Genomic DNA, 144,179 nt, shown 5'->3' with positions numbered 1-144,179 from the left:
ATTTTATCCCTTAATTGTAACTGTTTTGAGGCAATACCATGAATATTCTTTTAAAAAAATAATGCAAAACTTTGGCCTTCGAAAAGTTATTCAAGTATTTCGACCAACCTCTCACGAACACCATAAATTAATGTAACAGCATTCCTGCAGCATAAAATTCAGCCTAATTTTCCGTAACCATTTGACTTGTTGAGAATTCTTACGTAAGATTCTCTCCACAGCAGTTGATTACACTTTCTACGACACAAGAATTTGGGCGAATTCTTATTTTTTACAGTTTAAGAAAATAACAAGAAACAGGTAGAAAACAATATATACATAAAATTCTTTGAAGAAATATCATCAAAATATTAATCTCACCATTAAATTTAGCTTAAAAAATTTTTTTTAAACTCCAATATTAGCATTTCACATTTGTAATGTCATTGCATAATATTGTACATATTATGGAAGAATGTATACAATAAAAGTAAGCATACTACAAAACACTTATCGTCTGCGCTAGAATCATGCTACTTTTTCCTAAATTCAGGTTATAAAATTAAGAAAAAACAATTAGACAGCAGAAATATGGCGGTATCAGCTGAAAGTAGTATTCGATGGGTAAGGATCTTTCACACACGAATGCTCTGCATTGTTTATGTACGAGTATAACGTTTAATCTAAGCTGTGCGTGTTTGTTATATGAATGCATTGAAAATCATAATATCAGCTTCTTACAATAGTTGATAATCTGGAGAATATGAGGGCAGAAAATAGTCACGCTAGTAAAAATATGACTACAGAGCACACTCCGTACCACTACAAACTTACCACATTGAAAATGAGAAACATTCCTTTCCTTAATGTTGTATTTCGATGGGTTAAATAACACCGTTTCAAGAAAAATGCCCACAAAATAACTTGTTTGCCATTTTATGAGCTAGTTTGAGTTTTTCTAGGAGCATCTCCACCAACACGCACTAGGCTATACACTTTGAAATTGAAAGTAACACTTAAGTTCAAACTTATTTTCTTCGAGGCGCACAACGATCACTAACAATAAAAGTCGGCCTCCAAAGACGGAGAATTGCAAAACTAAGGCCAAATATCTAGTGTGCATTGTATCACAGATAAAGCCATTGATAAGAACAAAACAACCTCAGAAACATATCCTTCGTTCATCCAATTAAATTAAAGAAATTGAAAGGTGTGCCTCATCTAGATCACACATTTAATATTATTGCTTGAGGTTTTCTCACTTTTTGCAGCCTTAATTGTTCCATTTTAAAGCATTATTGTAAAATTAATTTCTACTTTTATAAATTACCCCTTTGGTATTATAAATAAAAGGCAGCAATGCATTCTGGGAACGTAACCTCACAACAGATTTTCCTAAGTATCACCAAAAGCTTCCCATATTTTTACTAAATCTTATGGTTAGTATATTTTTTCGTGAAATTTATTTGAGAAGTTATAGCACTAACTAATATATTATTTTTCTTATCTTATTTTCAGCTGAGTCTACTCCAGCGCCATGGCGTGTACAAGATTTCGGTTTCGACGGGCGCCCACCTCTATCTGAAGTGACTAAATGATGCGAAAAAAGGCTTTCTCTAAAAGATGAAGTCAATGAGCCATGGAATAGCTGTAAAATAAAACCAGGGAGGTCTGGTAAACAGACGGCCGGATATATACGAAATAGTCGCGAAGCACAGAGCGAGAAAGGTGGAGTGGGGTTAATAAGTAATGCAATACTTACGGGAGAGAAGGAGGAGGTCGCGAGGGTATAGTAGAAGCTAGCGAATGCTAAAGAAATCGCGGGAGGGGAGGAAATACGACGGAGGAATTCATAAGAAACGACGATGGAAATGAGAGGTAAGGCCGCGGGAGGACGAACAAGGTTTAGGTGAGCAGAGATGCGAAACTCTTCCCGCCCTAAAGGACGACTGTCGCACGCTAATTAGTCAGGGGGACGTGAGCTGGGACTTTTTTTTGTCCCGTACTCTTACACTCCGCCGTCGTCGGGAATCGTGAACCAAGGAGTCTCGGGGAAAGCTTATGCGGCGGGTTTATATTTCAAATGCCAAGGCGTGACTTCGTAAATTGATTCGAAAGAGAATTGGATGAGATAGATCGCTGATAATCTGGACCCTTGTGCCAACGTAGAATCAATTACTACACCTAAACGAAAAAATACAGCAGAGTATATTCATCATCTTGTCATTAGTGCTTAACTCACAGAAATCCAGAGCTATGTCGCTCACCAAATCTTGCGTCAAATAAAATCATATACAATCGAGTTTGATCAAACCTTGATTATTTCACATAGAATAATGATCAGAGTAAAATATCTCCTTCTAGGAGAGTAAACATTCGTTTAAAATTAATGCGATTCAGATGTAATGCAGATACGAGGTAAAAAACCTAAATTTAAATTATTAAATACGATGAGGAGTAATTGTACCCATTGTACCCAGTTTCAAGGAAGTTATAAGTAATCATGAAGATCTTAAAACAAATATATCCCTTCATTCGTTTAAGGAGGTAGGCTCGGAAAGTGAAAGTCGCGTCAATTTTTATTTTAATCGCTTATAACACCATAAATTTTCCATCTACTAAAGTAAAAATCTTTATACCAAACCCATATTAATTTTGGCGTTAATTCGTTTGAAATTACAAACGATTAATGGCGAAGTTCCATAACACGGGAAATCAGTTTAAATATTCATGGTATCCTGTCAACCTGGATAAAAACTGGTATATGATGTGCAATGTCACCAGAAGTAAAATAAAGTAAAAAAATATTTCGAACCAGATATTTTGCGAGATATTTACCAATTTTTACTCTTATTGCAAACGAAAATTGTTATCTGCCTTTAAGTGGCCCTACGGTCAGTTTTACATTTGGCAAACCTGCCTTTCGTATTTCGGTCCATACATGTTGCCTTTATTTCATTAGAATATATAGATATCTGCTGTATCTTTTACGATAAGATTGCACACTCCGTTAACACAGCTCAACGTGCAAAGCCAATACCAATGAGTGTAAACACCGAAATGTTGGCAAAGGAAGTTATTCCCCACAGCAATTCCCCCAAATTAGTTGACATAAAAATAATTTCATTTAAGAGGAGATGCTTAAGATTATTCTATGAAATATTGTAAAACAATGTCGTTGTATAATATTTTGGTGTAAAAGTAATGAATCCATGGATTAAAAAATAATATTTCTGAAACGTAAATACGGAACTGAATGTCGAGCAGAGTAAAACTATCATTAAAACTTTCAAGCAAATAAAATTCATACTCTCAATCTCATTTCCGGCGAAGATTTTGAACAAGTTAGGTTTTCAGTGATTCCTTAGGCAAAATCTGTGCCAAAACTTTCTGCAGACGCGACAGGAGTCGATATAGAACAGCAAACGTAACAAAATCATCGCATAAAATTACTGACGCAATCACGAGAGAGCTTTTCAAGGATAAAATAAAACCATAACGGTTAAATGGATATAATTGAGCTTTAAAACTAGCGTGCAACTGAAGCAATCGGTAGCAAATACACGCATTTAGGCACGCGCCCCGTCCACAAAAAAAACAATTCCATTCGGTTTATCAGTTGGCTAGGTTCCCTCCACGCATGTACTCGGCCGTGTTCCAGCCTCCTGATCTCAACGATCGCTCCTTATTAACAGCTTGGAGAAGAGGAAGGGAGTCATGGGTTGCAAGGGAGACTAAATAAGATGAAAAAAAAGAGGTCAGCTTCCAATCAGCTAATAACGTCAACATCGATGTACCGCAGAGGTAACTCCCGCACTTTTACACATCACTAGTCTCACGGCAATGCGCCTCGCCAGGGAAACAAGTCTACCTTGGGATGGGTGAGGTAGGGGAAAAATAATTTTAAACTGTAAAAAAAAGCGAGGGTCACCATGCGCTGCTTTTTTTGCAAGATCCGGACCCAAGGTGCGAATCGCTGGACAGTACGACTGATAGGAATCAGCGTGTAGCGCTCAGGCCGTGAGGTTGGAAGGGGAATCTTGGCTTCTTTGAAAGATTCCAAGGAGAGAAAAAAAAATAGTGGAAGGAGTGTTGGGTGCGGGTCTCACAAATCCATCGGAAGGCCAGTGTAAGCGGAGACCTCTGGGAGCAGGGTTTATAATCGTGGGGAGAGACAGGAGGAAAAGAATATGGGTGGAGGCTGGGGACCTTGAGGAAAAATGATGCATTCAGAATGTGTAAGGAGAGTGCTAGAATGAGAAACTTTTCATTTCGTCCACGAATAGTTTATTTTGCTATATCAACAATATCATCTCTATTCCTAAATCTAAGCTCGAGTAAATCTCATCCCTATCTCTATTTCCAAGGCAATCGTGGAAGTCATTGTATTCATTGGTGCTCGGCCATTGACATTATTGTTGGATTAAAATATAAATAAACAATTAACATTGTATTCATTGGATGTAGGTGATTCATTTTTAACTTCAGCTAAACCAGCATCGGAAGTTCGATTAAAATTGATAATAGCATTTAACTATGGCCAAATAGTAAACTATTTCGTAAACAATAAGAGCAAAAACTTTAAAATTCTATTCCAAACGGAGATAAAAAAGGGTAATTGATGCCATATAATGGATAAACCAATCATGCATTTCTTCTTAAAATAAAACCCATTCACCTATCTCTTCTTTCTCTTTACTATACCGCATAAAATCAATCCCCTTTCTACGGCGAGCACTTATTTAAGAGTAAAGCTTCACTACCTAAAAATCGGTGGCTTTTTGGCAAGTAAAGTATAACTCTAAAATGAATGCAAAAAAAAATAAAGCATAAAATGGTTAACACTAAACATACGCGGAGAGGCAGAGGGGGAGGAAATGCAAAGATATTTGTAGAGTGGGTGAAAAAGAGGGATGGGGGTGAAGGGAGGCATCTCGAAGATGCGACACGGTTAAATGGTAAGGCGACCTTCCTAGCGGAGAGAACCAGCAAGTCTCAGCGAGGGAGTCATAAACCAGATTGAAAATTCTCCCTCGGCCGGTTGCTGCACCAGAAGTTAAGTTTTCTTCGATCTTCTATATTATTTCTACTGTATAGATACCTTTTTCTCAACTTATACGCAACCAAACTCTAAAAAAGAGGTACCAAAATGCACAGAATTTATCAGAGAACATGCGACGGCATATCTTATTTCCTAAATATTGCTATTGTTTCCTAAAATTGGTTTTTAAATAATTTAAAAAAAAATAACAAAAAAAAACAAACACAAAAAAAAACAAAAAAAACAAAAACCGGTAAATATTCCTGACGTTAACGGCGCACAAACTGATACATTTGTTCATTTGCAACAATATCTCGCATTCTTTAAATGACTTTTATCAAAATGCGGCTGATTCCACATTCAAGTCTCCTGTTGATACGTAAGTATGAGTCATTATGTTCGTTTAACAGAGGATACTGTAATTAATTCCAATGATGTGTTTAAAGAGGTCCTCTGACCTCAATTTGTACATGAACATTCCAATCAAATTTGTACATAAGACCATGCCTTTTTTTCTACATTTTAAAATTAGAAACGCGCCTATCCCTCTGTGGACCTGCATTGAAAAGAGCGGGGGAAGCCCACTGGGAGCGGGCGCATCACGCTCGTTAAATGGGAAATGCTCTTAACACAAAAATCTAAGAGGTGATTTTTGACCTTGGAGGATCATTTGATCTAACACTTGATGCCACCTTTCGTTCGCGGCCCGAAAAAATATGAGTTCATGAAAGAAAGTATTCTTAATCTTATAAAATATTCATTTAAACGCCAAGAGAGTATTGCTTATTAAAGAAACTATTGTATTTTCAATGAGAATTTTGTAAAGTAAAAGATCATCATTCAGTGATTCAACTCGAATGTTAGGTCAGTTAGTTGAGGTTAGAGCTCACCCACGGCCAGGCCACAGGCGTTTGAAGTTTACACGATAGGCAACCAGGTAGGCTACTACGTACAAACCTACGTACAAAGATACGCTACTCCAGGCTACCAAACACCTTAAAAATTTTAGATAACATTTCTCATTTACAGAATGTTTTATTTTGAATGTCATTCTACTCAAATCCCGTCGGAAATCAAGAAAATATTCTGAGAATCAATTTAAGAGGGGCGTAACCTTAAATCAGTCGGAAATTTAAGGAAATTTTTCTCAGTTTTTGCCGGTCAAAAAGAGGACAGAAAGTTTTATTCGCAGTTAAGTGATAGTAAAGGTAGAGAAGCTTCGGTACGGTCACCTAATGGCACGTAGTACTTCAGGCAGATCATAAAATGGAAATAAATGGTGATCCAAATGAATAAATTGAACTAGGGTAAGAAGGGTAGGTAGAAACTTGGCATTGACATTGTGCTATTCTCAAGCGAATGTGCAACAAGGACCAAGCTGTGCTGCAATCATCCAACAAACATTATACAGCACTCGTAGAAATCCTCCACGCAACACAAGAAGGGATCGGGATATATCTGAATACTTCTACCACAGCTAGGATTTGCAACAAAGATTTGCACTTGAAGGATATTTTTTTAAGCAGCCTAACCTACCTAGCTACCCGAGATACTTCCATCAGCATATTTACGCTACCATTTCACCTAACTCTACTCTAAGCAGAAAAAACAATAATTTTAATGCCGCTTTTAAGTAATCTAGAACAATAGCGACATCAAAATAGACATCATTATAGACATTGAAACACTTTTATTTTCCCACAGGACTTAATTTTGTAATGGAAGTCGGAGCCGTCCGTATTGATGAAGAGCCCATCAAAATTACAACTTGGAATACAGGCTAATTTCCCCCACCTGGCTCTTTCAGAGTCTTAGAATTTATGTAAATATTGCATTGCTTCCGCAGGCAGATCTCTCCGTCTTATCAGGAATCATTTTCCTTCCAGCGTCATTCATAATCCCTCTCCTTCGTTTTTACATAATTCTATAAAAACTATGTTTCCGCGTTGAAGATCCATTATCACCTTTATTTTCTAAGCAAACTTATTCATTCCGAACTAAGTTTGGCGTCAGTTTTCCACACTCTTTCACTTGGACCCCTGAAGTCCGTCTGCACATAACTGTAGTTATTTTTCAAATAGAGCAAATGATAATCATCAAGATCCATCTCTTGGATTGATTCGTGGAGTATAATTTTAACAAAATAACTTGCGCCAAAAGGGCATTTTATAAATTAGGGAAGGCTTTATCTTCGCCTAGAGCAGTTGATGACGACTCAAAGCTATGGTTGGATAAAGAATGTGTTGTGATGGCCAGAAATTTAAAAAAATACTACTCTCAGATGAAAGGGAGAAAGAAAATTAATTCCCAATAAGAACATACCAATAGCAGCTTAGACCAGATTTCTGAGAATCCAGGAAGAAAATGCATAACTCAAGTAGGGTAAAAATGAAAACAAGTCTTATTTGAGGGGATAATGTTAAGGGTGGAAGCGGTAATTCAGGTACCACGCAATCAGAGGCGGTGAGTGCCGATAAGCATCACATATTTGTCTAGCTTCTCATGTCGCGATTGAACATTCCATACCCGACCGTAATCAATGCAGTAGCCTTCACAAATCAGAAATCGGGTTATCTTTGGCCATTTTCCGCCAGCCACAGAACCCGGGACTTACGAATGGGAAAGCCTGAATCAGACGATCATTTTTTTTTCATCGCGAAAGTGATCACTATCGCGATCACTTTTCCCGACGCGAAAAGCGATCGCTCTAGTGATCGTTTTTCTGAATCACACGGTCACTCCCGCCGTCGCTTTTCGCATCATTTCCGATATCACAGCTCGTTGTCATAGGACCCGCATCACGAAAATATATAGCGTGTTTGTTTATCTATGTCGTTCCCACAATTGTCAAACGCTGCGCTGCTATCACGCCATACGGGCATGCGTTCCGATTGGCCGACATGGGGTTTTAGGGACGGTTTTAGCGACGGAAAAAGCGACCGGACGAGTGATGAAAAATAGCGATGCGTATCCTCATCGCGATCGCGAAAAACAATTGCCGGCGACGATCATTTTGCGAGTGATCACTAGAGTGATCACTCGCAAACTAAAACAAAAACCATTCCTATTTTATTGCGGTTCAAAAATACAACCAGTATTTTCCATATTTTGGCCTAAGAACAAAATAAATGCGAAGGGTTAGCACAGGGATCATATTTTCCTCTTTCATTTCGAAATAATCCACTGTCCATCATAATTATATAAGCTAAATTTATGCTTAACAAGTCTCCACACTATTTCCCCAGCATCATTCATGACTGCGCCTCGAATTATCTCGTTTGTACCTCAGCAAAATAAATTAGTATCGCGCAAAGAATTTTTCAGCAGTTTTTATTTTATGCTGGCAAACTCACTCGATTTTTTCATAGAATGAAAAGAAAAAATAACTGAAAAGACTTTTCAACGACGACCGTTATTTAGCCACGGAAAGGGAAATCGTGACGATTCCATTCTTTGAATGAACTTGACGCTTCAATCATATTAGAATCGTGATTTTTCCCCTGGAGTGAGAGTGTGAAACCCTGAGAGAAACTTTATGAAGAATTGATGTTTCACATTAATAGCGACGATTTCCAAGGACGTGGTCCACAAATCCTACCTCTAGAAACGATCACTGGGATTATATCAGGGAAATAGACTGCAACACGGTTAGATTTAAGATGAAGTTCCTTCCGCGTACAATAAAGGACCATAATACCTGGGATATATTTGCTCTAGGATAGGTACCTTGACTCAGAATAGGTGAAATAGGCTGGCCGCAAGTACAGTTTTTAACTTACTACAGTAACGGACGGATACAGAAAAAATCATGGGGGGGGCGCAAAAGATATTTTGAGCTGTCGTTACTTTTATCGTAATAAAAAGTTATCAAGTAACGTGCAAAGTTTTCGATAGTTTTATTTAAACTGACTATACGCATATACCAGACAATGCTATCTTATGATATAAGAAAGTTACCATTGTAGTTCTGTAATGTGCGGAAATGCGGGCAGCCCCGCAACGGGTGGGCGCTTGCCCCCAGCACCCCTTTATCCGCCACGACTTACTATAACAGTTTATATCAGCTATCTGCATGTATTTCTTGGCATCTTATAAATCATACATGAATCAAATACGCTAAATTTTCGTTATTTTTTTAGGATAATAATTGCCTTTATTTTCATATACAAACTTGGTCCTTCTAATCCATATGGCTTGTCAGAAGGTTCCAGTTATTCAATACAACACGTGGCACATTGAGAGCATAGCATTTATATTACAAGTTTCAACTTCAACTTTAGGGGCTTTTAAACAAAAAACTATGATAATTTAATATATTTTGTACATTTCAGATTAAAATAAAGAAATTACAAGTTTACAATATCACTTATTAACCAATCTTTCACTTTTCTTTTAATGTCGGCCAAAGATTTGAGATTACATAAAGCCTTTGGCAAAAAATTAAAGGTATGAGGTACAACATACTTCAGCAACCTTTTACCGTACATGTTATTATAAAGATAAGTTTTCAACAAAGTACGGTTGCGTTTGTCCATAGAATGTGTATTATTACATTTAATTTAATCATTTATGCATTAAAAACTAATAGTTTTATTTACATAGTAGCATGCTCGTGTCTCTCCTATAGTTTCTGGTCTGACCGCGTGTCGTCCCGCGCTCGGCCTGCGTCCGGTAAGCGAGCGAGTTTCAAATGAAGGCTATAATGAATGCTTCATGCGGAATGTAGAATGCGGAATGTGGAATCACCCCGTGCCACACACCCTGGTGGTGACTTGCACGGTACGTCGTAGATGTACCGCATGCTATTTTCATCTTCCCCGTCATCCTCACCATAGCCGGACACAACTCGGTTTCATTAATGCAAGATGGCCGACTCTCAAGATAACTCCCGTGGCTACATGCTTAAAAAAATTTCAACCCGCCAATAAGTCATATATTTAGGCACAAACCGACATTTAGAATCATTATTATCAGTGCTCGAGCTCGTAACATGATTCCAAGCAGAACATGATTTTTGGGAAGAGACATTCAACCAGGTATAAACAAGTGTTTATTTCTTCTGTGTAAATATTTCAATTTCGAACCTGAGGAAAATTGAACTACTGAATTTTTTACTTGAAGTTTTAATTAATATGGTCCTATAAATTATATACACATACTCCAGTTTCAGTGGACAGAGAAAAATTAATTATACTTTTCTGGTATAACGCAAATTCTGTCCACAGTTGTCTGAAAATGGCTTTTTTGTAATCATGTGAGGTTGCGTAACTCACAAGCAAACGATTCAACATTCAAATCAGCCTTATCTTTTATAGTAACTGAAATCGTAATCAAGTTTCGACTTGACAATAGGGTAGTTTTCTTCATCAAAGAAAACAAAATGCATTGATTGCGATTCGTTACTCACCATTAGTATATTCATAATATACAAATTATTTGGTTTTAGAAATCCCAGTTTAAATGAATGGCAGTGGTCAATTTTATCCTCATTTGAAAAAGGCCAGATTGGCGCCCATGCGATTGCACTCCACGTGACGTCACAGGGACCTAGTTTCTACATGAGAGGATAGGAGTTTTACATCGTCTGAGATTACCAATGCATGCATGAGGCACAGAGCTCAGGGAAACATCTCTTAATATTCAATTATTAAAATTGTCTAAGGTCGGAAAGTTTCCTTCGTTTGATAAGGTAGTAAGAATCCATATTTAAGCCAACCTGCTAGCAGCCTGCGTCGTATCAGCGCTCAAGCCTCGCCTCAAGTTCATCTCACAGGGGGGCAGCGGGAACCAGAAATACGTCACACGGACTTTTCCCATCATTCCTACTTAGCCGTCGCGTTTTCGCGCGCTTGAAATTTTTCACTTTTCGTTTAATCGCGAAAAATAGATATCGCCATTTAAAAATCTAAAAGCGTGAAATACGTACTCCTGGAGTAATAATCTTTCGATTTAGGCAATAAAAAATAATAGGAAACCACCCTATTTACTCCGAAATTTCCATTACAAACGACAGGGAATAAACATGCACCAAAAAGTTGTTAAACTGTTAGCATCCCATTCCAAGAGTCCAGGTTCAAATCCCGCGGCTGGCAATATTTTTCCCGAGTAATCAAGAAACTCTGCTTGAGGGTTGATCTGAAATTCAATAAAAAAAATGCGCGAGAATTCACCAAACAACATAGGAATGGATGCTTAATCAAACCCGAAAATAGTATATAGTATACCCATTGAAATTAACGGAAAACGCTCGAGAATAATACAGAATGCGAAAAATTTCATAAAATCGCTATGACTCTAGCAGCATCTATTGTTTTTCCGAAATCAGTATTCAGATTTAAAAAAATAGGCATCCAGTTTGCGATTAGTGAGTGAAAGAATGTAAATTTAGCTTCATCAGACGGAACAGAGCCTCTAATACCTCCATTTCCAACAATTTTCCAGTGCAGGAAACATAAAGACGTTTAGCTGAAACTAATGAGGCTACAATGATGATTGCTTAATGCGGAAAAATGGTAAAATTTTAAGCTGCATCCGATTATTAGGAGAGATAAGAATCATCCATTGTCTGGGTCTCATCGCCATCATTAATCATGGACGCTTCCGTCTCCATAAATTATGTCGAGTACAACAGAGGTGGTGGAATGGATTTTCCCTCGGTGATTCAATTAAATTCAATCAAATAGCCATTAGCTCCAGATTCGAGAGGGCCTAGTCACATAAAATATACCAGAGTAAGCATAGTCACTCAGCTCATTCTTCACTAATCAAGCTTCAACAATTTATTGGATTTCTACGGTCACAGCCCCGTTAAACAGTAGACTTCACCACTAACATTACTCAGCTTATTCTTCACAGCTTAACTTGAACAATTTATGGAATTTCTACATGTATGGAACCGTAAAACAGTAAGCGTCACAATGTATTACTCAGTATATTCTTCACTGCCAAAATTTGAACAATTTATGGACATTCTACATGCACTGCAAAGTTTATTTCCTACCAGGTGAAAAAGTGTGTTTGAATAATTTATAAAATCATTTCTAGGAGAATTATTATAGCATGTCATTTTTATAGAACAACGGAGAAACTAAAAGGACCGTCAAAACCAAGATCAAGAAATACAGGGCCACCATTAGTGCCAGACAGGGACTACGTAGAAAAATCAGTCATTGTAATACGCTACCAAAGGCTACGTCATGGACATCGGGAACTCGGCTATAGTTGCGATCGAGAAAAATTACACAAGAGTTCTCTATTAGGTGGTGGGGATATAGGTAGCCACCAAACTAAAAATCAAACATTTTGATACAGACCATGGAGAAAATATCATGGGCAAAGGCTCTCAGTAATTTGTGAAGAAAAACGAAGTTCGGAATATTCCTGGTCCACCTCTATGCTATGATAAATACATATTGACGCGAATCTTGGTTGTCATAACCATGTGACATGAAACGTCAGCCTATTTCAAAAGTCAACGAAGGGAAGATTCCTTCTCAAAGACAACTTTTATGCATGTGCGTATAATTTTCTCTGTGATATAGCCAATAATTTTTCTGAATACATTTCAAGATGGTACGACAGAAGAGTAGCCAATTTTCATCAATAATTAGTATATCCATGTTCCTCGGGAACTTTATAGGACAAAACAGAATTTATTGTAATCGATATTAGGCTCAGTAGGTATTTTACCGTTGGAAATATGTGAATACTCTTCATACTGAAATACTGATATTTTTTACACAAACCAAAATAAAATAATATTTTTTGTAAGACCTGTATCACATCCTTTCGACAAGATTTTTAGAGAGATATACAAATTCTTTCACGTCGATGCCAACTGATCTTTAAGCTGTAATGATACACTTATTGTTCGGGAACAACGTTTTACGAGATATCTGTGTAAAATACAATTCAGGGCTACATTCAGGACTTCACTAAACATGAAAGGACAGTAAACCTTGGGCATGAATTGATATTTTACCGACCATAAATCAATTATCACAACTTAAAGAGCGGAAAAAATCGCTAAGATGTTAAATGTCTTACTAAAAGGGCGTAGATAAAAAAGAAATCGGTGATAAAATTAAAAATAACAGTATACCGAAATCATATATTATATAATACCTGATCAAATGGACTTATTTAGATACGTTAATGAGAAAAAATGATTTCAACACAAAGGATCAAAGCATGTGGCCTCCTCAGTGGTGGGAGCGTGCAGTGGCGAATCCAGAGAGGTGCAAGAAAGGCTATAGCCTCCCCTGGGGTATCCAATTTACACTGGTTAAAATGGTAATTTTGTTCAGTTTTCGAATATATACTGGACAGGAGAGCCCCGAAAACCCAAAAGTGCACGGATACTAGGATAAATATTATTATATAACTATGTAGCGACATAAGAATCGGTGCGCCGCAGCACCGATTCGATTATGTCGCTACTGAACACCAGTCGTGGTCATCTGTAATAGATTATAGAAACTTACCATACGGTAAAATTACTGAAAATGTACAAAAATGTTAGTTTTAAAAACTTCATTCTTTGGGAAATTAGTTACAAACAACCTTAAAGTGATGTAACTAGGCTCGAAATTCTCAAAATTTTCGCCTCCACGCGGACTCCCACCATTGCTGGGATGCTGCTCCCTAGGCCCCACACATATTCCCTCTCCCCCCCTCTAAGGTACTATTTCGTACTCATCCGACCACACTGCAGCGAACATATGGGATCCGGTGCAGAAAGAATTGATCCGAGAACTTAATAAAATACGAAGAAAAGTTGAGAAATTCGTCGAAAACTGCTACGGGGGTACAGAAAGCGTTACACAGATGTTAGGCGAATTAGGCTGCTTGAACAATTAAGAATAGACATATTTAAGAGCTACACAGAGAATTTTATATTACAACCCCACTATAATTCCAGGCCAGACAGATGCTATAAATTAAGAGAGATATTTTACTGAACTTGTAGATTTGGGAATTCGTTGTTCCCCCGAACTATAAAGGACTAATAAATTTCGTATACTAAACAGTCGTAATTTTGTTTGATCTTTTGCTCTCTCTACGTTAACGGCTGGTGTCCAAACACCCCCTGCCACACGCCTTCTTAGGCGGCTTGCGGGGTAGTATGTAGATGAAGAAAGGGTTGGTGCGCGCTAAGACTGAGTGAGTCCTCCCCAAACATCGGTAGACTTATAGTGGAAATGACAATTAAAACAGAGGCCCTCACGTACCTTTTGCTTTCACGCACAATTGAGTGCTCTTTGGTAATCATCGACTGCCGAGAATGGGCAGACACAAAATTACTAACAGCTGTCATTTAAGCACGAATATGTATATCAATTAACTGAGAGCAACATACAATCTTCAGCGGGATAGAGAGTAAATGTATCCTACCGACTTTGCCCCGGATACCGACATTTTGCATTCTTCGTCTGTTCGATCAATCCCATTAATCATTGGAGAGTAAGTCGTTTTATGACCACAACAGCTGACTGTAAGGCTGTTTGCGATCCGCCGCATGCCCTTAAAAGGAGAGACCGGAGAAAAATGGAAGCATTAATATTACCCTATAAATAATCCGGTTCTAAATGTAATTATCATAAAATTGTTACACGCCATATAATGTAATCCAAATGATCAAGAAGTTAATAAAACCAGCTCCAAAAGAAGACTGACCACTCTTTGAAGTCTATATAGTGCCATTAAACGACCTGGTCAACATTGCTAATCACTTTAAGATTAAAAAAATAAATAATTTACGATTAAATTCTCCTAATTAGCATTTTAATAGCAATGTAAAGGTAACAGAATTTAAAATATTAATAAAGCGGCATGATGGATCTCAATGCTGTCAAAGACACTTGGACTTCTCGGACACGAACGGGTGTTCCGAAAATAAATTCAAGGCAACGGTTCCTTTGAAATAATTTTAGTATAACGGGAAGGCAACATCAGGTTTTACATTAATAACACATTGCCGCTGAAATATGTACGCTTAAATGCTACGAAAATCAGTCCAAAATGTGAGTATTATCTCGTATCACATGTAAATTATTGTCAAAGGTTGATTAACAGAGCGAAGCCTAATTCAAAACAACATCTCGCTGGAATAAACGTTTCAAACAACAGAGTCATTTGTGAGAATATATTCAGAGGAAAGTATCCAAGTGGTCAGGTGGCAGCATTTCATCTAAGCCATCTTCAAGTAAAGTATTTCTTCTTTACAATGTCTTGCTCTAACTCTAGTTTAAAAATTTAAATTTTCTGATGCGGCCTCACTACCGCGAAAAACAGTTAAATTACAAATAGTGCAACCATGCAATTACTTCGCTTCTGACCCGTTACGTCACTTTTTTTGCCCTAAATACTTGCATCCCATCTCCCTTTCCGAAATAAAATTCGTAGCAAAAATGATAAACACATTTGGCTTTCCGAAATAGCTTCCGCATTACTAATGACAAAAATAGATAATAATGCTTCCCCTTGCATAAACATAGACGCTTGGCCATGCGGAAGGAGGCATGACATTTAGGTATACCTAATCCCAAAGCACTGCATAAAACAAGTGACTTTGTGCACAGTAACGCGAGTTAAGTTATTTACACCAAAGATGAAATTTGGCATGAAAAAATCACTTGGTCTTGCCTGGATTCGAAGCCTGGACCTCCCGATTCTAGGTCAAGTATGCTGCCATTTACACCGCCAAGCCATCTTCTTCTTACGCGAATCTCAGATTGGGTTTACCGAACACATCTTTTTTGGTAACATACCTGACTGACAATCAGGAGATCCAGGTGCCAATCCCGTTTAACCCAAATGATTTTTTAATGACGAATGTCATAATAGATATATGCCCCGACAAAGCCAAAATGGGTTTTCAATGAATCTCTCTAACAATTTATGTTCAATCGAGGGAAAGATCGAGGCTCTCGCTGAAAAAAGACTAAAACTGGTACTTATCAAAATATGGAACATTATTTAATATATCATGTATTACCCTTAAATAAAAAAGATTCCACTATAAATGTAGGCAAAGTCAAGATAGAAAGGTGAAAGACTTTCGCAAAAAATTGATAAACCGAGTTGTTAAAAAGCTACACAAATACCAAAGACGTAGAGTCGGGGGTTCCAAATGTCCCCGATATGTTAGATAGAGATACCCCATCCAAGACGAAAATTTTTCTGGCTACAACCTCGGCCACGGATGAAAGAACGTTACCAGAGGAATCTTTTCGATACATTCGATATTCTAAGTAAGGCACATTATTACAGTGATGAAAACAAATCTATTTTAACCAATTTTGCGCAATGTAGAGAGGATGATACTTGAACTGAGCACAAAAATTACAAAGATAAGACTTTGAAAATGCGCATTTCTTCCCTAAGTAACCTACTGTGACGTTGTAGTATATAAGTAATGAAGTTTCAGGTCTGATGAATTTTAAATAAAAATACGTTCCAGGGCAACGAAGGCTTCATCAGATGCCATACATTTTTACGATGCTTCTCCTCTACAGTTGAGCGATACTTTCATCCATGCAAACTAAAAATTAATTAATGACATAATTGTAGGTTAGCTATTTTATCAACCAAAAATACTAGCAAGCAATCATTAAAAATTTCCGACAAAATCTCGTCGAGTGTTCTGAAGAGAAAGGGATCGAATATGGATCGAATATATCGTATGGCCACGCTTCAAATTTCCTTTACGCTGCGAAAATCATCGCATTAATAAGAACAAACGTCGTAAAAAAAATAGCATGCAAAGAAACACATCAGGCTTTCAGATTAGTCACCGAGGTTAATATAAAAAGTTAGGCGATTAATTACGTAGGAGGAATTACTTCATTGAAAGCATGACTTAAATAATACTTATTCGCAACCAATATTAAAGCCAAGTTTAAGTACGAATCGGAGTACAGCATCAGCAGCGCTTATTACGATTGTATTTGCCAGAGGGATTCTTATAGTTCAAATTCATTCGTTACCGGAAATATAACATGACAGCTAGTATCTCTAATCTTGGACTAAATCTATTGTCGAATAACTTCAGGTTCATTTCGCCATCAATACCCTCGGCTTTGTTTAACGAGCTATGCGGAGGTAGTGACATCTCACGTCTGAGTACAGATGGACGGCCGTCGCCTGCCTCGCTTCCAACAAAGAGCCCCCTGGCGCGGTCGTTAAAGGAATGCCTCAGCCGAAAGGGATCACCTCTTCATCAAGCTAATCAACCCAACCCCCCTCCCGTTCTTTTTTTATACACATGTCTCACTGGGCCACCTGTCGCCGATGAGGTCGCTTCTTTGACTGGCGACCCTAAACGATAAAGTTGGGTCGCCTTCCGGTGGCCGACCTCTTGCATACCAAATCCACTCCTGGTGGGAAGCATCGGCGCGTGCTACCGGCCGATTCGGAATGTCTTTCTTACCTTTCGGCCCATCAAAGTGGCCTCATGGACACACGCTAGGCGTATGCCTCGTTCACATTACGATTGTACGAGCGATCGTCCTAATGATAGTTGGCCGTACTAGCCGTGTGAATGCCTGTCCTGACAATAGTTCACGTAGTTTCGAACGTTGCCACTTTACGATGGTTAGGCGCTGGGAGACCGGGAGAGGAAGCGACAAGAGAAAGACGAAAAGTTCGTGAAGCTCCCTTCGCTCTATTTTTTTTCACGGATTTGTCCAAGCAAGGAAGAATATGGGCGGAGGAAAAATTATTCGTTAAATACACGCTGAAAACAGTAATATCTTGACCCTGCATACCTCAACAGTTGTGCTAACCGTCAATTTCTCGTTCACTTTAGATGTCAGCACTAGAGGGCAGCACATATTTTAACCGTCGTTGTGTGAATGCACGATTGTTCCAACGATCGTTGGAACTATCTGAACGAGGCATTAGATTGCTCAAGAAATTCGTAAAGGCCGTTTTACATGGGGCAAGTACTTGCAAAGGATTTAGACTCCAATGCGCATTCCTCGAATAAAAACTTGAAACAAATTCATCTGTATTGTACCCTATTCGCCTATTATATCCTACGAGCCATCTCTAGGGTGTTTGGCTGGGGGTGATCAATCACCAGCATGCAGCATGTAAGAGGATTACCACATACACCATATGGTAATACATATATTACGCATGATAACAAAAAATAAGTGCACATTCGTTCAGGGGCAAAAATGTCATCGGTGAGTAATTCCTAAAGTAAATCCATTCAAGGTTAGAACAAAAGAAAGGAAGAAGATGAAACGAGAAGTCTAAGCGAGTGACGCCATAAATTTCATTAATCTAAATACCGTTGCCGTCTTTAATAGAAGCGCGAAATAATGGCATTTCTAATCTCTCTGTTCTGCAGTACATCTCCTTTACTCTCTTCTTGTGATCACGTCCTTAACAATACGACGGTAAAGGAAGGATATTGTTTCACGTCATCTGAGAAAAAAATCTCCTAATTAAGTATATAAATTTAACCTATACTTTGCTCTACGCTACTATAAAGATAACACTATTGAACTCTAGCTGGTGGTTTTTGATTTGAAAACTCCTCTGCCCGGGAATGAACGTTGGCCACTTACTTTAGAGGCAGAGAAACCAATAAATGACTCTTTGGCGTATATCCAAACATTTTTATTAATGTAATAATATTTGTAGTTGGCTCAGCAAAATTGACTAGGTAAGTATTACACATGATAAAAATATTTTCTTTCCATCTTACAGTGTCAAATAGATTGCATTTGGCCGTTTTCAACCTACACAGGCTAACGTAAGACCAAATCACCACAATTCAACTTCTGATGATGGACAGTCGAGATCTAAATCAGTTAAATGTGATCGATTACATGTTTAGAAATCAAAACCAAGAGTTTCATAGGTATAGTAAAGGTATAAGTAATTTTAGTTACTGAGTATTTATCATAATATCTACTCAATATAACAATTAATATTAAAATTAACTCAATACACTCCTGTCGCTTATTTGAACTTTAGCTTTACTTTCTCATTCAGCGGCTACTGGTCTATCACAAGAACGTAGTGGGCTAGATATGATTGGGACACAAATACTTCCGATCGATCAACACAGATAGAGAAAATCGTTATCGAAATTCCAACGAATTCCTAATTATATTTTTCAACACGATTCATAAGTTATCTTACGGATAAAAATACCCTTCGCAAAAGTAAGAAGTCCAGTTTAGGAGCCATGGATTGTATATAAATATGGGGTCGTAGCATCACTTTTAGGAGAACGACATAGGAATAGACTCTGTCCGCTTTACATGTTGAAAGTGGAAATTCAAATTAAGATATGTACACTAATTATGATATGGGAGTGTAGGGCTTGAAAGTAGAAGCTTTACTCAAAGAGACATGAATGAGTGAGGTGCTCGAATGGGAAAAAAATTTTGAAATCGAACAAATTGGCGGCTATTTGTACGACAAAATTCATTACAATTGAAGAAATGAAGGACGTAAATAACTGGCGAGAAAATCTAATGTAATTTTAGAAATAAAATTTGCGCGTCCGGGGCACACAATTTGATTCCTTCTACCTTGAACAGGTAAATGAAAAGCTATAATAAACTTTTACTTGCAACGGCATGTTCATATTACATGTACTATTTGCCACACCTGACATTAGGGTCAGCAGTATCTCGAGGAAAGGCCGTCCACCCAAATTGGGGTTGATGAGTGTTTCCTTTTTGCTGGCATCCTCCAATATTTTGGTTTTCGCAGCCAACAAGAAAAGATATTTTCGGAATTATTTGTTTATTATTAACACTTATTCGTGCAATACAAGAGTAACACAAAATACAGATTGGAAAAATTGTTTAAAACCGTTCATAATCAATTAGCTCCAGCATAAAATAGACTATGTGATATCAGTCGAACATTTATTACTAGCTGGCTACAGGACGGCAGATAATATTCGGTCCAAAATAACTAACCACAGGGCATCGAATACAAAACTTCACATCAAGTACTTGTGCATCAACTAATAGGAGGCCCTTTGATATTTTAAGCATAATGTAAGAATGGGCATCATTAAGGATGAACTGGCCCATACGCTGTCCTTAAAATCTTTCCTTTAGGAAATGCACAGTGCCCACACACGTTTATACCTACCGTCGAATAAGTGACAGATTTGTCCCCCGCATCTAGACGCATCGGATAACAGCGTATTAGCATTAAGACAAAGTCATCCAGCGGTCTTCTTCATCAGCAGTGTTGGATCGTCAGCAGCTCTCTATTCAACGTTCGCATCAGTTAACCCTTTCATTACTAAATTAACCTCCTCTTATCGAGAATACTAGAGACAGATCTGATAAAGGTGATAGATAGCGTCGAGTGCAACCAACCTTTTTCACAAGACGGCTCTTGAGTCCCTCTATTAGTTTCACGTTAGATGTTTACGGAAATGCATCGTTAATCCTATTCAATCAACCTCCTTCGAAGCCCACAGTTATGTGAGCAAGAAACCACACGGGTTCACAAACGAAAGTTCCTCTACTACAAAAAGAAAGAAAATGTAATTTATGTAAAAATTCAATTGTTATTTCCAACTTTTTTATCACCCAATGATTCATAAAATTGGGATTTTCATGCTCCAGTTTCCTGAATTGGGTTAGAGAGTCATAATTATTACTTCGGCTCTCGTGGCGATATGGTCCCAGCATAGGACAATTGGTGATTGTATGTGAAATATATAGGTTGTTTTGACGTTGTTTTTCCTTAAGAAACTTAAATAAAACAAATAAAAGGAAATTTAGTATAGACGCTTCTTTTGGAATTGCTGGCTAATGAGTAGCAGAAATTAAGTCTAATCACGCTTGTAAGATAAAAAATGGCGCTGAAGTCGGATAATAAAGCTTAAAAAAACAATTGGCATATTTTCCCATCGTTTTTTTAGATGCATTGAAGTGCACGTATTCTTTGTATCGTTATGCTACTTTTTATCAACGGATTTAATCCATGAAAGAAAAAAGTCACTTTAAATAAAATATGCTAAAAGTATTGGTTTTGAGTAGTTCAATCGGGATATAACCTCAATAAGACGCATCATTCGAGCGCGACCCGGATTATTTGGTCATATTTCCTGATATATATCTATGATTTCTAAGTTTGATATCGCTTGAGAATGTCAGCGCATACATAATAGACCCATCTCCACAATTAACTATCTCACAAAAATGAAAATTTAGCCTCAGGGTATTCTCCAGCACGACTGGACGTATTTGTAGAACTAAAGCAGGCAAAGATAAGACTGGTTATCAAGAAAAATTTATCTATAGCATAAATATGAAAATCCTAACTCAGTATTCTCCCCGGGGTAAAGTTTACTCTTGGTGATACAGATTAATATTGCTCACAAATATGAAACTTTAGCCTCAGAATATTCTCCAGCACGCATGGACGTATTTTCAGAACTAAATCGGGTAGCGATAAGGCTTGTTATCACGAAAATTTACCTGGAGCATAACTATGAAAATCCTAACTCAGTATTCTCCCCGGGGTAAAGTTTCCTTCAGGAGATACAGGTTAATATTGACTAGCCCCTACTCTATAAAATCTGAAAATTTCACTGTAGTATATTAAGTTTTAAACTAGAAACAACAAAGAATTCGACCGATCAATAGTAGGTACGTGGTGCGTCATAACCAATCCACCTTTGCTCCGGCTGAATGCCGCGGGGGGGGCGCGGAAGGTGATATTAAGAAGGCAGGTGCAGTTGGAGCGGGGGCCCGAAAGACATTAGGCAAAGTAGTAAGGCGACGGGAGAAGGGGGGAGAGGGGGAAAAGTTCCGTCGTCGGTTGGATAAAGGAGGAGTGAATGAATACCCAGGAGTTTTATGAAGGAGTAGAGGTGGGGAGGAATTCAGATAAAAGGGAAAGATTGGAGTCGCGCGCGTCGGGATGTATTTAGATAGCCACAACAGGTAGTGATAAGGCTGGTTTTCATGCACGTAAAGCCACAAAAAAGTGTTAGGTACGAGATAAAGAGCCCCGCCGCTCGTAAAATATTGCTAAAAGCAGCGCTGTCAAAGAAAAAGTGGCTCGAATGGCTATCGGTTCACGGGGGATGGATTTGATCCAGATGGAACCCAGAAGTTATGCACGAATTTCTACGGCGGGATATTTTTGGAGCATTGGAAATAGCAATTCAATCTATCGTGAACATGAACATAAATTAATAATCCTCTAAAATCAATACAATGCAAACAGGGTGGATAAAAATTGTTCGGGGAATTTTAACCCGGGATAGTTGACACCAGCTACGGAAAATTTTAGCCAAGCGCTTCGATTGGCCGCGAGTTTGCTGTTTCCGGATGCTTTGGACAACTAATGACTTAGACTGCTTTGTCTGCCGGAGATCACGATGTATCCAGGCCATTCGGTAGTAGGGCAAACTCGCGGCCAATCGGAGCTCTTGGCTAAAAGTATCTGTTGTTTAACAAATGGTGCGTTTTCGGCTTAAACAAAATTGGTAATTTTAACTCCAACTGGCATCAGATATCCACGTTTAAAATTTCGCGACATAATTTTTCTCCAGCCTGTACTTGCCGAGCAAACAGTGCGCGTTATAAAGCTTCTATACGAATTAAGTCGGGGGCCGATGAAGATAAGGAAGCTTCGTGTTAGGCTTAGGTTACTTAAGGATTTAAGATCAGATAATCTTCATAGTGACACAGAGAAGCTCTATCATTTTAGAACCTAAATATGCAGTCGTCCCAGGTAGCGGCGGCGTTAAGTCATTGCTTGCTTACCAAGGGTTGCAGTTTCAAATCCGCCTGAAGAAGATTGGTTCTAAGTTTATGTAGTTTAAAAATGGAGTATTTTCGACCTAAACGTCATTCGAAATTTTGTTTCTTAGTGGCGTCAATTATCCCGGACTAAATTTTCGTAAAAGAATTTTTGTCAACCCTGCACTTATTTCGATAGATTGATTATAACCATTCACACACGGGTGATGTTTTTCTAGGAATACAACTTGGCACAGAACTTCCATATGGATTGTAATCCCATCCGTTTATATGAATCAATAACTTATTATTAACGTTGAAAACTGAGATGGCAAACAAAACACGGTGATTAGGGAGAGCTACAAGATAAAAAGCAAGTAAATAGCCCTTGATCAAGATCCATGGTGATGCCGGGGAGCAGTTTTCAAATAAAATCTAGGGCAGGTGCGTGGATAAATTATGCGGTCATTGGGCAGCCAAAAGAAGCGCATGTCACTTCTCCATTCTCTGGTAGCTTATATTCATATCTAGAGTTCAATTTTTTTCCCTTGAAGATCGAAGTCAGTTTAAGCATTAAGTAGCTACTCACAAACAAAGAGCAGATGGACTTTCTAAATGCTGCCAGGAATATGGCAGCCACAATATCATCCAATTGTCTCAATATATTATAATATTGAGACTGTTTTGATTCCAATTGACTAGTTTATTTAATCACATACGACTCTTAGATGAAGATCGGCAAAAGCTACGGTGACTCCTACAATAGACTAGAGGTATTGCTTTATGAAGTTTAAGAGCTCCTTGCGTATGATTTTAGCCTCATGGTGCTTCTAAGTAACATGAAAAATGTATACATTTTCAGCTTTATTCTGGAAATATTACAACTATGTGTTCTTTTGTGCTGCAAAGTTTCATGGCGAGGTATGTATCTGCCACAATAATTATAAATGAATAGAAAATTTTCACGTTTTTAAAATGAGGAGTCTTGAAATTTAGTTTCCCCCAGAAACAGCTCTGGGTTAGAAAGCGTTAAACAGAGATTATACATTAAGTCCGAGTGATCCTGTTATAATGCAAAGTTTTGGGCAAATGTTCAAATAAAAAATTGACCTTTATCGCATTAAAAAATCCCGCATAATTATAATGAAATAACTACATCAACTGCCTATTGTTAAACTTATTGAAAGATATTAACAACTTAAAGAGTTTAAGCAAAGATAGTGAGAATTTCACGTGTTAGATAAAGGGCAGTAAGACACAAAACCAACGGCCCCTAAATCTGAGGCATTATTAATCCTTAAACTAAGCTCACCCTGCAAATTAATTTTTATTTCTAGCTTATTTTTTAGTGAATAAGGATACACTTATTCATTCTCCTATTTTTCAGCGCTAGAGGATTGGTAATACTGAGGCAGTGTGATTTGGCATTCAGTGTGCTTTATTCAAAACAATAAAAAAATTAAAAAGGCAAAACAATAACACATCGTAATGTTTTTTCGTTTTTACATTACACGCTATTCGCAGGGTATGAAAACAAAGCAGATTATTATATTACGAGTTTGAAAAGTAACACGAAGCGAATTTGAAATAGAAGGTGATAAAAGAAATGAAATTGTGTTTTAAATTTTACTCCAGAGTCGTTCAGAATGATCACCTGGTAAAAATAATGAATTTATCTCACGCATTTTACATATTATAACGAAGATGGATATGGATTACACAATAAACGAAACGGCCAGCCACGCAACAAATATACAAGATTTGCTCGTAAATTCTTAGTAATAATATGTTGCTCTAGCTCGAGTAGACGGCACAATGATTATTATATCAAAGCTAAAGCTAAACCTTGAAAATATTTTTGACATCATGATTATGATTGTGGCGTTCGAATATCCTATTAACATTGGGAATAAAATAGGAAGGCGAAAGATATTCCTCTCAAAGGAATATATTCTATATACTCAGAAAAACATTACGGCTGATAAAGAAGGAATTACAATAAAATTGGACCATGTAATTATAGAGACCTTATAGGTGCAGAGGATTAAAACTCATGTTTAGGATCTGCTGCCATAAATGCATCCAACTAGATGTTTCCCACTTATTTTTTCTCGATCGATTTTGCATAATTAATGCGAAAAAACTGACACAAACGATGGAATGGAGGTGATGAAGTAAAATATTTGTTTCAATAAATCAAATAATTAGCTACATTGATTGTAGAGAACATCTACTCAGAATTACCTATTCGTACCCCCATTTCACTCAATCTAACTTAAAATATATCAAAAATCCTTTAAATGGCGCATTAAATAATGTAAGCATGCTTGCAATAATAAATACCAGGTAGCATTGAGCAACGCAACTTAAATGCAGTTCAGTATATGCATAGAATTTGCATTCATAAAATGATAATACAAGTTTTATATTTTAATGATCATACTTGGGTCTTAAAATCAATCGAAAGAAAAATTCTATGAGGATATACTTATCTTAACCAAGCTCAGTGGAAAGTATTAGCAAATAAATGAGTAGAAATGCAATTCTCACTGAACGGATACAATAAAACAATTCTTGAAGGGAACAATTGTCTCAAAAGAACTAAGTTTTTTAAATACTAACACAAATATCATTGTGCACACTTTCTATCCAATATTATAAGTATCTAAATAAATACTCTTCATAATGCAGTTTGAAATTGCTTTTTAAAAACCTCCATGGTTACAATTTATTATATCATCGTTAAGTAATAAAATTCCCAAAATTGTATATATTCTCGAATTATATACCCGATAATAAAACCTAAAATATAGTAATACTATTTAAATATAATTCTTAGAAGAATTTTTGATGCACCAAGGTAATATACTATATTATTAAGAAGGGAACAAATTGTTTTTCTTAGGTCTGATAGCTCACGCTTATTTTTTTGGTAAAATATTATGTTGTCAGTGAGCTTGCTCGGGAGAACTAAGTTCCACGAAAGGTCACAATGCATTCTTCGAAGCAGAGTGGAAAAAAAGCACTTTCGACATAATAAAAAACAGAAGAACCCCAACACTTCATTTAATTAAAATGTATTACCCAGAAAATGGGAGATTAAATCAGGAGTTAATCAAATACTTCTCACGGGACTCTTTCATTACCTTTTCTCCTGAAATCTTCGATCGGATTCTACAATAATTGAGATTAGAGAAGGAAATAACATCAAACCAGGAAGGAGTGAGGGAAAGGAAAAAATAAATTATGACACAACATAATGAGCACCTTTTTTTCGTAGGGTACGGTGAAGGACGGGATTAGGCAGTGAGTAATGCTCCAGGGTTTGGCCTTCCACGTCCCCCGCATCTGTATCACGGACGAGTGATATAATGCGATATCCCGACGAAAATAATATGGGATAAACGACGAAAATAATAGCAATAATAATAACTGTACCCATGGAACCGCGCGCGATATGAGCTACAGGATATGGTTACATGTTCATAGGCTTGGGACGGTTTCGAAAGCGCCAATGATCACTTTAACTTAACAAACATGAGCGAAAATTCCATAAATTGCGCGGTGGGTGACAATTCCAGATAAACTCGTCGAGCGAATGCTGTGTTCAAGGTATACCCTGGTTGTAAAAAATATTTAAAATGCTCAGATTATTTAACTTCCGATAGTCAATATAATGACTTGTTTAAAATGTTAGATGATGCTGGTAGTGAACGTTGTTTGCCCTCTTGTTATACAGGTTGTGTACCACCTGATTCTGTGGACGCGCTTAATATATGTAAGTTTTAAATGTGTCAGTTAGTTATAAGGTCACTTATGTAATTAACTTTACCTTTGCGCGCAGAAATATAGAGAACCATTTATGATTTACAGGTGTGTTTTATTTACCAAAATCCAAAGAGACATTCCCATCATGTCGTCGGCCCAAGAACGAGGAGTATCAACGTCGTCGGCTGAACCCCAACCCGGTTTGTACAAATTTATACAACTCTGTGCCCTGCCTGTTTCTACACATTTAGAGGCCGACTTGAGGATCCTATTATGTGTGTGTGCCATCACCGTATCTGCCGAGTTACAAATACAACAGTTGGGTTTTTGGGACGCAGAATATTCCCCAGTAACGTACTATCTAGCCTTAGATTCTCGAAAACAAGCCCCAAAAGATTCAGACTGAATAATGTAAGAAATTGTCGTATTAGTGTGCACGTCCACGTAACGTATTCTATTCGACCCCACAGTTGCACATCTGCCGGTCAAATTTAGGACCACAGTTATTTTTATAGCTACTCGTCACAATTCATGGCGAGAAAGTGGAGGTAAGTTCTTGGATGAAAAGGGGAAAGAAGTATATTGTAGCACAATGGTTGAAATGACTTTCCAATATGCCGCGGTCAATTCGTAAAATATTTTTATACTTTGTGGAAATATCACTCACGCGAAAATTTCTACATTATTATTGATGATGAAATGACTTTCCAATATGCCGCAGTCAATTTGTAAAATATTTTTATACTTTGTGGAAATATCAATTGTGCGAAAAATTCTACATTATTATTGATTTATCTCTTAATTTATCATTTTCTCTCTATCATTATTGACCCTGGAGCCAAAATATTTACCTCATTTCTGTAAAATTTGCGAAATAAATATAGAAAATAAGATAGAAAAAATAAGCGCCTATAATTAAGAATCTGAACAAGGAGCATGATGTAATCTGAACAAGGCATTAGGTTGCTCGAGAAATTCGTAAAGGCCGTTCGTTTTACACGAGGCAAGTATCTGCACAATCTGACGCGTGTATACGAAGGCGCAGTCACAATTGCGTCGTGTAAAGCGGAGAATTGCTAGAACACAAGCGAGAATGCGTGGATGCGAGACGGCAAAATAGCCCCTGTTCTAATTTCGTTCATGCATTCGCGCAATTCCACGCCAATTTAGAAATTAATGCAGCTCTAACCTGTGCAATTCTGTGCCCCGTGTAAAACGGCCTTAAGAGTAGGGATTGATCCGTAGTATAGATAACTGAAAGCTACACAATAGACTTACGATTTCTTGAGAGTATATATATCCATGTTAGACAAAAGGTACCTATCGCTAAGAAAACTAAAATAATAAGACTACTAGAAGCTACCGTAACACTCGCACGGAGTGTCACTTTCCCGCGTATCAACGCCATAAAACATTGCGGTTGTGATAGACATCTGAAGCTGCAGTTACATCCGCTGATCTATGAGCTGCAGAAAACATAATCATGTTGATTGATGCTCTCATTAGGATTTCCTCTTTGGCCACGTTGTGTAACAGGGTACCCAAGTCGAAAGTTTTTCCGGATCTTCTTTAATTAATTATCGTCTCAAACGGCGAACTCAGAAAGAGAGAGATAAATTATGGAGTGATTGATGAGGACACAAATTAATTATGCCCCCTATCGTCCAAAATGAGGAGAGAAAAAAGAGAGGGGGTTTGTAATCGATATGCTTTGGAGTTAAAATTTAATCATAACCCAGCGCTTCGTATCGTTCTTTTGTTTTTTTCTCCGCCACCGAAAGCTACGCGAGCTACCGATTAGGACGCAATTTTGCGCGGTGAAAAATGCATGGGAGGAGTGTCACGTGATTGCAAACATTGAATGCCACTTGAAACTCGTTGAAATTCTTTTCACCATATCTCACGCTATCGCGCCGTAATGACGTTCGCGAAAGCATGAAATTAATTTATGACGAACGCTTCAAAAAGAAGGACACTCACAACTGAGACACTAAAAACGTGAATGTAATTTTTGCAAAGATTTTTATCAAGATACTCACGATGGGAACATACCACACACTCTAGAAACAATACCACAAAACTGAATTCATCAATGCACTCAATTGTACCCGCCTACCCGCAGGGAACAAATGAAATTTCATTTTGTCCAGCAGCAAAATTGAGAAAATACTAACAGCACTCCGATGCTAATTTCATGAACTATTAAAAGTTAAAATAAAATAGCCTTCACTTGTAATTCATCAAGTTGGCATACATTTTATGAATCTTTTTCCTTCCAGCATAAAGCAAAAGGAATATGGCATCATAAGACTTTCCCGGCATTGACCGCACAACTGAGAAGCAATAAACGAATGTATTTTGTCGTAAAATAGTAGGATTCAGATTGTATTACCTTTTAAAACACTTATTTTTAGCGCTGTATTTCCACAACATTTCATTCTCTAACCTCGTTTTTTTATTTATCCTCAAATTCTTTCGCGAAAAGCTTAATATTTCGCTAGATATGTCGATGTTAATGCTGAAAAAGCAATAATACTTTTAAACCCGCGAGGTTGGTACATATTAAGAGCACTGTGAACATACATAGTCATGAGTGTGTGAAAACTTAGCGATTGCTGTTATCTCAAAACATGTTGAGTCAATTATCCAAACTAAAAAGGTGTTACACCTATTGTTATTATGACGTAGCTATTAAATGCAGAAATAATTGACTATAGGATTGTACGGCAAAGTTGATATAACAGCTAAAAAGCTGTTATATGTAACTATAAATATGTGGAACAATCCTATCAAGATTTTACTCCATCATGATTGCCTTCCACTACGTCTTGACGGACACAGTTAACTCCAATTTATTGGGCTCATAAAACGCAAACACACGTAAAAGGCTCATTAATGAATCTCCACAATCACGTAACCACAAGGTCATAATTATATGAGAGTAAAAATAATAATTTAGTCGATTTTACAATGCTCTAAATGATTTATAACGTGGCGTACACCACCATCAGATGGAGATTTTGTGACATATTTTAGACGCGGCTCAGCTCACCTAATTCGAGAACGTCATCCTGTACAAAATCAACGCGACAGCACACAAAATTTACATCTGCCACAAAAATCTGCATACCATCCCGCAAGACGCCAACATAGGTGTATGGCGGGAGGTGATAGAGCACAAGGCATTTACCTTCATATGTGCGCAAAAAATGAAGAGGGCGTTGTTAAGGTTATTCGAATATTGCATGACATACTCTTTGGCGCTTTATTTTTCAGGAGAAAAAATATTCTGTCAACAATTCATTCGATAAAATATCGACCTTCTTTACGGTTTGTGTGAGAACTAGAAATATATTAATCTCGCTAATATTTTTCAACCGAATTTAGGACAATACAGTCCTATCTCGTGAATGCCACGATGGAAAAAAACAAGCAATCAAGCTTAAATGAAGCGTTAGTTTTTACCATTATATGAAAAAAAAACAAGCAACCGAGCTATGGATGGATAACACCTCTACAGACGATATGGGAAACCGCGACCTCTGGTACGATCTTTAATGCTTAAGTAGTCTAAGACGAACACGTAGCCTCCGAATCACCATCTGCCTTCGACTTAATTCGAATTAAACCTTTTTTAACGCAAACTGTTCGCTTGCAAATACAGGGTGGAGGAAAATTACGTCTCGAAATTTTAACCCTGGATAGCTGATGCCAGAAGGTACCAAATTAACCAATGCTGTTTAGATCGTAAACGTACCATTTTTAAACTACAGAAACTTCAATCCAAGCGCTCCCATAACTATGATTAGCTACGATTAGCTCCTTCTCCCTCGTTAGATCTCATTTGGAATACGCTACCAGTGTTTGGGACGCTCATCACGTAGGCCTAAAAATAGAGTTAGAACGCATGCAAATAAGAGCTGTAGGTACGTGAAAAGTCGTTACGATAGTCTTGCTAGTGAAACTGAGCTCTTAGATAAACTCTGATTGGAATCTGTGTCACACCGTAGACTGAAAAATATACTAAAACTATTAGATAAATTCAATAGAAGTGTATTTTCTGACGAAGCTAGGCATATCTAACGAGCGCCAACTTACTGCGGTAGATAATATTATATTAATAAAAGAAGGGAGAGAGACTGTAGAACAGATACATTCAAAATTTATTTTTTCCACGATCAATAAGATATTATAACAGTAGCATTAGAACTCACAAGTAGATTAGATGACTTTTATCGTAGCCTATTAACTTATGTATACCTTACCGCATGTTTCTGAATTTTCTTATTATTTCTAACAGCATGTTTTGTTTGTTCTAGCTTCATTGGCAGGTTACCTTAATGAGTAGCCGGCACGTTTTCCTATTTCATGAATGTGGTATAATAATTACTTAGTATGCGTAACGTTTTTTGGACGGTGTGATGTGCATGTGGGAATCCAATTGTATGCTGGTGATTGATCATCCCCTGCCAACCACCATGGAGGTGGATCGCAGGGTATTACATAGATGTAGATGTCCAATCGACCGCGAGTTTGCCCAGTTGCCGGTTGCTCTGGAAAAAGGCAAAGGCAAATTCAGGCAAAGTATTCGAAGTCATGAGTCGTCCAGAGCAACCAGTAACAGGGCAAACTCGCGGTCAATGGGAGCACTAGGCCCAAAGTTACTGTTGTTAAAAATGTTGCGTTTTAGAGCAAAACGTCATTGGCAATTTCAATTCCTACTCGCATCAGCTATCCAGGGCTAACATTTGGTGGCATAATTTTTATCTGCCCTGTATATCGGTTCTATAATGATAGTGTCACTATGAAGGGTATCTGATCTTAAATGCTTAACTAATTGTAAGCCGAACACGTAGCTGCTGAGTTACCATCGGCCCCAGACTCAATCGAGCAACAACACCAACGCATTGTCAGATATACTCAGAAAATCAAATAAATCGCACATATTTTTACAAATTTATTATGAATTAACCATAAAATGAATAAATATTGTCATCTTTAATGCAATGAAATGTCTTCTTTCACATAGAATTCGGCTAGTGGAAGAGATTTGTTACGATCAAAACAGAATGTTTCTCATTCAAATATTTTATTAAAGTGGAAATAAGTAAACACGACATTGGCCGCCGCCTATTCATCATAAGATCCAGCTCATCAACACTGTTAATTCGTATAAAATCTTTGTAACGCGCCCTGTTCGATCGCAAATAAGTAAAAATCACACTATCGACCTCTTTTCGGCCCGGAGTAAAAGAAATTTCACCGCAAGGATAGTGAGGAAAACGAGTCGACATAATGATTTTATTCCGATTCGGAGGAACTATTTCGATGGGACGAAACGTATAGCGATATCTGTAAAGTCCATCAGTGAGGAGGTTATACTCCAGGTCACCCCACCCCCTTCCTTCCACCCACAAACTACACTACCTCCCCCACCCCTTCCCCTAACTTCCCATCCCACCGCTCGCACGACCAGCCTTTTTCCCTCGCTTCCCACTGATTTGCATAATAGCCGATTACCTAATGGCTGCACTTTTTCTCTCCCGTCGAGCATTAGACGAAAATTGGGGGAGTGGGCCGTTTGCATATGCGGCCGCCACCCCACACCTCGCTCATTTCATACCTTCCCCGCCCACCCGAACAGAGATAGCAGCGGGTCATTACCTCTCCGGACCCCAAGCAACTCCCCTGTCGGTCATTTCTGCTTCGATAACAGGGTCGAGAGCGGCTCGTGGAGCCGACTGCCGGCCGAGATCACCAAGGGGTGTAATTAAAAAAGAAAATCGCGATTAGCGGGCTCAAGGAGGCGGGGACTCGAGGGAGGGGGGAGGGGAAGGGAGCGGTGCATCACGCCTGACGCGGCTGACGAACGCTGATTGGAACGGACGTATCCAGGAGAGTAGGCTAACAGCCGGTCGAAAGACAGCCTCATAAAGGCCGCTATATACGGTGAATGTTCATGTGAATGATCACGTGATTATTAACAGGATTATGCGAGCAATATAGAAAATGTTCTAATTTTCACTGAATGATCATGCGCATGAGGGTTCATTCGCGAATCGTTCCGTCATACATGGTGAATGATCATGCGCATGATCATGCTGAATGATCATGCGAATGAAATAATTCGCCGTGTATAGCGGCCTTAAGGAATCGTAAGGCGCTCTGCCCACTAACAGGGATGGCAATAGAAACTAAACGAAAGGTAAAACCAGTGAAATTTCAATAGTTTCGTTCCCTGGAGCAAAATGTAGAAACAAAACGAAATACAATTAAAACGCAGTTATACTCTGGGTAAAAATACTCGAGGTTATACTTAGAGTAAAAATACTCAGGGTCGAAACGAAATCGGAGTCAAATTACTTCGGGTGGAAACTAAACTGAACTTCTGGGACGAATCAAAATACAGATTGTGTTTCGCAACGGAGAGACCACGTGCTTCACCTTCGAATAGTTTAGTTTCGACCCACACACCGAGTACGAAGTATGGTGGAATGAAGTAGAGGTTCGGCCTACCGCCACTAGATGCCTGGGGTACTCATATGTTGACCACAAACATTAGAACCGTGAACGCAAACTGACCAATCAAATACAAGAGTCATGGTACTATTAATACAAGATAGAACCCGAGTTGTTTATCGGTTTTTAATGAGTAGATTTTTAAGCTCAATATTTTAACCTCTCCACATTCTGTCATGAAATGGGTCGAAAATATTCCCTCCTTTCCCCTCCACTCAACTTCTGGGAACGAAACTTAACAATGAGCAGCGTAGTTTCGATTAATTTAGTTTCGTTCAAGGGAGCAAATTTCGCACGGGTCGAAACTAAACTACTTCGCGATTTTAATTTTGTGCGGGATCGAAACTCGTATTTTCGTTTCCCTCCGGGTCGAAACGAAAGATTATCGTTTCGTTTCAATTGCCATCCCTCCTCACTACCCACGAGGATGTCCATCCTTCGGAACGACTAGACACAATGTCCCTAAAGCCCGTTTTACACGCATGCTGCAGTAATTGCACAATCTGACGTACGCGCGAGCAGGGGCGCAGCTAGGAATTAAGGCTGGGGGGGGGGGGTTTAAGTGCAACTAATACCGGGGTGTTTGGGGGCATGGAATACCCACCAGGATAAGCGGTAGGTGCGAGATTAATAAATTGCGGAATTTTAATATAAATGGTTCAAGATGGTGAGTTTTACGGCTTTCTGAGAGATATTTTATTAACCTTTACATTATTATATTAGTAATATCAATCCAATTAAGTAAAATGGATTAAACTAAAACATTTCTCTGAGCTCTGGGGGGGGTTTTATCCCCCAAAACCCCCCCTCGCTGCGCCACTGCGCGCGAGAGCGCATTTCAAAGTGCATCGTGCAAAGCGGTGAATTGCAACAACACAGACGTGTGCCGCAAAAATTACCTCAGCACGCCGCCAACGAATTCAGCTGTACGGGCACAGTTCAACTTGGAAAAAAAACAGCGTAAGAGGACGCATCGCTCACGCTCGACAGGTCATTATTTTCTGGCGTATTACTTGAGTAAAACTCGGGCAGAAAACATAGCCGTTCATTATGGGTGATGAATTGATAATGAAATCCTGGAAATAGATTTCCCTCTATCTGCTTCACTATCACCTACTTCTCTTTGACCCCACTTCCATAACTACCTCACCCTCTTCATCTCAGCGTCCTAATGATCCGAAGGGGCGACACCATATGCGCGACCACCCAGCCATCAGCCGAGGAAAAGATCGACGGCGTGAGAAACGCCTTCCAATGTTTCAAAAGGCATTAACAGGAGATGAAAGGGGAAAGTCGGGGAGGAATCAATTACCTGCGGCCCATGTGACGCCGGCGACAATCGCACGCGGCGATGGCGGGCGATCGACGGCGATTGGTGCGCGCTCACGCGGCTGCCCGGGGAATCAGAGGAGAGGCCGTCGTCGCTGCAGTGGAAGGAGGCGATTGAGATGACCTAGGAAAAAGAAAAATAAAGACTATTCTTGAGTAAGAAAATATATCGCGAATAACAATAAAATCCGAAGCATGGTAGAGTGGATTTTTTTCATATTCCCATTTTTAAATATTATCGAAATAAACACTTATAATTTGCCACTATTATAACATTCTTTAATACGACCTAGGTTTCGAAGTTACTATATCATCTTCAAGGTGCAAATGGTGTGTAGTGTATTCAATTTGCTTCACACTCACTCTGATATTTAGTTCTGCCTGTACTCCTAAGCTAGCGTCACTAATAAAATCCGAAGATCCAAGCGGGATGGAGAATTTTTCCATGTTGAAATATTATCGAAGTAAACATTAGCAATTTTATTCATAACGCTAATATAGCAATGCAAGCGAAACTATTTCTCAGAGTGAGCGTGAAGTAAACTGAATGCACTACACACCATTCGTACCTAGAAGATTGTGTAGCAACATGGAAACCTAGGTCTTATTAAAAAATATTATAATTGTGGAAAATTGCAGTTGCTTATTTCAATGATATTTCAATATTATATAATAGGCTAATATTAATAAAGGATAAAGACAAAATCCATGGGAAGAGGAGAGATATTTAATAAAATGGATTAAATTATGAGAAGGGGACTCTAACGAAAAAATATCTCTGTGGCTGTAAATGGAATACTCTCCATCTAAAATCTGCGAATGTGGCTGATTTAAAAATAATAATTTTTTAGAAGATTTGCACTCATCATCATCACTGGTCAACGATCTTTTGACGCAGTTCTCCACTCAAATCTCCCATCTGTCAAAAAACGCTTTTCTTCTCATTCACATCCTTCTTTACCTGTTCCATATATTTTATTCGTAGTATTTCTTTTCCCTTCGTACCTTCTACGTTTCCCTCAACGATTGTCTTCATCATGCCCCAAGCAATGGCCGATTAGGTTGTTTCATCAAAACTTTTGTGATTAATGGATCTGTTGCTTCCAATTTTCTGATGTAGGTTTTCGCGGAGTTCAGTTTCGTAGTAGGGTAGTCTTCCGGGTTCTATCCGCGATGTCATTTTGATGGCGACGTTTCACCTATAGTGCTGTTGGCGTCTTCAGACCAGGCTGAAATGACTTGACTTTCATCAATGACAACGCGGACAGAACCTGGAAGTCTACCCTAATGTTACATCTAAGTTAGGAAATCGTACATTTATAAATTGTGAAATCACTTATATTAGAATATTCTTTAATTATCATTAAAATATTGGAAAAGATTATTATCCTAAGCATTTTTATCTAATTAGATGAAAGACGAAAATTACACCGCAAAAGGAAATGTTGTTAGAGATTGATCGAGTTGGTGAGCGTAGATCTCACCCCGGAGTGTGAAACACACACATTCTCACGCACGCACGAGGACTGAGCAAATACAACCTGAAATTTTACCCGGGAGTCAATAATCATCAGCCAAGATTTCAACTATAAGAGGTCACTACGCTCGCTTTTCAAGATACCAAACTCTGAAAATAACCTAAGGTAGAATTAAACCCAAAATATCAGTATACTCGTTATTTAAGAAACAAATACATGAAAAGTACCTTAAGTAGAATCCAAAATCAATTTACCATTGAAGAATAATTTACACCTCCGATTTTGTACCAATCCTGTCCTGTGTCATCGGCTGAAGAATAGCTCCACAACCCTGCTTAAGAACATGACTTATCCATAATAACATGTCGCATCCCTTTTTACTGTGATTTCCGACAGCAGGTCCGTCCCAATTCTCAATTACACTTAACTGTAAAGGAAAACTCATTAAAAACTGCAAAACTGCATTCGTAACGATTTACAAAAGGTGGTATTTAGAATTCAACTGCCTCTCAGAATCCTTTAAGATCGTTAACACCATGTGCGAAAACCAGGTTCACTAACGAGGTGAATTATTTCTTCATTGGATTCCCCATCTTTCAGCTAAAACGGAAGAAGTCACTTACGGTATTTTGAAGAGCTAGAATTTATGAAAAGTTATGCTTATTAATTTACATTTTTACCACGCGCAGGAAGGCATTGTCATGGGAGCCTATAGAAATTCGGGATTTAAAAATATGATATTCCCAATAAATATTGCTTGTAATGCTCAAATTTTGAACATACATCGTTTAAATACAATAGGGACATTTGAAATTTTCAGTAAAAAATACATGACTCTAAATACGATAAATGCTGTGGACGATTCCCCATTTAGTATACAAATGGACCAGCGATATCTCGCCTAATTCATGGCTTCCTCATTTCATGCTCCATGAACTTAAGCATAAACTTAACCTTTTTTCGCCCGCAATAATTACCCCAATTTTCTTTTTCCCCTCATAAAATACAGGAAACCTATAGATGTGAATGTTCTTCTTTCGGAAAAGAGGGGCCCAATATTCTCAACTATTCTATTTTAGACTCATACTAAAATTTCGCACTGCGCCCACGATTCGAATAATAATACTAATACGATAACACTAATCAGCTTACATCAAATCCAATTTCACATCTATAATTGTACCAACGGCAGGAAACGAGGGCACATTTACGCCAAATACGTAGTTCGTCATCGGTAGCCATTTCAAGTTCCCTGATTTACATAACTCCTCGATAATTATTCCGTGAAGTAGGCCCTCCCCGAATTTCTACAAAGATACGAACCCTTAGTTGTCAAAACCGGGGTGGAGGAACAAAATTTGAATGCAAAATTCCTAAAATTACTCCCAATCATTTCTTCTTCATCGAAGGAAGGGGGCGATCTGACACACAACTGGAATCTTTCAACCAATATTAAATAACGAAAGTAACTAAGCAGTAAAACTATTTAACGATAACTAATTTTTACCGTGACATTCACGCTACTAACTAGCTTCTAAAAATTTTTGTCACAACGGTATTTTAATTTCATTCTTTCGTAATTTAATTTTTTTTAACCACAGACATACATATGTAATCATTCTCGAAACCTATCAACTGACATACAATTTGACCATTTATCTATTAATCAAATATTGGGTAATTAATATCCATACTCGAGAAATATGACTTAAAAAGTCCACAATGGAAGACGAAAGGCAAAGCAGAACTTGATGAGCATATTGCAGAGTTTTGTCAGAATAGAATTTATCCAAATTTGTCAACTATTAACTCTGTTATCCCCCCACCTCGTTAGTCTCCGCTACAAACAAATTATAAACACTGAAAAGTACACTCTTAACAATTGTCATTTTTAAATATTAACTCCTGAGTATTTGATCATTTATAAAAAAAACATATTTGCTGACGTTTTTTATATTTATTTACCATTTATAAGGCACATCATATTAAAAGATGAGAAGTACAATAAATGCAAAAGTGGTCAAGAATTAAACATTAACTGCACTGTAGAAATAACCTATATATATAATGGAGGATATCTGTTTGTCTGTCCGCTATGTATTTTCACATGGCTGCACGGATTGCTACCAAAGTTAGTACATAAGTGTATTTCATACTCAATAGCACTGTAGTACTACTTTTGGGTGCGTCCAACGAGTCCTTCGCGTCGTTTTCTCAGTACATTTGTTACGTTACGTCATACAACTTCTGCGGCTGAACATCCTGCCGGGTAGGCATACCACTTGACACGCTCAAAGGGAGAACATATCTCAACGAATACTATACTTACCTTTACCTAAAAATCCTGTAATTTGACCATGAATTCCAAGTTCAAAGTTTCCCACTCCTCTAAATAGTTACTATCCTTCCCGAGCAACGCCGGATGGCGTTGGTTAGTAGGTGTTTATCGTACCTGTCATATTTTCTTAAAATAAGCCTTGAAAATTGAAATTAATGTTCCGAAACTTCGGCAAATATGTTTTTTATTTGTGACCTAAACATAAAGATATTTATTATACTTAAATATAAACAAGACGTCAATATCAAAATAAACATACTCTTTTTAATAGAAATGAATATAGAAATAAAAATGAAATTTGAATGCGAGCCGCTAATACTCCTCCCAACCGTTTCTTCCTCATAAGAGGAGGGGGAGGGGTCTGAATAGCAAACTGAAACCAAACTGGATTCTTTCAACCAAAACCATCTCGATCCCTGCCAAAAACCTCAATCCGTTTTCCCATCCCCTTCCATCTCCTCTGCTACCAGCAAACACCCAACTCCCCCTCCCCCTCTTTATATATATATATATTCCTACGCCTCACCCCAACAATCTCCCTCTCTACCCATCCCCCTCCTCCATTCCCCATCAAAGCGACCCCCTCCCCCTCCGCCGACACATTTTTATGTTCGACTCAGCCTGGGGGTGGGTGCCGGAAGGTGAGCATCCGGTAGCCCCAGAGATGCTATCGCTGCCGCCCGGTTACTCCTAAGGGCAAGCCTACCGAATCCACGTGGAGAGGAGGTGGAGGGAGGGGGAGAAGGAGGGGAGGGGTGCGTCTGAGCGAACCAAAGGAAAACGGGGAGGGAGTTTTATCCCACCCACCCCTCCCACATGTTTATAGCTCCCCCACCCCTCATCGTCTTGCCCTACACCCTCCCCCACCTCCCCGGGCGTATTCTCCCCATAACGCATTGCGCACACCCAAAGTTGCATTTGCCGCGTCATTGCAAACATGGGGACTAACATTGACAGGGTGTCCAACCTATCATAACAGAAAAATTAATGCATAATTCCACGTTTTTATCACGGAAAGTTTGCAAAATTCCACGTTAATCCTACGTGATTGCTGTGATGGATAAGAATTTGAAAACACCCAAAAACACTTAAATACTTTTAAATAGTATTATATTCATCTATTATTATATGTTCCTAATTTAAAGACTCACACTTAGTTACACATATTTTACAGAGGAAAAAATCTAAGCCAACATTCTAGCCACCACACAAACCCGATGCACGAACAATTCCAGGTTTTCCAGGGAAATTTGAGAAAAGTCCTGCTTAATCCCAAGTGATTAATGCGATAGATAAGGATTTGAAAACACCCTAAATTACTTCAATACTTTAAAAAAAATTTATACTTATTTATTATTTTCCGATCCTCATTTAAAGACTCAGGCTTGGTTGTAGTAACTTTACGCTAAATTTATGAATGCCTCTCTTGACACCTCAAGATATTCGGCTTAATTTAAAAAGTTATATAGATAAATGCGCTTGCAAAAAGTACAATTTAAAATGTAATCAATACATTGTAAAGCATGCATGTACATATATTTTAAAGACTTTGAAATTACAGGTTGGAGCAAACATTCGTGAATAAATCATAAATAATTCCAGGGAATAAAATTTCTCGTATAATTCCCGATTCTCTCGGTCACCGGATTTAGGAGTGTAATATTTCGAAATTTACCACGTGAACGGCGGTGAAATATACATGAATTGCATGAGAAAAAAATTCCCCTGGACCGGGAATTGAACCACGGACCTTAGGTTTTCCGGGCCACTACGCAGACCAATAACCATCCAAATTTATGAATTGAATCGCAATTACCATGAGAATGAGTTACAACTGTCATAACAATTCCGGAACGCGAAACTCTAAGAACCGCAAATTCATGAAGTAACATGACATTTTGAGCCAATATTAGGTAAAAACAACACTGAATAACGTGTTGTAGTATAAACAACAGACATAAACACATATTCTTGAAATAAACGTGACATAAAGTAAAAATTTAAAAATTGATTAATGATGTAGCAAATATTTGTAGCACTTTTTCTTAAAAGATTCCACATTCACACAAGTTTTTATATAGCAGGGAATTTCATTCCATACAATGGTAGATCTGATTTATGGTAAATTGTAGCTATATGTGACGGTAAGTAATGGTTAGACGGTTCACACCGGTGTATCACTGATATGATTGTAGGCGCGTACTTACTGAAAGAGGTCAAGTAAATATTTTGCTGTTTTGTTTTTGATAGCGTAGGGTCTGCACAGAGGCCCGGAAAGCGTGGTTCGATTCCAGGTCCTAGAGAATTTTTCCTCATGGCAATTCATGAATACATTGAGAAGGCCGTAGTCCGTCCTGTAGAAGCTAGAATTATGTTTTGCATTTCGCCCGCTTTTTAAAAGGTTTTCAGAAATGTACGCAGCGCGGCGTAAATATCAGAGCGATCTACAAGTATTTATTTTTAAGGTGAGTCATTGTGATTTTGCACTCGCAAGCAATGAAAAGTTATGTATTCTACAGGTTAAATTATCTCAAAAGTAAATTGAGGTAAAAAGCCGTTATTGTTATTGCTTGTAGCTTACTAACTTGTTTACTCGAGCACATACCTCTTACAGCGTTGGGAGCGGCAACTTTTGCAAACCCATTTACATTCGCGGTGGATGACGGAACATTTAGTGGTCACATGGAGAATCCTAAATTGTAACACTCCTGATTGTAACTTATAACACCGGATGAGAAAAAAAGCAGACCTATCCGACAATAGGTTTTTCGGTGCGAATAAAACTTGCAGTCGTTCACAACTCATTACATATATGCACATGCCTTAAAAGCAAAAAGGACACATTTCCTGGGCAAAAAAAATTGGCATAAAGGACGCGAAGGTTAACTAAAGATTCATAATTGCTGATATTTTTCCAGCGTGGCCACGATTACCTCCATTAAATTAATGTGAGGATTTGGCTTTAAACCACAATGACTACATAAGACCTCGGTAACAAAAAAATCAACCCAAACCCAGTGAGAGAATGTGGTACTATATTTTCCGAAGCCATCAAAGCACAATTTGTTTGGGGTAAATAATATAGATAGTATTTCAAACTTTATCCGTTAGAATCCATCCTTTTAACCCACAATAACCTTTCCACAAGAAGAAAATTCCTCATTTTAAAACTCCTGCTCGCCATGAGTACACATGGATTTCTTTCATAAAAATTATTAAGCATTGTCATCAGAAAACTTCACCTTGGCCTTGACCTAAACCACAAACATGAGGCGTTATGGGGAATTCCGCAAAACACTACCTATTCAGGTGATTTTAGGGAAGATTACGGTATAAGGGCAATTTATTACGCTGCGGTATATTAAGGATAGCATACCGCGATACATAAGATCTTCGAGAAAGCCATAAGCAGTAATAAACCTCAAGCTAGCGCTAAAGCAGCGCTTGGAATTATATTTCTCGTTGTTCATGACAACAAAACGTTAATAAGGAGATTCCTCGATCAATTTAGTTTTCCTTATCGAAATTGACCCGATTTTCGCTAATTTCCACCAATTGGATACGAAATTTTCACAAAAAGATCGCCACTGACGAGAGTGTATCTTTTTGTGAAAACTACTTTTGAGTATTTGTACCTGATTATAACTGCGATGACAGTGGGGAAGAAATGCAGACCACAAAACATCGTCAAAATTACTGTCAAATTGTATTTGCATCGGAAACTTCTTTTCTACCATCAGAACACGACAGATATATTAAAACAAGAAAATAAAAATATTTGCTCTAAAAATAAAAATATTTCAAAAAAATAAATTCGCTTATTTCCATTTATAACCACATAATTAGTATATACAATCCCAATGACATTTCTCCACTATTCTCATTTCACGATGGTCGGAATGCGATGGTAAGTCAACCAATGCTCAAGGTATTACTTACCGTAACCGCATAGCGATATATTTTTCGATAAATTCTCATGCATACGAAAATCAATAGCTTTTTACCTATAAGCATAAAGCATAAAGAATAGATGAGGAACTGTAATCTCATGATTAGCGGTACTGTTACAAATAAAACCCGCGTACCTCGTTAATAGTGGTCAATAGAACATGGTTAGAATATCAACCGCGATAGTTGTACACAGCCGTGTTCATTACACAATTCATCCACGTTCAGACTTAAATAGAGTTATAATAAAAAAATAAAAAATTCACTAACTCACAATTAACTTTGTGGTATTCCATTATAAATTTTCTTGGATATTTCACCATTACTTTTATAATTACTTAAAAGTAGTGGTGTAAGTAATAATGAAATATTCAAGAAAACTTATAATTGTTATAAGAGTTATAATTGTCCGCCTATCTGAGCGATATAAGGCATGCACATAAAAATGCTTAAAACTCCATGATGAAACAATTTTTACACATTAATTTTCAACGAATACTAGTAAAATAAAGTGAAAAAAATTAAACCTTTTTCATTGTTTTCTACCTTCGTGGAATTCACCAAACCAAAGATTATAGATAATGGCATTAATGTCAAGACAAATTTTTGACGACATATTCAAGGTACCACAAGTAATGCGTTTATATGTCCTCTAGCACCTCATGGTACCTACTGATCTGCAAGGCCAATATCTCATCCCATTGAACAATATAGTCGCTTTAAAAACCAGAATAATATGAAGGCAGAGATTGAATGGCAGGTGACTGGCATCTCCCCGTCTTATATACGAACAGCGATACAATAGTTTTTTTTAACTTGGTCACACGACGTAATTTAACTTATTTTTTTATTAAAACGATAAATTTCCCCTTGGATTTTCATATAACTTCCCGTAGAAATACAGTGATTTAAATCTTTGAGCGATAGTGACGGTCTAGCAGAAAATATAAGTTAGCGGAAGGTGTCTTCAAGTTGGGTATGGCACCAAAAATGTATTTTTGATTTTTTATTTTAACTCCACTGCAGATAAAAGAAAATGAAATTAAAATGCATCACTATAGAATAGTAAATTCATAATAAACACCCCAACTAAAAGAGGCAGAAAAATTATTATTACGCGTAACTCTAATATAATTGTCTCAAACAGAATGTTGGTAGTAAGGACAGGAGCGGATAGAGCTCACCCAAAATTAAGCCTTGGGTCAATGAACTAGACATATTTAGAGCAGGAAGGCATATCCATGGCCTATCTACTTAAACTAGGGTATTCCGACGCTTCACCTGGGATATGAACTCTGGACCATATCATAGGTTTTCAAACTCTACCAACAAGGCCGCCACGATTCGTCACAGCAATTATAAACACCGGAAATGCATGAAAAGCAGTCTATCATCGTTAAAATCTAGGTATTAACAGAAGAAGCTTGTTCGTCCCTGGATGAGTATCATTTATAGACAAAATTCACAGGATACTCAATTAATTAATTCCCATAAAGGAAAATAATTACTGCTAAAAAGGTGCCCGATGGTGTGCCCGCGTCGCAAAGAATGGATCCTTATATAAATGCACTTCAACCTTTTGAGGTATTGAAGACTGAGGCAATCATATTATAGAGGTTTGTGTAGATAAAAATGCATATTGTATTTTGGAATGAATTTACTTCAGAACATAAATGGAGAGATTCCTATTCCCAGATCCTCAATAAGTCATTTTTAAGGAATACCTCCGTGGAAAAAATGAGCCTAGAATAGATAGGGACATGGAAAGAGTTTTTAATGATTTTATAGTATTCTTTCGGATTCCTACTATTTAATAGTGATATGTTTCCCAAAGATACCATGATGAAATACCATGATAGCCCTTTACAAATAAAACGCAGTTTAAGTGGATGCAATATATGCAAATACAAACGACGCTGCAATAAGTGCAACTACATGCATGTAACTGATACGACGCCATATGAAAGGATTGGTTGAAGTGGACTTCCAGCTATCGTAAGCAATACATTTGGTAACGAAAGAATACCACGAGATTTTGCACAAGGGCAACTTCTTCTTTTCTCCAACGGTAACTCCTACACATATTAATTTATCATTATGAGTCTCCCAGAACTGCACTTCTTTATCCGTAAACTAAAAGTTGACCTCTAATTCATTCTATCAATGTGAGCAGACAACAGCTTTATAGAGAAACATACGCATATTTTAATATTTTACACACGAAGATAACACTCAATATTTTAAGTATTAAAGGCTTTTAACTTTGTGTTACATGGACTGGTTGAAGATTCAGCAACACAATTCAACGTTTCCGCATCGGCGAAGTAAATTGCCTAATCCTACATTAAACTTATCGTTTTGAATTTTTTCATGCAAAGCGTCCATTCTTAGACAGATGAAAACAAAACATTAAACCCGACAGAAGCTTTCAAATTGATTAATGAATAATTCATCGGCTAAAATTAAACGGAACCTGCCTGAAATTTCTCGATTTAGTGGAATAGTGGAGCTAAAACAAACCACGCATTTTAATGTCAGATACTTTCCGTAGCGGCTCAATCCAATGAATAGAAATTTAACTGCCTGCCAGCATAAATTCTTGGATCTTGAATCTCTTGGAGATTTGCGGGAGTAGCATTTACCGGTGAGGCAACCGTCGTTAGCCGGCCAGCGGGCAGCTGCCCCGCCTTCGGCCGGGAAAGCAGAGGCCGCGAGTAAGGCGATTCAACAACACGTTCTAATTGACGCCGCAGCGAGCGAAAATATAATTAATCTTTTTTTAACAACATTTACATCATAATTTGCACCAACTTCATGCTATGATAAAGAAATAATCTCATACGGGTTGAGTGTGAAAATAGTATACAGTAAAATTCAATTGCCTCAACACAGATACGAGTCCTGATCCCCCAAATTTGTATAAAACAAAAACAGTTTCTTGTTCTACCGAGTATATTCGTACGCACAGCGCCACAACCCTGAGGCAAAAGCTTTCTATTAAGACTATTTTGGGATGTTTATATTGTTGTAACGTGTTTTGGATGATAGATTTTATGATAAATTAGTTATTTAAGGCTTTTAATACAATGAACACCCCTTTGAAAATCTATGTAGGACTGCCCACTATGACAATTCATAGTCTGTGGACATTGCGTCAAACCACGATCATTGCAAGTATTCCGTCATGCCAGCAAAGTAGGCTGCTGGAAAATAAAGTGATGAAAAAGTGAAGAAAATTTGGTCAAGCAAAAATACAAAAAATTCACCTTGAACACCTTTTTTTTAGATAAATTCACCTTTATCGCGAGAAGAATACCTTTATTTTTATTTCTTCTACAGGAATGAGCCACATATCCATGGAAACAGACAGATCCAGACGAAGGTGATGCCTTCACATAACGCCACAATGTTTTCCTCACACTCAGGGATTCATCATGCTCGTCACGACACGCTTCATAATTCCTTCTCAACGTCTAGACGGTCCAGACCAAATAAATGGGATAAAACCTAGATGACTTGTGACCCCGGCTATTGGGGCATAACCTTGCGCATCCAAAATTCCCTTATCAGTTTACTGTTAATGCAGCCCATACTATAATCAGCTATACAGCTATTGGCTCTCCTACCCGGTAAAGGCCTCGCTATCGGATAAGTGTTGTCAGCGTACAGGGCAGAAGGGTTAAATAAGGAACTTCCAAATATTAGCGAGATATTTGTAAGCACACGTATTTGCCATTACCTCATGCTAGAGTTGCAGCCCTACCCTCAAGCTCAGAAGATCCGCGTAGATTAGATCGATCCTCCTCAAATACCATTTGCATTCTTGGAACCATCTAGAACTTATCGCCAAATAATTTTGTGTCATCTTTAAAAGACCAGAGTTACCAATTGAAATATAAGTTCTATATTACCAGCTTCTTAGTTGATGTAAAAGGCATATCGTTGTGACAACAACAATACCACTGTAATATCACATTACTCGTTGTGAAAGATGAAGGTCAAGAAAGAAATTTATCGATGGGTTAGGAAGTAAGATTGGACTTAATCGTATGCCAAGAGGACGAGATCAGCAACTGAGAGAGATTCAAGGCTACGTGAATGACGATATGCTAAAGAGGGCGGCGATGAATGGGCGTAGCTTGTTGTGTACTATGGCATAAAAACGCTCACTGAAACATAGTTTCATTCACCCATTTGGATTTCCAAAAAAAAGAACTTTCCCTTTAGTTCAACGCAGAAGGGAGCCGAAGGAAAACTCCACCCGAATGTATCTTAGAGGAGCTCGTCAATTATTTATATATTACCATTTTATCCTCTCCTTCTGATGTTATAATCGTCACTTTCACAGTACATTTATATTTCCTGCTTCGGGAATTCTCAGCCACAAATTCAATCAAATGAGGAGATATTGGCATAAATACTTCATAAGACTGCAAAACATGTACTGGGAATGAAAGTCGGCAAGTATAATATTTGAGAGAATTGTTGCGCGTTAGGTCCACTTATCCCAGGTAACCAATTTCATAGGTTAATTTTTGCTATTATACTCCTCTGCAGAATAAATTACATTTTAAGGAGCCATTCGAATGCATAACAATCTTAAATGAGTGAGTCTAACAATTCTCGAGCTCTATGTAGTACTCTAACATACACGGAGAAACTTAGACTTTATTTCATCTTTCGGAAGACAAAACTTGTTGAATAGCAACGAAACTTACTACTCAACTTTTTGAAATCCAAACGAATACTCAGTCCACATAGTCTTTTCCTTCATCCATCGTACAATTTGTGATACTGCTTTATTTTTTCTGCAGAGAACAAGCAGATATCATCATTTTTTATGGCTCATCACGTACGCAGTAGCTGTATTAATCTTATACTTGAAAAGATTAAATATATTTTCAATAATCACGATGGCAAGTACAATGAGATTTTACCATTGCATTACCAGTATAACGTTATTTCTAAGGTGCAACGGACACCACATACTTCATACTTGTATGGAATACGATTTCCCACAATTAGCAGCGATCATCTTTCTTCATCTATGATCTGCATGCACTTACGGCCTAGAACATACAATTTTTTCCATTAAACGAACGGTTACAACAAATAACGCCAGAGGGCGTTCATTTTATTCCATATTCATTCAGACCCTCAAGATTTTATATCCATATTTCAGTGCATACCTTCGTTGCTCTTCCGTGAAAACCTGAATTATAAGGGCTCGAAAGGATGCATTTACATTGGCTGGTACCATATCAGATGATGTTTTACGAATCCCATACGAGCGTAGTATTTATGTTGGAATTCATATCAACCCTCGATCGGTGTCACAGTTATAGATAACTGAAGTGCTTCTGAGGATCCTACCTTTAATTGATGTAAGAAAATATTCGTGTTTTCATTGCAATCGGCACATTTATAACGGCATATTTATCATCATTAATAAATAAGACAATTTGGCGCCCTTACGTCAATACTAAGGCGATAATGGCACTTGAAAGGAATCAGATTATGCTGTGTATAAAGTAAGCAAGACCCCAAACCGGTTTGACGAGTTGCCGAAAGAATTCTCCACGCATATTAGGGGATTTATTCAGTGATGTTCCGCTTATTTTCACTAGGCCTCACTTCACTCCCATTATAAACGGGCACATTATATGAAACTGACAGGAGAGAGTTAACAGATAAATTCAAGCCGTTAACAGCATGTTTTTAACGCTCATAGATAAGACCGACAATAGCCAATACCCGCCTATCCTATAAAAATTATTGTTCTCACTGATCAACAGCAAAGTAGTGTATTGTTGAAAAACATTCCGTCACACAGTTTTGGATTATTATCAACTACAAATAGAAAATTATGGCATTATTCTCGCATGGGAACGCATATCAATAAAGTTGATATATCTACTAATTCAATAAAACCTTAGGAGTAAAAAAACGACATAAAATTAAAACATAGATTAGCACGGATTCTTAAAGTAATACTAGCAATTATGAGCAGATTCTAAAATGTTAAAAAATATTTTTTTAATCAACATGTTCGCAATTATTTTTATGCAAAACTAGAATGATGCCTCAGCGTCGAAACGCGTTGTACCATTAAAAAATTTCTGTGAAAATTACAAAGGTTGTTTTTATTCATTCAGCATCAATTTTCTCGCAGTAAAATCCGAAAAAATCGATTTCATAAAGAACCACTCCTGAATTAGGAAAGACAAATTGGGGATTTATTCCGAATATTCAGCATTTTCCCAAAACGAGATTATTCTTAGTTCATTCTCATATTTAACAAACGGCACTCTCCCTTCAAATATCTTGCAATTACATGTACAATCTAAAAGAATTAACAGGAAATTAGGCCCACCTATAATGATGAGACATTGTTTGTCTTCTGGTTTGTTATCATATTAAACTTTGTTCGTTAGAACTGTGACCCTAGTACACTAGACACGTCAGTCTATTAGGGCTTTTATACACAAATCTTGGAAGATCATTTCATAGACTTCAATACTTCATCGTTCCCGGCAATATTATGACTGGCGACAAGGAAATATCATGCTCTTGACAGAAAGGTAAAGGAAACTAATTTAACTATTATATCTAGGTCCATATAAGAAATTCTACACCTGTTAGTTGTATTCAAAGGGAACGCCATTAGGCACCAAAATGTTCCACTGAAAATCTAAAAATGGAGCATATGTTGCTTCTAAAAAGGCATGTTGGAAGCAAGAGCTCCTTGAAATTCCACCTTATAAACCTGAATACCAAATATATACTATAACCCTTAATGCCTTACGTGATGAATTTTGTTATTAAACAAATGGTTACATCCCACAGACTACTCAGAGTGACACTGTACCTAAGATTTCAGTACACTCGGGTCAAAAGTACTTCAGTTTTAACTTATAATAATAAGTAATAAGTATAAGTAATAACTTATTTGTGTGATATTTATTGCTTTCTTTCCCCTATACCTCGGTTGAAACTGTCTCGTCAGTGGATACCACATAAATCAGTTTTCCCTGACACAACCTGACTTGAATACCTTGTTTTTCGCCAGTAATCACCCGTAATTGATTCATGACTGGCTAATACGGCGTATTCATCGGGTTTACCATTAGTTATTCCCGCCGATACAGTATCTAACCCGAGGCTTCTCAGCTGGGGGCCAATGCTGCAAACGTTGAACCGACCTGACTCGAAATCACGGAGGAATTGATTTACGGCGTACATTAAGTAAGCATACATTTCGTAAACGTTCCATTTTTCACGCAGCAGCCGGTGTAAGATCTTTCACTTTTATTTTTGCGCCAGAGCTAATGAATTTTTCGCATGCCAGCGCTCGCCGATAGTTGAGCATCAGAGGATACAAAGGCATAGTTGCGTCACTAGTGACGGGAAGGAAGGAAGAAGGCCCCATTTTAACCACTGCAATCCCCCTCAAAAATCCACGCGCCTTTGACTTTCCAGCCAAAATACGAATGAGGAACGTGAAAGAGTGGCTGAGATTATCTTCTATATTATTTCTACTGTATAGGTACCTTTTTCTCAACTTATACGCAACCAAACTCAACAAATGAGGTACCAAAATGCACAGAATTTATCAGAGAACATGCGACGGCATATCTTACTTCCTAAATGTTGCTATTGTTCCCTAAAATTGGTTTTTAAATAATTAAAAAAAAACAAAAACCGATAAATATTCCTGACGTTAACGGCGCACAAACTGATACATTTGTTCATTTGCAACAATATCTCGCATTCTTTAAATAACTTTTATCACAATGCGGCTGATTCCACATTCAAGTCTCCTGTTGATACGTAAGTATGAGTCATCATGTGCGTTTAACAGAGGATAGTGTAATTACTTTCAATGTTGTATTTAAAGAGGTCCTCTGACCTCAATCTGTACATGAACATTCCAATTAAATTTGTACATAAGACCCTGCCTTTTTTCTAAATTTTAAAATTATAAATTATCCCTCTGTGGACCTGCATTGAAAAGAGCGGGAGAAGCCCGCCGCTGGAAGCGGGCGCAGCACGCTCGTAAAAATTTATTTTGATTAATTAGTCTGATGACGGACAGAAAAAAGTGACGAAAGACTCAGAGATCGAAACGAGAAAGCACAGAGTGAGATTTCAAAGGGAGAAATATAACCATTAAAATATCAGCCCACGAGGATCAGATTGTTGCCGAAAGATCTGTAATAATAGAATTAAAAAGTAGTGATTGAGACATCCCAAAACGGAGACCATTGGGCAGGCGAAAGGATAGCGATCAATTTTCCCGAGTCTAAATGGGTTCACTGAGATAGATCTGTGGGAAGGTCTGAGTTTCTTGATCGGGAAGGGGTAAGTAAAAATTAAAAGTCACCTAACAGTTGGCTCTGGGCACGCTCAGATGACTCCAGGTTTCGCATGGAATGGGAGATAACAAAAAGTTGCCTAAAAGCTAAAAGAATGAGGTGCTAAATCCTCAGCCTCTATCTGACTCGAGGCAATTACAAATGATTGATCAAATCACGGAATACCTATAGAGGTTAAAAACACTTTTCCTCTCTGATAAAAATTTTTGAGTAAATTTCAATGAATTTCATAACAGCATTTATCATCGCCATAGTGAGTGAATCCCACCCACAAAAGGGATTCCTACCTACTTTTGTGGACGAAAAAAACCGTTAATATCTGATTTTCTGTTATAAAGACTGATTACAATATTTTAACCGCAAAAAGCATTAATTATCTATGAATAATATACGTTTTCACTGAGAGAAGAAATAAATATTTATGAAAAGAGACCAAGAGAAAACATTAAAAATACTTCATTCATTCGTATTGAGGAAAATTAAAGAGACGAAAGATTAATGAATGAAATGAAGAAAAGGAAAATTAAAGTCGATGTAAATATTCAGTGATATGGTAAGGGAAGTAACGCCGATGTAAAAATGTCTTCGTATTAAATGAAACTGAATAGAATTTAAAGCACACTCAGAGTTCATGGGCGTACTCAGGATCAAAACTAGGGGGGCAAGCCATGGTTGTTCAAGTTATAGGTAAGATTAAAGCATGGAAAAGGTGAATGAAACCAACATTTTAAGGAAACTGTGAGAGCTCTTTATTAGTTTTTCAAATTATTTGCTTGAAAAAATATTATTTTCCTTAAAGACATTTGCGATTTTTGCTTCTAGGGGGGACAGCTGCCCCCTCCTTCCCCTCGCTAAGTGCGCCCATGGCAGAGTTGAAGATATGTAGAGGTCCACACGGCTGCAAAAAAAAAACGCTAAGCCTTTATAATATGATAATGAGTAATGTGAAAGATTTAAAGTATGAAGGTGGAATATGTTTGAACGACGGAAGAGTGGATCTGGTGCGGGAAATTTTCAGGCATGGTAGTAAGCAGGCACGATAAAAACAGAAGTAAGCCAATGAAAGTATGATAATGATGAGTAGATCGGTAATGCCATTCTTAAGTGTATAAATAGGGTGGCCACTCATACTTCAGGATGATTTGCCTGAAATTTCCAGAGTATTCTCTCCATTCTCCATAGAATTTTACAACACACTTTAACCTTAGAGGTGATGCGATAAAATACAACAAAAATGCTATTACGATTTTAAATAAAATCACGATATATATATGCACGTAAACACTCATAGAGGACCTACTAAACTGAATGAATTTGATTACAATATGTGATTGCCAATGCGTACTGATAATGTATCGTGGAAGATAAAACCAATTTTTTCAAGCTATTTCTGATGTCAAAGGGCTTAAAATCTTGCAAACAGGCACCAGAAACATAATACTTATGATGCGCTGTCGTCTTCTGCGTGCATAAGCTTGTATTATGTTCATTTGTTTAAGAAATCCAACGTCCATTTGAAATTGCGTAACAGATAATTTCTTTCCCCTTTCTTCTCGAGACTCCATAGTCTTTTGATCCGATAGAATAGTTCTTAAATTGAATTAGGAAGAGAGAATTCTCTAGAGGTAGAATTTAATAAAATTTATAAGACATTTCTTTATTTCCATGCTCACGGTTGTCAATTTTTTTACATATATTAGCTAAATTTGGCACATCATGAATTAAGCAAATTGATTGAATTAATGCAAACCATGCTTGGACTCAATTCAGGGCTATTTATCGTCCTCCAGACTCCTCTTTTTTTATTATTTGCAAAGCATTTATTAAGCATGATTCATGCAAGTATTTAATGTGCTGTCGGGCTGATGACTTTGAATCTTATAATAATTAATGTTTTCAATGCATGCCACAGCAATTCTTGGTTATTGCCAGAGCCATCAAAAAATTTCAATGATAAATGAAGTTCTACTTAACATAATATCGTCGCATTTTCGTAAATGGCGCGAAAAACTACCAATGCTTACAATCCTGAAGTCGGTTGGAGCAGTTGGATGTTCCATCGTATGGTAGATTAAAAGATTATTTGTAGTTGATTATCCGGAAAACTTGTTAATTGTCTAAATTATTTCAAGAAAAATATCTAAAAATGGGCATGGCGGCACTCACTTGTTTACCGACATTATCCTACACTTTGAGCATCACTGTGTTACAATGTAAACTCGGGAAAGTGTAAACGCGTAAGGTAGGTTAATACCTTGGACGTTATGAATATAATGTAAACGGGGCACAACTTCCCAGGTTTTCCAGCTGGGTGACCATCATGATAATAATAATAATGAACTCATTTATTACTCTAGGAGTTTTAACTCCTTTGGAATATAGAGATTGTTAAAGCGGTGAGCAGCACAATTAACATAGTAAACAGGAATTAACATAGTAAAACTGGAAAAGAATAATTTCTTTTTCTAACAGAAAAACGAACATTAAACATACCAAGAAATAAATAACACAACCTTAAAAAAGGAAATTTAGCTTAACAAATGAAACAAGAACTAGATTACTATTTCTAACACAACAATGGGTATAAACACATCAATGAGCAGATAAATTATTATTAAATTACATGATCAGTGTTCATGGTTAGCAAGAAAGTAGGTGGGTGACAATCCTTTTCTTAAATATTTCCTGTGATGCACTCTCTTTTACCTGTTTCGGCAAATCGTTCCACAGCTTTGAGGCAACAACAGTAAATGATTTCTGAACTGTAGCAGTGCGGAACTGTGGGCCATACAAAAAACAGGGGTCTTGTCTGGTAACAACATTAGTGTGTTTACAACTGGGGAGAAAAAGATCCTTTAAATACTGAGGGCCACCATATTTAAAGAGATTGAACATAAAACAAGCCATGCTATATTTTCTCCTTGATTTAAGATCAAACCAGGACAGCTTCTTAAAATAAGGTGTAATATGTTCATTTCGCCGTAAATCAAAGATTAAAGATGAATCTCACACAGGAGTTCAACAGATGTTGTTGCTTGATATCCAACTCCTCAGTTAAGTCATTGTACACAAGACTACAGTAGTCTAAGTGAGGGAGATAACTACTCAGTGATAGATAACTACTTTTGACAAAAAGACAAAAAATAAGTCGCAGTGAACATAGAATAGTAGGGTGTGGAACACAAAACAAACAAGCTATTCCTCCAATGTGATCCCTCCCTTTACTTCCCGTCCAAAGGTCCATTCATTCCTGAACAGGAGAAACTGGACCGTCATGCATCGCTTCGCCTAATTATGCCGTCTAGTCCCGTAAAGTCTACATTTCGCTTCCTATCAAATCCAAGACGTCAAACTAGGAGAGGTCACGTGGTCTGTCTCATCCCCCTCCCGGGGTACAGGTGTCTTCAGATAAGCACGACTGAATGAGGAGAGACGGACAAAAGAAAGGCGATTCCTCAAGAGGAGATATCTGACGATCAACAACGATTAAGAGGGAAAGCGAGCCACCACAATTCGCTTCCTTAGCTCGGAGCAATAACGCTGGTGGACAGTCCATTGAAAGAGAATAAAAATATCTTTTTTATCTTTGCAACGCACTAGATATCTTCAAACCCACACGGCACCACGTCACATTTTGCTGTAAAATAATTCCCAAAATCACGACACATTCAATATAATGTAACAAATCTTTTTAATGATTGAAAATCGTATGTAAAGGAAATGCCATATCGATTTTTGGAAGCTTAATACAGAACGAGCATCCCATGATCCTATAGTCTGGATTAATATCACATTTATTACAATGCAGTCTAGCAAAAAACAAAAGCAAACAACAATTCCTCATATCAAATTGTATTGAAAAACTGCTAACCTTAAATAGCTAGAGCAAATTTTCACGATGTATAAATTTCCGAATAAATAGGACCGCAATTGGAAACAGACACCAATATCAAGGCCATAATAACAATCGCATTAGTGGGAATGCCGATGACCCATGACTTTGAGCCCGTATCAACATACCAAAGAGTTATAATTATTATTAAAGCTTGTAAACATGTACCAGGAATATATTACAGATTAAGATAGGTTGATTAAGATGGTTTTCATGGTGCTAAACGCGTATTCTGGCAGTCTCCCCGACCTTCATGGACTCCTCTCTTCAATTCTTAATAAGGTCTACTCCCTTCCTAGTGGCGCAGCAAGGGGGGGTTTTGGGGTATAAACCCCCCCCCCCCCCAGAGCTCAAAGAAATTTTTAAGTTTAACCCATTGTGCTTAACTGGATTGATATTACTAATGGAATAGTGGAATGATGAATAAAATATCCTTCAGAAAGCCGCAAAACTCACCGTTTTGAACCATTTATCTTAAAATTCCGCAATTTACTAATCTCGCACCTACCGCTTATCCTGGTGGGTATTCCATACCTCAACAAATCTCGGTATTAGTTGCACCTAAATACCCCCCAGCCTTAATTCCTAGCTGGGCCCCTGCCCCTTTCATTGTATCTAAAATTCCAATTCTCTTCCTTCCTCTCCCTCGTTCACCCAACATTCTACCCTCTAACACTGTTTTCAACATACACTCCCCGCTCAGCACTCGCTCCATCCATACCTTATGTCACCTCCGTATCGTCTCCACTTCGTCGTTCCTCCTCCTCTCAGTCCACTTCACCTCCATTCTTCTCCATACCTTGAATGCCACTTCTTTTCTCACGTCCTCGTTCGTAAGTGTCCATGGATTCGCACCGTAAAAGCACTACTTTCCAGAACATATTCCACTAGCCTTTTCTAACTCTTGCGAAACTATCCTCTCATAAGTTCCTTCCTGTTCGCGAACCTTCGCTAACGCAATTCTCTTCCAGAAGTCATACTGTTGTATCCGTTTTCCTCAAATGTGCTGCCGAAGTAGTTGAATCGCTCTACCGGCTCAAGTTTTACCCATCTTATTTTATCTCGAGTCTCATATAAACTGCATAACCTTTATCTTCCCGTGATTTATCCTCATAACAAAATTTCTTAATTTCTCAAAATTTCAAAATTTCTTCAAAGACTTAAAGTTTGGATAGTTACTAAAAAAAAGTGTTTTTCTTCCACCATCATCCATTAATTTTAGCATTAAAACCTCGGAGCAAATAAAAATAAGGGCGCTCATGGAAGCAACTCCGATATTGGTCATGAAAAAGACTGCTATTTCATTTTATTCAAAGGAATTCGTAGTTAGATTTGAGTATCGGGGGTTCGTATTAAAATATTAGATCAATGAGAGAAAAACTGTATCCATCTTCCAGTCGTTTAGAAAAATAGGGTTTTGTCCAAGATAATGCTTAAAACAGAATGATACAGTAGGCACAAATGAGGGTCTCATGTCATGGAACGAGTTACCCAAAGCTGTGACGAAAATTAAACAATAGCTTCGGAATAATTATGGGGAGTGTAAGAGGTTTTAAATATACAATAATTGCCATGAGAAAAAATCCCCTGTACTTGAAATGGAACCACCGACCTCCGGCTTTCGGGCCACTGTGCAGACCACTACGCTATTGGTTCCTTATTTCCCATGGTTATTGTACCGACGTTAATGGAACTAGATGTTAGTCCCTCTCTGCATGGGCGTACCCAGCGAGGGGCAGGAGGGAGTAGCTGCTCCCCCTAGAAGCAAAAATCGCAAATGTCTTTAAGGAAAATAATATTGTTTCAAGCAAATAATTTTAAAAACTAATTAAGATCTATTACAATTTCCGTAAAATGCTGATTTCATCCACCTTTTCAGGCTTAAATCTTACCAACAACTTGAACAACAATGGCTTGCCCCCCCCCCTCTAGTTTTCATCCTGGGTACCCCCTTGCCTCGCGGTCCAGCAAGGATGTATCAAGGAGGTTTTAAATATTAATAAATATGTTTTATATATAACATTTACAGTAATTTCCCATCAATATTAACATTATGAAAACAAACGCTTATAGGTATTAGCTCAATCCTGGTCGTTGGCGCAAAGCCGAAAATAGCTCGAATTAATATTTACCATGAAGATGCAACCTTGCGTGAAAATTTTGCAAACGTCTGACGCAACCATTTGGTGCCGGCATCTCTGATTGCCATATTGCAAGAAGCAAGCACGGGCTGTAGAGCCGAACGCGGAAGTAAAATTTCCTGGTTCAAGCAAAAAAAAAAAAAGAATGAAATAAAATAACAAGAGACGAACGGTCTCCGGAGCTTGGCCACGCAATCGAGCCTTTGCGTGGGACCGGAATAAGAGGTCCCACGCCAACGTCCCGTGCCATGGCGGGCGGCGTGGGCCTTTTGGGCGGGCGGTCGCGTTGACGGCGCTAACACGAAGGGGCCTCTTAAAGAGTGTCTGAAGGTGATGGCGTCGGATGGGGCTCGAAGAAAAAAAATCACCCCGGCAGGCGCCCATGGGGTACACGTGTCGAAGTGTTGATTCCATTGGGAAGGCGAGAAGAAAACGAAAGAACACAAACAGCAGAAAAAAATCGCTCGCCGTATCAAGACTAGAGACGATGGGGAAGGACCGTTTATCTCCCACGCAACCAAGTTGCATGAAACCCGTGATTTTCATTTGTTCTCCCTGATGGCACAGCTAAACGGTCAATTAAAACAGAATGCGTGGAGATTGCCTAGCACTATTCACAAATATATACACAAGGTGAATCTTATACAAATAAACGTCCGCATACTCTCATGTTTGATTAACTGAATTTCAATTTCCGTTTCACCTACACAGAAATATGATTGACAAATGGAATTGAAAATTATAAAAGAATTGAATTTTTAAAAGATTTTTTTAGAATTTGGGCATTATATGTTTCTTCTTCTAACATGATATGTCCTGTTCAAATGGTCAAAGAAAGCGCATCTCCATCTGTATTATTAATTAAATTCATAGAAATTGAAGAATGCTACGAGTATTGGTGGTTCTGTCTTAGAATATTCAATTAAGGTCAAGATATGACACGCCTTTCAGTGCCGTAATATATTCATCATCATAAGTGAAAAATCGTAAGATTGGTTTGATGCAACCCTCCATTCCGCTCTCTTATCTGTTAGCCTTTTCATAGTGAGGTATTTCTTGTCTTTTAAATCCTTTTTAATGGGTCCTATGAAACTCATTTGGGGACGTCCCTTTCCCTTCTTCCCTTACACCCGTCCCTCGATGATTTTTTTCATCAAGCCATCATGTCTCAGGATGTGGCCGACCAGTTGCACCGTTTTCTCCTTAGGCCTCGGGTACGATACGAGCGGCGAGCGGCGGGCGGCGAGCGGCAAGCGGCGTGAGCGGCGCCGCTCTGATATCGGTCCTCATTTAGTTGCGAGTAAATCCATTGAGGGTGGGTACGATATGTTTGAGCGGCGAGCGACAGTGAGCGGCGCCGCCCAGTGCCGCTCATGGTTCCAAGTCCAGACCGATTTCTTTTCCACTGCCGCTCGCCGCTCAGTAGATTCATCCTTCAGTGGAGTTTTTAGAAGTCTTCCTTTCGCCCACTTTTCTTAGTATTTCCTCATTACTTGCTCGTTCGACCCATTTTATATTCATCATTCTTCGGTAAGAACACATTTCGAATGTTTTCACTCCGCTCCTGACGACGTCCAAGCCTCGCTTCCATGAAAAAACATGATCCATATTCAGCATGTGATGAATTGTTTGCTTACATTTTTAGCTGTAAGTAGATTCTTCCTTTTGTAGAATGCCTTCTCCGTCTGTGCTATTCTACTTGTGATTTCTTTCTGACTTCCCCATCGCTGGTCAATCGGTTTCCTAGGTAGCAAAGCTCTCTCATCTTCAAGCTTTTGTTTTCCTAGTTTCGTGTAATTTCCAGTCTCCTCTCATTTACTGAAATGAATATCAAATTTTTCTTTTTGTTGATTTCCAGCAGAAATCTGGCCATTTACCTTTTTAAATTTATCAAAGTCTCCTTCAAATCATACTCTGTCCCGGCTATGACAGCTACGTTGTCATAAAAACGCAGCATTCTAATTCTTTCCCCAAGGTATTTACACCTGGACCCTTTTCTTTGATTTCATTGACGGCTTTCTCGATGTAAACATTAAAGAAGATGGGGGATAGTTCATACCCTTGTCTCACTTATTTTTCTATTCTTGCTCCTCGCAGTTGGGCACAGGTTTTATCATAACTACTTGGTTTCCATTAAAGCTAGATACAATCTTCAATAATTGCGTAACACTCAAATTTCTTCCAGAATTCTAAGCGTTGAATACCATTCCACGTTGTCAAAGGCCTTCTCCAATTCGAAAAATACAGCGAACGTCGTGTTTTTCTTCTCCATTCTCTTCTCTATGGGCAGCCTAAGGAGCCAAAATTGCTTCCCAAGTCCCCTTGCTTTTCCTGAATCCGAATTGGTCATCATCCAAGAATTCTTCAGTTCTACGTTCTATTCTTACGAAGGTGATTCTTGTCAGTATCTTCAACGCATGTATCGCCACACTCATTGTCCTAAACTCTCAACAGTTCTCTGCTCTCTTCTTTTATTGAATGGGAATCAAGGGCGTACCCAGGATCATAACTAGGGTGGGGGGGCAAGCCATGGTCTAGGGGGGTGAAGCCAAGTTGTGACATTTTAGCATGGAAAAGGTGGATGAAGCCAACATTTCAAGAAAATTATAACAGCGCTTTATTAGTTCATGAGATTATTTCCTGGAAAAATAGTTTTATTTTAGTTACATATCTTATACTAGTAAATATAATTCTTCGTGGGTTTAAAGAAAATTTGTTGAATCCTTTCGTTTCAATTCAGTGCTGATTTTGCTTAAAGGCTTTTGCGATTTCTTTTCTACAGGGGACAGCTGCCCCTTTCTCCCCTCCCCCCCTGGATACGCCCATGATGGGAATTATGATGTTCTTCTCAAAATCACCTCGTATATCTCCTGTTGAATAAATTCCGCGGATACCTTTGTAAAACTGAGTTAAAGTCTTCTCTCCTGCATTTTAATTAGATCTGCTAAACCGTTATTACCGAGTCAGTTTTGTTTCCATGGGGTTTGAAAAGCATTATTCCAGGCAGGCCCCTGAGGGGCACACTTGTCAATGCCATTTGGGAAGAGTGGCGAGATGAAACTGAAATTGTACAACACAGTATACATTGCAAACACCATACAACATAAAAACAAAATACCTAGATACTTAACACAAAAGCGAGGGACCACTTCTCTCCGATGCAAACAGGTGGCATGAGGTCCATGTTTTATCTTCGTTTGTTCTTCCTGCCTGCAATACAAAACGGTCAATTAAGAAGGATATGTAGAGAATTCCAGGCACTCTTCAAATCCACATAACTATGGTAAATCTTACGCAAATTAGCATCCTTGTTCCAAAATCTCAATCCAATAAATTTCATTTTGCAGTTTACGCAGGATGTAATTTCGCACAATCACTCCGCGATTCAACACCACGTTTCCTTCGGATAGGTGCGGGCAGAGCTCACTCAGAATAAACCACTGAAGAGGGAAAACACAGTCATTTCACGGGGCCTGTCCCTTTCCCTGGAATTTCTTCAAATTTTCATACAGGAAAACTAATTGTCATGCTCAGGCGGTAGGTTTTGAGGTCTCACTGTTACAGTATTACTGCCTGCAGAAAATTATCTTTCGCAACACACTCGAGTGGCTGGAAAAGTACTTTCCTAACAAATTTGAAAGATTTGGGAACCTTTGGAATTTTTATCAAAAGTTATAACAACGATTTTATAGATCATGAATCTTCATGGAATTTAAGTGGACGTGAGTACAATCTATAGACGTGAACTTTAGCTTTGTGGTCCAAAAGATTTTTTTCTTTTATTTATTACTTCGTTTAATCAACCATAGGAGCTGATTTTGTTAGTTCAAGAAGGAAACTAAACGCAACAAAGACACAAATGAAATTTAACGTCGGACTTACGTAGTACTTAAAAAAGCTAAAAGATTGTGACGCCAAATATCGGGAAAATTAGCATTGTCCGCTAAAACCTAAAATTTGCAACCTAAACCGCTAAATCCTAACAATTTGTACGTATTCTCTCGGCGTTTGAGTAAAGAAAGTATGGTAGTGTATAAAAGTATCGCATACGAAAGAATGCGCGATGCAGCGGCCCACTCCCGATTACGCCGCCGCGCCGGGTCGGAAGACGGTCGGCTGCCGTGGCTGACGAAAAGGTTGATTACTTTAGTGCTTGACTGCTACGTATACAGATATTAAACTCCTAAATCAAGTCATTAGAGTGACTTATTGACCAGTGGCACCGACTTCATGGGGCCTGAGGGGGCCCGAGCCCCCTCAAAAATTCGTTATGGGGGTGAGGAAAAAATGAGCCAGGCTTGTCGATTTCCCCCGGAGTGTCCAGATCTCGATATTCGAGTTAACAGGGTTCTAATGTTGATCATAAGACTCTTCTAAAATGCTTAAAAACCTTAAAAGTCACTAATTATAAAATTTCCCGGGGCAAGATCCCCGGTTTGGGTTCCCCCCCCCCCCCCCCCCCCCAATATTTTTTGTAAGTCGGCGTCCCTGTTATTGACCTTAAAATCGATATTATTACATGATTTTCGTGATATCGCCTCCTGTCGACAGATTTCTGAACTAACTGGCCTCAAAACTGGCCTCAAATTGAGACCACATTGCACGGAAGGCCCGAAGCATATTATGAACATGATTCTTCTTATGAAATGTATGGATAGAGACATCAAATTACGCCTCCAATCTATAATTCAGGGAAACGTTATTTTGCTCACCCAGAGAATATTCTGTTTGCGATGTTAGCCTATGAACGCAGACAAAATCGTGCAATTGGCATCACAAAGATATTGCAATCGAAGGAAACTCAGTGGGAAGAATTGAGAAAAGTCGAAATTCCAAAGCTAAACTTCAATGCACAAAATTATATCGACTTGGTTGATTGGGAATCAATTGAGGTAACTCAACCACCATTAGTAGCTTGGATGACAAAGAAAGACTTGGAAGACCTTGTTACGGAAAAAGCTGTGTTAGAAGTACCTGCTTTTTCCTGGGGGACACGGGTGGAACTCGATGGTAGCCACTTCCTCGTGGTGAGTTCTGGGTAGTTTCTTCACGAAACTAGCAGAGAGTTACTTAGTGAAATGCTTGGTGTTCAGGTTCGGCTCTTTCTCAGCCTTGGCGGAATTTCTTGTCGAAAATAGTTCAACAGGTACGTAATTCGTCAATATGATTGATGTTAATTTAAAATAATTTACCTTATTATAAATTTTTGTGGTATTATTTACCACCATATGATGACTTCTTTCCTAAAAAATGATATTCAATCGAAATAAATATTATTTTATGCTAAATTTAGCCCCAAAAATGATTTTTTTCGAAACAATTGACTGAATGTTGAATGAAATGAATTGTGTTGTGCGGGTGGTCTATACTCTACTTTAGTTATTTATTCATAGACATTGTTTGAGCCAAAGATTTTGTCAAATTAACTTCAAATTTCATTTTTGTAAAGTTTAAACATATATCCACCCTTTAATATTATTCATTATCCCATATTTACATAAAATTAGTCTTCATAACCGTTTGATTCTGAAATCGGCCTGATATTTTGCAAAATTTTAAACTTTAGAGCTCGGGCGGCAGTGGTTAATATTATCCGATTTGAAAAAAATTTTGTGTGCGAGATCCTGATATCATTTCGTAAATTTCCCGCACAGGGAAAATTTGATCAGGAAAACAAAACCTTTTTTCGGCCCACCCTACTCAACAGCTCTGTAACCGAAACTACTCGACTCGACATTCGTAATACTACTCGAAGCACTCGAGTCGAGTACCAATTAATCGACTCGACTCGAATTTTCGAGTACTCGCACATCCCTACCAGGCCATCCCTATTAAGCTTAGTAAGCCCTAATATGTATTCACAGCTGGGAGACGTTATCATGCTTATTCGAAAGTTTAGCGCACAGTAACACAATAGAACTGAAGAAATTGAATAATATTGGCATCTGTGAGCCTTTAAAAGGGAGAAACATAAGATATGTATAACGATTTTTTTAATTCTCGGTTGCATCCCTCACTTCTTTGCCAAAATAGTCAGGCATTGATTTCCAAATTTATGCAATATGCCCTCTGATGCTGTGCTGTTTTCATTCTTCTTATTAAACCTACATAACCTTAGGCTTAAAACTGGATTTAAAATTACTTCATAGTACTGTGTACTAGGTAGCTGACTGCCCTCAACTACTTCCTCTGTTAACTTTTAACCCTTTATCACCCATTGTTGCTTCTAAGCAACATCAAATATGTTTAACTTTCAGCTCTATTTAGGAGATATCTAAACTAAATATTATTTTGTAGTGTACATTTTAATGACGAAATATTAAGCTACCAGGATAATTATCATTGAGTGTAGAATTTTCAAGTTTTCAAAATGAAAAGTCTTGAAATTTGATTTCTCCCAGAAACAGCTCTGGGTTAGAAAGGGTTAAAGGCCAACTCGATCCACCCAATCGCACTCAAAACTCTGGATATCTCCCACCTAACGCTAACCATTATATCGCCTCTCCTCCCTTCAAAATTCATTCCATCGATCCATTTATCATGCAACAATTTCACCATACAAGCCATGTCTCATCAGTCAGTCAAATTCTTTCCTCTCACCTACGATTTCTTCGCTGTTGTTTTTACACGGCTATTTTCCTTCGTCCTTTTTCATTTTTCTATTAAATTTTTCACTTTAAGTTGGGGATTCTGCTGTATGCAAAGAATGATTTAAATACTTAAATTAAAAAGATAACAGTGAATCCCCGGAAACTAACATTTCCCCGGAATTAAATGGCGTGATGGAGGTGCACAGTTCACTTAAGAGCCAAATACGGTATATCATCGCCCGCATAAAGTTGAGAGGCGGCGGATGGTGGATTAGACCGAGTGTCGCGGTATTTACGGAATAAATGGAGGACCTCATCTTTGCCATTTCTCGATTTGATCATCAATTAATATGAAATCGATCGATTCGACTTTTACTTTGTGAAAATCCATGTTGAAATGAAAATACACAACCCTGGTAACTTTTCACTGGAAAATTATTTATTGGTACGACGCGTATCGACGCTGAGGCGTCATTCTCAGTGTACTTGAGAATGACGCCTCAGCTATTAACGCGTCGTACCAATAAATAATTTTCCAGTGAAAAGCTACCAGGGTTGTGTATTTTCATTTCATCGATTAATATGTTCACAGTGCTATTCTAGTAAGATTTAATTCATTACCCAGAATTTTCACAACTTTAATGCATGCATGCGTTTACAGTGCAGCGTTGTCTACAAATCAACTGTCGCGGAAGAATAATACAACACTGCAAAAGAAATTTCCATTCTGTGATAATTAAAATTAAAACCCAAGCAATTATCAGCCGAACTCATAATATAATTCAAATGTTGTAAACACTTGAAAAGGACTGATTTAATTGAGTACCACTTTCGAGATATCGATGATTAAGAACTGACAATGGGACAGGAATCTGTCACGTTTTCAAGCTATGGATATCATGTGTTAAGGAGATTAAATTACCTATTGCATTAGGTAACTTAATATCTTTAAAGAGAGACAATTGTAATAGACAATCTTTAAAGTAGTTCATGCCTTCAGAAAAATTAATTGGGAAAATTTACATGATTCACAAAGTAAAAATTCCATGATTGATTAAGCTAAACAAACACGCAATAGAGACTTACGCCTAAAAGACCCAGCCGGGAATCGACCATGGGCTTCGCCGGGAGAAATCATGGCCGTGGTACGCTGAATGAAACAGCGGACGATTCCGTCATATGCAACTCACCTTAGTTTATTAGTGTGAAAAACAGCCCTAAGGTCGCAAACTATTTTAAAACTAACAATAAGCATACAAAAAAACTTGAACCTGGATCCTTTGGTTCAGGTCTAAGTCAAGGCAAATGACTTTTCCCGTTGGAATTTTTGGTACAAATTGGGCTATTATTGGTGATTCCATTAGAGTTTTATGTTATTTGACATGAGTTTGTTCAGATTCTATAAAAAAGCAACTGAACTAACTGCAAAGCGAATAGTCTAGTAATTTATCGAATTGTTGATCATATTGAAACACTAGAAATCCCGTAGACATATTAGGCTGTGGCTGTGCCTGATGCCGAAACGAATGCAGAGTTTAAAGACTCGTTCAAGACATAGTTTTCGCGAATACTTACATTTTTATTAATTAATAATTTATCAACTACTCCTTCGTGGCCATAACGCCTTTGTGGTCAGAAAGCAATACAGATTTTCGCAGAGAGATTTACTTTCACTTACAATTTTCGGAATCTTCAGCGCATCCCTATCCGTGATTGTACCATTGTCATCATCCCTGATGATTCGGCCTGCAACGTACGCGAAAGCTAGGAACACAAAGGACCTTGCGCAATGGCTCCCGGAAATGACAAGAGAAGCATTTATTAGACATCAATAATACCCCATAAATTCGTCACGGAAATATGGGAAACTTTTATCAGGTGACATTTTAAACACAAAGTTTCAAGCCTTGCCTAATGCACGCAAAGTAGATACGTTAACACTTATGTAATACAGCTTACCTAATTTTTTTTTAAGTCACCGCACACCATAAAACAACCTCTTTCTGCACGAGGGACTGCAGTATACATGCTAAATTTTGGTATACATTTCCTATGCATCACCTTATCAACTTATATGAATATAATTCTCTCATCAAATTTCATCAATTATTTATGATCAATTACGAATTTTGAGGCTACTTTTGATTATATTATTCATTGTCCTTTTCCACTCATTTTGTTGCTTTCTCAAAGGCAGCTAATACTCCCATTTATATTCTAAATCATTTTGTTCCGGGAAAACAACATAAACTTAGTGAAAAGCATAAACTTCAAATGTGTAAACATTCCATCCTTGAAGTCATCTCTTTCTATCTATTCTCTCAAGGGCAGGGGTTGAACACACAGACATTTTGCCGTAGGATGGTTACGCAAAGGAAATTAACTCAAGCTTGACTCGAGTAAAAGAAGAATGCAATAATCCTACATGGCTTTCGCTCCTGCCATTAGAAACATTCCCAATACTTATAAGCCTACACTGACGATAAGCAGTAAAATCTCCGAGCATGGCAATAACAACTAGGTCTACTTTACTCAAACGGGTAATTAGTTTCTACATTCTAACCCAATAAACCGGATGAGTCAAAATTTATTTTTTTCTGGTAAATTAGAGAGCATGTTTTTACTTGCCCATTCGAGAGCAGGCAAATCCCAGACTAAGCTTTGAAGAACAGGAATGACCACTCAAAATTGGGGAAAACCATGTTCACCATCTATGAAATTGACTCAGTTATAAGCAGATCATTTTTCCACAATTTATCCAATAACGTACGACGCGTTTCGACCACAAGGTAATTCTCAAGTACATATTTTACGTGAGAATGACCTATAGTACTTTACTCAATAAATTGTGAAAAAGTGTCCTCTCTTTATTACAAGGTCAAGTTGCCCTTCACTACATATCGCCTGTCTCAGTGAGTTTTACCTATGAAAATGTACTCTAATAAATCACAACTAACTTCTTTTCTAGAACTTTTTTTAGCCATTTTTGGCATATTTTATGCGGAAATATATATATAATTGATGATTATAAGTAAGAGTGAAATAGTCATTTGAATTTCTTCGACTTCACTCTGCTTTTCCTCAGAAAATCATAAAAACCAAGCTTTTAAGTTTGAATGAAAATGTGACGAGGGAAAAGGGAGTAAAAGAACACACCATCACTATGATCATTCTCTTTCCATGACAAAGGTACGAAGAAATAATAGGACATAGAACAGGTAGCAGGAAACGCAATCACTAAAATCTATCTCAAAATGGGGAAGAGTTAACCTCGATATCCTGCGTGAGGCATTTCTACACTTTTGGTAAAATGATATTCCTTCTCCGTCGGTGCATCAGAAAATTGCATTCGAGAGAAAAACGAGGAGGTTGCTTGACATCATCTCAGATTTTTCCGCCGCCGCACAGACAAGCGGCATACCACACGGTGGCGACAAATCGAAAGAAGTTTACTTTGTACATTCGCCGAAAAAAAAGCCAACTCACTTGAGGTGTTCATCGCCTGGACATGCACACTGCAGGGTTGGTTTTGGTGGCAGACGATGCGACAAGAGACACCTCGTCCCAAAATGTTAAGCGCTCGAGTTACTTCACAGGCGCAAGGCTGTAATTCGGGAGAAGGTGCGACAGCTTCAGTCGACAACGGGCAGCAACCGAAGCAACCGGTATGCATACGCTCCATCCGTCCTAGTCTTGGCGAGTTGAATTTTTCCAGTTGATGCAGTTTGAGAAGTCACGGAATTGTTTGCGGCAGGCGTAGCAAAGCAAGGACTTCGGTGAACACAGGCCGGCACAAGCGAGAAATGCCAGGTAAAATACAGCGGTTGAACGAGCAATATGAAAAAAGTGAGGTTAAAGTCATGCTATGAACAATATTGAAAGGTAATATCCGAATATTTTCGGAGAAATCCAATTTGATTTTATTTATTTCGGTAACTATATTCATGAGGGAGCATATGAGTCTAGGACTGTGCGCGCCGAGCAAGTTAATAGGGTGGTTTCCTATTATTTTTTTATTGCCTAAATCGAAAGATTATTACTCCTGGAGTACGTATTTCACGCTTTTAGATTTTTAAATGATAATATCTATTTTTCGCGATTAAATGAAAAATTTCAAGTGCGCGAAAACGCGACGGCTAAGTATGAATGCTGGGAAAAACCCCGTGTGACGTCGTTCTGGTTCCCGCTGCCGCAAGTGAGGTGACCTTGGGGCGAGGCTTTGAGCGCTGATACGACGCAGGATGCTAGCAGATAGCAGCGTATCCTGCTAGCTGGTAGCGCTTGGCTAAAATAAGGATTATTAATACCTTATCAATCGAAGGAAACTTTCCGACCTTAGCCAGTTTTAATAAGTGATTATTAAGACATGTTTCCCTGAACTCTGCGCCTCATGCATGCATTGGTAACCTCAGACGATGTATAACTCCTATCTTCTCGTATAGAAACTAGGTCCCTGAGACGTCACGTGGAGTGGCATCGCATGGGCGCCAATCTAGTCCTTTTCAAATGAGGATAAAAATGGACCATTGCCATTCGTCTAAACCGGTATTTCTAAAACGAAATAATTTGTATATTATGAATACACTAATGGTGGGTAACGAATCGCAATCAATGCCTTTCGTTTTCTTTGATGAAGGAAACTACCCTATTGTTTGCGGCAGGCGTAGCGAAGCAAGGACTTCGGTGAACACAGGCCGGCACAAGCGAGAAATGCCAGGTAAAATACAGCGTTTGAACGAACCATATGAAAAAAGTGAAGTTTAAGTCATTCTATGAACAATATTTCTTCCTAATACAATTTTTTTTGTACTTGAAGAAGCATCAGTAAATACACAGTGATACTGAAAGGTAATATCCAAATATTTTCGGGGAAATCCATTTTATTTCATTTACTTCGGTAACTATATTCATGAGGGAGCATATAAGTGTAGTACTGTGCGCGCCGAGCAAGTTAATTAACGGTTCACTTGATTGAGAGGACCTGAAAGTTGGAATGGGTGCAGGTAGAGCTCACACAGGACTAAGCGTCAAGCATGTGCATTTTCATTTATTCAGTGTAATGAGGTCGGGTCATTGGAACAGACCACCTCGCACTCTGAGGATTTTGAGCAGGGGAGTACGAAGGATTAACCGCATGCTTGAACCCGGGACCCAAAGGTACGAAGCCAAGCGACCCACGAGGACACCACGCTCCACAGAGGATAGAATAAGGTTTATACGGAGGTCTTAGCGATAAAATGAGTCCACCAATGCTGAATACCCAGGAATCGTTTATTGAATTAATGAATAACATATTCAGTAGGTTCTCTATGTAGCTGTATGTTATGCAATAGGATAGTCTCACAACAATTCTTTTCATAGAACATGCCCCGTGGCAGTGTCTTAATAATAGTTCAGGTGTTGTGCAAGTTATCAGAGGGAGGAATTTTAGGTGGGTTGACCACCAACATACTATATGACGAGTAAATTATTCAGTTTCCATTGTTGCTGCATGAACCCTACCGAAGCTCCTATTTCTTTATGAAAAACATACATAATATCTGAATATTTGTTAAGTAATCAACTTTCTGTAGCTAAAAAAAGGAGAGATTTTAGTGTATGTAAGAAACGAGTGCTAAACAAAGTAATGTTTTACTTGAGAGTATTAAAAAAATTAGGTGCCTTTGTTGACAGAGATATAAGGGCAAGAGACATTCATACTAGCTCTGCTACACCACCGTCAAAGGAATAAATGCATTTTTAAGTTTCGTTTAAACCATTTTAAATAAAGCTACTTTTACAGTGGTATTCTATTCTAGATTTAGATGGAACCACTATCCATTTGCTGTCCTTTTTCCTTTTGAATACAACTTCCTAAAAAGCAGCTGTTTCATAAATCACAGTTTGAAATTCTTCACGAGATGCACGATAGAAAACTATTAAATTGTTTTCTATTCTTCTTTTAATAAATTTACGGCTTTTAAAAAAATTTTCCAAATATAATTGCTTAGTATTATTATTCTTCATTTTCTTTGATATTTATTAATTTTTCCAATTAACTTTAGCCATTCTGCAATGCAACCTTAATGACCCTTCGTAATCCAGAATTAGTTTCACACAAACCACTTTTTCTATCCATCCCTTATGGATACAACGTATGGGTTAAAGCGTAAATGTAAACGTATATTTAAAATTTTTAAGCCATCATTCGTACGTCGACCCTCAATGAAAAACAACAGTCACGAGCGAAGCTGAATGAATTGCCGTCCTCGCACGTGAGACTGAAAGTTATTTTTCAATGAATTACGTTTCTATCTATTTCACTGAATATCGTTTTATTCTACTTTACTCTATAATAGATACCAGTATGATTGTCTAAATGGGCAGAGAGTACTGAATCTTTTTCTTTTTGTCACCCATTTGTAGTTGACAAAGTTTGAGCACAAGGACATAAACAAATTTCTTCAAAATTATCATTTTGAGTACCGTAATAAGTTAGGCAATTCTTCCTATTTTAAACGTGTTGATCGTTCCTATTTTGGATGGGCTATGGAGTGTGCTTTATGGTTTAATAAAAGCATAAGGATTGGAGACATAAGAAAAAGCAGCTATATCTTTGGGGCGATTCTCATGTTGGGAAATCAACTTTAATTGAAAGTCTGTTAGGTCGTGACATGTTGCCATACGTTTATTATCCAGACGTTGGTAAAGCCATTTTTAAAACTAATATCTGGAACTTTAGCTATTTTTAGCTAGTAGTACAATTACACAGGAGTTCTAGGCAGGGATGGTAAAGTGCTAGGCAAGATGGCAAGTTTCGTTTCCCTACGGCTCGAAACGAAAATGTTTCGTTTCGATCCGTAGGGAAACTAAAATACAAGGCCTAGCTTTAGTTTCGTTCCTGCACGAAACTAAAATCACCAAGGAGTTTTATTTCAAATTATCTGGCCTAGTAGCATCACATAGTTATTTTTAAAATGAGAGTAAGTTAAAATATTAAATTAATCTAGGTAAATGAAAAAGATCAACCTCTAGTTGCATTGAATCAAGCCTCTTAAGCAACATTAAGGTAACAAGTAATCGCCCACATATACCGATTAATTTTAACAAATTTCAATAGGGTAGTTTAATATTATTTTTTTATTGCCTAAATCGAAAGATTATTACTCTTGGAGTACGTATTTCACGCTTTTAGATTTTTAAATGATGATATCTATTTTTCGCGATTAAATGAAAAGTCAAAATTTTCAAGCGCGCGAAAACACGACGGCTAAGTGCGAATGCTGGGAAAACTCCGTGTGATGTCGTTCTGGTTCCCGCTGCAGCAAGTGAGGTGACCTTGGGGCGAGGCTTTGAGCGCTGATACGACACAGGATGCTAGCAGGTAGCCGAGTACCCTGCTAGCCGGTAGCGCTTGGCTTAAATAAGGATTATAATACCTTATCAAACGAAGAAAACTTTCCGACCTTAGCCAGTTTTAATAGGTGATTATTAAGATATGCTTCCCTGAGCTCTGTGCCTCATGCATGCATTGGTAATCTCAGACGATGTAAAACTCCTATCTACTCGTATGGAAACTAGTTCCCTGTGACGTCACGTGGAGTGGCATCGCATGGGCGCCAATCTGGCCTTTTTCAAATGAGGATAAAAATTGACCATTGCCATTCGTCTAAACCGGTATTTCTAAAACCAAATAATTTGTATATTATTACTACACTAATGGTGGGTAACGAATCGCAATCAATGCCTTTCATTATCTTTGATGAAGGAAACTACCCTATTCATTCAGTACATCTAAACAGCACAGAATTGAAATTAACAAAGAGAACATAATAGTCTCCCGTAAGATTATTCAGGAGAAAACCACGCCAAGAAGAATGGCACAGCAGGGGATCCCTTTGAAAAGGGCCAGCCCTTACATTAAGCATAATTAAAAACTCCCTTCATTAGGAGAAACCCTGAGTCATTAGGCCGGGAGTAAAGCCACGCCCTGAACTGCGAACAGTGATTGTTCCGTTTTAACCCGTCTCCATATATTTCCTTCGGCTCCAAACCACCTTAACTACCCACCGGATACCCAACAGCTATTTCTCATTCACCCTTTCAACGAGTACATAGCCCACCATCAACACACTTACTCCTCATAACGAATTTCTGAAGACCGATTTTTTTTCCTTTCCTATCCGTTCCCCTTCAAGCCGACGACTCCCACCTCAATAACTTCTTTCCTTATATCACGGCCGATCGCCGTGTCAACAAGGTGACCAAACGGCCGACCGACTTCACACCCACACACAAACATTATGACTGGATGTAGAGTTTCAGCCCTACCGGTAAACCAGGTACACCACAACTAACCAATTAATAACACAATGAATTTTGTGCGCATATTTTTGCGTTGTAAGGGTAGTGTGCTGTTAGTGATAGCTGAAACTTAAATACTAAAATGAAAACATTGGTGAATCCACGCTATTGCCAGAAGGATTAAATTTTATTTTTTTAATATTTCCTAAATAATTTTATTATTTTTTCCACTGCAAGCAGCAATTTTTTATTTGGGTAATTTTTTGTCCTTTTTTATTCTTTTTTAAATAAAGGAGAGACTCATAGAAAATTTTCCGCACAATATATAGAAGGGCAAAGTACGGCCCCGAATGAGTTCCATAGGACAGTTTAAAGGATGAACAAGAGAATAAATACGTCACTATTAAACGACTAGCAGATAGAAGAGCGGAGTGGATAGCTTTGTAATACCAATCTTACGAACGCTAACTTAGGATGATGATGAAACAATGCACGATCCAACTTCGTTGTAAAACCCTTGAAAACGTCGCAATGAGGGTCGACATCGGTAGGGTAAATAAAAATTGTGCGTATGATAAGAAAGGTTGTTTTATTCCTATCATGGCGAAATTTGACTAACAAGGGGAGACCACGAGCCTTGCTCCTCCTTTTTCAATGCGGTATTTTTTATGGCCTTCGGAATGGTGAACACATCCATGAACTAGAAGTGGTTCCGTTGAATGGGCCTTAGTTTGGCTGTAATTAATTAATTTTCATGCGGTACTTTTCACAAGCCGCGAATAGTTTCATAATAGCGCACCACTCAGCAGACGCTGACGCCGTATGATCACAATGAAGACAACAAAATATATAGCCAGCACCAAGCCCTGGTCCCCTGGGTGGTAGCCTTAAACGCTACCACTACCCCACCTGACCCGTCTGTTGAGTGGTGCGATATTATGAAACTATACGCGGATTGTGAAAAGTACCGCATGGAAATTAATTAATTACAGCCAAACTAAGGCCCATTCAACGGAACCACTACTAGTTCAGGGATTTTCGTGGTCTCCCCTTGTAAGTACGTCAAGAACCACCTGAATAAATGTAGTTGTCATGGGGCCTTGATTGCATGTTGTGCTGATTGTTTTATTTATAGATCCATTCACGCACGACTAGTAGTCATGCCCAATCGACACTGTCCATGGTAATCGAATGTATTAAATTCATAATGGTAAGCAGGATTTATGTTTGCAACCAGGGGCGGATCCAGGAATGTTTTCTGGGGGGACACGAGGATCTAACAGATCTTTTCATACTTGAGATCAAAAACAAAATATAAGAAATGCTGTAGAAAATACTCTCTTTGTTTTGATATGAAAGTTATTAATATTAAATTAAATGACTGAGGCTCCGCAATACACAAAATAAAACGAACGTAACGATAGACGTATTAAAAATCTTGTATATATTAAGGGGGCACGTGCCCCCTTCCTAAATCCGCCTCGGCTTGCAACTATATTCTCTTTTACAATGCAAAAATAAAAATTTATTTTCCGCAGTATTTCTACCTACCTGTGTAGACTTTGAACGCAATAAAAAACTGACCTTGAAAAATCAATGCAATGGTACAAATTGAATGCAAAGGACACGAAAAACTGATAACACTTTACGTCGTTTCGACTGAGTTTCGTCTTCTTCATATTTTATTGATACTTTTCGATATACTCTCATACCGATGAGTCCAAAACTCACCCCAAACAGCAAGTTGACAATAGAATTCAAGATAAATATTTTGCGAACATGATTGCGTTGTCTGTATTATTGTAGTGTTTGCGTGAAATAAGGAAACCTGCCAATAAATTTGGACAGACAATTTTAATAAAGGAAAAATAGTAATTTCACAATGCAACAAGATAACCAGAATTTTTTCTTTCTATTGACCATAGTTTTTATCTTTTAGAAATTCATTTTAGCAATTCATTTAATAATGAATGGATACTTTTCCCAATTAAAACATTTTCTGAACCAATCTGGTTGCATTGTTTTTTGCTGTAATTTGTTTTTTTTCCAATGCATTGTAAATCGCTGCTGCGAATTTCAATTAACTTTTATAACTTATTTAAATTTACATCCACATGTTTTTAGCTAAAAAATAATGCACATCTAAACAATAACCTATGATTAGAAGACGGTGTAGACACACGAAATACCCAGATAATATGACATGTTTAGGCAAAGTAAAATTGTTGTGTAAGTGTCTGAAATAAATGTGCTATTAAATGCCTTCAGCCTGGACGATTAAACAGATTATACAGTTTGAAGAAGTAAGAGCAGACGCAAATCCTAATTCGGCCGATATATTCATCACCTCCTCGCAACCACTCCCTCACCCCAATCCCACCTCCCAAACCGCCCACTGAGGCGAATTCACTCCTGGTGGCGGTCATCCGTCTCCAGACGGCGGGAGGTTGAGTCTGGCCGCCGGCAGAGACTCCTCCCCGTCCACCGCTCTGCCAACAACTCGACCACCCACCGCAAGAGGCCGCCAGCAAATGACGCTACCTTTATTCTCCACCGCCCCTGGTTGCCACTTCAAGCACTCCTGAAAAGCATCGTCCCTCGCCAATGCAGAGAATATCTCTGGACCATCTCCTAAGCCTTGTCCACGCCAACTTAACTTGAATAAACTAGGAGTGACATCTACATCCGCATACTACTCCGCAAGCCGCCTCAATAGGCGTGTGGCGGGAGGTGATAGGTCACCAGCAGTTAGCAAATGAAAAGTACGAGGCGTGTTTTTAAAGTAAGTACCGTTTTGGCGTAAAAAACAACAAGTAAATTTATTCACTTGAAAGGCCATACTTTACTCTACTTTTCCACATAATTCGCGTTACTATTGAGGCATTTATCGTATCCTGGGACCAGCTTTTGTATGCCATCGTCAAAGAAGCTTGCCGCCTGATTAGATAACCACTGCTTCACGGTCGTTTTCACTTCGTCATCATCGGAATGGCGCTGCCCCGCCAGATGCTTCTTCAAGTGCATAAACAAATGGTAGTCGCTCGGCGCTAGATCGGGACTGTATGGAGGGTGGTTCAATAGTTCCCAGCCAAAAGAAGTGATAAGGTCTTATGCTCGATTTGCTGAGTGTGGACGGGCATTATCGTGGAGCAAAACGGCACCTGCACTCAGCATGCCACGCCTTTTGTTTTGAATAGCGCGGCGCAGTTTTTGTGAAGTGGCACAGTACGCTGCTGGATTGATCGCGTCGCCGCGAGTCAAAAAATCGACCAGCAACACTGGTCGATATTTAACTCGTAAATGCTCCAACGAAGTTCTACCTAGCATTTAAAGTCCCTTATTGTTCGGGGTAAAAACGAATTTTCATACCCACCCTTTTGCCAAAATATCTCTCCTAAATAATCGTTTATGTTGGACTTGGAAACACGTTAAGGTTCTACTATGATGAACCCGTGTTGCTCTGAAAGATATCTGTTTTCAATTTCTCAAGCTATTTAAGCTTAGAGCACAGCCTCCGAGTCTCCGGCGGTTCGCAGCCCAATTCGTTTAACATCTGTATAATGCTTTCTATATGCCTGTAGCGGTTTTTAACGAATCGCGCAGGTTTTCCTAGGACTAAGGGAACTAGAACTCGGTGAGAGAATATGCTATCTCGCACCAATTAAAGTGGCGTAGCAAAACTTAGGGTAACCATTCAACCTCCTTAACAACAACTCGACTAAGCTTGACGTAACGAGATGAAAACTTGAAAAGAACGTACACTGACACACAACAACTTACAGCGGCCTAACTAGACTTGGAATAGCCATTAGTTGAGAAATGCACAAATTTTTCTTTTAAGTTTCCACAGTGTGAAGGACGAAAGATATGTTTATCTGCAGTCGTATGAATCATCGCCTCTTAATTCGATTTTAGGAATACTCGATCTGAGCTGTGGAATATTTCCTTTATGGTTTGGGTAACATATTAAGTTTTTTAAAGCGGTATATTACGCCAAGTGGAGTAGCTTTAAACGAAGCTTAAAATAGAGGAGCTTAACTTTATCATAATTTTAGCAAAAACGAATGGAGATAGCAATGTCTACCGATGTATGTCAAATCTATCGACAGTCAACCAAAATTGATTTCATAATTTCAGTGCATGGTTAACTGTGATTGGCTGATATACTTCACTACTTGAGTCGGGTCATTAGAAACCAAGATACACCGAATGATTTTTAACGAACTTTACTCACAGGATAGCTCTCCATTTCTCAAGGAACAGTAACCTCCAAGTTCCGACCAGTAGCTCGCGCCACAAAAATGACTGCTAAGGATTCTCCCTTGGACCTTAATAACTGTTCCACAAACAAATATTTGGTCTCAATAAATATGCTTCAATTATAAAAAGGTCACATTAATTATTATAAATAAAAAAGAAAAACATGTCCCCTAGCATTAGCATATTTTCTTAAAATATTGTCGTTACTTTCATTTTCCACATGAGAGTACGGAAAATGAATCTTATATAAAGTTGGCTTTGCTCGAAAATTAAACTTCATCCCTGCTCCAAACTTCCATCAATATAAACAATATTTTCTTATTATGGAATGATAAAACCCTTACACGATTTTCTTCCCCATCGTGTTTCTAGCAAATAATACTACACTAATATACGCTTGGATTATTCGTATTGGTGAGCCAAGGAATTTCTCTAACAATTGCCCCGAGAATTGCCTTAACAAACTATCCATAGTAGCTATTTCTAACCACAGAGTTAAACAGTTATTGTAAAAATAATAAAATACATAAACTCCACATCTATTTTATCAGATCAGCATTTACAAGAGCTCATTTCCTGGTCTGGATATAAAACCAGATTTCGCGGGAACTTTCAGTGCAGGATTTGTTGAGAAATCGCGGCATTAAGGGAAGGTTGAAACCATAGGTCGAACGCCGGACAAAGCTTCTAGGCTTTGGATGATGGAATGGGGGAGAGTTACGGAGTGAGTGACGTACCGCATAGAGTATTTACAACCATAGCGGAAGGGGGGGGGTGGAAGTACTGCCTAGCGCACGTGTAACGGACAGCCATGTAGATTCAAATTGGATGAGCGAGACGCTACACGTTTGGTGCTTGTCTTTTGAAAGGATTTCTTCCTAACTGTGTTATAAAAAAATAACAACGTTAATAGCTGGGAATAATCTGGATGGGGCTTAATTGTTTGTTTTCCTTCTCTGTCGAGAGATTGCAGTTAATTCAGCTAAGTAAGGAGAAAAAATTCTTCCTTTATTCAGATCTAATTTAGATTAGTTTTGAACGTTGTTTCTTTTGCACTCGTTAATGGTGCACTTCAGCTGAGAATAGGAATATTTCAGCTGTTTTGGAATCACCTTCGATCGATATTAATTTGTAAACATAATTTATATTTCATTTGGTAGGGTTCAGTAAAGTCATATTAGTGCTAAACTAATCTTTATTCGTCTTGTATTCATCTATCAATTAGATAATCTTCATCGATAACCTCGGAAGGCAGTAATGAATGCAAAGGTAGCTCTCATTTCAATAATAGCGATGGCCACCGCATGATTATTTCGTTTACCTGTTTTCTAGATATTAGTTTTAAGGTATTCCTGGATTATTCGCATTTATGAGCACCATTTGCCAAATTTCTTTGCAAATATCACTTTAAAAAACTCCTTACTACTCTCCATAATCACTACTTCTAAACAAGGAGCTTAAATAATTATTTGAGGCTTCTTTTATACTTCAACACGTAGGCAAGACATAACCATGTATTACGAAAACAGATAATGTATAATCCATGATAAAAGAGCAAAAACTGTAATTTCCACACTTTTAATTCAAAACTCAACAACCAACCACGGTTTCAACACTTTGTGTCATTTTCAAGGTTTCATTCCTTCATTTCCTTTGTGTTCTTTCATCATGGATATTTCAAACTTGCACAAAATCAGTCCTGTATCGATTTTCATAGATAATATAATGTAATTAGATGCTCGGCGGCACATACGAAATTGGTATCCTTTAAGAAATTATTCCAAAAAAACAGCTCAAGAAATCGCATATCTTGGAGATGATCATGTCATCAGAAGAAGAAAAAATAAAAAATATAAATTTTTAACCTACTCATAAGAAACATGTGATTCCTTTTTACCGCGGAGCTGTCTTCTTAGTAGCTGGCTTCAAGTAAACAGCAGCTACGAACATAGCCACGAAAATTAAATAAAACCCCGAACGTAGAGGATAAATATCCGTTAATTAAATGCACAGGATAAGGGTAGGAAAAATATTTTTGGGATGAAAGAAAACAAAGGGTTAGAAATTCGCTAATTAAGATAGCTTCAAACTTTTTTGTAGTAAGCCAATCAAATGAATGAAGTGTGATTTCATGCAAGAAAAATTATAATATTACAGTTTATACCAAAAAATCTTAATCTTAAGAAAATAATGTCAAAATTAGTCTGACTTTACGCCTTATCGCAGTAGGCATATTTTCTTAAATTATTATTATTGCCTTAAATTTTATGCAATATCGCAGTCCCCTCTTAGCCGTCGCGAGAAATTTATGGCTCCTACATACTAACACATCAGACCATCAGTTAAATCAAGGATAGGACCACATCCGTTGTTACTCAAGCCGTGCAAGAAGTGACATTTTCTTCGATTAGCATCACGTTTATAATGATTATATTTTGACATGAAATTCGCAACGGAAAGGATATTTGTTGTAAAAGCCATGAGACTAATATGTAAAATCTCAAATTAATGACACGTCATGTCAAAAAATGTACACCTACGAGTATAGTTTAACTGAACAGATTGAGGACTATCTATATATAGATAGTCCTCAATGGTGTTCTTCATCAATTATCTATCAACATCGCTGATAGCAGAATTGAAGTTCGAATTTCGAAGTGGTTACAAATGGCCTCATATGATCAAATGGAAGGTCAGAATCGTCTCTCGAAAGCGTTATTAACTGAAAGCGACATGAGAAGGCTGGCACCTCGCATTGGTGGCCATGGATTAAAACACACATGATTAACCATCATTAGCCCTTTAAAGACCGAAGTGATTTACCAACTTGAACTTACCAACTGATTTTTACTATTTTTTGCATATTCTATTTATTTTACAACTAATTAAGAGTTACTATGAAAGAAAACCCGAACAAAAAATTTTACAAGCGTTTTCAAGCATGTTCCCAAATAGAAACACGGCCCAAAATATTGCTATTGCTTAGAAAATAAATATACAGTTGACGAAAAAACTAAGTTTAACAATGTAATATATATTGATCTTTTGATTAAATCAGCATTTGTTACTAAAGAGCGAGTGTAGGGGAAAATATCGAATAAAACATGTACTCACTATAGAGGTGATGCAAATAACCAATTCTGAAAAGGTATAATTAACGAACAATGTATACACAAGTCACGCGATTCACTTTCTCCCATAATTTATTTACATATTACTTTATTTAAATACTCCCATAATTTATTTACATAACGAAAGCTATAAAAGTAATCAGAGATACGAAAAATAATTTTCATGAATTTTTATTAATCTGTTCCAAAATGGGAACATTGGATTGTAGACGGTTAAGTAAAGGTTTTTCGCGGCTGAAAATTTCCCCAGACTGCAAGTTTTAGATAATTTTTTCCTCTCAGTGTTCCTCTAAAGAAATTAAAAGCGCAAAGAAACTAAATGGAAACAGACTGAGTCGACGAATATGCGCCTGCTCACGTGTCTATGATTGCCAAAAATACAAGACCTGAAATACGTGGGCATTACACGCAATAATATACTAGTTAACCTCGGAAAAAAAGAATGTTGAAGACAACATGCCTCAGCTCAAAAAGAGATCGGAAAAAGCCCAACGATGGGGATTTCGAAGTCATAACAAAGATCATTTCGTAGTTGTCTCCGTGTTTTACATCGCTGAGTTCGGCGTTTACCTACCTGCGCAGTGACTGCATCGCCCATGATGTCCAAGACGTCGGACGTAGTCACGTAGAGGTCGCTTCCCTAACTGCAAGGCAGAGAAATGCACGGTCTAAAAAGTGCTTGAACTAAGATCTTAAGCACAACACACCTAAAATCTCATAGCCCAAACCACGAATATTACAAAAGAGGATCCTCAAGTCGGCCTCGAAAAGTGTTGTCACCCACCGCGCATTTAAATGGGTTTACAGAAGTCGCCACTCGTGTCGCTGACGGACAAATTGATCCGAGTTTAACGGGGAAATAAGAGATAATTGGGGTTTTAATCGAAATTTATACACATGATGATGTGATCTATCAAATTCATTGATTATTAATGCTATCCATCACAATGACAAACATTTTACAGCAAACTATTGGGGAAAAAGTCGATCGCATTGCACTTGACATCTCGTCGCGGACATTTTGGAAAGTCGATTAAAATGCGACCGAAGCGGCAACAGAAATCAGCCTTCAATGAGACGGCATAGAGCCACCTTTATGCAGTCTCCTTGGCCCAAACTAAGTCGAAAGTCATTATCAAAAGACCGCTATTACCATCCAAGGGCATTTGACTACAGCCAGGACAAAAGCACACCATGAATCGGCAGTTACCGGAGATGAAATGGACGTATAGAGCGGTAGGAAACAAGGAGAAACACCAAAGTTGAGGGGAAAAATTGAACTGTGAAACACCATGCCTCAAAGATAATTATTAGGCCTTTCCATAAGTAGATGCACTGAATTTTAGTGAATCACGCGTAAGCGTTCGGCTGCGGCAACGAATATTCCGAAAAATGTAATGCACACTGCATGCTTTGTCTAAAGGCTTTGGATAATATTTCGATATGGTCTGTGTAATAATTTTGGAAATGAATACCGTTAAGCTCGTGAATGACTCTCATCTCCAACCTTTTGGCAGCAAACTCTGCTACGGTCTTCTACGGTGAAGATAAACCCCTTCGATTAGAAATTGACACAATTTCCAATGAGATCAGTGATTCAATTGATTACTTCATTTTTTTATTAAAACGTTTGTTAGATACCTTCAAAAGTTATTTTTAACTAGGAATGTTTTTTTATTTTTAACATATGATAAGCATTTTGTGGTAACTAATATTATAATAATTCAACTATTGCGGCCTGTCTGCGGTTTCCGTTTACCGCCCACCAAGGGTAAACATCATTCGAGATATAGCGTGTGGTCCCGGCTATTTCTAGAAGGAATCCTGAAATACTGTACGTTTTGTTTTTTATATGACTACCTATATTTTATAAAGATTCTGTTACAGACTCTCACGGTTCAATAGCACAAACTGAACCCCAATCCGCTTTGATCACTAGGAAATTACAGGCGCCACACGAGGTATGTTCAGAAAATGACGAGAAGTGTTTTTTTTTATTTCTCGCGAGTTTGGAGAGCCTGACTGTCAATTTTTTTTATTATGCTAGTATGACGGGACCTCGCTATGAGTCATACTCATCGAGGTTTCTTACTTAACCAGTTCGCATTTATAGAGGTGTGATTGTATAAATATAAAGAATAGCGCTTTTGTTAGAACGTAGGTTTTCGCGGCGATGGTCTGATGTCTGCATTTCTTCAGGGCTTTTTTCCGCGTCAGCTTGTTCATAGACATATATATAACTGCTTGTTTATAGACATATATAGCTTGCTTGTCTAGAAACAAGCTGACGCGGAAGAAAACCCTGAAAAAATGCAGAGATCAATAGTGCTTTTTTCCCATAAATGAGAAAATGCGCAAAAATACATGAAAGCCGCCGTCGAAGATTCTTGCAGCCGCAGCGCAGGTCTAATCCGGGCACAGCCAATACATCCCCACCCTTTATCTCCCTCCCCTTCACGCATCCTAGCCTCCCTTTCTCCCTCAACCCTTCCCCTCATACCACCGAGTGCGGGGTCGTAACGACTTGTAAATCAGGACGGCCGAGTGAGTAAATAAGCGGACACTGACTGTGTACATGGAGAGCGGACAAAATATGATACATTCCCCGTGTGGGCACCGATATGTACGGGTAACTACTCCTCCGGTGCTCCGGCGTCCACGTCAGCTGAGGGGGGAGACGCAGATGAAATACGCTCGATGCCACCAAAGAGCCAACCTCGGAAAAGGAGACAATTAATCAAGAAGATATGTATTTTACTTGAAACAACTTGATGCCGGGCTGTAAAGTCTGCCCGCCATCCTTTGTAAGCGAATAAGTCCATCCAATAATTCGAGTTGATTTCCTTTCACTGCGACGGCATATATCGTAGCTGCACTTAATATGCGGGTTGGTGACCATATTCTAATTTACTAATGACCTAATTACATTTTCCTCCTGTACGGGCATGAATATATTTCCCGCCGATTCGTCTTTGATTTTTTTTCGATAATAGGACACCGATTAAAAAGATTCAAATAAAAAATTGAAATCTTTAGCTGTTGTAAAACGTTCCCCCATATTTCACCCCCTTAAATGCACTGTCATAATATCGTTGAATGGCATCCCCTACAAAAGATTGAATCTTCTGGGGTGCCCAATTTCACTGTGTAACTATGCATCTATGGGTAATTTTTGGGCAATGAAATAAATATCTTCATTATTATTATAAATGGTGGTTTAATTCTATCTCTCCAATAAAAATTATAAAATATCGTACTAACGCATAAAAGTATGAACCGATGTCCACTGAACTCCATCACGCCGACGGTAAATGAAAAAAAGAGATAATGAGTCCAATGTTGAAATATTATCAGACCGATCATTTCATAATTGAATTTTAAAGCATTGTGCTTAATAATAAATTAAGGGTACTGTTATCACTTCGCTCAATAACAACAATATTTAAGATAACAACAATAACAAAAACTTGAACTATTTATATTACGTGCCACGTGCATTTCGTATTTTCCAATACATTGTATATATATATATATATATACTACTTCATTCATTCACACGGCGCGGGCGCCTTAAGCGCAAACATACAAATAAATTCACAGGTAAGGAAAGAAAGGGATAGGAACATGGAATAGAAAATGGACGAGGACAACGGTGCTGTGGTAGATGGAAAAAAGCCAGAAATCAGAGGGTAAAAATGCGGCCTGACTGGGACTCGAAACCAGAACCTCCTGGTTGCCGGCCAGGTGCTCTACCAGTTGCGCTACCAGGACGCTTAGATCAGAGTCCTCTGGATTGTTGATAATACACTACAAAGTGAAATAAGCCAATATGGCCGATACACTACTTCATTCATTCACACGGCGCCTTAAGCGCAAACATTGGCTTATTGGCATATTGGCTTATTTCACTTGGGCTCTGCGTGCCCCGAAACGCATGTTCCTGTCTCTTTCCTGCTATCGTGTGAGTGTGTACCTTTCCTTTCATCCTGGGTCCTCGTCCATTCCTTCCGTTGGTGAGTGGTGAGCTGCCCCAGTGCCATCTATTGGTTACTCTTGTGGGCCATAGCAAAGGGAGTTTTCTGTGTATAAACCCCCGCCGAAATCATGGTAAATCTAAGCGTCCTGGTAGCGCAACTGGTAGAGCACCTGGCCGGCAACCAGGAGGTTCTGGGTTCGAGTCCCAGTCAGGCCGCATTTTTACCCTCTGATTTCTGGCTTTTTTCCATCTACCACAGCACCGTTGTCCTCGTCCATTTTCTATTCCATGTTCCTATCCCTTTCTTTCCTTACCTGTGAATTTATTTGTATTAACGGCAAATGATAGCGATTTCATTATCCCTGTAGTCTGCTAAAATATTGTATTCATCCAAATATTTATGGGGCACTAGTTTAAAATTAAACTCCAGAGGAAATACCAATGAGTAACTCTACCCTCACCTATCCAATCTGATCACGGAGAAAAATCACCGAGTGTGTTCGGTAATAACTCAAAAACAAAGTCGGTTGGGCGCCTATTCGGTTAGGGTTGCGTACACTGGACAATAAGACTTCGGCGGATACCACAGAAGGTAATTTTATCGTTTAACTGGGGATCTGTAACACTCATGCAGTAGTTTTGTAGAAGTTGGCAGAAATTGGCATTAACTCTTACGTAAAATAACTTTCAATCTAACTTTTTTTTAAATTTGTTATCAGTCGTAATTTCAAAACCTAAGGGGGAAAATTGGAAATTTTAAAATAAATCCAAGAAAAATAACAACACATTTCTGCATCAAATCACTGAACGCGCTGTAGTATTGAGAATAGCACGTAACTAAATTTTCTAAAATAAATCCATAAAGGTAACAGCAAATTTCTGAAAGGCAACAGCAAGAAAAGGACCAAGACGAAAGTGCTCAAGAACCAGATCAAGAATATAATTTCAACGTACCTCCTACCATCAAAAACGATGGGGTAAAGACTGTACGGGTAAAACTAGGTGGACATCTACTTAATTAGTTTTCCCGAAGATGCTGTCAGTATTGCCGCAAACAAAGAAGCAAACGAAAGTAAGAACGTTCAGCTGCTCCCCTAAGTCATCAAGGACGTAAAGTCTCACACAATTTGTTGCAAATGGTGGTCATTAAAATTATGCGAAAAAAAATATTTTAAAATTGTGCACGCCCACAAAACGAGGTAGAATCTTTACTGATATACTCTTAACAAGAGCGCTCTAAGCAGATCCATTGTGAATGACATAATGGCAGGAAGTGAGAATGGCAGACTAGCACAACTGTAGCCTTTATTTTCAAATGATGCAAACAGTCATGATATCCTCCTTTGTTTAGAGAGAAGATACCATCACACAGTCCTCGTTGGAAACTTTCTTTGATATTTTTTCCATAAAACAAACGTAGGTTCTCAATGCATTCCGTGTTTCTCCACAAACTCGATGACTGATGGTACCTATCGTCCATGCACCAGTGCCAGAGACAGAAGCAACTAAACATCGTTTAATTCAAATCCATGAATACACCTCGGCGCGTATACAAGGAAAGGGCAAAGATCTCCACCCGAAATGAGGATTATTAAGAAAAATATTGCGTACTTACCTACTTTACTCTGAGTTAATTTAATGAATCAAGTTTGAGGTTATGGCTGCGGCATGTATTGATACTCCGTCATTAAAAGCTATCATTAATCGTATAATTATACATATGAAATACCTTAAGGTGGTCAACTGGTCTAAAGTCGGACACTTTTATTGGTAATTTACATATAACGAGTTTGGTTTTTGATTAATATTTTTTTGCGTAAGAATTAAAAATCAGTCAAATTATGCATTCATACCGTTTTAATTAACACATCCAATGTTTTCTGACCAAAAAAAGAATTACGCGTGTCTGACTCCAACCGCCATTCCGGTATCGAGTCGGACAGTCTTTTAATTTTCACATAAATAAGTCTTTGCAGGCCCTTCTGTCCGGATTTGGACGCACAACTGATGAAAAAATGTTATTTAATCAAGAAAAAACGTCAAAGGACTGGTTACGGGATGATTTTTGGTATAGGGGTTATGGAGCTGCATCATAATAAAAAAATATTTTGAGCGAAGAATTGAAAACACCATATTTACGTATTGTTGATCCATCTTTCAAAAAACATTATAACCATAAAGGTCTACATTAAAATGGAAATAGGTCACTCTTCTGCTTATTTTTACCTCGTGTGAGGGATCTAGCTTTTTCTCAATTTGAATTACATCCACTAAACACCTGTCATCTGTGTCCGGCCATTTAAAATGTTTTCCGTGCACATCGAATTTCTAGTTCTTCATCATCAACACCTTCCACACATGCAACATAATAACTGACACTTTTCTTGCTCGGGAATTTAACTAACACCCAATCTCCAACTTCCGGTCCCTCAGGAACACTTGTTTCCTTTTCCTCGCGAAGTTCTATTACCACAGCGTTTGAAGATTCCAACGTTGAATCATTAAAATGAGATATTTGCACTGATCATTGATATTTTTTGCTCTTTTTAACACCTCACCTTTAGCTTAGTACTCATTCACAGAGATGGAAAAAATTAATGCACACCTCATTGGCGTCTGAAAGCGGCCAGTTCAGGAACGAATTTTCTTCCAAAATTTTGGCCTCGTAATGCCCTAATGGTTCTGCAAGATAGGAATTTAATTTCCACAAATAAATAAGCGCGTAAGAATTCAACTGCCATGTAACATCCTCTGGACCTTTAGATATGTTTTGCGAAGTTTTAAAATCAGAAAAATATCCACAAAATGTGTGAAGCATCAAATCATCCGACACTGAGACATGATCCGTGGATCGTGAGATGCGTTGCATGATACTTTATCCACTGCGCCACCGGAACGAATGTATCCTGGGGCAGTCTCGATGCCCAATGTGTTGGTTGTGTTTAAGTCCCGACGAGAGTAAACTCCATTAGAGGTGTGTCGTGGGCGAATAATAATAATAATATTTATTGTTCTTGGACAAATTGTCCATTAAGAACATAAAATGAATATTACATACAAGAGAGATCACAAAATAAACTTGTACAAAATATATCAAATATTTCCGAATGGAATTCAGCACAACTAACACATCAGGGCATAGAAATGAAATCTTGAAGTTAACTCAACCAATCATAGCAAGAAAACCTAAGTATGCGCATATACCCATCACAGCATTTAGGGTAAAACATGAAAAAAGAATTAAATAACTAAATAAATAGAACATGAATGATGATAAATCATTTACTCCAACAAATATGGCATTCGATTTCAAACAGACCTGAGGTTAATGTTATAAAACGTTAATTATGTATAGTTGAAATCTCGAATCATGCTCTGGGGAATATGGGGAAGAATTCGTAGCTAGATCTTTTGCGCGTTGTCATGATGCAATGGCTACGATTATTTCCCCTGTATAAGGGGCATATTGTTTTTAAAATTCCCGGTTGTATGAGAGCATTACGAGGCCAAAATTTTGGTAGATAAGTAGTTCCTGAACTGGCCGCTTTCAGACGCAAATTAGCAGTGCGTTAATTTTTTCCGCCACTGTACAATCAGATAACCTAACTTTATATTGACCTTGGCCCGCCATACTACCATCGATCCGAATTACACGATTTGCTATGTTGATACGACACATCGACTTGTATAACATCTTACATGGGGCCATTGGCAACGTAGAAAATTGTATTCTACAGGAAAAATAGGAAAGACAGACAAAAATGACTGATTACTTCAAATAAACAATTTAAAAATAATGCGATGCTGTTCTTTTATTATTTCATTATAATTTCGTCTACGTGTAGAATTTGAGTCAAACCAACCTTTTAGGCAACGCATGCGATAGACGTGATATGACTTTCACGGTCTTTTTTTTTTTAATTGTCAGACCCTGAGTTAAGCGGAATACTGTCTTATCCGGAAAAAAGTGAAGGGCCCGAGAGATTCCGCTTAAGACAGGTTTCACTGTACTAAGTTATTTCTCTGCGCTATTAGCCCCTGGGTGCATGCGAGAGACAAAGGCAAACCCGAAGGACTGTAATCGCCTGACTGAATATTCATGAAATGCCTGATAGGCGTGATCGCCTCTCGTCACCGAGGCTACGCTTTGCAAAGAGGCTGAGTCAATGATCAGAGATGCTTATAGTAGTCTCCTCAGATGAACATAAAGAAAGAGGCCGAGAGGGCCACTCGACATGAGGACCTGTGTGCACCACTGAATAAACCCTTAGCATTAACGCGAAAGATGCACAGAGAAAAAATCATCCGCCTTGAGCGGGAAACGAACCCGGATCCCACGATTTCCGGTCGAGTGCTTTAGCCAGTTAAGCTACCGAGGCGTCATTCTTCCCCGTGGATATTTGTGGACACTACCGGACAAGGTGTAACTGGACTGCGGGGCATATGATGCCACAAGCAGTCCAAATCGTGCGCACAGCGCCACAGCCGGAGAGCAGGCCCGGACATAGAACACAAAGAGGTGTTCGCTCTAGACTAGTTTAAAGTATACCGGGACTAGCCGCGGTGATAACTTTTACGGGAGTCACCCGCAATGCACAATCGCGCGAAAGATCCACAGAGAAAAGATCATCCGCCTTGACCAGAATCCCGGTCAAGGCGGATGATTTTTCCTCTGTGGATTTTTCGCACGATGGTGGTGCATTGCGGGTGACTCCCGTAAAAGTTATCACCGCGGCTAGTCCCGGTATACTTTAAACCTTAGCATTAAATCGACTCCAAGCATCAAAGCAAACCCAGACAAAGGATGAAGGATCAGGGTGCAAGCAAAAAAAAATTAAAACACGTAGACCCTTCTGGAAAGAATGAGGGAATTTTTTTCGCGGATGGAAGAGTTCTTCCGCGATAACTCGATTAATCTGCACTATAAAAGGTACTTTCCCTATTGTTCCCGTCTTAGCAAGATACGGCTCTGGATATATTATACGAAAGGAGGATGTGAAAAGGGCAATAATATTAATTCCGGACGCAGGGTGAAGCGACGGGGGGCATTGGCGGATGAGGAGAGGAAGTGGAGGGGAAGATGAATCCAAGGGCGAGGAGGTTAGGGGGTTGAAGGGAGGGAAGGGGTGGGGGGAGAGACAGTGGGAGGGGAGGGGAAGGAACGCAAGCGAGGCGAGGAAAACGGATTTTATCTGACGGCTGTTTTATTACTCAAATAAAAAGGTTTCATCATAAAATTAAATGGCTATTTGATTAAAAAAAATTACAAAAATGGCTTCCCATTTGCATCATTTCAATTTCACGATGCAGGGCTAGATTTTAGATTACATTTTTCAGGTAGGCCATTTTCGTATGAAAAGCTGAAATTCACCAACTTTTCTCGAATTTTCAGGCTAGTTTTAAAATTTTTCAGACTGTTCCATGTTACGTCTATCATAGAATGTATACGTCTTAACAGACCATAAACGTGTGAGGCGCTGCTATCTTATGGTTAAAAATGGGTGTTCTATATTTCCGTGATCAATATACTTCGGAATAACTTTACCAATTACCATAAAAGTGTTCTAATTAATTTGTTAAAGAGAAGTTTTTATCTGAAACTACTTCAGAGCACCGTCCTCAGGGACCCTGAGGGTCCTACTGGTGGTCCTTGCTAAGAATTGCGTTCGTTCCCACGGTTTTTTTAAAGTACTTTCACTAAATGTCTTCACTAGTGGGATTGGATTTGTTATAAGATCGCTAAATATGTGCATAAAGTATCAAATCATGTATTCTATTTCATTTTAACTTATTTATTTACCTGAAAATCATTCTTCAAGAGGTATTCCACATTATTTTCTCCAATCAACTAAAGCATATTTATCCCAGCTTCCATTTATCCCAGCTATTATAATTTTGAGAGCTTCTTCATTTGATAAACGCCAGTGTAATCGTTATTAAAGTTTAGTTTCTAGGTCCAACAGTGCAAAATACGCAAAATAAGAGGGGTGTGCGAGAAGTACTTTTTGATCTCGAGTCGAGTTGAATACTACTCGCGAGTGTCGAGTCGAGTATGGTTTATCTCTGGACCAGGCAATATAGCAATGCATAGTGCATACTCCAACATATTCTCTTTTTTCCCGATCATCTCGTAAATTTTCAACTCTGAATGCTTATTCTGATGCAATAAGGAAAAGATAATGAGGAATGTTCATGTAATTGTCAGAATTAGGAGATGAATGAAAATTAACGTGTCTTTAACAGTTCCATGATAACTATTGAAATGAATTAATATCTAGCAATATGTCGGAAATTCAGTTAATATATGTATCCAAACTGCTACGAAGGGCATGCCTTTGTATAGTTGTAAAAAAATTATATTCGTACATGAATTATGTAATATTTGATCCTTTCAAGTTCTCCTGCAGAAAAACCAACTGTTTTATATGTTCAGGCAGGAGGTTTTGACGTCTCCATGTTACAGTATTACTGCCTGCAGGAAATGGTCTTTCGGTACACGCATGAGTGGCTGGACGGGGAGGGGGAGGGGGTTGAGGGGAAGTCTGTAGTAAGTGGTGCGGGCCGTACCTCAGCGGTGCCGCGGTGCGGGGTGGCGCCCTGGGGGGGATTGCATTACGACGGACAATATCTCGTAAACGCTTAGAGATAGGTCAAAACAAACAGAAAATTGGCCCAAAAGGGCTTTACTGTTATGTTTTACATAGGAATAGTACTATTTCGACCCCAAAAATCTCAATTGAGGGTCCTTAGTACTTAGGGCCCTTGGGGCACGGGTTGCCGTTATTTTAAAGTAACCAAATTTTAACACGTGAATATAGACCTCATTTATATCATTTTGAGACCAGGAAAACATAACTTTTCGCAATTCTGAAAAATAAGGGCCGGCCTACTGGACAAGTACTTTCTTGCCAAAATTGCAAGATTTGGGAACCTTGGAATTTTAATTAAAAATTATATTAAAAAATATTTATGGGAATTGAATCTTCATGGCATTTAAGTGGACGAAGCGAAAGAAGTATAGAACTTAGCTATATCTTTGTAAACCAAAAATATCTTTTTCTTTATTTCCCACTTCCTTTTATCGTCCTTATCGACACCTTTTTGTAAGTTCAAGAAGAAAACTTATCGCAGCAAAGGAATAAACGAACATTAATATCGGGCGTACGTTGTGCTCAAATACTGTAAAAGGTGATGGACACTATTTGTTACGTCAAACACCGCGAAAAGCCGGCATTGTTCGCTGAACGCTAAAAGTAACGAAGTGTTTTTCATTGCTAACCTAAACGCTAGATATTTTTCAAAGAAATCTAAACTATTTTTATGCATTCTCACATCGTTTGAGTTAAGTAAGTGGGGTATAAAATTATCGCATAGGAAAGTATGAATGAATGAAGCAGCGGTCCATTACAGTCCATCCGAGTACCTTCTCCTCCTGGTCGACAGACGGTCATCTTGGCGCCTAGGTCGACTACTATAGTGGGTGACTGCTACGTATACAGCAAGATGAAACTCCCAGGCTAAGTCATTAGGACGACATATCAAATTTAAAAACGATATTATTACATGATTTTTCATGATAGCGCCTCTTATTGGCAGTTTTCTCAACTTACTGGCCTCGACAGTTCTGTAACCTTAACTACTCGACTCGACTCAATGTTCGCAATGCTACTCGAAACACTCGAGTCGAGTACCAACTACTCGACTCGACTCGAATTTTCGAGTTCTCGCACATCACCACAAAATACCAATACGTATGCTTCGTTTTACTGATTGAAGTATTTTCAATTGTTAAATACCATCGGAAAACGTTTTCTAGATCTCACTTACTCGTCAAAAAATAGTAATTATTTGAGCCTTTACTATGCCACTTCCTTCCAGTCTCGCACTTGAGTTCGAACGAGCAGGAGGTCGTCTCAAATGTTCAAGGTGACGTGCTGGGTCGCTGAGGTCACTGGAAAGAGGCCAGAATGGATAACTGCATTAATCTCGGTTTGGGAATGACGTGCAGCGCAACGGTCAAGCGGTTTCCCTGGGAACCAGGTCTTACGAGACGGCGTTAGTCATGTCACCTGTCACTAATTAAGTCCTCTGTAAAACCTGGACCGTTGGCAAAAAATGCTACTACGTCTAACAGATAACTACATTAGGAACTAAACTACTTATTTATATACTTGGGTGTTTAAAATTTTCAGAAAATAAAAGAAAAAAAATCTAAAGCTGCTCAAGGAAAGGATACTGTCGATAAATAAAAATTTTTTTTGTATTAAATTCTTACTCAAATTATACTACAAATTGTAGCTAACCATGTTAAGTGTTTAAGTGATATAGATTTATGTATGGTAAAGAAGACGTATTCATTATTTTTTTCTTAAAAAATGAAATGGTCCTTATTTGTGCACACATACATATGTTGGGAAAATTACAGTTTTTGCATAACAACACAAGCAATTGCATGTAATTATTCACGGAAGGCAGTCTCGGTACAAATACTTGTACCTTTGAGGCTGCCTATAGCTCCGTGTTATTTGTTCTTAAAAAATGTTAACAGTGACGGAGTAAATATGCATTATTATATTATTATATTGACTCCTTTTTTAAGGGTCGTTTCTAAGTGGAAATGAGATAATACATTTGTGGCGAGATAAAAATTAAACTGGGGCTAGAGTATATAACCTCCTACCTCTCCACATTCCGTAGAATAGGAGGTTAGATACGCTTGGATAATGGGTGATGATGCAGGTGGAAGAGAAAGGAATTTCTAGTGAAAAAGGTATTGCTGTTATTACTTATTAAAGATTTAAAGAAGAGATGAATATGTAAGAAAAGAAGGATATTACCAAAGGGAAATTTCATCAAAATACTACCCCTCAAGTCGCCTGAATACCTCTACATCTACATAATACCCTGCGAGCCACCTGTAGGGTTTTTGGCATAAATACTCTACACTAATAGTAATACTAATACTCTATAGTAATGTAAACTCTATGGTTTTTGGCTTGGAGGGATCAATCGCCAGCATGCAGCATGCAATAGGATTCCCAAAGGCACACCACACGGTCCAAAAAACGTTACGCATACTAAGCAATGGGGTGGTTTCCTATTTTTTTTATTCCCTGAATCGAAAGACTATTACTCCTGGAGTACGCATTTCACGCTTTTAGATTTTTAAATGACGATATCTATCTTTCGCGATTAAATGAAAAGTGAAAATTTACAAGCGCGCGAAAACGCGACGGCTAAGTATGAATGCTGAGAAACGCCCGTGTGACGCCATTCTGGTTTCAGAGTACCCTGCTAGCAGGTAGCGCTTGGCTTAAATAAGGATTATTAATACCTCATCAAACGAAGAAAACTTTCCGACCTTAGCCAGTTTTAATAGGTGATTATTAAGATATGTTTCCCTGAGCTCTGTGCCTCATGCATGCATTGGTAATCTCAGACGATGTAAAACTCCTGACTACTCATACAACATCTAGGCCCCAATGACGTCACGTGGAGTGGCACCAATCTGGCCTTTTTCAAATTAGGTTAAAATTGACCATTAACATTCGTTTAAACTGGGATTTCTAAAACCAAATAATTTGTATATTCTGAATACAATAACGGTGGGTAACGAATCGCAAACAATGCCTCTCGTTTTCTTTGATGAAGGAAACTACCCTATTGTTCATATCATCTGAATAAATCTGTGATTTGCCAATGTTTCCAACGAAGGATGGGAAAGTACGAAGCCGAACGGGATCGCTTGAGCAAGCAATGCTCCGCGAGTTTAATCCTTTGCTGCATTTTGTATCATATACTATACAGTAAACTCATTGCCGGTTATTCTGAAAGGCACAATTATTCCTCTCTAACGCATGGTGTATCAGATATGACGTTAAACTATTTGGTTCTCGATGCAGTCAGTAGGTGCCAAAGGCAATCAGCTCCTAATTATGTTGATGGAAGTCAGCTTCCCGCATGTGAAACGACTAAGAGGATTTGCCCGAGTGGTATCTAGGCATGCAATTATTATAGGTACAGGCCCTGATTATTAATACACTATCAAACGAAGGAAACTCTCCGACCTCAGGCAATTTTAATAGGTGATTATTAAGAGATGTTTCCCTGAGCTCTGTGCCTCATGCATGTATTGGTAACCTCAGACGATGTAAAACTCCTATCTACTCGTATAGAAACTAGGTCCCTGTGACGTCACGTGGAGTGGTATCGCATGGGCGCCAATCTGGCCTTTTTCCAATGAGGTTAAAATTGACCATTAACATTCGTCTAAACTGGGATTACTAAAACCAAATAATTTTTATTTTATGAATACACTAATTGTGGGTAACGATTCGCAATCAATGCCTTTCGTTTTATTTGATGAAGGAACCTACCCTATTAAACTAAACATATAAAAGCAGTAGAAAAACGTGCCTTCTACTCATTAAGGTAATCAGCCAATAAAGCTGTAACACACAACACATGCCGTTAGAAATAATAAGAAAATTCAGAAACATGAATTAAGGAATACATAAGCAAGTAGGCTACACTGCAAGTTTGAGAAACTATTTTCCCATCCTCCAGTCTATTTGCGAGTTCTAACCACAGTAATAGACGATATCTAATAGGCGTAATCTAATAAAAATAATATAATATCTAATCTAATAGACGTTAGACGAAAGGTGATAGGAAATCACTTAATCAGCAGCGTAAATCTTACGAGAATTGTAAGATAATCAATGCATAAAGTAGAAAATTCGATAGCCTTAGTTTGACCAAAGTAATCCAAGTCCTTTATTGTACGCGTGATACACGGATTCCCTCTCCCATCCTTACAGAAGAAATATCTCTCGTATTTTATACATTACCTCTTTTCCAAGATGCAACCGCTGCTATAACGTTTGCGTATGGTGTAGGGAAAATGTTCATAATAGCCATGTGTTTGTTTACAAACGTTCATTTTACTCAGGGCAAGCCATTGCGCAGGTTAGCGTTGAAAAATTTTTCGAAATTTCGAGAATGCGAACTGGGAATTAGAGCTGAGGCTGTTTTGCCATCTCGCATTCATGCATTCTTGCATGCGTTCTAGCAATTCACCGTTTTACACGGCGCAATTTTGACGACGCTTTCTAACATACGTCAGATTGCGCAATGACGTGCCCCGTGTAAAACGACTTTTAGGGTCAATTTAACACGCCCTGAAAATGTCAGGATGATAGCTAGGCTTCAAACAAGTAATAGGCGAGGAACCTGCCGAGCATGAGTGATAAATTCTTTAAAAGAAGTATATTCAAAATAAATATGTTTCGCATTAGTAATTGAGAAACTATTTTCCCATCCTCCAGGACACCAAATTTTAAAAGCAAAATAAGGGTAGAGAGAAATTGGGTGATTCAATTCCATACGATTTTACAGAGTGTCCAGTCGATATAAGCAGAAATATTCATGCGTAATTTCCAATATTCAAGGGTAATTTAACAAGATTCAAGGATCAATCTTTCGTGAATACTGCGGTAGATAATAATTTTAAAACACGAAAAAATTAATTACCTTCTTTTAAATAATACTATATTTACGTATTTACCAGAATTGGGAATAGGCTAGTTACCACATATTTTATTTAAAATGTAAATTTATTCAACGCAAGCCAGTACGCTGCTTCGACCTAATAAGTGGATGTTAACGTCACCTGTCATTCTATTCTTCTTTTTTTTAATCTTACTTGATTCAAGAATGGTAGAACTTTCGATTCTGTTTCCTTGTCTCGCTTTCCACGTTTCGATGCGGCTGTAAAATTTCTACTTAAGCCCGTAAGACACTTACAATTTATTGGCCAATAATTCGGCGCGCAATATTGTTTAAAACATTGGGCGTCACGTTCCGTATAACACGTATCAATGTTCACACCAATATTGACCATGATAGTGTTCTAATGTCCCGCTAGAGAACGTTGTATAACGATGACTTTACGTTTTATAAGCATTCGTGTGATTTGTACGCTTCAAATGATAGTGAAACAATTTCTTTCGTCCACATTTTAGTTTTTCAAGCGAATTCTCGAAACAAGACCAACTTTTTTCAGCCAAACCGGATGTTTTGCAAAGAGCTTCTTGTTTTGGTCACTAAAAGTTAACAAAACTGTCTTTTGAAGGGATATTGGCCACTAGAAAATAGAACCTGTTTTAAATTCGGCAAGAAATCGTGTCCAATATTTCTAAAAGGATATTTGACTGGAAATTGATATGTCAGTTGGACCACAGTCCAATATGCAATGGATTGGACAATAAATTGGGAAGTGTCACACGGGCTTTAGTTGCAGCACTTTAAATTACGACAAACACATTTTAGACCAGAAAATGGATATTGAACAGGCAAAATTTTATATGAAATGAATTTGAAATAAAAGACTCTGAAATTCCCGGTTGGAGCAAAAATTCATGAATAATTCCCGATTTTCCCGGTCCCCGGACATCCTTTTTTAAGGTGCTTGAGTGAAAAATGCATAACAACTTCCTTGCAACTAACCCTGTTTGACTTTAAATACAGCATTCCTTATTAATAACATGACTCATAATGTACGACGAACATTATACCAGTTTTATGTCACAGGCATCAACATATGTATTCTAGAATTCATTGGAACTTTTTGTTAGTCCAGCCAAGTATCGCCATAAGAATCTGTGCAAAAATGTGGGTTTTCAGAAGCAATATCCACAAAAAATACAGCGTGGAAAGCCTACTTTTTGTGGCCGCCAGTCGATGGGGTAGAACTATAATTTCATAAAAATGGCATATACCTCGTCTCAAAGACCGACCTCCATTAGATTTCCTTCAAGGTTTCAAGTGAGCCTCTACGGAAAGAGAAGAAAACAGACTGTGATAGGAAAGGTAGGTGGAGGGGTAAGGGGGACGAAGTAAGTACGTGGCGATTGGGTGGAAGGAGAGCCAGAAGTGCCTGTCACTGCTGTGACGAGTCTCCCATGACAGCCCCTATGTAATTGCGGAGCAATTGCTCTACCCCCCCCCCCCCCTTCCTTTGGGAGGATAATTAAAGGGAGGAGGAAGAGAAGAGGATAGGGGGAGATAACGGGAGAAGAGGCGACTTCGGAGAGGGAGGTGGGAAGAAGGGAAACAAGGGTTGAAAGCGCCCTCAACGGTCGTACGCGCACTCTCCTCGAGACAAACATGCCGGATTGTTTTTGCTATTCATCCGAGGCTTCGGGGGTAATTGGGGCATAGGTATATCATATGCATATTTATGGGAATTTAAAGTTTAACAGGTTGGCACACCTACTTCATCTTCTTATGTTCCTTGAACAACATACCTTACCTCATTTTGAGTCATTTTGTGAGTTTGGGCAGCAGTGGAGTTTTAGTGTGGAGATTTTTCAAAGCAACACCCTGATTCAATTAGATTTGCTGGTTTTCATTGCCATGAGGTGAGTAATTTCAAACTATTAACCACTTTAGGATAAATATAAAGGTTGATTTTATTCCTGCATACGGTTGTTATCACTGGTAAATTTCCTGTAGTTTGTGTAATATGGGTGTTCTCGCTACCCCGAAAGGTTTTAGTTAAAACAGTGAATTTTGATGATTATTACACGGAAAAAATTTTTATGTACCTAACCTAGGTCATCAATAGCTTGAAAAAGCAGCAAACAATGAACAGCTGATGGAAGTCGATACAGTGGAACAACTCCCAACACCTGAGTTTGAGCCATTAACATACAAGCTAAAGACTTTCGAAGAACTTTTACTAGATCTTTCCAAAAATAATAGCACCACACATAAAAAGCCAAAAAAAAGATGAAGATTGTTCACACTTGTGAAATAAAAACGACAAAAAATTCTAATTGCACGTTCCATTGCCTATTTTCTGTGAGGTCTCAGTAACTGTGCTAATATAACGGCCTTAACGTGCATATTGATCAAAAAGTTGCGTAAACCCATATTTTTTCCTGATCATTTGAAAGTACTGACCAGTTACTGCAGACAGTTGTGGCAGTGGATATAGGATTTGCCATGGGGTGATCCAGTTATCCCTAAGTCGTTGAGTAACTGGGGCCAACTGAGACGTAAAAATAATATTAATATAAAATAATTATAAGCTAGTAAAAATTACATTCAAGCCACATGATTTACTTGTCCGATTGTTGATAAATCATTACTTGTTTTTTCTCAGCCATCTACCGGTGTTATCATTCCAAATAAAATATTTGAAAATGATATCGTACTATTACAATGCAAAACTATATCCCAGTAACCCCCGAGCACTTTATGCCCGTTGATAAAATTCACAATGAATGCAATTGGTCCCAATATCAGAGGGAATATAAAGATGGCGCGCATCGGCTTTTTCCCATGGGACCAAGATTTGATTGGCAAAAACCTATACGAGGTAATAGATATTTGACTGACTACGACGATAATGTTTATTTTTCATGTTGAATGTTTCAATTGGAAATTTTATTACAATTCAACTTCACCCTTAAGAAGGGAAAGAATCGGGATTTCAATCAAATTTAATTGTAAGTATTTAATTTCCTCCTTGCATTTCCAATGATAATACGGAAGCTGGTATTTCCCTATTGACCTCGGCTTTTGGTCAATGCACAGTCAATGCCTTCTAGTACAGGAAACAAACGATATAGCGGGGCTTATATTGTCTCCGTAAATTTTGCGAAGATGTTTGCTTCTACGTCTAAAAATTTCACCGTACGAAATTTTATATATTTCTGACGACAAAGTCAAAGTTACTCAAAACTAATCCAAATCAATGCTAGAGAGTGACAAAAATCTCGTTGCTGTCTCTACAACTAGTCTAACATCGACACAATTTGCGTATTATTATCTCCAACTGTATTTTGAATCACAAAATTCCTACCGTCTTAAAAAAATCCAATAGTAAAAGTTAACCAGGGCATGATCGTGAAGCTTTGGTTTTCATTACCACAAATGAAATTTGGTGAAATATAGAGGTTGATGAAGAAAATTTATTTCAAGTAAAATACAAATTTACCAAAGGATTATTACCTTTTTAAGGATACAAAAAGTAAATGCTATATTAATCGAATCATTTTCCGTTACACAAATGTGTGTAATCAAAATAAGGAAATGGATTACAGTTTTAGCTGGAAAAAATTCACAATCTCATACGCAATAAGCTGAAAACTCATGTTATATGAGATAAATTAAGTTGAAATTTTGGTGAACTGGTACGAACAAAAAAGAAGATAATTTTTTTCCTAATATTGGTTCAGTTAATCATAAAAACTTGAGACCCTTGAAAGGATATCATAAAATCCAGGGTTTTTAAATCGATAAAATAAGAATAAACCAAGATAGAGAGATAGCCAATAGAATTATTATAAGTCAATATGTCTTCTTTATCATCCAAAACGTAAAGCAACAAGGCCTCGTGAACAACCAGCATAGAACAACAGCAGCCATGAACATCATTATGATGCATACCATAGTAGCCACCACCAATACCTGATAATCTTAATTAAGGGCTTATACCAGAGCATAATCCTTTAATGCACTCATTCAGCAAAGTTTTCAGAGAACGATGGTTTACAGCACGGGTAGGCAACTTTTCATGTCAGCGGACCGTAACTTTACATACAAATTTAATCTAATTTCCATAGTTAACATACCGCGTGCGTTACAAATAAAAGTATTTTCCAGAGATATTTTTGTAAAATCATGGTGTGTGTACTTAAATTAAATAATGCTCAAGTCTCTTTAATAAAACTTTATGAATTTGCTTCGGGTCCCGCATACAATCCGTAGGTGCCGGGATTTAAATATTAAAATTACTAAAGTTCATTTTAGAAGCAATTCTCTCTATTATTCCCATTATATTGCATTTTTAGAGCAATTATGGGGTAACTATGTTGCCTTCTCATCTCTGTGGCTTACGTGGACAATGACGAACGTAATGAGGGTACCTTTTTATGTAAAAAAAACTCTCACCTCATGATGAAGTATAGAAATATAGTAAAAGACTGTAGTGCCTTTTGGATCGCAAAGTCTCTTCAAAGATGGCCTCGGTGCCATCATAGGATAACAGTTACTTTTAAACTAAATTAAATTTCCGTATTTTTGGTACTAAAGACTACATTTTGTGATATGCAGAACTTTTAATTTCAAAAAAGGTTTATTTTTTACTACCTCAACCTCTATTGCATTTCCACGAATTGATTATCTTCCTTGTCTAACTTAATGACTCAAAATATCTGCTAGGAAAATTAAATATCATATTTTGGACAGCGTTTACCAACTCCGTGCGATGCGATTGGAATTATAAGTAGGGATGTGCGAGTACTCGAAAATTCTAGTCGAGTCGATTAGTTTCGGTAACGGAACTGACGAGGCCATTAAGTTTACAAATCTGCCGACAGGAGGGGCTATCATAAAAATCATGGATTAATATCGTTTTTGAAGTCGATAAGTCGTTATAACGCTTTGGCCTGGGAGTTTCAGCGTGCTGTATACGTAGTAGTCAACCACTGTATCAGTCGACGAGGGCGCCGAATACCTTTTCGTCTGCCGCGGCGGCCGACCGTCTTCAGACCCGGCGTCGCGTCGTATTCTGAGTTATCAGAGTGGACCGCTGCATAGCTTATACTTTCTTATGCAATATTTTTATGCCCTACCCTACTTTCTTTACTGAAACGCCGAGAGAATGCGTAAAAATCGTTAAGATTTCTATTTATAAAATGCAACTTTTAGGTTTTAGCGGACAATACTGGTGGCATTGCAAGTGATGTCATCTCTTAGTATTTTTAGTACTATGTTCTTCCAATGCTAGTTTTCTTTTATTCCTTCGTTGCGTTTATTTTCCTTCTTGAACTTACAAAACAAGAGTTGCTAAGTTTGATTTAATGAAGTGAGAAATAAATATTTTTTGTTCTACAAAACTAAAGCGAAGTTCTATACTTCGTACGCATCGTCCACTTAAATTCCATGAAGATTCAAGATTCATAAAAATTGTCAATATAATTTTTAGTATAATTTCCTACGGTTCTAAAATTTTTAAATTTGGCGAGAAAGTACTCGTTCAGCCACACAAATATGTTACGAAAGTCTGTTCTCAACATGCAGTTATACTGAAACATGGATACGTCTAAACCTACGGTTTGAGCATGTACAACAATTGGATTTTCTGCAAAACAATTAGATAGGATCAAATTTTACATGATTCATTTACCTATATAATCTTTATTATAATTGTGCCAATGCATTTACTCAGGGCTCTTCCGAGCAGTTTGGATACATATATTTATTAAATAGGCTACATATTACTAGAGGTTTATTCATTTCAATTGTGCTCATGGAACTTTTTAAGAGGCATTAATTTTAATTCATCTCCGAATTCCGACACAATAACCATCAACGTCCCTCATTATGTTTTCCATAGACATCAAGCAAAGTATTCACAATAGAAAATTCACAAGGACATTGAAAAAGTGAGATTATCTTGGAGTATAAATTGCTGTATTGCCTGTTCCAGAAATAACCAAACTCGACTCGACTCGATACTCGCGAGTAGTTTTCAACTCGACTCGAAATCAAAAGGCACTACTCGCATATCCCTACTTATAAGGACTAGAATATCCAAGCTTTTAAATTATAGCTACCTAAATTATACCTGCTTACCTAATTTTATAGAGGTTACAAAAATATACCGCATGTATTCAAATGAATAGCGGGATTTTAACGTTTTATAATACGTATTTATTGCACTTAACTTACAGCTATAAATGATACGTAAAAGAAAGAGCAACTCAAACAGTTTTGTCTGTTGGGAACGATGCGCAAGTTCATCCAATGTTTCCGCCGTCACCCGTTAAAAACCACCACTAGCAAAGATGGCGACTAGTGAATAGAAAGAATTTTGTGTTTTACAGTTTGCAAAGAAGGAATCTATAGTTACTATGTAACGTGCATTCCGAATTCAATTCAATTTCGGTTGTGAACGTCGAGGTGATAACAGCATCCATGCCTCAATTCAACATATGTTTAAATGATAATATTTAAAGATTATCTTTGATTAACAACAAACTATGCGATATAAAAGTACTAAAAGGCCTTTATATGCATCTCCAATAATTTCCGCAACTTATTATGAAAGATGAATACTGTAAACTTCTTATTTATTCATAGGTTGAGTTACAAAGTTGATGAAGTTGACAAAACGGCTAATTTTACGGGGCGCGGAGTCATTTATGGCACTGGCATGTCTATCTTTTTTATAAAAAAAATAATACTTCGGAATTAACACTAAAATTTTCTTAAAATGACGTATTAATCATTCTTTTATCATGCACACAAGCCCAGATATAAATTTGCGAAGCACAGCGGCACGTCACTTTGACTCCCACAGTACTAGCTGCCCTTTCCCAATCAAGGAGCATGATTGAAGCAACTGTTGCAACAATTAGGGTACTCGAGAGACACTAATCAACGTTTGGAAGGGACTCGCATATCGCCTTAACGTGTGCCGTGCGACGAATGGTGTTCCCATTGAGCACTTGTAGGCTTCCATATAAAAATTTTTGAGTTGCTGTTTCATTAGATGAATGATATACAGTTTTAATTTTAGAGTAATAATTATTAAAAAGCGCCAAAACCAAACTATTCGATTTGAAACAACCGTTATATATCCCTCAAGTCGAGGTCATATTAACCTTCTGTCGGGCGCAATGGGTCTGACAGGCACAGCGCGAGTGTTTTTTCATATCTCCGTGTCAATAGGCGGTATAGGCCCCTTGGCACTTATAGAGGCTATTTGTTTTAGCATGCTCTACGCAGCCTTTTGCTTTTCGTATTTATGCCGACAGAACAGTGGTGGATTATTTAGCATAGTTAAACAAAATAATGGCATAATAAAGCAAAATAGACATAAATTGACTTAAATAAAGCATTATTAACTAAATAAGTTAAGAAAATAAAAACAATGATCTTATAGAACTCACATACTAAAATACATTAAATCTAATAATGAGCAATTCCACGTAAATGTCATACTGACTGGTTAAATAAAAAAAGTGGTTGGAGGCTCTGATATGGATCAAAATTTGTGCTATTAAGTCTAGACTTTCGTTATTAAGTGCTGACACTAGCATGAGTCGTGTTTGTCCTTGATAAGAGAATTTTTTTTATGTGCTCACCACAGTTTTTAGCCACATACTAACTTTAATGAGTCATCTACGCGCAAAAAACATCTGTTTCGCTAATTGATTTTTATGGCCACTGTATTAATAATTTTTTTCTATTTTGAGGTTCGTTCATTATTTTGAATGATTTTAAGGGTTTTTGCACAATTTTGTTTTGTTTATTTTGAATTAAAGAAGTTATTTTGTAAAATTTTTTGGCAGTGAATAAATCTATACCAGAAGGGAATCACAAAAGTCAGTCCGTGACATTTCTGGTCAGTCCGTGACGATGCTTTTCAAGAGGAATTACTCCTCTGTAAAATCAGTTATTGTAATGGGCTTTGCAGCATTATGAAATTTGCATTTGGTGTTCTGAGATGTATTTTACTGTAACTCTGATCACTCTTTGTTTCAGAGCAAACCTTAGAGGTTTTACTCTGATCTGAAAGTTCGTTTCATTTTTGTCAGTCCGTGACAGTGAATTTTAAGTCACGTAAGTCCTGTATTTTTCAAGGCAAAGTAGTGTATCAACCAAAGTTAAACTTCACACCATTGTGCAGCAATTTGGAAGTTGAAAAAGTTTTGTATGTCAGTCCGTTCGCGTTACGTGCGTTCTTAAAAGTTCAAAAACGCATTGTGACGGTCAGTCCGTGACGCGTGGAATCGCCCTAATACTTAAAAAGCACGTAAAACCGCACCTTGTTGGATCGGTCCGGGGCCGTATGACGGTTTTAAAGGGGTATATATACATATATAGCACATAAATCCTAATTTTAGTGTTCGTATACACTAATTATGGTGCTTTAAACTTTAAAGGTGTACCACCGAGCCATGTTAAGAGTTAATAGAGTTTTTTCACATATGTGCCTGTCAGGCACACTGCGCCTGAACTCAGCAATTCCAGTATTGCGCCTGACGAAAGGTTTACTAAATCCATAAACTAAACGTGCAATAATCGAGAAGGATACAGGTATAACTTCCGGTTTTCTCCGAAGGCTTTTAATATCCACCAGCGTGGGAGGCCCTGCTCCAATGGCCTGAATAGTGCACATATGCCGGGGCATGTAAAATGCATCCTCGTCGACATTTACTTCCGGCAGCGGTGGCTCGCGGAAATCTTCGAGCTTCGAGTAAGTTTCCCAGCCGCTGTGGCAAACGCAGGTGTTACCATCCACATCTCCCTTGTGGCATCGCAGCATCTAAATGTGACATCGTGTTTCGATCAAAGATAGAAAGAAGTAGAGTGAAAGAGACAGTTTCCCAAAGAATCTGAGTAACTGACGACGGACGGAGGAAAAATAGTCAGCAGATTCTCATTCATCTAGCTGCTCTATCACTCTGGTGATGGAAAAATCGATTTCGGTTAAAATCGAGGGTTAATTGTTAAAGATCGAAAAAATCCAGATCGATCCAAGATCTTCGAGTTTAGAGCCAAACTCGATTTTTCCTCTTCGATCTTGACTATTTCGTTTAAACTAAGCGGCGTCAATACCGGACGATGATAAAGTCATACGTCTCATGTGAATGGTCTTTCTTAAGGCCGATAAAATTGGAAAGGTACGCCCTCGATTATCAAAAAAGCATCATAATAAGTAAATCTTTCCTAAACATCTTATTGAATCGAATGGATGCAAGCAGTGATCCCAAAACTTTAATGTATGTTCAATTGTATATTTTTAATTGTTACGTACTCTAAGAAGATTTTTTTCGACTACTCAAATGTGAATTTTGAGTGTTATAAGAATGAATAATAAACATATTTTTGCATAAACTGTTTTTTTAGAACGGTAGAATTTTTCGATTAATCGATCTCTTGGTTAAAATTTCGATTTTTGTTCAAAAGTCGAGCTTTTCATTTCGATGGAAAACATTTTCAATATTTTTCCATCACCATCTCTCTCTCTCTCCTCCAAAATGACATCCTCATAATACATCGAACTTATTTCTTTCTAAATTTCACCATTTTAATCCCATTCCCCCCTTTTCTCAGGCTTCAACCCTGTGGAAATCAAATATTTATGAACATTCACATAAAACATCAATAAAAACAGGGAGGATAAAAACGAATTGGTTTTTTGTGCACATATTATGGAATGGATAACGAGAGATTAACAAAACAGATCTTGAAAAATCTTTCGGGAGAAAAATCCTTAACACAATTAGGTCCAAAAGTAAAGGAGGAAATAGGGAAAAACAGCAAAATGGGTAAAAAAAAAAGCGACAGAAAGTAAGCATCTTAGGAGATGAGAAATTAAATTAAGAGGTCACCTAAGTAAACGATAAAAAAGAAAAGGTTACAGGCTGTCAGAATAAAGTTAAAATATTTATAGTGAAAAGATTACTGTTTAAAAATTTGGAATTAGTTCGTGGCCCTTGCTTTAGAGGAGAGAAGAAGAAAAGCGAATGGCAGATGGCTCACGATGGGAGCATATCTCAACCACGTATATGCATTCAATGTAGCGGAAACAGGTACATCTATTTTTATGTAAAGTTGGCTAGTATAATGCAAAGCAATGAGTTTTGGATAAGATTTGTCACATGCCAAACACCTCAGAGGTGTTTAGTAGAGAGCTTTGTAGATCTCTTGGAAAACTATGGTTTCTGTTTGACTTCCAGAATTCCCTTTCTCTTGCATCTTTCTGAATGACCGTCTTTCTTCTATCCCAGGAGCAATGGTGTCATGATGCCGGAACGCGCCGTTCAGGCACTGGTTAACAAAAGGCATAATAGTCAAATAACACTTTTATCAACTTTTGTGCCACAAAATTTCTAATATTTACATTCGTAACCCAAAAAACTGTAATAATATTTAAATAAAAATATCTATTAAAAAATACGCAGAGTAATATTTCAGTTTTAAAAAAAGTTAAGGAAATTGCGTTCCGGCACAGCTAATATTTCCATGACACCACTACCCAAGTGCTATATGAACTTGAGATGCAACTTTACTCCACAATCTAAAGATGTTCCCAGCTAAAGAAACGCATATTTCAGGCGCTCGAAGACAGGTAATAAGAAAGAGAAAGGGAAGACCCTAAATTGTAAGCACAGAAGAGCATTGGAAAATTTTTCCTGAAGCATTAAATTATATAAAAAACAAATAAACGTATTATAATCAATGATCCATTGATAATAATCACGGTTTACGAACGTAAAAACAATTTTTTATATTTATACTCTATGCTACAGTAAATGGATTTGGATTCCATAATAGGGTAACTTATTTTACCTTTTCTACGACATCGAGGTCGTAAGAGGTTTCTTGTTCCACGACACCGATGGTTAAGAACTCTATATCCTCGTCCGTCAAAGGGTTCTCCAAATCGAGGCAAATGTTACTCATTGGATGGTAGGCCTTTGCATAAAAAAATAACCGGGAGATAATTATTTAAAAATATATCAAGTAATTGCATGACAATAAATACAAATAAAAGTAAGAAAGAATATAAAAATAAAATTTAGGTACGAATTTTAGTGGGTGAACTTAAGTACAGAAAACAAAAACATAACATATAGATATTTTGGGAGATATTAGGTATTTGAAATACCGATATGATTAAAATTTATCTTATGAACAACTATTTAATTGGATTTCATTCTGTTACAGCGGTACTCTGATTCAAAATATTTGAATAAATATGTGAAAAAATATTGAAGTGAAGTCGTGCTGCTCTTCTTTGTCTATTTAGGAAGACGAAGGGCTCAGTTTGGTACATTGTCAATAAATTTGCTGAAAATTGTGTTACTTGCGTTTTCTGTAATTACGTTACATATTGCAACACCTTGAAACAGTGCGCCTCCCTTCAAATTGGGCCTCGGGCCAACGACATCCTAAATTCGGCCCTGGAAAGAGTGGAGAGAGTGATTCCAAGGTATCGAAGAGTTCTTATAGTGGTGAATGGAGGAAGAAGAGAAGTCGGGGGAGTATAGAGTTAAGTGGAGATGGTACGAGACGGTGCATGGGCGTACCCAGCAAGGGGCAGGAGTTGGAAGCTACCCCCCCCCCCCCCAAGGAGCAAAAATCGTAAATTTCTGTAAGGAAAATAATATTATTTCAAGAAAATAATTTTAAAAACTAATAAAGAGCTGTTGCAGTTTCCTTAAAATGTAGGTTTGACTCACCTTTCATGCTTAAATCTTACCTATAACTTGAACAACCATGGCTTGCCCCCCCCCCTTAGTTTTGATCCTGGGTACGCCCTTGAGACGGTGGGATTGGGGCCGCTCCCTCGCGGCCAAAGAACAGAAACATCGCAATTGCGCACGACGGGGATGGTCTGGGAAAATTGTGGCTTCTCCGCCTTGGTAGCGCTGCGATCGAGAGTGGTAGGGGAAGACGAGGAGGAGAGAGGGGAGGGGTGTGGGGGAGGATGATCAGCAAAGGGGAAATACCTCAATGGAACATCTACATCCACACAATTCTCCAAAAGCCACCCACCAATTGGCGTGTGGCAGGAAGTGCAAAGATCACAGCCGTTAATGCCTTCGAGAGAAGAAATTAGTTGCGCGTTATGAACGGATTCGATTACCTGAGCTCGCCCTATTTTCTTAGCGTCCTTCATTATTAAGGTTATTAGTCTAAAGCCGTGATTCCCAGCCTTATTTCCTCCCATACTATATGTATATTTCTAATATTGTACCCCCAAAAATATAACGTGCACATTTTTTACATAATTTCATCACGGGTAGGTGAATCATTTTGCTATACATAATTGTATAGATAGAAAATTTGTTTCAAATACCCCATATAATATTTAGGTATACATATTTCCTGGTTAAGAGATACACAGTTCCTGACGTCCGCCGTTACCAATTATTTTCGGCGTACCAAAGACTGGTTCTTCGCGTACCCCCAAGGGGGGAACTGCTGGTCTAAAGAAAATTTGTAGGATCATTTGCTGCTTAGGCGAGAATCGGTGAGAACCGCCATTTTACATCTAATAATATGAATAATTTAAAACAGGTACTACACTGCTTCAACTGCAGGCAACATGGAAAATAGCAAAATGAAGTACCATGAAATATTTAAAACTGTTTACGTATTTTCAGATTACTGGACTTGGTCGGATACGTAGTTCGATCTTCATCAACAACAAATTACGACATATAATTTACGAATTTGCATCCATTTAGAATAAAAATGTGCAACATTGATCAGTTACAAAGAAACACACCTAGCTTACACGTAAAAGGCCACGAGTAGATACTTTGACCGCAAACAAGCGGGCAAACAAACAAGCAAGTAAGAAAAACAGATGCTTTTTTTCTTCGCCTATCCATTCCTCTCACAAAATAGGACACACATACAAGTTGTATGCAAATCAACTGAAAAAAATACATCTGCCCGAGCCGAATGAGCTTAACTCCACACAACCGGTCACCCCCATCGTTGGACCAACTTAAACGCCAATGGAGTTCAGAAAAATATTAGATACAACACCAGACTAGCCAGCCGAAAAAGCAAAAATTCCTAAAAGGTAAAGAAATAACGAAAAAGGAAAAAGAGGTAAAGAACTGATACTCGTGTAAATGATCCGCGTGTACAGAAAGATTATTTTTATCGTTTGCAATTTCCTAACCTTATGTGAACATTCGTACAAATAACAACCTAAATTTAAGTCGTAATGTCATTCCAATGGGTAATTTATACACAAACATTTGAGGCAACATAATTCGGTAAATCAATCCAAGAGGACACGTAATCGAAAAGAATCGTAATTTCATTTCACTAGGCACTTTATTCACAGCCATTTGAGCTACCATCATTCGGTAAAATAACCCAAATGGACATAAAATTGAACTGCGTGACAACAAAACGCAGTCTTCCAGCTCGAGGAGTTTCACACCCCGGGGCAGGGATAAAATATTTTTCTAGCTCAACCGTGGGAATGGGAACTGGAGAGCGAAAACAGCACAACGATTGTAAATGCATCTTTTGAAATAAAATAGAAGCCAGAGAGGCAAAGAAAAACTATCAGCATTGATAGACGTCTTTTGAAGCCACGTAATTTCCTGAATGTTGCCCGACAATTCTAGAAAAATTCCCGAAACGATAACCAAATTCTTCTTTCTTTGCATAAAAATTCATAACAGTTAAATGAAAGTCCACAACCGGTTTAACAATATTTTGGACTATTTCCAGAAGAAAATATAAGAAAGAGGTAAGCCACTTAAAATATAGAGCTATTTGAGCCCCACAAACAGTCTCTCAAAGCATATTTTCACAACGGCTCATATCCTCAATTTGTTCTGAACTGGAACACAACAAATTCTTCCTTCCCGAGCGCAAATAATTAATTGTTTTTACATGCTTAGAAATTTAACAACTCTACGTTCAAACTAAATAAAGTTGAATTATTGAATTTATAGCTCCTTGCATTCAAAGAAATTGATGTTCAATTTCTCTTTCTCCATAACACCTGCATGATCTCTATAAAAGGCTTCTATGATCAAAATGCAATGATTATTAAAGAATCCCACAGTTATGTAGACACTGTATGCTCTAAACTAACTTTAATGGAGGAGTCCGAGAAAAAGAATGACTGCCGCAGTCTTAATAGAACTATTCAGCATGACATCAATAGGCAAATATTGGAATGCATAATTCAAAATCTTAATGTAATAGGAATATGGTGTTAAAACGAAATTGGTTATGTTACATTTACAATTCCATCATCCTTTTTGCATCAATATCAGAATTGAAATTCAGTTAAAAAGTTGAATGCGCTTTAAAATGTAGCCCAAATAAGGATTCACCCTTACTCTACTAATCTCGTAGAGACTTTATGGTTACCCATCACTCCCATTCGCCCAGTCTTTTCGCATGGCTCCTTGTTTGCTTCGAACTTAAGCTGTCATCTCGAAGTTTTCTAAGAGTATAGAGTACACCTTTGTAGCTATATTTCTGTACCTAAACTTATAAAACTTTTTCATGATTAAAGTTTTGCACCTCAGAGAAGTAGACGTAAATATTGAAAAAAAAGGCTGAGTTGTATACTCTAAAAATATCAAAATTATATCGCAAGTTATAATCGAGTAATAACTACCGAAAAATGAAAGAAGAATACAAGCAGTGGTATAGCCAGGAAGGGCACAGTGGGCACATTCCCGTCCTCCCTAAACCAATTATTTTATCAGAAAAATATTAACCTATTTTTTAAATTATTCTAAGTCGCCATTACTTTTTAGAAAAACAGCTTCCCAACGATTCATCAATTGCGTAATTTTAAGCGTCAAAATAGCATAAAATATGATATACAGAGATAAAAATGTTCACATTTTCTTCAGAGGGGGGTTCCATACCCCTGACCCACCGGCTAGTGCCCCAAGCATATCGTCCTGGCCACGCCCGACTACCGTTCGAGCTAAGTGATGCGTTCTCTTATGGAATCAAGCAAAAGGAAGTGGTATGTAGTTTTTCGTCCCTGTTGTAAGAGAATTACCCTAGATCATGCAGGATTTTACTTTAAACATATGATCAATATGCAAGAATAGCCATTAGAAAATTTTTCTCTGGACCGGGAATGGAACCACGGCTTTCCGGGCCACTGCGCCGACTACTACGCTTTCCAGGTTCTTTAATTCCCCCAACACCTAGTACCATGAGCCTCGGTATAATTGCCATGGGAATTAAAAGAACCTGGATAGCGTAGTGGTCTGCGCAGTGGCCCGGAAAGCCAAAGGTCCGTGGTTCGATTTCCGGTCCAAGGGAATTTTCCCAATGGCTATTCTTGTATGTTCTTGTATTCTTGTATGAAATGTATATTTCACCGCCGTTCACGCAGCAGGATTAGAAAGATTACACATATGATCAATACGTGCAATTTTCCTCCTCCTACATTCACGGCCATCTCCCTAAAACGAGAAGGATCCAGGAAAGAAATCCGTGCTGTTTGTTCTGAAATTTCGTTCCAGTCCGCTTTCCCATCTCGTCAAACACCGATTTCTCCACGGAAATTGAATGCACCTCTTTTCCAAGCTGTCCGTCGTTACACCTCCTCTGAAAATGGCCGATTGAAGAAGAGAGGAGTGGAGAGAGAGAGTATAGGGGCCTCGTTTCCCACGTGATTCACAAACGATGAATACCACCCCTTCCGTACTCTCATCCTCCTCTTGTTCCAGCCGTCAAGGAAAATACAAGGCAAAGAAAGTGCTTAGAGAAGGCGAAGAGCGAAGAGTGGGAGAAAAGAGAAGTCTTCTCCAAACGTTAGAGAGAAGACGGGAAAACTTAGATGGCCACGTTATGAGAAATGATGGCCTGATGAAAATAATCATAGACGGACATGTGGAAGGGAAGAATGGCAAGGCCCCGGATGAGTTACATAGTTATAATGGATGGTTTTAAAGGATGTAAAAGAGAAGAAATACGTCGTATGAAAAGGCTAGCGGATAGGAGAGGGGAATGGAGAGCTGCGTCAAACCAATCTTACTAACTTTTTTTAGTAGGATGCGAACTTATGATAATGATGTAATATCATAGAATGCTGAGAGCTGAACGCGACTATCAAACCGTAACTAAACCATTTTGATTCCGTTCATTATAACGATATGAAGAACCGAATCACAAACACGGGAGGAGATACTCCGGCCTCGGTGGCGTCGGGGTAAAGTCCCCGGCAGCTAACCTAGAGGTCGCGGGTTCGAATCCCGCCTGGGTGGATTGATCACCATCCAGGGCATGGATGTTTGTGATTGTACATCAAGTTAATTGGAAGAGAGGACAACAATGTCCTAAATTCGCTTGATAAGACGAAATAATAATAATAATACTCGAACCGGATCAGCAAAATGAACCGAAAATTTCACCCCTGACGCTGAGTCTCCCCCGAGGTGAGGGTGGGTGGGTCAGCGATCAACCCCCCCCCCCCAAACTCTCCCCACTCCTGAAATCACCGATACCTCCCCCCACCCTTCCGATAGCACTCCCACGATTTGCGCCAGTCTCGAGCCTTTCCCTTCTCTTTGCCCGTGGAAAACAGGGCGGCCCGACTTGATAGATTACTGTGTTTTACGATGCGCTCGGGAAGGGGTGGCTGTCAGTCATCCTGCCCCGCCCCCGGCGGCCTCTTCCTTTGCCTCCTCTCTCCCAAACGCATCCGTTCTGTTTGCCTCCTTTCTCCTTCCCTAGTCTTTTCCCAGTTCGAGCGTCACCTTTTTTGTTTGCATCGCTTCAAGATCCGTCTCGAGTTAAGTCTCCTTCATTACGTCCTTTCACTTTCCTTTGCATTCATTTCTGGCACCCATTGGAGAGGAAAAAGAGGCGGTATTGATGTGGGTATAGGGCGAAATAACTGACTGTAATATTCCACAAAACTTTTTTATTCCGACCCTGGATTTCAACTAATAGATACACAACCGAGAACCGAATTTTAAATGTTCACTTTGACTCACTTTTTAATGTTCCACAAACTTTATTACTTCGACCCTTGGTTTTAGCCTTGAAAATCTGTAACATATTTAAGCATTAAACATCGAAAACAAAGGAAGAGCTAACGCTTTGAGGTGTATTTATGCACAATTAAGCTAATTGGTCACAATTTAATACATAAATTGTCACCATGTGAAAAACCTAATGTCATAAAATAAAATCGCCGCATATAATTTTTTCATTCCTTCGAAAATTATGGATTTATGCCTATGTAGACTTTAATCCGGAGGAGTAAGAAGTACTTCCCTTCGATGTTTAATTACACTATGCATAAGTAATTTGCGGAGAGTTGGAACCAATTTTGTCTTTCCCAAATTCAACAGTTCAGAACTATTGAAGCAGCGCAGGGTAAAATATATATTAACACAGGGAAAAGTTAATATCATCACGAATAATTTAAAGACAAAATAACAAGTGGATAATACATAATTTAACAATTTATGTTTAACTTTTCCGTTTGCTGAAACAGATTTTTTGCATTAATATAGCTAATCAAAATAAAGTTTTAACCTAATGTTTAAATAAACTTTGAACCACAGCAAAACTTATGTACAGATAATCGACCCATGAATTAACCGCGAATTTGATCCATAGCATCCTGTTCACTGAACGCAAATGTTCAAATGAACACGAAAACAAAATGAACGCGAGATCCCAAATGAACAGCCAGAGGAAACGAACGGCCTCCGAGAAATGAACGCGTTGGGAAAACGAACAGCCTCAGAAAAATGAATACCCGTTCAAAATATTAGGGTGTTCGAACCATGCAGCAGTTATTCGTTTTCGTGGACGGGGGAAAATGGTAAAGAAGCAAGGGAAGGGACTCGGTCGTCTATGACGCACTTCAGTGGCTTTGGATGGTCTGCATTGTAACCACCATCTTTTGTAACAAGAACGCACTTGCTAGAGAAAGCTGCAGATCAAAATACCTCTCGGTGAGCATACCTTTTGGACCGAATACGCCGCTCGTGTGCACTGCAGACATGAACAGTGAGTTTTAGGGAACTGTTCATTTTCGAACCAGTTCATTTCAGTGAACAGTTCATTCGACAGTTCGGTCCGTTTTGGCTCATCTCTACTTCCTCTTTTCTTCTCCGCTGAATCTTTCAGGGTAAACCCACGTCCCTCGAATAAATGTTTCCAACGATACCGTCAGAGCTGCCATGTGGACAGTTGCCGAACTACATTCGTTTGGTCATATCGTCAACAATCTATTGATACCTTATTTCATAAAACCTAAAATCCGTTCACGTCCAAAACTTAGTAAAAGATAGAATAGCATATACTCACAACGGTTGGAAGATCCGCATTCGCGTTAGACTCACACAAAGGCACCTTGACACATAACCGAGACTTCGGGTCGAAGTAACTTCTGCTTCCCGAATACTTAATGATACAGTCTACGGGTAGGCACATATCCATGGGGTCTTCGTCTGGTGAGTCGCAAACTTCGGTCTCGAGTGTAGGGTTCAGAAACTTTCCCATGTCGAACCTCCACTTCACTTCGGCGAGGTCGTAGTAGTCTATTAAAAGCGAGGAAAAGATTGAGTCCGACGAGACCATTCCGCTAAAAATGGCGAGTAATACTGATTTAATAATAATGTTATCGCATAATAGCATATTTCTTCACGTAGTAGTACGAATCGAGTATATTCAAGCATTAACATCATAACCGAAGGTATGGAATATTTTAAATTCAATTAAGTATCCATTTTTCTCGCCAACCAAATGTAAAACTCCATACCCAAACACGTTTTTATGCAAATCTAAAAGATTTGTAATTTTACAAAAAATTAGACTTCCCGTGCATTTTATAAGTGAAGCAATTATCGAAGAAATGACCCATTTTGGTGCATTTCTCATTCATTTTCATTTCAAAGGATTCTTCGTATTACGCCAATCGGCACACCCAGTATCACGTCACTGATTCATCGTAGTAAGGATTTGGGTTCAAACCCCCTCGCCCCCTTTAAATGTGCATGGTACGGTAATACGGTATTAAGAGCACCCCTTCCAAATGATATAAGAATGCTGGAACGAACCACGAACCCCTGGCTGCGGCCCTTCAAGACCGTCTAGCTTTCTAATCCACACAGTCAAGACATTCCGGATATTGCAGAAGTGCGACATAAATATTATCTCAAAAACATGTGAGAAAACATTAGACATCATTTGGAATTGTAAAGGAAATTCAAGAAATTAAATAAATCAGCGAAGAACTCACGGTAATTAGGGAAACTAAAGGAGCCAAAAAATCAAAACGTCTTTCAAGAAGTAGATGAGATCAAGACAGGAAATAAATGGAGATTAGCTGGGAAAATATCAAAAAAGGGCTTCAGGAGACCGCAAGAGAAGTTATAGGGAGAAGAAAATGTGTTCAGAAAAAGCCATGAATTACGGATGAAGTCCTAGACCTCATTGAAGAACGGAGAAAGTATAAGAATGTGAATACTGAGGAAGGACAGGATTGCTACGAGAGAATAAGGAACGAGATTAGTCGCAAAGCGAGGAAAGCCAGAGAAGCGTGGATGATGATCATATGCGAGGACGTGCAAAATAACCTCGTGAAAGGGAAAAAGGAAGCGGCCTAGAAAATAGTGAGGAACCATTTCAAGGAACGAAACACAAGATGTAATACGATAAGGGTCAAGTATGGAAATATTTTAACTGAAAACAAAGGCAAATCCGAGAGATGGAAAGAATACCTGGAGGAGATATACAACGGAAGCAAACTCAGCTCAAAAAACTATCGAAGAGGAATGAGAAATAGAAAAGAATGACAGCGAATCCAGCATTTTAAGATCGGAATTTGACGCTGCAATAAGAAAGAATACCTACGACAGAATAAGTTCCCAGGAATAGATGGTATTCCAACAGACCTAATCAAAAATGCGGGAGAAATGGTGAAAGATAAAAGGGTTAACTCAACTAAGTATAACAAACTATCTGCGATAGGTACTCAACAGGTGATTTACTTAATGAAATTACTTCGAATAAAAACATCTTCATTCCTATACCCAAAAAGAAGAGAACATAGTAGTGCGAAGATTTTAGGACCTGACGACACATGCCATAAGCCTGACGACACATGCGTTGAAGATACTGACAAGAATCAATTACAGGAGAAAAGAACGACGAGGGGAAAAATTCCTGGATGAAGACCACTTCGGATTTAGGAAAAGTAATGGTACAAGAGAAGCAGTTTTGGCTCTTATTCTGATCATAGAGAAGACCAAACCTACTTACATGGCATATAGAGAAGGCATTTGGTATCGTGGAATGGAATTCAATGCTTAGAATTCTGAAAGAAACCGGAGTGCTTTAAAATTATCATAGAATTATTCACAGTTTGTATAAATACCAATCGGCGCGCTATATTATGTGAAGATAAAATGTGGACCCAATTGTGCAGAAGCAAGAATAGAAAAAAGAGTAATACAAGGGTGTGCAGTGTCTCCCGTAAATTTTAATGCTTACATCGAAAAATCCATCTTTAAAATCAAGGATAAGGCTTTGGGTGTCAATATCCACGAATAAAAAATAAGTGTGCTGGGATTAGCTGACGACATGGCAGTCAATGAGACAGAGAAAGATTTGAAGAAGACTTTGAGAAATATGGAAAGGACAATGGCCAGATACCAGCTGAAAATCAACAAAAAGAAGGCTAAGATATTAGTATGCACCAAAAGAGAGGAGACTAAGAAGAACCATTAAGCTAGAAAAGCATAAGCTTGAAGAGGTGAAAGAATTTTCTTACCTGGGAAGCCGAATTACCTACGATGGACCAAGCAGGAAAGAAATAGTCAGTAGAATAACGCACGGTAAGAGGGCTTTCTGCAAAATGAAGAATCTTCTTACAGCTGAGATACATATGGAGCATGTTTCTCTATGAAAGCGAGGTCTGGACGTTGACAGCAGCAGAAAAGTCAAGAGCGGAAGCATTCGAAATGCGGTGCTACCCGAGAATGATGAAGATAAAATGGATCGACTGTGGAAGTAATGAGTAAGTACTAAGAAGAGTGGAAGGAAATAGAAGTTGGTTTTCACGGTTCGATTCTTTGAGACCCATCTCCACTGTAAAAGGTACGAATATTACAAAAGAGGATACTCAAGTTGGCCTCTAAATGTGTTGTCAACCACCGCGCATTTAAATGGGTTTCCAAAAGTCGCCACTCGCGTCGCTGCCGGACAAATTGAACTGTGTTTCATGAGGAAATACGGTATAATCAGCGATTTTAAACCAAATTTATATACATGATGATGTGATCTATCATATTTATTACTTTTCAAAGCTATTCCTAACATTTAAAAGCACTATACTGCAAAATATTGAATAAAAGTGGATCAAATTGCACCAATCACCGCGCCGCGGACATTTTTGAAAACCGATTAAAATGCGACCAAAGTGGGAACAGAAATCAGCCTTCTATGGGGTGTAATTGGGCATCCTCTACGCAGTGCCCTCGGGAAATGGTATCGGAACTTACACTTCAGTATTGGTGGGACGACCGTGAGGAAGACTGTGGTGTCGAACGTAATGTTCTGCGTCAATGAGAAGGAGCAGGAGGTGGCGTTACTGGAGGCCGTGGCGTCTGGGGAGGCGGAGTCGCTTTCCGGTGGGGGCGGCGCTTCCCCGGGCGCCGTCTCTGAGCTGACCTCCACCAGGCAACTGCCCTTCCGCTGGTGCGGGTACTGAAGCGAGGAGACGAGAGAAGCCAATAAGTAAAGATAGACGAGGACAAAAATAAATATAACTGGCGTAATTATTGAAACACCTTATGAACATTCTGTTCTGATTTAAAAAATAAACTTTGCACAAATTTTTAACAAAAATTCTCGTTCATTGAAGTCCGGATGCATACAGCTGAGAACAAAAAACAGGTCGTCTACAAACTTAGAGTGAAAATACGTACATATTTTATTTTTTTTAATTTACCCAATTGAAACTAGGAACCAATCTTATTGTTAAACATGAGTGGTTTGGAAGCCAAGGGGAAAAAGTGATTTATTTTTTCTATACACAGTTAGGTACACAAATTAGGTATAGAAAACAAACGAGATTGACTATATATTTAGTAGTGCATTTGATTTTACTTGATATCAGCACAGAACTGAGACTCACTCGTATCCCTTGGCAACCAAGTTTTTGTGTATTTCTTCTAAAGGCCTGTTTACACGATACATTAACACGTACGAGTTAATGTCCGTTTGCGTGATTTTTGTGGACCGGAACCGAACGTGTACGAATGCATGAACCAAATTAGAACAGGTTCTATTTTCTGTGCATGCATTCGCACAAGTTGGGTGGTTACACGGTGCATTTTGGCGTTCATTCTCTCGTTCATACATTTAGACATTAACTCGTACGTGTTGATGTAACGTGTAAACAGACCTTAACAATTAACTTCACCAAACTCTGTTGAGGAAAGAAATCACTTGCACCCCTTGGCTTCTCAATACTTCATATTAAAGCTTGTTAAAGTTGCATTAAAATTTCAGGTAACTAAGGAAAAGGCCCTACTACCCACGCATGAACTTCACTCACCTGTGGCTTACAAGGGGAGTGCCAGGGCTGGGAAATGAAGTTCGGAGAGGGACGGCGCGTGTTTGCAGCACTAGCCCATGGTGTTACAATTCCCCAGACATAAGACTAGATAGCCAGCCATTCACGAGAAAAACGCTCCGAAACTTTCAGTCCTACAGTATAGGATTTTTGTTAGGAGTGTCCGAAGGCTTCAAACAAGATTTGAACCTGGGTCCCTACGGTCAGCAGCCAAGTCTTCAACTAACTATGCTCCCATATCCCCTCCTACACACCATACACCGTTAAAAAAACGGTGACACTCAAACCAGTGAGCAAAGATTGTCACTAGACAGAAATTCAAAAATGATCCATCTCTTAAAAGTTAAAACATAGGTTAATTTACCGCACAAAATCATTATCACGGCACCTTTAACGGGGCACATTCTTAATGGAACTATGCACTACTGTATCAATGATCTCTTGAGGCAAAAAATATTTCGTTAGGAAAGTTACCAGAGTGTTTAATTTTTGATACGGATATTGAACTTTCGGCCGAAGGGAATTTGGTGAGACCGTATCCCAAAGGAGTGGGTTGATGGGTATGGGAAAATGGGTCGGACCGTTAGGATCGTTTGACACACGATTCCATTCGGCACTGTAATTTTTCGATTCGTTTTGCTTTGTCGTCGAATACGAATTAACCTCTTTACCCGCGCGCGATTCCTAATAAGGTTTTTATTGACCACTATCGCGTTAATTGCTCATTTTGCAATTTTGTTTTCATGTTTACTGTTATTTCCCAGTTGCAAGACAACGATATGATTCTAATTTATTGTAATCATTATTTAATGCTCACCAGTGTTTTTGGAGATGTTACCCCGTGATGCGCATCAAGTCCCAGGAAAATGTTTTAATGACACTTTTATTGTTAGTTTAAGTACCCATTAAAAGTTTTCAGAGATTTTGAAAAAAAATTATTCATGCTCATCATCATCATCACCACGGGTCAACAATCCTTAAGGTGCGTTTACACTGTGTAACATGTTATATATAACTTGTTTTACATATCATGCTACACAGTGTAAAGTTACCTTAAGATTGGTTTGACGCAGCTCCCCACTCAATTTTTCCATCAGCTAATAATTTCACACCTACGTATTTCTTTTTTTTCATATCCTTCTTTACCAGTTCCATTAATTTCATTGCAGGTCTTCCTTCTCCGTACTTGCCATTTACTTTCTCCTCGAAAATTGTCTTCATCTGGCTATCATCTCTCAAGATGTGGTCGATAAGGTTATTCCGTCTTCTACGAGGTATATTCAAATTCTAAAGCCTCCGATTTTTTTTCTCCAAATAGGATACAACTAGAAACAGGCGGATTGCTTTCAAATGAGCACGCATTCTTTGCTAACACGTGAAAGAGATTGCTGAAATTTAGAACAGAGAGAACTCTTACGGCAGCGGCTAGAATGAGAACTGTTTAAGATACTTGAAGTGACGCTTTCCTTGCACGAACAGCGTGCAATCATTCGTTCTCTGAATTTCCATGGTTTGACACCATTTGAAATTCATTGACAGTTGAAGGAGGCATGTGGTGATGTGGTCATGGATGGACAAAATCCAACAAAAATTTAATCAAATCAACACTCCCAGAGAGAAGGGAGCCCTCCACGCCTGATACGTTAACATACTAACAAGATGATTTGTACTAAGTACTTTATAGCCAAACTAACACGGAACCAAGATTATCATATTAGAAACCTAGCAATCTGTTGAAATGTATGCAATGGTATAAAAATAATTCACAGCAACATAATCGAAATTTATATCGTAAATGAGAGAAAAATAAAGGAACTCACCAAAGTAGGATAAAGAAGATGTACATCACTGCTGCTGCCTTGAGTTAGTAGTAAACGTTGACTCGAAACAAGCTTCATGTGCTGCAAGGAAAAAAAGGAAATGACGAAAGGTATCCAATAACTAGCGGGAATCTATATCTCACCATCAACAGTTAGATATAAATATATAAATTAATTCTATCCACACACTAACTTCACAGTCAGTCTCGTTTCTCTGAACAATCTCACAACATTGGACCATAGATGCTGACACAATCACTGGACTCAATCCTTCGTTTTCCACAGTAAAACCTGAAACAAATACACACACATACGTTAAATGCACGAAATTTCTAATTTATAATTCATAGGTCCTTTTCCGTTTTGCCATCTACTTGTCCCCCGATGATTTGTAATGAGGAAGTTCTAAGAAGAGTAGGAGGGAAGAAAAGCCGCATGAAAACGGAAGAAGACCGAACAACCTTATAGGCCTCATCTTGAGACATGATGGCCAGATGAAGACAATGATCGAGGGACAAGCGGACAGCGAGAACGGAAAAGGAAGACCTCGAACAAAACACATGGAAGAGGTAAAGAAGGATATGAAAAAGAGGAACTACGTAGGTGTGAAAAGATAGGAGAATTGAGTACAGAGCTGCGTCAAACAAATCTTACGATTGTTGGCCAGTGACGATGATGAGGTCCTTAAATAGCATACCCCAATAAAGCTAAGACAAAACAAACTAAGTGTAATAGAAGGACTTACAAAAAATATTGGGGGGACCCAAACCAGGGATCTTGCCCCGAGAAATTTTATAAGTATTGGGTTTTAAGTTTTTTAAGAATTTTAGAAGAGTCATATGATCAATATCAGAACCCTGATAACTCGAATCTCGATATCTGAACACTCCGGAGAAAATCGACAAGCCTGTCACATTTTTTTCTCACACCCATAACAAATTTTTTAGGGGGCTCGGGCCCCCTCAGGCCCCATAGAGTCGGCGCCACTGTGTAATGGAAAATGCAAACTACAGAAACCATTATCAATAAAATCAAAGACTTGAGTATAATAAATAAGAATGGGTATAAGATAAACTATAAATAAGTATAACCCAAGAAAAATAGACGGAGGGTCATTTTAAATTCAACATGCAAAATAGGCCCGAATTGAGCGAAGACAAATTACTTACGAAATACGATGCCTATGTCACCCCGTTCCAATGGCTTTACTGCAGCCTCCTGCGGAAGAATAGGAACAAAATTATTTCACAACATCATATTTTGACTAAATTTATGTTCATTGTTGCTTCCTAGCAGGAGTCAACTGGATTTTTAAAAACAGACAAAATTATTGAGGCGTAAAATATCATGGAGCAAGATAATAACGAAATAAAGTAGCCTTTTGGTAAAAATTCGAAATGACAAAAGATCAGACCAATTCTAAAATAACAGAAATCAAATTCAAGGTCTTCAATCTATTAGGCCTGCGTTACTGAACAGTAGGGAAATGTACCACGAACATCACATTCTTCGTATGATCTCAGGTTTACCCGGCGTATCAGTTGCAGAAAAGTTTCTCGGGTTTTCCACCGGTTGATGTCGTCCATGTCTCCCGACGTTTCGATCAGCGACTTGCTGATCATCCTCAGGGGATCTTCCGAATGCCGTTCTTCGAAATTGGTCCAGTATATATACACCCCATCCGTGGTCAGATGTAACCTGATTGGTTCACGCATGTTGTGCTTTTCCCGCCATTTTTGTTGTATACAAGGGACTTCATTATTGGTATCTCATAAGGATGATCAGCAAGTCGCTGATCGAAACGTCGGGAGACATGGACGACATCTACCGGTGGAAAACCCGAGAAACTTTTCTGCATCACATTCTTTGATTTGATTTTTATGAATCTAAAACGCAAGCATTTAATGAAAACCAATCTACCGAGATAACAGAGAAAAATAGGCACATTTTAAGCTTGTCAGGACTCTGAGGTGTGCGAAAGGGAATCCATTTTTTTTCGAAACTCTAGAATAAGATTTCTAGGTAACACTGGAAAGCCTGAGTTCCGCATGATTTCTTGTGGTGAAATTTCCTCATGAAATTTTGGTACAGATCACTTTTCAAAATACCTGCTGGAAGAGAAATAGGTTCATCGCACATCTTTAAGTTTAAAAAACAAATCCACTAAGCTCAATAAAAATACTTATCCGATTCTCATTCCATTTTTTAGAATCCATTCTGCAGATATTTTTTTCATCAATTCTTTCTCTCACGTTTTGGGTAATATTCAATTATAAGCGAGATTTTTTAACAGTTAAGTTTACTAAAAAGAGTGATATACGAGGCGTGTTTTTAAAGTAAGTACCGTTTTGACATTAAAAAAACAAGTCAATTTTTTTCAAAAGTAATTTATTCACTTGAAAGGCCATGCTTTACTTTACTTTTCTACATAATTCCCATTACTATTGAGGCATTTATCGTATCTTGGGACCAGATTTCGTATGCCATCGTCAAAGAAGCTTGCCGCCTGATTAGGCAACCACTGCTTCACGGTCGTTTTCACTTCGCCATCATCGGAATGGCGCTAACCAGCCAGATGCTTCTTCAAGTGCATAAACAAATGGTAGTCGCTCGGCGCTATAAGTCGCTCGGCGCTTTATAGATCGGGACTGTATGGAGGGTGGTTTAATTGTTCCCAGCCAAAAGAAGTGATAAGGTCTTCTGTTCGATTTGCTGTGTGTGGACGGGCATTATCGTGGAGCAAAACGACACCTGCACTCAGCATGCCACGCCTTTTGTTTTGAATAGCGCGGCGCAGTTTTTGTAAAGTCGCACAGTACGCTGTTGCATTGATTGTGTCGCCGCAAGTCAAAAAATCGACCAGCAACACACCCTTAATGGCGGGACAGCGCCATTCCGATGATGACGAAGTGAAAACGACCGTGAAGCAGTGGTTGTCTAATCAGGCAGCAAGCTTCTTTGACGATGGCATACAAAAGCTGGTCCCAAGATACTATAAATGCCTCAATATTAATGGGAATTATGTAGAAAATTAGAGTAAAGTATGGCCTTTCAAGTGAATAAATTATTTTTGAAAAAAAGTTACTTGTTGTTTTTTTATGTCAAAACGGTACTTACTTTAAATACATGCCTCGTAAAAAATAATTTTCATAGGGCATATGCTTAGTCCTCTGATGTGAGAATAGGGTGGTTTCCTATTTTTTTAAATTGCCTAAATCGAAAGATTATTACTCCTGGAGTACGTATTTCACGCTTTTAGATTTTTAAATGACGATATCTATTTTTCGCGATTAAATGAAAAGTGAAATTTTTCAAGCGCGCGAAAACGCAGCGGCTAAGTACGAATGCTGGGAAAAGGCCATGTGACGTCATTCTGGTCCCGACTGCCGACGTGAGGCCACATTGATGCGAGGCTATGAGCGCCAATACTATTTAGGTTGCTAGCAGGTAACAGAATACCCTGCTAGCAGGTAGTTCTTGGCTTAAATAAGGATTATAAATACCCTGCCAAACGAAGGAAACTTTCTGACCATATGCAATTTTAATAAGAAAGTATTGTATATTATGTGTAAAACCAAATAATGTGTATATTATGAATACACTAACGGTGGGTAACGAATCGCAAACAATGCCTTTCGTTTTCTTTGATGAAGGAAACTACCCTATTGTTCATATCATCTGAATGAATCTGTGATTTTCCAATGTTTCCAACGAAGGATGGGAAAGTACGAAGCCGAACAGGATCACTAGAGCAAGCAATGCTCCGCGAGTTTAATCCTTTGCTGCATTTTGTATCATATACTATACAGTAAACTCATTGCCGGTTATTCTGAAAGGCACAATTATTCCTCTCTAACGTATGGTGTATCAGATATGACGTTAAACTATTTGGTTCTCGATACAGTCAGTAGGTGCCAAAGGCGATCAGCTCCTAATTATGTTGATGGAAGTCAGCTCCCCACATGTGAAACGACTAAGAGGATTTGCCCGAGTGGTATCTAGGCATGCAATTATTATGGGTACAGGCGCCAATGAGAAGTTTTCAATGAATTTGTGAAATGAAAACCTTTTGAGGAAAAATGCCAAATCTGTGATACATATCCATTTAATGTAAAAATTGTCTATAACCATAATGTATCATATGTGTAACATATTAAAAATTCTCCTTAAAAATTAAAAAATAATGAGGTAGATATGACAAAGCTAAATGTTAGAATAAGGAGTAGTACTACTAGAACGGTGATTCATAACACAAGAAAATTCCATAATGTAATGAGTACAGCAATTGAAGCGTTTCTAGATATATTCCGTAGAGAAAAAAATTAGGCATGTATTTATAAATTCATGCAGTTAAGAGTTACATTATTCGACACCAAATGGTTAACAAACAGGAAAAGGGACTGTCTTAGTCGTAGAAGTCTCAATTTTACGATTTCCCTCAGTGGAATCTAAGTATCTTCGGGAAAACCAGTCTAAAGACAGTGCCAAGGGGACTGCATAGAGGAGACCCAATTTCATCCCTCAAAAGGTTGACTTCTGTGGCCACTTCGGTCGCATTTCAATAGGTTTTCAAAAATGTCCGCGTGATGAGTGCAATGCAATCCACTTTTTTAGAATATAAATTTTTTTGCATTATTTTGTTTGTAATTGCGAGGAAAAGCTTTTAAGAGTGATTAATAGGGTGGTTTCCTATTATTTTTTTATTGCCTAAATCGAAAGATTATTACTCCTGGAGTACGTATTTCACGCATTTAGATTTTTAAATGACGATATCTATTTTTCGCGATTAAATGAAAAGTGAAAATTTTCTAGCGCGCGAGAACACGACGCGTAAGTATGAATTTCGGGAAATCTCTCCATGTGACGTATTTCTGGTTCCCGCTGCCGCCTTGTGAGGTGACCTCGAGGCGAGTTGAGCGCTGATACGACACAGGCTGCTAGCGAGTAGCTGAGTACCCTGCTGGCTGGTAGCGCTTGGCTTATAAGGATTATTAATACCTTGCCAAATGAAGAAAACTTTCCGACCTTAGCCAGTTGTAATAAGTGATTATTAAGACATGTTTCCCTGAGATCTGCGCCTCATGCATGCATTGGTAACCTCAGACGACGTATAACTCCTATCTTCTCGTATAGAAACTAGGTCCCTGTGACGTCACGTGGAGTGGCACCGCATGGGCGCCAATCTGGCCCTTTTCAAATGAGGATAAAAATGGACCACTGTCATTCGTCTAAACCGATATTTCTAAAACGAAATAATTTGTATATTATGAATACAGTAATGGTTGGTAACGAATCGCAATCAATGACTTTCGTTTTCTTTGATGAAGGAAACTACCCTATTCGATAAATCACAACAACGTGCAGTGGCGGATCTATGGGGGGGCTAAGGGGGCTATACCCCCCCCTTGGGTATCCAATTTACACTAGATAGAATGGACATTTTCTTCGAACCCCCACTACTGCTAGGATTATTCCCACTTAGCCCACCCCCCCTTGTCCTTATCCTGGATCCGCCACTGACAACATGTATGTAAATTTCGGTTATCACCCCAAGTTATACCATATTTCCCTGTGAAATTCGTATCACTTTGTCCGTCAGCGACTTTTGTGGACCCATTTAAATGCGCGATGGGTGGCAACACATTTAGAGGCAGACTTGAGTATCCTCTTTTGCAAAATTCGTGGACGGTGCTTTTGTCGAGGGGTATTATTTATTTGAGCTTCACGCAATCATCTTTAAATTTTCACGGCAAAAAGTGTACAATCCTGTCATCGTTAGTCTGCTTCTTCAGTAGTTACTTTTACTTCATTATTTTCTCGGCTAGACAAAACTTTTAAATAATGATAAAGCTAAATGCTAGAATAAGTAATAGTACTACTAGATCGGTGAGTCATAACACAAGGAATATCCATAATTTTCCGCTACCATTGGACGCGAGTTCTTTGGGACGTGCAGTTCTGCTAATATTCAAACGTTTAGCTGAGTTATAATACCCGATTTTCCGGGCTGTTTGATGCATCTGGTATTTACTTTTATTTTATTATGAACACACGCACCATAACTTAAATATCTTCTGAAATAAATTTCATAATAACAATGGCATCACTATTTTTCCAATTAAATACATCATCTTAAAAATTTTCAGGGCATACAATAATGCCTTCGTCCACATATGCCTACATATCAATTATTAACATATGATTTATATTTATAGATGCATATGTTTATAGTTATACCCTAATATATGCAAGTTTTAAACGAGTGATACGTCCAAGAAAAAAAGGTTTAAAAATGACCGTTCGAGCGAGCGTGATGCGTCCTATTAATTTCTCTTCGAGATTTGAGGATAGAAAAAAAGACGACGAAAAGGGCCTCGATGGCTGTTGGACTCTCCCTGAGCAGTCCGCCACTTGCCTTCTCCAAAGTAAACCACGAGAATGGGAAAGGGTGAAGCTTGAGAAACATCAAACAAGGCTTTCGCTTGCTTCTGAGCGTACGTCAGTCAAGGGGCTCAAGTTGATTGTTTGCAAATTGGAGGCAAACAATTAGACGTCTTCAAAGAGTTCGAAAGGGATTTGACTTCACCAACCGAACATAATCTGAAAACGGAGAAGGTATCTGCACTCGCTTACCAATGCTTAGTTCGGATATATATAAAATAATTTGAGATAACTGTAAAGTGAACTACTACGGCCTCGTAGCAACCGGTCCAAACCAGAGTGAAAGTTGTGTCACCCACCCAGATTAATTCCTAGCTAGTAAATTATCTCGTGGTTAAACCCAGAAGAATAAAAAAAAGATATTAGCCCCGTGAAAATTCAGATGTGCGAAATTATGTTTACCGATTATTTACTAGAAAGCTAGTATCTAAGATATAACTAATAACTTCAGGCTTTACTTTGTGAAACCTCTCCATATTGGAAGTAAGGAAATAAAACTTTGTAAGGTTCACTTTTATTTAATTATGGGCACCACCCGGGTTTCGTAACTTGGTTACATCGTCAGGGAGTCACCAGACGATGTCACCAAATTACGAAACCCGGGTCGTGCCCATAATTAAATAACAGTGAACCTTACAAAGTTTTATTTCCTTACTTTTAGTACCTAAGAAGTTGTGATGACTACGAATTCTAACGATCGCTGAGTAATGATAAATTTGCTAGGAAGGAAGTCCGATTCAATACTTAACAAATTACCGGACGAGTTATTTAATACTGATTATGGGCATACATAAAATTACGCCTTAATAGTCACAATTGTAACTAGTGTTTGAAAGGCAAAACAGAAATAACCGTAGCTCAAAATCCACGGATTCTGTCTCTCAGCGAAGGAACTCATGCGTAATAAATATGGCTAATGTTATCAACATAACCTCACATTATTATCAATACTTAAGTAACGTAAGTATGTAATCTTATACGCAGGGGTGCCCACTTACAAAAATATTGGGGGGGACCAAACCGGGGACCTTGCCCCGGTAAATTTTATAAGTAGTGAATTTTAAGTTTTTTAAGCATTTTAGAAGAGTCATATGATCAACATTAGAACCCTGATCACTCGAATCTCGATATGTGGACATTCCGGGGAAAATTGACTAGCCTGACACATTTTTTCCTCACATCTGTAACGAATTTTTGGGGGGGCTCGCGCCCCCTCAGGCTCCATGGAGTCGGCGCCACTGCTTATACGTAAGTAACTAGTTGTAGAACTTATGGTATTACAACTAGTTACATCAAATACTTATTGCTATACCGTGAGCACTATTCTCCTTCTCTCGTTGAACAATATCCTAGGCTAAATAGCTGATGTGAAAAGCTGAATGGAGTCCATTAAGAAGCGCTGAATGAAACGCAAACCGCTGCGCTGACAATGTAATTATGAACCGACCAAAAAAGTATTGCAAGAATCTATAGTACCACGCAATTTCCTAAGGCTAAATAGGCACTTTCGATAAATACCACATAACCTATGCCAACTTATCCGCATCCCATAAAACCATTTAATATTTCTTCAAACTAAAAATCTGGTAGAGAGAAACGGGAAAAAAAAGATATTAATGCGAGCAACAATCGGCATTAAAAGATACGCTGTATGTTAACCAACATTAAATTAAATCGATGCTTAAAATTCATGAAAGGAAGACAAAACATAAAATGGTTGCAAAAAATAAATAAATACAGATAAATAATTCCCTATGTCTATCCTTAGGATTACATATGCATATTAAACTGTAAGGCCTAGGTAAATGCAGAGCATATATTTGATCATTTAACTCCTTTGGTAATTTTAGAGTGAATAGGTTAAAATTATAATCGATAAATTATTCACTACAACACCTCGTTGGTTCGCAAAACTTGTTCATTTTCTATTGTAGTAATTCGTGCCTGCAATTCTTAGTGTGCCATTAAGGATGCTAACATGTATATTAAGATCGGCTGTGATCGTACGATAAGGTGGAGGGGTATCGAGTTGTAGTTGTAGCTACAGTGTTGGCTTCACACCACGTGGACCAGAGATAAATTCCCGGCGGAGGAAAAAAAAATTATCAGAGGTTACCCGATCCCACTGGAAGGTTGTCCGGATGGCAACTCAATTGCACCACTCCGTCCGTCGGATGGGACGTTAAGCTGTGATCTCCTTGGCGCCTATCGTTATGACTAGCGAAAATTGAGTTTTCTTTTTCTTGGTCTTAATTTTTAACGTTGATTAGTGTCTTGGAGTGTAGGTCTTTAATAATTAAATGCAAAGTTTTTGACCAACGTTTCGGTAAGTACATTTTTATACTTGATCAGGACTTTTTTTGCAGTAAACATGATTTGTTTTGATTTGATGAAAATCAAATAATATTATTTGCAAGAAAAGTCCTGTTGATGGTATAATAATCCTTTCTTCCCAATGAGGTAAATGGCTTAAGTTGTTGGTCGCATCTTCCAAATGCTATAATACTACAATAGGATAATGGAAAAACTTTCATATTTGGGCCGAAGCGGGCGTTCCTTTCAACAACGTATCTCGGCCCTCGGGTCGAACTCATTTCCTCCCTTCCCCCCTTCTTTCCCGCCTCGCACCAGCCGTCCCACAACGCAAACGTCACTCACCGCTGCGAACGGCGCCGCGGCAAGGAATGGAACTCGGCTGCGAGGACGCCAAACAGAGGGAGGAAATTACAGGGGATTCTGACAAGGCCGGATGAGGGCTGCGCGAGGACTCGACAGGGGGGAAGGGGGAGAGTTGTGCAGAGGAGAGGGGGCTTGGAGTGTAGGGTGATGTCTTCTGCAGAGGGGAGGGGGAAAAGACGCAGTTCTCCCTCGTTCAGATTACTATAGGGTAGTTACCTTCATAAAAGAAAACGAAAGGCATTGATTGCGATTCGTTATCCACCATTATTGTATTCATAATATATACATTATTTGGTTTTAGAAATCCCAGTTTAGACGAATGTTAACGGTCAATTTTAACCGCATTTGAAAAAGGCCAGATTGGCGCCCATGCGATTCCACTCCACGTGACGTCACAGGGGCCTAGTTTCTATACGAGTAGATAGGAGTTTTACATCGTCTGAGGTTACCAATGCATGCATGAGGCACAGAGCTCAGGGAAACATCTCTTAATAATCACCTATTAAAATTGCCTAAGGTCGGAAAGTTTCCTTCGTTTGATAGTGTATTAATAATCAGGGGCGGATCCAGTATTTCTTTCTTGGGGGAGCACAAGCAAGGCCGTATCCAGGATTTTGTTCGTGAGGGGGGCACAAAGATACCCCATAATACAAAACGAACGCAATTATAACGGTACTGTATTAAAAATCTTGCATACTTTTTAAGGGTCTGGGGGGGGGGCGTGCCCCCGTGCCCCCCCCCCCCTTAAAACCGGCCTATGTTAATAATCATTATTTGAGCCCAGCGCTACCTGCTAGCAGTGTACTCTACACTACCGCCCTGCTCGGCAGGAAGCAGCCTTCATCGTAGCGGCGTTCATAGCCTCGCACCCTGGTAGCCACACACAGCAGCAGTCAGACGTCACACGGGCTTTTCCCAGCATTCATACTTAGCCATCGCGTTTTCGCTTGAAAATTTTATCTTTTCATTTAATCCCGTCATTCAAAAATCTGAAAGCGTGAAATATGTACTCCAGGAGTAATAATCTATTGATTTAGGCAATAAAAAAATAATGGGGAACCACCCTATTGTTCCACCGATCGTAGGAAGTATTCGCGCATTCACACCACGACGGTAACATCGATGTTGATCTGTTCTGCCCTCCAGTGCTGAAATGTAAAGTGAACGAGAAACTGACGGTTAGCAAAGCCGTAGAGTTATGTAGGGATAATAAATTGCAGTGTTCAACGTATATTTAACAAATAATTCTTCTTCCGTCCATATACTTCCTTGCTGGAAGAACTCCATGAAAAAAATATTGAGCGATACGAGCTTCACAAACTTTTCGTCTTCCTCTTCGCGCCTACCCATCGTAATATGGTAACATCCGTAACTACGTGTACTATTGTCCGAACATGCAATCATAATTCTGCCAACCATCGCATCGCTCGGACGATCACTGGAACGGAACGTAATCTGTACGAGGCATCCCGCCGGGACAATCGGTCTTGAGCGACCGTACATGCGCGATCGAAATCTTATGTGAGATCGATTGATGAACGGAATCACCTCGACGAACGATACCAAGGGGACTGCGAAATCCATCGCATGGATTGTTACTGTAATAGCCGAATAGCCGAAACCGGTAATAAAATAGAAACTTTGTGAATTTTGTGGAAGTAACAAAGAGTTTTTCATTATGAAAATTGACAAGCCTGAAACATTTTTTCCTCACACCCATAACGAATTTTTGAGGGGGCTCGGGCCCCCTCAAGCCCCATGGAGTCGGCGCCACTGGACAGGTCATATGAAGAAGGTTAAAGAACTTGAATGACAGCATATAGTGGCGCAAATTTGTCAAAACCCTGTTGTTATGGTTTTAAAGATAAGCCCTGACACCTCTTTCCATCTGTCAGGGAACAAGTGAAGGAAAAATCTCCTTAAAGGAAAAACCCGATAAGGTAAGGCCCAATAGAACAATTAAGTCATAAGTATATTTTAAACCCTAAACAAGAAAATTTCAAAATAAATATAATAAACTAACATTCACCAAGATGAACCTTATGAACATTACAAGAAATAACTTTCTAAAGCACCGTGAGTGCAGCACCAACCAACAAGACTTCCTTTTCCCATGCTTGTCAGAACAAGCAACCAGTCCACTGCGAGGCTGTCAAAGCTAGAGAGAGCAAAGATTCAGTGGCGACGGAGGGTGAAGCTTTAGGGGATGAGACAGCTGCTACATGTGTTCGTTCAAAGGACTGCTATTTAAGTGTTGAACTTCTGGTATGGAAGGATTGGAATCAAAGATCGGAGACAGGAATCGGAGGCAGGAGTTCTTAGACTCTGAACATTTGTGTCGAATCCCTTTGAACAAGGCAGGAGGCAGGAGTTCTTAGACTCTGAACATTTGTGTCGAATCCCTTTGATCAAAATTCCTTTGAGCCAAAATCCTCAGCATGAAAAGTCCTTCACATAAAAGTCCTGAGGTTAAGTCTGCAAATCCATATTTCAGCACAGGAAAAATTGTCCAATGAGGGTAGATTTTTAATTGAAAATTTATGGGGATAGGAGAGTACTTTTAAAAAATACCACAATATACTGCTAAACTTTCTTCCTATAATTTTGACAGGTCTTAGTACTTGACGGTGTGTTTGTGTTTGTTACATTTGCTCAAAATGATTAATTTTTAGCATAAAATGCATTGCCAAACCAAAATAATTTGAAGTCAGGAAAATTTGAAGCAGCAGAGAAAATAATTCTAGAGTAAAGTTTCTACATGTATCTATGAGTAATTGGGGTTCACACATTTAATTGATTATAAAGACATGTGTATTAAGCCAATAGAGACCTGCTTACAGCGGGAAACTTAAATATGGATGTAAAGAAACAATTTATAAGAACCTACATCTGGAGTATGCTCCTATACGGAAGTGAGGCATGGACAATGACCACAGCGGAGAAAGCAAGGATAGAGGCCTTTGAAATGTGGTGCTACAGAAGAATGATGAAAATCAAATGGATCGACCGAGTTAGTAACGAGGAAGTCCTAAGAATGGTAGGAGAGAAGAGAAGCCTCATGAAAACCTTAATAAGAAGACGGAACAACCTTATAGGCCACATCTTGAGACACGATGGCCTGATGAAGACAATCACCGAAGGACAGGTGGAAGGCAAGAATGGAAAAGGAAGACCTCGAACAAAATATATGGAACAAGTAAAGAGAGATGTGAAAGAGAAAAAATACGTAGGAGTGAAAAGATTAGCTGATAGGAGAACTGAGTGGAGAGCTGCGTCACACCAATCCTAGGATTGTTGACCAGTGATGATGATGAATATATGCATAGTTTAAGACCCCTCATTTATTCCTTGATTTGTGGATAGATTTGGGATCTACCAAACTTACTTAGAAGAATATCAAAATTTTAAATCATAAATGAGAGAAGAGCAAGACATTGAACAAGTAAATCAGATTAGATTAGGATTTTTCCTTTCTTATAACAACTTCCGTGTGCTTCATAACATGCTGTAACTATATAGTTCAAAGGCAAAAAGGTATACATAATGGCAGTATGTTTTCTCTCACAATGCCTTTGGAAGACAAGAAATAAGGACCTATATTTATTGGTTTTCAGACTAAACTCAAGCAGATTTTGTATGAACTCACCACTGGTGTATTGAAGGATGCAATGGAATACTGAAGAAGATAGGGGATGCATGTGACAGTATATAAGATTTCCTTAATGATTCAGATACTTGGGGGTGAGAAAAGTTACATTTAGAGGCAGAGAGCACTTAGTAACAACCAAAATCGGTCAAAAAGGGCACTCAAAGTGAGGTGCCTTTGTATATGTGAGTTTAGTACATAATTAGTTTAGGCACCACAGAATAATGAGGCAATATACCTAAGGATTACTTGCAAGGATAACATAGATAGCTTCAAGTCATGCTCGGGAACTAGGCCAGAATGCCAAATTTCTTTTAATTTTGTCAGAGGTGACGTCTGTAAAGGACTGGGACATCTCAAGGCATTGTGCAGGATGAGTAGAGAAGCAAATGAACTAAAAAGGATATCTTATCAACATTTTTACAAGGGAGGAGAGGGTTATTCTGAAAGGCACCACTCTTTGTCCTATGCTGATGATTTTGATCTTTCTTTGTTTAATTTCAGTAGGTACTATGATTAGCAGGATGGACCCTTGATATGCAGAAGTTATAATCAAAGGAAAATCTCAAAAAATGGAATTGGAGGGGATCAGGTTGGTGTGGTGGCCAGAGTGTTGGGTTCCCGACCCGTGGGCTTGGGTTCAAATCCTGGTGGTGGCAGAGAATTTTCAGAGACTGCCCGCTTGGATGCTATGTGAAGGACACATCACGTGCAACATTCTGCCCATTGGATGGGACGTTGAGCCAAGGTCCCCTTGGCACCTTTCGTTAAGAGCAGGCTAATGCCAATGCCAGGTTTCTCTCCACCCTTCCTTACCAACCCTTCCTTCATGGCACAAATGACCCAAGCTGTCGGTCACCACTTCCAAATACCTACCAACCAATGGAATTGGATTCAGGCCCAGCCATCTCTGCTGACTCAGAATGGTTTCCAAAGAAAAATAGGACATAACTGTAAGAGACTACATTTCCCACTTCAACAGGAATTCATCACATTATCCCTCTCCACAGATATGTTCGCACACAGCCAATTAATTCTCAGATGGCCCAATGCTTCCAAAGGTACCTTGAAGGAGTTATTGGACACATCTCTTGTAGATAGCGTGCTATGCATGTTTGCATCTTACTTTAATTCAGCTAGTTGATTGGGGGAGACTATGTAATAGAGAAAGCCATCAACACAAAAATAATCTGTTATTTGCCTATAAGCAATTACACATTCTAGGTAATAAGGTAGAATAATTGTTGATAAGTGTTGGGTCAAGGAAATTCTAGCCAATGACTAGGGCATGATTCGGTTGTAATAACAGCCATGGCTTTCTGATAGCTTGCTGGCTATCAGAAAAATGCTTAAAAATAACAGTAACCAAACATAATGACTGTTCCCTGAGAATGGTGCACATTACCAAAAGGTTGGAAATTTCCACCCAGTATGGGCCTCTAAACGTCTAAACTGAGAGTGGGCGTACATTTCATCAATATAATGTTGCATGAGCAGGAAATTATGGTTGATTAGGGAATGGCCGAAATATATCAAGGAGAGATACCTCCGTTATTTACAAAACCATTACTAAATGCTAACTCGATATATAAAGAGCAGATTCATCAGTATACAATCTACGACACTAATGATATATTATTCACTCGAGTAAAATAGAAAGTGAAGCACTGTCGGTTTCAACTTGGTTGATGTTGGATGCATGGCATTATAGGCGTGTCATTGCAGATAATTTCTGTTCATTGCGATGCCTATGGTTTGTCGTTTGTTCTTGTATTTTGTGATGCTATCAAGATAAAATAACCACAGTTGATTCATTAGATAGGTGTATGAACAGTAATTATGACATGCTCAATGTCAATTACTGACTAAAAAATAAGGCAGAGAAACCAATGTCCCCCATTGACCGAGTCACAGTCTTAACAATTCTTTGTTTAGAATATGACTTGCGTCAGACCGCGGCATCGTGTCGTGTCACTGTAAATTTCTTATTGCTGCTCTAATTTCTACGATGTTAACGCACTCAATCATTACTAATCAGATGTATTAGGTAAATTCTCGATGCTCTGCTCCCCACGATATTTACGCATTTAATCTAATTTAATCACTTACAGTTCGGCATGTTAATACTCATTACTGGTTCAACATCGAGTACGACCAGAGTAAAAGAAAGATAATTTTAAAAATTTAAGCGGGTCGAAATCAATTCACGTACCTGAATTCGGATGCTACTCTGAACTGGGGCTATCACAACCAAACTTGTGAATAGGAAGACATTAATCTGAAACGGATACCAGAAATTTGTTGACAAGACGTTAACTATACCCAAAAGAATCTTTTCATCCACCAATAAATGAAAACTCCTTGAAGTCACCTCGAGCATTATGGTACACCAGCACATTTCAAATATTCTCTAGGCTTTGTAGCAAAAAATACAATATGAAAGAGGATATACACACACTAACTAATGAATATTCCAAATATCAAATTCGACAACATTCAAAATTCAGTGGAACGGCGCAACCGCGCAACTACGGAATTCAATTGAATTGCACACGAATATTACAATAGTAATGGAGTCCCCTTGGAATTGCAAATGCAGTAGCCCCCTAGCGGCAATATTTTAACTGTGTATACATAGTAACGCAGGTAAAGTTTGAATGGTTTGAACGCAGTCTACGTTATTCATCATGAATTAACGTAGACTTCGGGTTGAAATTTGCCGTAAGCAAATCAATTTTATTTTTCCAATGGAAAATTTTCTAGGATATAATTCTTGCCATCCATATAACACGCACGTTGTTCAAGCAAATATTGAATATTAAAAAACGCCTGTTTTCAATATTGCAATAGCTTCTTTTAATTTATGCTCAACTGCTTTTGCATTTGGGAGAATATGCAGCGAGTATCACGAGGGTTTTAAACTAATTTTAACACCTTCATAATCGAAAAACTTCATTTGTCAAAGAAATATTTCGTAAATTCATGCTCATGCATGATTTTTCATTATGTTGTTTTCTTTTGTGAGGAAAAGAAATTGTTTTTATACTTCGCGGGGGGAGGGTCTGGATACCCCGGACCTCCTCCCTCGCTCCGCCACTGCCGTTGCCTCCTAACTGACAGTATTCCTATAAATCACCTCAGTTACACATTCTGGTGTAAAGTGTAAATGAGAAAGACTGGTACTGATCATTGATCTTTCTTACCTCATAATTATGGCAATGAGTTGCTGCAACCAGTCCAGGAAAAATAAATAGTGTTGTGTATTTAGCAAAACTAATAAGTTCTATTTTTTCCCATGCATCCATAATACACTCTGACAGTCTCATCAGTGGCATCATCACCTTTTTATGTACTATATTAGGAGAAAATGTAATTGTATGTACTTTAACGTTAGGAGAAAAGTTGTTGATTAATTGCACAGCAGTATAATATCAGATGCAGCATAAGAAGGTGAGTGTTTATAAATCGATATGCCACAGTTTTTAAATGTATGCATTTATGTAGTGTAGCCTCACATTCCCTAATTTTTCAGTGAAAAAATCTTTCTTACTTTCCCAAGGATAATACAGGAGAGGGAGAAGTTTTATAATGATGCTATGTAGAAAATTTATCATTAACGTTTCCACAACATTTTGCAATTATGTATTCTTCACTTGAACATATCATTTCCAGTCTTCCTTGCATGCTTTTCTTTAGTGCATTTTTGATGGAACTGTTTTCATTTCTAAATGTTAAGTGAATTTTCAATTCAAAGAGTGAAAAACCCTCTCGACACTCCTTAACGGTGACTCGTGTAATACATTAAAACCTGCTGTGACACAGAATTAGTTAATTCATAATGTGTTGCTGTGCTGCAGCCTATACCTTATCAGAGATGAAAGTGCCTTTAAACGTATTTGGGCTACCGAACAGTGTACAGTAGAAATGCGATGGTGGTTGGCGTAACATGGTGAAACTCCTTCATGATGCACTAAGGTTAAGAAAAGACTTCGCTGTTTCACAAAATAAAATATATTTGCGACTGGTTGCGATACAGCGTATCATCATCTGGCCAGCCAGAGCTGTATCGAAACCGGTCGCAAATATATTTTATTTTGTGAAACAGCGAAGTCTTTTCTTAACCTTTGTGCATCATTGTGTACAGTAGTTTGGTTGGACTAGTATGTATACAGTTAGGTACAGTTCATTTCGGTTGGAGGTAAGTTGTGTACGGTTGAATACAGATGGGTTTGGTTGAAAAATTTACCGAACCCGGTTGAAATTTTCAGCTGGGTATTCAGGATATTCCATACCATTTGAGTGATTTTTCATTGTTCATAAATTCCTCCAATGGTCATAAAACCATACCTATGGTCAGGGGCGCAGCTAGGAATTAAGGCTAGGGGGGTTTCAGGCACAATTAATGCTGGGGTGCCTGGTGTGTGGTATACCCACCAGGGTAAGCTGGAGGTGCGACGGCCATCCACCAGAAAAAAAGTAAGATAAATGGTTCAAAATGTTGAGTTTTACGGCCTTCTGAGGGATATTTTGTTAATCCTCATACTATTCTATAAGAAATATTAATCCAATTAAGTAAAATACATTTAACTTAAAAATTTCTCTGAGCTCTGGGGGGGGTTTTATCCCCCAAAACCCCTCCTCGCTGCGCCACTGCCAATGGTCACATTTCATTGAAAGCAAATTCATTGCAAGTCAGCCAGAATATTAAGGCAAGGTATTATAGATTACAACCTTCATGTACCAGATCAAAATTTCATATAATTTAAAAGGCAGAATAACTTCTGATCCTCTGAGAGAGAAAATGAACGATTCCCATACTTAAACGCACATGCACAAATGCTCTTGGCAATGCTCTATCAAAGTTGGGTCCTCTACTGACTTCAAATCTACAGCCAAAAATATTTTTGGTAGGAATTAACTCATGATCTGTCCCTCCTCCTCCTTGAGGCTATGGCTTTGGCTAAGTTCATATGGATAGAAGATATGGATGGCCATCAGGAAAGAGCTGACAACCAATAACCTTACTGAATGTGGTATATTTTAAGCCTGATGCATGAACAGCAGTGAAGTTCACCTACTTAGCCGTTGGAAAAAATTCCTGTGGAATCAACCATCTTCTGGACTATCAAGCAGACAATAAGGTTGCATATTCCTTAATTTCCATGGCAATTTTACCAATGCCCACGGTGCTAGATATTAGTGTTGTTGTAGTAGCAATGATAGATATAAATGATAACATGAGTACATGTACAGATGAGAGCAGTGCGAAGGTTAGCACTGGAATGCAGTTCATCATTGGTAGTAGCTTCTTGGAAGCCAATATCCCCGGGATGTGTTGCCATCCTTGATCGACTACGAGGTCTTAAAATCTATAGCACCGAGAACTTAGGTAAATTTTCTTAGGAAATAATGGAACTTGGATGTGTATTAGTCCACACAGTGGCCTGGAAATCTAAAGATCCATGGTTCAATCTCCAGTTTAGGGGAATTTTCCCTGTGGCAGTTTATAAGAACCACAATCAATAGCCATTAACCATAGCAAAAATTTGGCTTCGTGTAACATGAAGTGAACCACAGTGTTTGCCACCACCTTCAGAGATAAAAATGCTTACAATATTTCCTCTATTATTTGCTAGTTGAAAAGAATATATACATGGATGGCCTATTTAAAAAATAAATATATGATACAAGGGCGTACTCAGGATCAAAACTAGGGGGGTAAGCCATGGTTTTTCAAGTTGCAGGTAAGATTTAAGCATGGATGAGGTGAATGAAATCAACATTTTAAGGAAACTGTAAAATCTCTTTATTAGCTTTTAAAATTATTTGATTGTAAAAATATTATTTTCCTTTAAGACATTTGCAATTTTTGCTTCAATAGGGGGGGCAGCTGCCCCTCGCTGGGTATGTACATAATATAATACTTGAGAATGATTAGTTTCAATTGCTAAATAATGAAAGTTGATATTTTGTTATAAAATTAGCATCGCAGAATCACTGATTTGACCAATACAGATTATTTTTAACATGTACTACACATACAAAAATTTCATTGGAATGATTGTTAATGCTAATGTAAGTCACTCCTAAATTCATGATTTTATGGTATCTACTCGAGGAAAAAAAATTAAAAACTTGAAACTCACAAGATCAAATAGATTTCAAAGAGTCATTTGTTTATATTCTGGTCTCCGTTGTTCAATGAGGATACATATTACACTTCAACAGATGCATCTATAGATACATCCCTTTAACAGAGAGTCTACTTTTAGGTTTCTTCAACATTCTTGGTGCAGTTAGAGTTGCTTTCCACCAGGAATGATGACTTGTCACAATTTCAGCACAAGTATTCTTCACACGGCTCTCCTCTTGAATTTAGTATGAAGTAACACTTAAACACTCAGGCTAAATTGAGCACTCTTAGTCATAGAATGGTGAGTTGAGCGAAGGGGAAGTCTAGATAAAGTTTTGGAAAGTAGTACAGGAGAGGCAGCAGAAGTTGAAGGGGGAGAAAGATAGGACAGAATAGCCCCTCAAGCATGTATGACACAGCTTATTTATCCAGTCAGTTCTACCCCTTTAGCATGACTTGTTTCAGAGGTATTTATATCATCTGGAGTGTCTAAATTTGAGAGACTCATTTCAAAAAATTATTGAACTTATTTAGCACTATAATATTTCTTCAAAAAAAATATCATTCTGAGAACAGGGAGGGCTACAATAATGGCAGGTGATATCATCTCACACCAAATTATGTACATATTTGAAGGGTGCTTGAGGCCTTGATGAGTATTTTGTACATAATTAGAGCCATATAAAATGGCTTCTGGACTTGGGCAAAATACCTTGGCTACTAGTGAGTCATTTTCCATTCCACATTTTTGACAGAAACATGGGGAAGAGCCTGCGCTCTGGTGGAGTAATCATAAACCTATGGCTGAGAATGGGAATGCTCGATGATAAGTCATCGAATATAGTAATAATTACCCGGCCAATGGAGAAATCATACCTCATTTTTTGCTGCCCCTCTTACTAGTGCCAGAATTGAGTTAAGCAAATTTGTAAGTGAATGCCAAAGCAGCTTCCAAGTCTCCCATTTCAGTTCATTGGAAGTGCTCGACCATTGACTCGGGGCAAGTGGGCAGTCGAGCACTGCCACACTCTCTTAACTTGAGGCTCAAGTGTTTACATTCAATTCCACCACTTGCCAAGTGAAAGTTTATGAGTTTGGGAGGTGTTTTGCAGGGCCCGAGTAGTATTACACATGCTCAGGGATTCCACTTCATTTTTCCACATAAGGGATTAAAGGGAGAACCAGACCATCCTTCCCCCTGATGAGATCAAGGAAAAAATTTACAGTAGGTACCATATCAGAGTCAAGATGGATGTTGAAAATCAAATGGCTCGATGCTATAAGTAACATGGAAGTCCTAGAAAAAGTAGGAAAGAGAAAAAGTCTCTTGATAACACACTAGCTGGGCAGCCACTCTATAGTGGACTTGGCGCAAATGCTGTCGGACATGAATGAGACATCAAGTCGTGCACAAACATTATGAACTGTTTTTCATGAATTTATCACCAAGCAACAAGCATTCTTCATAATCAGGATAGCAAACTATGTCTTTGCTTTCACTCTTTGAATAAAGTCTCCTTTTTCTTCCAAACAAAGATTGGTTTCCCAACAAAACGTCTAAAACACTATTCCCTACCTTATTCTTACATCCATGCACTTTAGTTATAGCCTCCTCCTTCCATAGTATTCTAGCGATATCATAAAAACCTAGCCAGCCAATCAGTTCTTTATGCCTTCCTGAAATATGGAAAACTGTGTCACCATTTTGATCCATAGCTAAGAGCAAAGTTTCAACATCTTTACAGGAGATAAACTGAAGTAAAACACCACCAATGTGAACTATTGGAGAGGAAAATCCAATTTCTAATAAATGATACATGATTGTGGGAAAGTCATTTGAATAAATAGGGTAAGTTAGACGCCTCAGTAAGTCCTCTTGACCATAGGAATCATGGTAGAGTTTAGCAAAATTATGAAAGGCAACCACAAAAACTTTTAAACTTACACATGTCATTACATCCCATGAATCTAGGTCCATGAAACAGTTTTGATCATAATGAAGCTCATTAAATTGAGCACAGTAATTCGAAGAGATTTTCTTGAATTCTTCATCTATTTTTTTCTTTTGATTTTCTCCAACATGACTGTATTTTCCAGATGATAGCCATTTGACAAGCTCTGAAAATGAGACATTTATTTTCCTTACAACTTCTGACTTATTTTCATGCAAATTTTGGGATATAAGATCATATAAACTTAATAGCGATTCCATCATGTCGTAATAGCACCGGAAGGTGAGGTAAAAATGACTGCCATCACCATCATCCGAAAGGAGAATTTTTGATATAACTTCACCAGTGCCACTGGAACACAGTAGATTGAAGAAGTTGTAAATGCCTGAAGGTGCATTCTTACAGTCTAATCTCTTGGGTTTTCCCTTGCTGAAAGAATCACACAGCCATTGTTTGCTTTTTTCATCGCCCATTAAACATGCCGCCAAATCCCAAATGTATTTCACCACCTTCAAGTCCTTATTCATCACAGCCTGTGTCAGTACATTGTAGTTTTTGTACCCCTTTCTCATCAAGAATTCTATTCGTTTCTCTTTTGTCAACTTTCCCTCAACATAACTCCATACATGTTTCACCTTTTTAAAGTCTCGATATCGAACAGTTCCGATCCAAAGTTCAAAAAAGTCACTATTTATCAATAACATTTTTTCAAAACCAAAAGAATCTAAAATAGCATCAGCTAGCTTAGTCATCAAATTGAACAATATCACTCCTTCCCCAATGACTGAAAACCATATTTGGTATGATTCCAGGAGTTCAAGGGTCAGAGTTTCTCTGAATGCTTCTCTTTGCTCACCAATAAAAAAGTTCACTATAGCCTCCAAATAGTTAGCGCACTGTTTTTGTTCATGTACACATGGTAGTATCCAACTCATTCCATGCTCCATTATTTTTCTGTTTAAAGCATGCAATAAGTTGTGCGTTCCTATCAAGTAAAACAATTTATTTACTATAGATACATATTTTTCTGGAGGAATATTGGTTATTTTTTGAAGGCAATAGCTGGAAAATGTGAAGGGATTCAAATTTTGGGCCCTGCTGTAGTAATCTTTATAGTTCTTGAGGGCTTTTGTAAGGGGCAAACCCTCCGTGAGTTGCCAAGAACTTACATTGGCATCCTCTAAAAACAGCTCAACAAAAGATTTACCCAAAGAATCAGCAAAAAACTGCAATATTTCTGGATGCCAATCTAGAATCAAGGCATAGACACACTTATGAATGTTCTCTTTTTCCATTCCTGAGGATTCTTTTTGGTCCAGTACAGATTTCGATAGGGTCACTCCATTTCCTGTAAAGCCTTCCGTTCCACTTGACTTTAAGCATAACAAATCCTCTAAGAAGAGCCGAACTACTGAAAAGTTTTCCTCAAAAAATATCCGGTCAATCCATAATCGTGTAACTTCTTTCTTCTTTGCTTTCCTAAGAAGCCATTTGGCAAAGAAATATTCACAAAATGTTCGATGCACAAAATGGTAGTCTCCAGACTTCTCCGTCACCACACCTATAGCTATAGCATCATCCATATTCCTCTGTTCCGAGTCATTCTCTTTGTGCCCATTGAATATGTTAGAGGAGAGTTTTTGCAAAGTTTTTGAAGCAGTTTCCTTAGCCATCCTTGTTGTAACCTCAGCTGGTATACTGCCATTTGAACCGGCCTTCTCAGAGTGAAAAACATCTAGCTTCAAGTCAAAAATCCTTTGGTAAAGGAAACCAAGGTTCCAACTCTTTCCAATAGACATAAAATCGTTGAAAATGATGAAACCAATAATTTGCACATGGAGTGGAGTTTGGGTGAACTGCTCAACTCCACCACATATCAGGTTACTTTTAATTAACAACTTTGCCATTGCCTTTTCAAAGTTCACCTCATCATAAGCGCATTTGTTGTCCTTTTCTAGCCTCAATATATTTTTAGCCAACTCTTCACTGACTTTGACTAAGTCTGGATCTTCATTTTCTGCTGCTATCCATTTCTGTATTCCAGACAGAAGTTCTTTCATTTCATCTAGTCTCCTTTTTGAAGGAAGATTTTTGAAAAGCCTGTTCCAGTAGTTGTTCAGGAATTTTATCTGCTCCTCAGTACTTAATGGAACTAACTTGAATGATATCCCATTTAAAGATTTCACCAAGTCATGCTTTTCATGCAAACGTGTAGTGACACATATTTTTATCCGAGTCATGGTCTTCAAAGTCACCAGCAATGATGTGAATGGTTCCCTTCGATCAGGGCATATTTCATCAAAACCATCAAACATTATCACCACTTTATTCTTTCTTTGGGAAAATATTTTGAACAGTCTTTTTTCAAATGCAGTACTTGAGACCTTTATCTTGTCAAAGAGGTAATCCAAAACATCACTACTGTCATCATTAGAATCCTGGTGATTCCAGAACTCACGCAAAGAATAACCTTTGGCCCAACTCTTAAGATCTACTAAAATAACCCAGGCTTCTGGAATTTTTTCTTTCATTTCGATTGCGATTTTGTTCAAAAAGAAGGACTTACCACACCCAGGATCATCAGCAATGACTATTGCTGTTGGTTCATCATTTGAAAAGCTTGAATCTTCAAGTAGTTTTCCCACTTTCCTCGTAAAGATAAAGTTTTTTTCATGATCCTCTACACTATCACCACTATCAGGCATTCCATTAGAACTATTTGAATCGGCAGAGTTAGAAAGTAAAAAATAACCAGAATGAAATCTCAAGTGATACATCTTTTTTATTCTTTTGTCAGTACTATATGCCTTTACCACCTCCTCAAACACTTCAAATTCATCTTTGGTTGTTAAAGATGAGTCATAAACATAGCAACGAGTACTGGCACAGATTTCCTCATCATTCCAGGAGTGCAGATATTCTGCATTAATACCCAAATTTAAGAGGTGTGAAATACTGGTATTACTGACAAAGAATAGGGAATTATATTCCTTTTTAAGTAGGTCTTTACTTAGCTTTACATATTTTTGACTAAGTGAGCGGGGTATAAAACAGTCAGGATGATTATTGAAAATTTCACAAGCCTGAGAACATATGGTCCATCCAATAGGCTTTCCCAAAGTAAATAAAGATTCTTCGAGGAGTTGAGAGATATCACTGGGTAAGCAATGTGACATAAATTCATCCATAGCTGCTTCTTCTATGACTGAAAGAATAATATTTTTCAGGGGCATATATGACCCTCCAAAATTAACATCTTTATCTAGAATCAAATCTTTGGTTTTCTTTGACAAATCATTCCAAAAGTAATCAACTCTCTGACTGGGTACCAGAAAAGGCAATTTCATATCCACCAGCAAAACAACATTTTCTGTCATTCTACTAAAGTGGTGAGCTGGGCAGGTTTCTTCCCAGCAAGTCTCATGCTTGCAAAAATGTAGCCCCTCCAGTGAATCCCATATTACTACTAATAATTCTATATCATTCTTGTTTAACCCATCAATGAACAAGGTTTCACACCTCATGAACTGGCTCCAGTCCACAAATAAAATACTTTTCCCACATTCTTGATAAAACATCCGAAGGTGACACCTTCCTAACTTTAGGCTGGAAACTTCTAAACATTTCAGTTCATTATGCTTTGAAAATTCAACATTTTTTGTCTTCTGACTCATCTCTAATCCCTCTTCTTGATGAACTGACAATAGCCCTTGATAGCCAATCAGAGTTCTCCTAGTTATTCTGTTACTTGTGTACATGTCATTCACATACTTGGAAAACTCAGGCATAACATAATCTGCAAAATATTTCAGAAGTTCTGGAGCTGTTTCATTCAGAATCGATACTCCGTCGTTCCCCTCAGCCTCACATTTGCAACTAGCAATTATTTCTGGAACCCTCACAATTAGCTCAGGCTCCCAAAGGCTTTTTTCGTAGTGTTTGATCCTCTTAATTATTTCAGGGCATTTCGAAAGAGCACTTTCGGTTGTCAACATGTGCAGAATTTTTTGATATTCCTTTTGATGGGGTTCATCACCCTTTCTGTAAGGTAACCCAAAATTTTGAAACACAACCTTGCATGCTTGGTGAGTAAGTTCATGGGCTAGGGTCCCAAGAAGATCTGAAAGGCAGTACGATCCGCTCTCCACACCTTGGATGTATATTCTGTTCCGAATTAGGTCTGTTAATCCAGCGACTCCATCGGGGCATGACGGGAGCATCCTCTTGAGGTCTTTTGAGTCAAAATCAAATGCTATGGTTAATTCCTCGTCATCTTGAAGGACTTGAAGTAGAACAGATGTCATTTTATGCTCATCCAGGAATTTGTAAAATGATTCAACTTTTTTCCCCTCATCCTCATATCTCCTATTATTTCCAAAGCGGATGGACTTAGCAACCATCTTCATCACATGGCAACCATTGACAGTGTAGTAGTATTTTTCAAGTGCTCTATGGAATTCGTCTTTGTAGTAAAATGTTACCCTTTCCATATCTTCCTTTTCTTTGTTAGTAGCATATTGCATTCCTTTACTCACCATAAATGCCCAAGCTTCATATTTTCTGTTAAATCCAGCCTTGTACAGC

General features: G+C 38.3%; 2 protein-coding genes across 7 annotated transcripts in view; both read right to left on the bottom strand.

Moving 5' to 3' along the window:
* Positions 1–59,490: 59,490 nt before the first annotated feature.
* Positions 59,491–134,055, bottom strand: LOC124165375. Of its 3 annotated transcripts, XM_046542753.1 has the most exons (10): positions 133,882–134,055; positions 133,723–133,788; positions 119,914–119,962; positions 118,938–119,035; positions 118,745–118,825; positions 115,849–116,053; positions 112,652–112,884; positions 105,164–105,289; positions 102,903–103,133; positions 97,748–98,266 (listed from the first exon to the last, which is right to left on the bottom strand). In XM_046542753.1, the coding sequence occupies exons 1-10, from the start codon at positions 133,906–133,908 to the stop codon at positions 98,147–98,149; spliced, it is 1,236 nt and encodes a 411-aa protein (XP_046398709.1). In that variant the 5' UTR covers positions 133,909–134,055; the 3' UTR covers positions 97,748–98,146. The 3 variants fall into 3 exon arrangements, with proteins under 3 accessions (XP_046398711.1, XP_046398709.1, XP_046398710.1); XM_046542755.1 differs by lacking the exons at positions 97,748–98,266; positions 102,903–103,133 and adding an exon at positions 59,491–59,759; XM_046542754.1 differs by lacking the exons at positions 97,748–98,266; positions 102,903–103,133 and adding an exon at positions 104,453–104,641.
* A 4,484-nt stretch (positions 134,056–138,539) lies between these two features.
* LOC124165699 overlaps positions 138,540–144,179 on the bottom strand; it is a 23,583-nt gene continuing 17,943 nt past the window's right edge. For 3 of the 4 annotated variants that reach the window (XM_046543184.1, XM_046543183.1, XM_046543185.1), the window contains one exon: positions 138,540–144,179. This exon is cut by the window's right edge and continues 605 nt beyond it. In XM_046543184.1, the coding sequence (XP_046399140.1) occupies positions 139,061–144,179 (5,119 nt within the window). In that variant the 3' untranslated portion in view covers positions 138,540–139,060. The other variant, XM_046543186.1, reaches the window with a different exon arrangement.

Source organism: Ischnura elegans, chromosome 9 (assembly GCF_921293095.1).
Source record: "Ischnura elegans chromosome 9, ioIscEleg1.1, whole genome shotgun sequence".
In the NCBI taxonomy this organism is placed as follows: domain Eukaryota; kingdom Metazoa; phylum Arthropoda; class Insecta; order Odonata; family Coenagrionidae; genus Ischnura; species Ischnura elegans.
The sequence above is the reverse complement of the archived record's forward strand: the minus strand, read 5'-3'. Positions and strand labels throughout refer to the sequence as shown.

Bases quoted from the DNA above. Each gene is read 5' to 3' on its own strand.
- LOC124165375 (XM_046542753.1), bottom strand. From the start codon at position 133,908: ATGTGCTGGTGTACCATAATGCTCGAG. The intron at 119,036-119,913 runs GTAAGTAATTTG...TATTTGTTTCAG, and splicing joins TGACATAGGCATCGTATTTC to GTTTTACTGTGGAAAACGAA. The intron at 116,054-118,744 runs GTGAGTTCCTTT...TCCTCGCTTCAG, and splicing joins ATCTTCTTTATCCTACTTTG to TACCCGCACCAGCGGAAGGG.